The sequence below is a fragment of the Equus caballus genome, unplaced genomic scaffold (genome assembly GCF_041296265.1).
Source record: "Equus caballus isolate H_3958 breed thoroughbred unplaced genomic scaffold, TB-T2T haplotype2-0000440, whole genome shotgun sequence".
In the NCBI taxonomy this organism is placed as follows: domain Eukaryota; kingdom Metazoa; phylum Chordata; class Mammalia; order Perissodactyla; family Equidae; genus Equus; species Equus caballus.
In genome coordinates, this window is record NW_027222395.1 from 3,707,177 (window position 1) to 3,843,471 (window position 136,295).

Here is a 136,295-nt window from a genome sequence, read left to right on the forward strand (position 1 = left end):
GTCCCGGCGTGTCCAGAACATGTTTCTGGCAAGTCGGAGAGGTGGTTCCGTCACGCCCGACAGGTGATTCCGGAGCGTCCGCCAAGTGTTTCTGGCGTACCCGGCAGGTGATTTTGGCATGTCCGACAGGTGTTTCTTGCAAGTCGAGCAGGTGGCCCAGGCATGCTCAGCTGGTGCTTCCGGCGTCTCTGCCACGTGGTTCTGGTGTGTCTGAGAGCTGGTTCTGGCATCTCCGGTAGATGATTCCGGAGTGTCCACCAATTGGTTCAGGTATACCTGGCAGGTGATTTTGGCGTGTCAGGAAGGTGGTTCCGGCTAGTTGAGCAGGTGGATCAGTCGTGCTCGCCAGGTGGTTCAGGAGGGTCTGGCAGGTGGTTTCGGTCTGTTCGTGGTGTGGTTCCGGCATCTCAGGCACATGGTTCTGGCACGTCTGATAGGTGGTTCCGGCCGGCCCGACAGGTGTTTCCATGGTGTCCGCCAAGTGGTTCTGGCATAGCTGGCAGGTGATGTTGGCGTGACCGGCAGGTGGTTCCAGCCAGCCCGGCAGGTGATTCCGAAGTGTTCACCAAATGGTTGTGGCGTAGCCGGAAGTTGATTTTGGCGTGTCCAGCAGGTGGTTTTGGCTAGTTGAGCAGGTGGTTCTGGCGTGCTCGGCATGTGCTTCCGGTGTCATTGGCATGTGGTTCCGGCATGTCTGAGAGGTGTTTCCGCCATGCCCGGCAGGTGATTCCGGAGTGTTCGCCACGTGGTTCTGGCGTAGCCGGCAGGTGATTTTGCATGTCCGGCAATGGTTCCGGCATGTCCGGCAGGTGACTCCGGCATGTCCAGCAGGAGGTTCTGGGGAGTGGATCAGGTGGTTCCGGCATGCCCGGCAGGTGATTCCGGAGTGTCCGGCATGTGGTTCTGGCACCTCTGTGTGGTTGTTCTGGCATGCCAGGCAGATGATACCGGAGTGTCCGGCATTTGGTTCTGGCACCTCTGAGAGGTGGTTCCGGGATGCCTGGCATGTGATTCCGGAGTGTCTGCCAAGTGATTCTGGCGTGTGCAGCAGGTGTTTCCGGTCTGTCCGGCAGGTGCTTCTGGCGTGTCCACCACGAGGTTCTGGCACGTCTGAGAGTTGGTTCCGGCATGCCCGACAGGTGATTCCGGAGTGTCCGCCACGTGGTTCTGGCGTACCCGGCAGGTGATTTTGGCGTGTCTGGCAGGTGTTTCTTGCAAGTCGAGCATGTGGCTCAGGCATGATCAGCAGGTGCTTCCGGCCTGTCCGGCACGTGGTTCTGGTGTGTCTGAGAGCTGGTTCTGGCATGTATGGCAGCTGATTCCGGAGTGTCCACCAAGTGCTTGTGGCATACCCGGCAGGTGATTTTAGCGTGTCAGGTAGGTGGTTCCAACGAGTCGAGTAGGTGGTTCCGGCGTGCTCGGAAGGTGGTTCAGGCGGGTCTGGCAGGTGGTTTCGGTCTGTTCGGGGTGTGGTTCCGGCATCTCAGGCACATGGTTCTGGCACGTCTGATAGGTGGTTCCGGCCGGCCCGACAGGTGTTTCCATGGTGTCCGCCAAGTGGTTCTGTTATAGCAGGCAGGTGATGTTGCCGTGACCGGCAGGTGGTTCCAGCCAGCCCGGCAGGTGATTCCGAAGAGTTCACCAAATGGTTGTGGCCTAGCCGGCAGGTGATTTTGCCGTTTCCAGCAGGTGGTTTTGGCGAGTCGAGCAGGTGGTTCTGACGTGCTCGGCAGGTGCTTCCGGTGTCATTGGAATGTGGTTCCGGCATGTCTGAGAGGTGGCTCCGCCATGCCCGGCAGGTGATTCCGGAGTATTCGCCAAGTGGTTCTGGCGTAGCCGGCAGGTGATTTTTCATGTCCGGCAATGGTTCCGGCGAGTCGAGCCGGTGGTTCCGGCATGTCCGGCAGGTGGTTCCGGCATGCCCGGCAGGTGATTCCGGAGTGTCCGGCATGTGGTTCTGTCACCTCTGAGAGGTGGTTCCGGAATGCCTGGCATGTGATTCCGGAGTGTCTGCCGAGTGGTTCTGGCGTAGCCGGCAGTTGATTTTGGCGTGTCCACTAGGTGGTTCTGGGGAGTGGATCAGCTGGTTCCAGCATACTCGGCAGGTGGTACCGGCGTGTCCAGAACATGGTTCTGGCAAGTCTCAGAGGTGGTTCCGGCACGCCCGACAGGTGATTCCGGAGCGTCCGCCAAGTGTTTCTGGCGTACCCGGCAGGTGATTTTGGCATGTCTGACAGGTGTTTCTTGCGAGTCGAGCAGGTGGCTGAGGCATGCTCAGCTGGTGCTTCCGGCGTCTCTGGCACGTGGTTCTGGTGTGTCTGAGAGCTGGTTCTGGCATGTCCGGCAGATGATTCCGGAGTGTCCACCAAGTGGTTCTGGTATACCTGGCAGGTGATTTTGGCGTGTCAGGAAGTTGGTTCCGGCTAGTTGAGCAGGTGGATCAGGCGTGCTGGCCAGGGGGTTCAGGCGGGTCTGGCAGGTGGTTTCGGTCTTTTCGGGGAGTGGTTCCGGCATCTCAGGCACATGGTTCTGGCACATCTGAGAGGTGGTTCCGGCCGGCCCGACAGGTGTTTCCGGAGTGTCCGCCAAGTGGTTCTGGCATAGCTGGCAGGTGATGTTGGCGTGACCGGCAGGTGTTTCCAGAAAGCCCGGCAGGTGATTCCGAAGAATTCACCAAATGGTTGTGTCCTAGCCGGCAGGTGATTTTGGCATGCCCAGCAGGTGGTTTTGGCTAGTCAAGCAGGTTGTTCTGGAGTGCTCGGCAGGTGCTTCCGGTGTCATTGGCATGTGGTTCCGGCATGTCTGAGACGTGGTTCCGCCATTCCCGGAAGTTGATTCCGGAGTGTTCGCCAAGTGGTTCTGGCGTAGCCGGCAGGTCATTTTGCATGTCCGGCAATGGTTCCGGCGAGTCGAGCCGGTGGTTCCGGCATGTCCAGCAGGTGGTTCTGGCATGCCCGGCAGGTGATTCCGGATTGTCCGGCATGAGTTTCTGGCACCTCTGAGAGGTGGTTCCCGCATGCCCGGCAGTTGGTCACGGAGTGTCTGCAGAGTGGTTCTGGAGTAGCTGGCAGGTGATTCTAGCGTATCCAGCAGGTGGTTCTGGGGAGAGGATCAGGTGGTTCCGGCATACTCGGCAGGTGGTACCGGCGTGTCCGGAACTTGGTTCTGGCAAGTCTGAGAGGTGGTTCCGGCATGCCCGACAGGTGATTCCGGAGTGTTCGCCAAGTGGTTCTGGCGTAGCCGGCAGGTGATATTGCATGTCCGGCAATGGTTCCGGCATGTCCAGCAGGTGGTTCTGGGGAGTGGATCAGGTGGTTCCGGCATGCCCGGCAGGTGATTCCGGAGTGTCCGGCATGTGGTTCTGGCACCTCTGATTGGTTGTTCTGGCATGCCAGGCAGGTGATACCGGAGTGTCCGGCATTTGGTTCTGGCACCTCTGAGAGGTGGTTCCGGGATGCCTGGCATGTGATTCCGGAGTGTCTGCCGAGTGGTTCTGGCGTGTGCAGCAGGTGTTTCCGGTCTGTCCGGCCGGTGCTTCTGGCGTGTCCGGCACGAGGTTCTGGCACGTCTGAGAGTTGGTTCCGGCATGCCCGACAGGTGATTCCGGAGTTTTCGCCAAGTGGTTCTGGCGTAGCCGGCAGGTCATTTAGCATGTCCGGCGGTGGTTCCGGCGAGTCGAGCCGGTGGTTCCGGCGTGTCCAGCAGGTGTTTCCGGTCTGTCCGGCAGGTGGTTCTGGCGTGACCGGCACGAGGTTCTGGCACGTCTGAGAGTTGGTTCCGGCATGCCCGACAGGTGATTCCGGAGTGTCTGCCACGTGGTTCTGGCGGACCCGGCAGGTGATTTTGGCGTGTCCACTAGGTGGTTCTGGGGAGTGGATCAGCTGGTTCCGGCATACTCGGCAGGTGGTACCGGCGTGTCCAGAACATGGTTCTGGCAAGTCTGAGAGGTGGTCGCGGCACGCCCGGCAGGTGATTCCGGAGCGTCCGCCAAGTGTTTCTGGCGTACCCGGCAGGTGATTTTCGCCTGTCCGACAGGTGTTTCTTGCGAGTCGAGCAGGTGGCTGAGGCATGCTCAGCTGGTGCTTCCGGCGTCTCTGGCACGTGGTTCTGGTGTGTCTGAGAGCTGGTTCTGGCATCTCCGGCAGATGATTCCGGAGTGTCCACCAAGTGGTTCAGGTATACCTGGCAGGTGATTTTGGCATGTCAGGAAGTTGGTTCCGGCTAGTTGAGCAGGTGGATCAGGCGTGCTCGCCAGGGGGTTCAGGCGGGTCTGGCCGGTGGTTTCGGTCAGTTCGGGGAGTGGTTCCGGCATCTCAGGCACATGGTTCTGGCATGTCTGAGAGGTGGTTCCGGCATGCCCGACAGGTGATTCCGGAGTGTTCGCCAAGTGGTTCTGGCGTAGCCGGCAGGTCATTTTGCATGTCCGGCGGTGGTTCTGGCGAGTGAAGCTGGTGGTTCCTGCGTGTCCGATAGGTGTTTCCGGTCTGTCCGGCACGTGGTTCTGGCGTGTCCGGCACGAGGTTCTGGCACGTCTGAGAGTTGGTTCCGGCATGCCCGACAGGTGATTCCGGAGAGTCCGCCACGTGGTTCTGGCGTACCCGGCAGGTGATTTTGGCGTGTCTGGCAGGTGTTTCTTGCAAGTCGAGCATGTGGCTCAGGCATGATCACCAGGTGCTTCCGGCGTGTCCGGCACGTGGTTCTGGTGTGTCAGAGGGCTGGTTCTGGCATTTCTGGCAGATGATTCCGGAGTGTCCACCAAGTGGTTCTGGTAGACCTGGCAGGTGATTTTGGCGTGTCTGGAAGGTGGTTCCGGCTAGTTGAGCAGGTGGATCAGGCGTGCTCGCCAGGGGGTTCAGGCGGGTCTGGCAGGTGGTTTCGGTCTGTTCGGGGAGTGGTTCCGGCATCTCAGGCACATGGTTCTGGCACGTCTGAGAGGTGGTTACGGCCGGCCGGAGAGGTGTTTCCGGAGTGTCCGCCAAGTGGTTCTGGCTTAGCTGAAAGGTGATGTTGGCGTGACCGGCAGGTGGTTCCAGCCAGCCCGGCAGGTGATTCCAGAGTGTCTGCCGTGTGGTTCTGGCGTAGCTGTCAGGTGATTTTGGCGTTTCCAGCAGGTGGTTCTGGCCAGCTCGGCAGGTGGTACCAGCGTGTCCGGAACATGGTTCTGGCACGTCTGAGAGATGGTTCCGGCATGCCCGGCAGGTGATTCCGGAGTGTCCGGCATGTTGTTCTGGCACCTCTGAGAGGTGGTTCCGGCATGCCCGGCAGGTGGTTCCGGAGTGTCTGCCGAGTGGTTCTGGCGTAGCCGGCAGGTGATTCTGGCGTGTCCAGCAGGTGGTTCTGGGGAGTGGATCAGGTGGTTCCGGCATACTCGGCAGGTTGTACCGGCGTGTCCGGAACATGGTTCTGGCAAGTATGAGAGGTGGCTCCGGCATGCCCAACGGGTGATTCTGGAGTGTTCGCCAAGTGGTTCTGGCATAGCTGGCAGGTCATTTTGCATGTCCGGCGGTGGTTCCGGCGAGTCGAGCTGGTGGTTCCGGCGTGTCCGGCAGGTGGTTCTGGCGTGACCGGCACGAGGTTCTGGCACGTCTGAGAGTTGGTTCTGGCATGCCCGACAGGTGATTCCGGAGTGTCCGCCACGTGGTTCTGGCGTACCCCCAGGTTATTTTGGCGTGTCTGGCAGGTGTTTCTTGCAAGTCGAGCATTTGGCTCAGGCATGCTCAGCAGGTGCTTCCGGCGTCTCTGGCAGGTGGTTCTGGTGTGTCGGAGAGCTGGTTCTGGCATGTCCGGCAGATGATTCCGGAGTGTCCACCAAGTGGTTCTGGTATACCTGGCAGGTGATTTTGGCGTGTCAGGAAGTTGGTTCCGGCTAGTTGAGCAGGTGGATCAGGCGTGCTGGCCAGGGGGTTCAGGCGGGTCTGGCAGGTGGTTTCGGTCTTTTCGGGGAGTGGTTCCGGCATCTCAGGCACATGGTTCTGGCACATCTGAGAGGTGGTTCCGGCCGGCCCGACAGGTGTTTCCGGAGTGTCCGCCAAGTGGTTCTGGCATAGCTGGCAGGTGATGTTGGCGTGACCGGCAGGTGTTTCCAGAAAGCCCGGCAGGTGATTCCGAAGAATTCACCAAATGGTTGTGTCCTAGCCGGCAGGTGATTTTGGCATGCCTAGCAGGTGGTTTTGGCTAGTCAAGCAGGTTGTTCTGGAGTGCTCGGCAGGTGCTTCCGGTGTCATTGGCATGTGGTTCCGGCATGTCTGAGACGTGGTTCCGCCATTCCCGGAAGTTGATTCCGGAGTGTTCGCCAAGTGGTTCTGGCGTAGCCGGCAGGTCATTTTGCATGTCCGGCAATGGTTCCGGCGAGTCGAGCCGGTGGTTCCGGCATGTCCAGCAGGTGGTTCTGGCATGCCCGGCAGGTGATTCCGGATTGTCCGGCATGAGTTTCTGGCACCTCTGAGAGGTGGTTCCCGCATGCCCGGCAGTTGGTCACGGAGTGTCTGCAGAGTGGTTCTGGAGTAGCTGGCAGGTGATTCTAGCGTATCCAGCAGGTGGTTCTGGGGAGAGGATCAGGTGGTTCCGGCATACTCGGCAGGTGGTACCGGCGTGTCCGGAACTTGGTTCTGGCAAGTCTGAGAGGTGGTTCCGGCATGCCCGACAGGTGATTCCGGAGTGTTCGCCAAGTGGTTCTGGCGTAGCCGGCAGGTGATATTGCATGTCCGGCAATGGTTCCGGCATGTCCAGCAGGTGGTTCTGGGGAGTGGATCAGGTGGTTCCGGCATGCCCGGCAGGTGATTCCGGAGTGTCCGGCATGTGGTTCTGGCACCTCTGATTGGTTGTTCTGGCATGCCAGGCAGGTGATACCGGAGTGTCCGGCATTTGGTTCTGGCACCTCTGAGAGGTGGTTCCGGGATGCCTGGCATGTGATTCCGGAGTGTCTGCCGAGTGGTTCTGGCGTGTGCAGCAGGTGTTTCCGGTCTGTCCGGCCGGTGCTTCTGGCGTGTCCGGCACGAGGTTCTGGCACGTCTGAGAGTTGGTTCCGGCATGCCCGACAGGTGATTCCGGAGTTTTCGCCAAGTGGTTCTGGCGTAGCCGGCAGGTCATTTAGCATGTCCGGCGGTGGTTCCGGCGAGTCGAGCCGGTGGTTCCGGCGTGTCCAGCAGGTGTTTCCGGTCTGTCCGGCAGGTGGTTCTGGCGTGACCGGCACGAGGTTCTGGCACGTCTGAGAGTTGGTTCCGGCATGCCCGACAGGTGATTCCGGAGTGTCTGCCACGTGGTTCTGGCGGACCCGGCAGGTGATTTTGGCGTGTCCACTAGGTGGTTCTGGGGAGTGGATCAGCTGGTTCCGGCATACTCGGCAGGTGGTACCGGCGTGTCCAGAACATGGTTCTGGCAAGTCTGAGAGGTGGTCGCGGCACGCCCGGCAGGTGATTCCGGAGCGTCCGCCAAGTGTTTCTGGCGTACCCGGCAGGTGATTTTCGCCTGTCCGACAGGTGTTTCTTGCGAGTCGAGCAGGTGGCTGAGGCATGCTCAGCTGGTGCTTCCGGCGTCTCTGGCACGTGGTTCTGGTGTGTCTGAGAGCTGGTTCTGGCATCTCCGGCAGATGATTCCGGAGTGTCCACCAAGTGGTTCAGGTATACCTGGCAGGTGATTTTGGCATGTCAGGAAGTTGGTTCCGGCTAGTTGAGCAGGTGGATCAGGCGTGCTCGCCAGGGGGTTCAGGCGGGTCTGGCCGGTGGTTTCGGTCAGTTCGGGGAGTGGTTCCGGCATCTCAGGCACATGGTTCTGGCATGTCTGAGAGGTGGTTCCGGCATGCCCGACAGGTGATTCCGGAGTGTTCGCCAAGTGGTTCTGGCGTAGCCGGCAGGTCATTTTGCATGTCCGGCGGTGGTTCTGGCGAGTGAAGCTGGTGGTTCCTGCGTGTCCGATAGGTGTTTCCGGTCTGTCCGGCACGTGGTTCTGGCGTGTCCGGCACGAGGTTCTGGCACGTCTGAGAGTTGGTTCCGGCATGCCCGACAGGTGATTCCGGAGAGTCCGCCACGTGGTTCTGGCGTACCCGGCAGGTGATTTTGGCGTGTCTGGCAGGTGTTTCTTGCAAGTCGAGCATGTGGCTCAGGCATGATCACCAGGTGCTTCCGGCGTGTCCGGCACGTGGTTCTGGTGTGTCAGAGGGCTGGTTCTGGCATTTCTGGCAGATGATTCCGGAGTGTCCACCAAGTGGTTCTGGTAGACCTGGCAGGTGATTTTGGCGTGTCTGGAAGGTGGTTCCGGCTAGTTGAGCAGGTGGATCAGGCGTGCTCGCCAGGGGGTTCAGGCGGGTCTGGCAGGTGGTTTCGGTCTGTTCGGGGAGTGGTTCCGGCATCTCAGGTACATGGTTCTGGCACGTCTGAGAGGTGTTTCCGGCCGGCCGGAGAGGTGTTTCCGGAGTGTCCGCCAAGTGGTTCTGGCTTAGCTGAAAGGTGATGTTGGCGTGACCGGCAGGTGGTTCCAGCCAGCCCGGCAGGTGATTCCAGAGTGTCTGCCGTGTGGTTCTGGCGTAGCTGTCAGGTGATTTTGGCGTTTCCAGCAGGTGGTTCTGGCCAGCTCGGCAGGTGGTACCAGCGTGTCCGGAACATGGTTCTGGCACGTCTGAGAGATGGTTCCGGCATGCCCGGCAGGTGATTCCGGAGTGTCCGGCATGTTGTTCTGGCACCTCTGAGAGGTGGTTCCGGCATGCCCGGCAGGTGGTTCCGGAGTGTCTGCCGAGTGGTTCTGGCGTAGCCGGCAGGTGATTCTGGCGTGTCCAGCAGGTGGTTCTGGGGAGTGGATCAGGTGGTTCCGGCATACTCGGCAGGTTGTACCGGCGTGTCCGGAACATGGTTCTGGCAAGTATGAGAGGTGGCTCCGGCATGCCCAACGGGTGATTCTGGAGTGTTCGCCAAGTGGTTCTGGCATAGCTGGCAGGTCATTTTGCATGTCCGGCGGTGGTTCCGGCGAGTCGAGCTGGTGGTTCCGGCGTGTCCGGCAGGTGGTTCTGGCGTGACCGGCACGAGGTTCTGGCACGTCTGAGAGTTGGTTCTGGCATGCCCGACAGGTGATTCCGGAGTGTCCGCCACGTGGTTCTGGCGTACCCCCAGGTTATTTTGGCGTGTCTGGCAGGTGTTTCTTGCAAGTCGAGCATTTGGCTCAGGCATGCTCAGCAGGTGCTTCCGGCGTCTCTGGCAGGTGGTTCTGGTGTGTCGGAGAGCTGGTTCTGGCATGTCCGGCAGATGATTCCGGAGTGTCCATCAAGTGGTTGTGGCATACCTGGCAGGTGATTTTAGCGTGTCAGGTAGGTGGTTCCGGCGAGTCGAGTAGGCGGTTCCGGCGTGCTCGGCAGGTGGTTCAGGCGGGTCTGGCAGGAGGTTTCGGTCTGTTCGGGGTGTGGTTCCGGCATCTCAGGCACATGGTTCTGGCACGTCTGATAGGTGGTTCCGGCCGGCCCGACATGTGTTTCCATGGTGTCCGCCAAGTGGTTATGGCATAGCTGGCAGGTGATGTTGGCGTGACCGGCAGGTGGTTCCAGCCAGCCCGGCAGGTGATTCCGAAGTGTTCACCAAATGGTTGTGGCGTAGCCAGAAGGTGATTTTGGCGTGTCCAGCAGGTGGTTTTGGCGAGTCCAGCAGGTGGTTCTGGCGTGCTCGGCAGGTGCTTCCGGTGTCATTGGCATGTGGTTCCGGCATGTCTGAGAGGTGGTTCCGCCATGCCCGGCAGGTGATTCCGGAGTGTCCGGCATGTGGTTCTGGCACCTCTGAGAGGTGGTTCCGGCGTGCCCGGCAGGTGATACTGGAGTGTCCGGCATTTGGTTCTGGCACCTCTGAGAGGTGGCTCCGGAATGCCTGGCCTGTGATTCCGGAGTGTAAGCCGAGTGGTTCTGGCTTAGCCGGCAGTTGATTTTGGCCTGTCCACTAGGTGGTTCTGGGGAGTGGATCAGCTGGTTCCGGCATACTCGGCAGGTGGTACCGACGTGTCCAGAACATGGTTCTGGCAAGTCTGAGAGGTGGTTCCGGCACGCCCGACAGGTGATTCCGGAGCGTCCGCCAAGTGTTTCTGGCGTACCCGGCAGGTGATTTTCGCCTGTCCGACAGGTGTATCTTGCGAGTCGAGCAGGTGGCTGAGGCATGCTCAGCTGGTGCTTCCGGCGTCTCTGGCACGTGGTTCTGGTGTGTCTGAGAGCTGGTTCTGGCATCTCCGGCAGATGATTCCGGAGTGTCCACCAAGTGGTTCTTGTATACCTGGCAGGTGATTTTGGCGTGTCAGGAAGTTGGTTCCGGCTAGTTGAGCAGGTGGATCAGGCGTGCTGGCCAGGGGGTTCAGGCGGGTCTGGCAGGTGGTTTCGGTCTGTTCGGGGAGTGGTTCCGGCATCTCAGGTTCATGGTTCTGGCACGTCTGAGAGGTGGTTCAGGCCGGCCCGACAGGTGTTTCCATGGTGTCCGCCAAGTGGTTCTGGCATAGCTGGCAGGTGATGTTGGCGTGACCGGCAGGTGGTTCCAGCAAGCCCCGCAGGTGATTCCGAAGAGTTCACCAAATGGTGGTGGCATAGCCAGCAGGTGATTTTGGCGTGTCCAGCAGGTCGTTTTGGCGAGTCGAGCAGGTGGTTCTCGAGTGCTTGGCAGGTGCTTCCGGTGTCATTGGCATGTGGTTCCGGCATGTCTGAGAGGTGGTTCCAGCATGCCCGGCAGATGGTTCCGGAGTGTCTGCCGAGTGGTTCTGGAGCCAGCCCGGCAGGTGATTCCGAAGAGTTCACCAAATGGTTGTGACGTAGCCGGCAGGTTATTTTGGCGTGTCAGGAAGGTGGTTCCGGCTAGTTGAGCAGGTGGATTAGGCGTGCTCGCCAGGGGGTTCAGGCGGGTCTGGCAGGTGGTTTCGATCTGTTCGGGGAGTGGTTCCAGCATCTCAGGCACATGGTTCTGGCACGTCTGAGAGGTGGTTACGGCCGGCCGGAGAGGTGTTTCCGGAGTGTCCGCCAAGTGGTTCTGGCGTAGCTGAAAGGTCATGTTGGTGTGACCGGCAGGTGGTTCCAGCCATCCCGGCAGGTGTTTCCGGAGTGTCTGTCGTGTGGTTCTGGCGTAGCTGGCAGGTGATTTTGGCGTGTCCAGCAGGTGGTTCCGGCGAGCTCGGCAGGTGGTAGAAGCGTGTCCGGAACATGGTTCTGGCACGTCTGAGAGATGGTTCCAGCATGCCCGGCAGGTGATTCCGGAGTGTCCGGCATGTGGTTCTGGCACCTCTGAGAGGTGGCTCCGGCAGGCCCGGAAGGTGGTTCCGGAGTGTCTGCCGAGTGGTTCTGGCGTAGTCGGCAGGTGATTCTGGCGTGTCCAGCAGGTGGTTCTGGGGAGTGGATCAGGTGGTTCCGGCATACTCGGAAGGTGGTACCGGTGTGTCCGGAACATGGTTCTGGCATGTCTGAGAGTTGGTTCCGGCATGCCCGACAGGTGATTCCGGAGTGTGTGCCACGTGGTTCTGGTGTACCCGGCAGGTGATTTTGGCGTGTCTGGCAGGTGTTCCTTGCAAGTCGAGCATTGGCTCAGGCATGATCAGCAGGTGCTTCCGGCGTGTCCGGCCCGTGGTTCTGGTGTGTCTGAGAGCTGGTTCTGGCATGTCCGGCAGATGATTCCGGAGTGTCCACCAAGTGGTTGTGGCATACACGGCAGGTGATTTTAGCGTGTCAGGTAGGTGGTTCCGGCGAGTCGAGTAGGTGGTTCCGGCGTGCTCGGCAGGTGGTTTCGGTCTGTTCGGGGTGTGGTTCCGGCATCTCAGGCACATGGTTCTGGCACATCTGATAGGTGGTTCCGGCCGGCCCGACATGTGTTTCCATGGTGTCCGCCAAGAGGTTCTGGCATATCTGGCAGGTGATGTTGGCGTGACCGGCAGGTGGTTCCAGCAAGCCCGGCAGGTGATTCCGAAGAGTTCACCAAATGGTTGTGGCGTAGCTGGCAGGTGATTTTTTTGAGGCCAGCGAGTGGTTTTGGCGAGTCGAGCAGTTGGTTCTGGCGTGCTCGGCAGGTGCTTCCGGTGTCATTGGCATGTGGTTCCGGCATGTCTGAGAGGTGGTTCCGCCATGCCCGGCAGGTGATTCCGGAGTGTTCGCCAAGTGGTTCTGGCGTAGCCAGCAGGTGATTTTGCATGTCCGGCAATGATTCCGGCGAGTCGAGCCGGTGGTTCCGGCATGTCCGGTAGGTGGTTCCGGCATGCCCGGCAGGTGATTCCGGAGTGTTCGCCAAGTGGTTCTGGCGTAGTCGGCAGGTGATTCTGGCGTGTCCAGCAGGTGGTTCTGGCGAGCTCGGCAGGTGGTACCAGTGTGTCCGTAACATGGTTCTGGGACGTCTGAGATATGGTTCCGGCATGCCCGGCAGTTGATTCCGGAGTGTCCGGCATGTGGTTCTGGCAGCTCTGAGAGGTGGTTCCGGCATGCCCGGCAGGTGATTCCGGAGTGTCCGTCATGTGGTTCTGGCACCTCTGAGAGGTGGTTCCTGCATGCCCGGCAGGTGGTTCCGGAGTGTCTGCCGAGTGGTTCTGGCGTAGCCGGCAGGTGATTCTGGCGTGTCCAGCAGGTGGTTCTGGGGTGTGGATCCGGTGGTTCCGGCATACTCTGCAGGTGGTACGGGCGTGTCCGGAACATGGTTCTGGCAAGTCTGAGAGGTGGTTCCGGCACGCGGAACAGGTGATTCCGGAGTGTCCGCCACGTGGTTCTGGCGTACCCGGCAGGTGATTTTGGCGTGTATGGCAGGCGTTTCTTGCAAGTCGAGCATTTGGCTCAGGCATGCTCAGCTGGTGCTTCCGGCGTCTCTGGCACATGGTTCTGGTGTGTCTGACATCTGGTTCTGGCATGTCCGGCAGATGATTCCGGAGTGTCCACCAAGTGGTTCTGGTAGACCTGGCAGGTGATTTTGGCATGTCAGGAAGTTGGTTCCGGCTAGTTGAGCAGGTGGATCAGGCGTGCTCGCCAGGGGGATCAGGCGGGTCTGGCAGGTGGTTTCGGTCTGTTCGGGGAGTGGTTCTGGCATCTCAGGCACATGGTTCTGGCAGGTCTTTGAGGTGGTTCAGGCCGGCCCGACAGGTGTTTCCGGAGTGTCCGCCAAGTGGTTCTGGCGTAGCTGAATGGTGATGTAGGCGTGTCCAGCAGGTGGTTCCAGCGAGCTTGCCAGGTGGTACCGGCGTTTCCGGAAGATGGTTCTGGCACGTCTGAGAGATGATTCCGGAACGCCCGTCAGGTGATTTTGGAGTGTCCGGCATGTGGTTCTGGCACCTCTGAGAGGTGGTTCCGGCATGCCCGGCATGTGGTTCCGGAGTGTCTGCCGAGTAGTTCTGGCGTACCCGACAGGTGATTCTGGGGTGTCCAGCAGGTGGTTCTGGGGAGTGGATCAGGTGGTTCCGGCATACTCGGCAGGTGGTACCGGCGTGTCCGGAACATGGTTCTGGCAAGTCTGAGAGGCGGTTCCGGCATGCACGACAGGTGATTCCGGAGTGTTCGCCCAGTGGTCTGGCGTAGCCGGCAGGTCATTTTGCATGTCAGGCGTTGTTTCCGGCGAGTCGAGCCTGTGGTTCCGGCGCGTCCAGGAGGTGTTTCCGGTCTGTCCGGCAGGTGGTTCCGGCATGTCCGGCAGGTGGTTCCGGCGTGTACAGCAGATGGTTCTGGCATGCCCGGCAGGTGATTCCGGAGTGTCCGGCATGTGGTTCTGGCACCTCTGAGAGGTGGTTCCTGCATGCCCGGCAGTTGGTCACGGAGTGTCTGCCGAGTGGTTCTGGAGTAGCCGGCAGGTGATTTTAGCGTATCCAGCAGGTGGTTCTGGGGAGTGGATCAGGTGGTTCCGGCATACTCGGCAGGTGGTACCAGCGTGTCCGGACTTGGTTCTGGCAAGTCTGAGAGGTGGTTCCGGCATCCTCGACAGGTGATTCCGGAGTGTTCGCCAAGTGGTTCTGGCGTACTCGGCACGTCATTTAGCATGTCCGGCGGTGGTTCCGGCGAGTCGAGCCGGTGGTTCCGGCGTGTCCAGCAGGTGTTTCCGGTCTGTCCGGCAGGTGGTTCTGGCGTGACCGGCACGAGGTTCTGGCACGTCTGAGAGTTGGTTCCGGCATGCCCGACAGGTGATTCCGGAGTGTCCGCCACGTGGTTCTGGCGTACCCGGCAGGTGATTTTGGCGTGTCTGGCAGGTGTTTCTTGCAAGTCGAGCATTTGGCTAAGGCATGCTCAGCAGGTGCTTCCGGCGTGTCTGGCACGTGGTTCTGGTCTGTCTGAGAGCTGGTTCTGGCATGTCCGGCAGATGATTCCGGAGTGTCCACCAAGTGGTTGTGGCATACCCGGCAGGTGATTTTAGCGTGTCAGGTACGTGGTTCCAGCGAGTCGAGTAGGTGGTTCCGGCGTGCTCGGCAGGTGGTTCAGGCGGGTCTGGCAGGTGGTTTCGGTCTGTTCGGGGTGTGGTTCCGGCATCTCAGGCACATGGTTCTGGCACCTCTGATAGGTGGTTCCGGCCGGCCCGACAGGTGTTCCCATGGTTTCCGCCAAGTGGTTCTGGCATAGCTGGCATGTGATGTTGGCGTGACCGGCAGGTGGTTCCAGCCAGCCCGGCAGGTGATTCCAAACAGTTCACCAAATGGTTGTGGCGTAGCCGGCAGGTGATTTTGGCGTGTCCAGCAGGAGGTTTTGGCGAGTCGAGCAGGTGGTTCTGGCGTGCTCGGCAGGTGCTTCGGGTGTCATTGGCATGTGGTTCCGGCATGTCTGAGAGGTGGTTCCGCCATGCCCGGCAGGTGATTCCGGAGTGTTCGCCAAGTGGTTCTGGTGTAGCCACAGTTGATTTTGCATGTCCGGCAATGGTTCCGGCAAGTCGAGCCGGTGGGTCCGGCATGCCCGGCAGGTGGTTCCGGCATGTCCGGCAGGTGGTTCCGCCATGCCCAGCAGGTGATTCCGGAGTGTTCCCCAAGTGGTTCTGGCGTAGCCATCAGGTGATTTTGGCGTGTCCAGCAGGTGGTTCCGGCGAGCTCGGCAGGTGGTACCGGCGTGTCTGGAACATGGTTCTGGCAGGTCTGAGAGATGGTTCCGGCATGCCCGGCAGGTGATTCCGGAGTGTCCGGCATGTGGTTCTGGCACCTCTGAGAGGTGGTTCCGGCATGCCCGGCAGGTGATACCGGAGTGTCCGGCATTTGGTTCTGGCACCTCTGAGAGGTGGTTACGGAATGCCTGGCATGTGATTCCCAAGTGTCTGCCGAGTGGTTCTGGCATAGCCGGCAGGTGATTTTCGCGTGTCCAGCCGGTGGTTCCGGCAAGCTCGGCAGGTGGTTCCGGCTTGTCCGGAACATGGTTCTGGCAAGTCTGAGAGATGGTTCCGGCATGCCCGGCAGGTGATTCCGGAGTGTCCGGCATGTGGTTCTGGCACCTCTGAGAGGTGGTTCCGGCATGCCCGGCAGGTGATACCGGAGTGTCCGGCATTTGGTTCTGGCACCTCTGAGAGGTGGTTACGGAATGCCTGGCATGTGATTCCCAAGTGTCTGCCGAGTGGTTCTGGCATAGCCGGCAGGTGATTTTCGCGTGTCCAGCCGGTGGTTCCGGCAAGCTCGGCAGGTGGTTCCGGCTTGTCCGGAACATGGTTCTGGCAAGTCTGAGAGATGGTTCCGGCATGCCCGGCAGGTGATTCTGGCGTATCCAGCAGGTGGTTCTGGGGACTGGATCAGGTGGTTCCGGCATACTCGGCAGGTGGTACCGGCGTGTCCGGAACATGTTTCTGGCAAGTCTGAGAGGTGGTTCCGGCATGCCCGACAGGTGATTGCGGAGTGTTCGCCAAGTGGTTCTGGCGTAGCCGGCAGTTCATTTTGCATGTCCGGCGGTGGTTCCGGCGAGTCGAGCCGGTGGTTCCGGCGTGTCCGGCAGGTGTTTCCGTTCTGTCCGGCAGGTGGTTCTGGCGTGACCGGCACGAGGTTCTGTCACGTCTGAGAGTTGGTTCCGGCATGCCCGACAGATGATTCCGGACTGTCCGCCACGTGGTTCTGGTGTACCCGGCAGGTGATTTTGGCGTGTCAGGCAGGTCTTTCTTGCAAGTCGAGCATTTGGCTCAGGCATGCTCAGCATGTGCTTAAGGCGTGTCTGGCACGTGGTTCTGGTGTGTCTGAGAGCTGGTTCTGGCATGTCCGGCAGATGATTCCGGAGTGTCCACCAAGTGGTTGTGGCATACCCGGCAGGTGATTTTAGCGTGTCAGGTAGGTGGTTCCGGCGAGTCGAGTAGGTGGTTCCGGTGTGCTCGGCAGGTGGTTCAGGCGGGTCTGGCAGGTGGTTTTGGACTGTTCGGGGTGTGGTTCCGGCATCTCAGGCACATGGTTCTGGCACGTCTGATAGGTGGTTCCGGCCGGTCCGACAGGTGTTTCCATGGTGTCCGTCAAGTGGTTCCGGCATAGCTGGCATGTGATGTTGGCGTGACCGGCAGGTGGTTCCAGCCAGCCCGGCAGGTGATTCCGTAGAGTTCACCAAATGGTTGTGGCGTAGCCAGCAGGTGATTTTTCGTGTGCACCAGGTGTTTCCGGTCTGTCCGGCAAGTGGTTCTGGCGTGACCGTCATGAGGTTCTGGCACGTCTGAGAGTTGGTTCCGGGATGCCCGACAGGTGATTCCGGAGTGTCCGCCGCGTGGTTCTGGCGTACCCGGCAGGTGATTTTGGCGTGTCCGGCAGGTGTTTCTTGCAAGTCGAGCATGTGGCTCAGGCATGCTCAGCAGGTGCTTCCGGCGTGTCTGGCACGTCGTTCTGGTGTGTCTGAGAGCTGGTTCTGGCATGTCTGGCAGATGATTCCGGAGTGTCCACCAAGTGGTTGTGGCATACCCGGCAGGTCATTTTAGCGTGTCAGGTAGGTGCTTCCAGCGCGTCGAGTAGGTGGTTCCGGCGTGCTCGGCAGGTGGTTCAGGTGGGTCTGGCAGGTGGTTTCGGTCTGTTCGGGGAGTGGTTCCGGCATCTCAGGCACATGGTTCTGGCACGTCTGATAGGTGGTTCCGGCCGGCCCGACAGGTGTTTCCATGGTGTCCGCCAAGTGGCTCTGGCATAGCTGGCAGGTGATGTTGGCGTGACCGGCAGGTGGTTCCAGCCAGCCCGGCAGGTGATTCCGAAGACTTCACCAAATGGTTGTGGCGTAGCCAGCAGACGATTTTGGCATGTCCAGCAGGTGGTTTTGGCGAGTCGAGCAGGTGGTTCTGGCGTGCTCGGCAGGTGCTTCCGGTGTCATTGGCATGTGGTTCCGGCATGTCTGAGATGTGGTTCCGCCATGCCCGGCAGGTGATTCCGGAGTGTTCGCCAAGTGGTTCTGGCGTAGCCGGCAGGTGATTTTGCATGTCCGGCAATGGTTCCGGCGAGTCGAGCCGGTGGTTCCGACATGTCCGGCCGGTGGTTCCGGCATGCCAGGCAGGTGATTCCGGAGTGTCCGGCATGTGGTTCTGGCACCTCTGAGAGGTGGTTCCGGCATGCCCGGCAGGTGATACCGGAGTGTCTGGCATTTGGTTCTGGCACCTCTGAGAGGTGGTTCCGGAATGCCAGGCATGTGATTCCGGAGTGTCTGCCGAGTGGTTCTGGCGTAGCCGGCAGTTGATTTTGGCGTGTCCACTAGGTGGTTCTGTGGAGTGGATCAGCTGGTTCCGGCATACTCGGCAGGTGGTACCGGTGTGTCCAGAACATGGTTCTGGCAAGTCTGAGAGGTGGTTCCGGCACGCCCGACAGGTGATTCCGGAGCGTCCGCCAAGTGGTTCTGGCATAGCTGGCAGGTGATGTTGGCGTGACCGGCAGGTGGTTTCAGCCAGTCAGGCAGGTGATTCCGAAGTGTTCACCAAATGGTTGTTGCGTATCCGGAAGGTGATTTTGGCGTGTCCAGCAGGTGGTTTTGTCGAGTCGAGCAGGTGGTTCTGGCATGCTCAGCTGGTGCTTCCGGCGTCTCTGGCACGTGGTTCTGGTGTGTCTGAGAGCTGGTTCTGGCATGTCCGGCAGATGATTCCGGAGTGTCCACCAAGTGGTTCTGGTATACCTGGCAGGTGATTTTGGCGTGTCATGGAGGTGGTTCCGGCTAGTTGAGCAGGTGGATCAGGTGTGCTCGCCAGGGGGTTCAGGCGGGTCTGGCAGGTGGTTTCGGTCTGTTCGGGGAGTGGTTCCGGCATCTCAGGCACATGCTTCTGGTACGTCTGAGAGGTGGTTCTGGCCGGCCCGACAGGTGTTTCCGGAGTGTCCGCCAAGTGGTTCTGGCGTAGCTGAAAGGTGATGTTGGCGTGACCGGCAGGTGGTTCCAGCCAGCCCGGCAGGTGATTCAGGCGTGTCTGCCGAGTGGTTCTGGCGTAGCCGGCAGGTGATTTTGGCGTGTCCAGCAGGTGGTTCCGTCGAGCTCGGCAGGTGGTACCGGCGTGTCCGGAACTTGGTTCTGGCACGTCTGAGAGATGGTTCCGGCATGCCCGGCAGGTGATTCCGGAGTGTCCGGCATGTGGTTCTGGCACCTCTGAGAGGTGGTTCCGGCATGCCCGGCAGGTGGTTCCGGAGTGTCTGCCGAGTGGTTCTGGCGTAGCCGGCAGGTGATTCTGGCGTGTCCAGCAGGTGGTTCTGGGGAGTGGATCAGGTGGTTCCGGCATACTCGGCAGGTGGTACCGGCGAGTCCGGAACATGGCTCTGGCAAGTCTGAGAGGTGGTTCCGGCATGCCCGACAGGTGATTCCGGAGTGTTCGCCAAGTGGTTCTGGCGTAGACGGCAGGTCATTTTGCATGTCCGGCGGTGGTTCCGGCGAGTCAAGCCGGTGGTTCCGGCGTGTCCAGCATTTGTTCCGGTCTGTCTGGCAGGTGGTTCTGGCGTGTCCGAACGAGGTTTTGGCACATCTGAGTGTTATTTCCGGCATGCCCGACAGGTGATTCCGGAGTGTCCGCCAAGTGGTTCTGGCATACCCGGCAGGTGATTTTGGCGTGTCTGGCAGGTGTTACTAGCAAGTCGAGCATGTGGCTCAGGCATGATCAGCAGGTGCTTCCGGCGTGTCCGGCAGGTGATACCGGAGTGTCCGGCATTTGGTTCTGGCACCTCTGAGAGGTGGTTCCGGAATGCCTGGCATGTGATTCCGGAGTGTCTGCCGAGTGGTTCTGGCGTAGCCGGAAGTTGATTTTGGCGTGTCCACTAGGTGGTTCTGGGGAGTGGATCAGCTGGTTCCGGCATACTCGGCAGGGGGTACCGGCGTGTCCAGAACATGGTTCTGGCAAGTCTGAGAGGTGGTTCCGGCACGCCCGACAGGTGATTCCGGAGCGTCCGCCAAGTGGTTCTGGCATAGCTGGCAGGTGATGTTGGCGTGACCGGCAGGTGGTTCCAGCCAGTCAGGCAGGTGATTCCGAAGTGTTCACCAAATGGTTGTTGCGTATCCGGAAGGTGATTTTGGCGTGTCCAGCGGGTGGTTTTGGCGAGTCGAGCAGGTGTTCTGGAGTGCTCGGCAGGTGCTTCCGGTGTCATTGGCATGTGGTTCCGGCATGTCCAGCATGTGGTTCCGGCATGCCCGGAAGGTGATTCCGGAGTGTCCGGCATGTGGTTCTGGCACATCTGAGAGGTGGTTGCGGCATGCCCGGCAGGTGATACCGGAGTGTCCGGCATTTGGTTCTGGCACCTCTGAGAGGTGGTTCCGGAATGCCTGGCATGTGATTCCGGAGTGTCTGCCGAGTGGTTCTGGCGTAGCCGGCAGGAGATTCCATCGTGTCCAGCAGGTGGTTCTGGGGAGTGGATCAGGTGGTTCCGGCATACACTGCAGGTTGTACCGGCGTGTCCGGAACATGGTTCTGGCAAGTCTGAGAGGTGGTTCCGGCATGCCCGAAAGGTGATTCCGGAGTGTTCGCCAAGTGGTTCTGGCGTAGCCAGCAGGTCATTTTGCATGTCCGGCGGTGGTTCCGGCGAGTGGAGCCGGTGGTTCCGGCGTATCCAGCAGGTGTTTCCGGTCTGTCCGGCAGGTGGTTCTGGCGTGACGGGCACGAGGTTCTGGCACTTCTGAGAGTTGGTTCCGGTATTCCCGACAGGTGATTCCGGAGCGTCCGCCAAGTGTTTCTGGCGTACCCGGCAGGTGATTTTGGCATGTCCGACAGGTGTTTCCTGGGAGTCGAGCAGGTGGCTCAGGCATGCCCAGCTGGTGCTTCCGGCGTCTCTGGCACGTGGTTATGGTGTGTCTGAGAGCTGGTTCTGGCATGTCCGGCAGATGATTCCGGAGTGTCCACCAAGTGGTTCTGGTATACCTGGCAGTTGATTTTGGCGTGTCAGAAAGGTGGTTCCGGCTAGTTGATCAGGTGGATCAGGCGTGCTCGCCAGGGGCTTCAGGAGGGTCTGGCAGGTGGTTTCGGTCTGTTCGGGGAGTGGTTCCGGCATCTCAGGCACATGGTTCTGGCAAGTCTGAGAGGTGGTTGCGGCCGGCCCGACAGGTGTTTCCGGAGTGTCCGCCAAGTGGTTCTGGCGTAGATGAAAGGTGATGTTGGCGTGACCGGCAGGTGGATCCAGCCAGCCCCGCAGGTGATTCCGGAGTGTCTGCCGAGTTGTTCTGGCGTACCCGGCAGGTGATTTTGGCATGTCCAGCAGGTGGTTCCGGCGAGCTCCGCAGGTGGTACCGGCGTGTCCAGAACATGGTTCTGGCACGTCTGAGAGATGGTTCCGGCATGCACGGCAGGTGATTCCGGAGTGTCCGGCATGTGGTTCCGGCATGTCTGAGAGATGGTTCCGGCATGCCCGACAGGTGATTCCGGAGTGTCCGACATGTGGTTCTGGCACCTCTGAGTGGTGGTTCCGGCATGCCCGGCAGGTGGTTCCGGAGTGTCTGCCGAGTGGTTCTGGCGTGTCCATCATGTGGTTCTGGGGAGTGGATCAGGTGGTTCCGGCATACTCGGCAGTTGTTACCGGCGTGTCCGGAACATGGTTCTGGCAAGTCTGAGAGGCGGTTCCGGCATGACCGGCAGGTGATTCCGGAGTGTCCGGCATGTGGTTCTGGCACCTCTGAGAGGTCGTTCCGGCATGCCCGGCAGGTGATACCGGAGTGTCCGGCATTTGGTTCTGGCACCTCTGAGAGGTGGTTCCGGAATGCCTGGCATGTGATTCCGGAGTGTCTGCCGAGTGGTTCTGGCGTAGCCGGCAGTTGATTTTGGCGTGTCCACTAGGTGGTTCTGGGGAGTGGATCAGCTGGTTCCGGCATACTCGGCAGGTGGTACCGGCGTGTCCAGAACATGGTTCTGGCAAGTCTGAGAGGTGGTTCCGGCACGCCCGACAGGTGATTCCGGAGCGTCCGCCAAGTGTTTCTGGCGTACCCGGCCGGTGATTTTGGCATGTCCGACAGGTGTTTCTTGCGAGTCGAGCAGGTGGCTCAGGCATGCTCAGCTGGTTCTTCCGGCGTCTCTGGCACGTGGTTCTGGTGTGTCTGAGAGCTGGTTGTGGCATCTCCGGCAGATGATTCCGGAGTGTCCACCAAGTGGTTCTTGTATACCTGGCAGGTGATTTTGGCGTGTCAGGAAGTTGGTTCCGGCTAGTTGAGCAGGTGGATCAGGCGTGCTCGCCAGGGGGTTCAGGCGGGTCTGGAAGGTGGTTTCGGTCTGTTCGGGGAGTGGTTCCGGCATCTCAGGCACATGGTTCTGGCACGTCTGAGAGGTGGTTCCGGCATGCCCGACAGGTGATTCCGGAGTATTCGCCAAGTGGTTGTGGCGTAGCCGGCAGGTCATTTTGCATGTCCGGCGGTGGTTCTGGCGAGTCAAGCCGGTGGTTCCAGCGTGTCCGGCAGGTGTTTCCGGTCTGTCCGGCACGTGGTTCTGGCGTGTCCGGCACGAGGTTCTGGCACGTCTGAGAGTTGGTTCCGGCATGCCCGACAGGTGATTCCGGAGAGTCCGCCACGTGGTTCTGGCGTACCCGGCAGGTGATTTTGGCGTGTCTGGCAGGTGTTTCTTGCAAGTCGAGCATGTGGCTCAGGCATGATCAGCAGGTGCTTCCGGCGTGTCCGGCACGTGGTTCTGGTGTGTCAGAGGGCTGGTTCTGGCATTTCTGGCAGATGATTCCGGAGTGTCCACCAAGTGGTTCTGGTAGACCTGGCAGGTGATTTTGGGGTGTCTGGAAGGTGGTTCCGGCTAGTTGAGCAGGTGGATCAGGCGTGCTCGCCAGGGGGTTCAGGCGGGTCCGGCAGGTGGTTTCGGTCTGTTCGGGGAGTGGTTCTGGCATCTTTGGCACATGGTTCTGGCACATCTGAGAGGTGTTTCCAGCCGGCCGGAGAGGTGTTTCCGTAGTGTCCGCCAAGTGGTTCTGGCTTAGCTGAAAGGTGATGTTGGCGTGACCGGCAGGTGGTTCCATCCAGCCCGGCAGGTGATTCCGGAGTGTCTGCCGTGTGGTTCTGGCGTAGCTGGCAGGTGATTTTGGCGTGTCCAGCAGGTGGTTCTGGCCAGCTCGGCAGGTGGTACCAGCGTGTCTGGAACATGGTTCTGGCACGTCTGAGAGATGGTTCCGGCATGCCCGGCAGGTGATTCCGGAGTGTCCGGCATGTGGTTCCATCACCTATGAGAGGTGTTTCCAGCATGCCCGGCAGGTGGTTCCGGAGTGTCTGCCGAGTGGTTCTGGCGTAGCCGGCAGGTGATTCTGACGTGTCCAGCAGGTGGTTCTGGGGAGTGGATCAGGTGGTTCCGGCATACTGGGGAGGTGGTAGCGGCGTGTCCGGAACATGGTTCTGGCAAGTCTGAGAGGTGGTTCCGGCATGCCCGACAGGTGATTCCAGAGTGTTCGCCAAGTGGTTCTGGCGTAGCCGGCAGGTCATTTAGCATGTCCGGCGGTGGTTCCGGCGAGTCGAGCCGGTGGTTCCGGCGTGTCCGACAGGTGGTTCTGGCGTGACCGGCACAATGTTCTGGCACATCTGAGAGATGTTTCCGGCATGCCCGACAGGTGATTCCGGAGTGTCCGCCACGTGGTTCTGGCGTACCCGGCAGGTGATTTTGCCGTGTCTGGCAGGTGTTTCTTGCAAGTCGAGCATTTGGCTCAGGCATGCTCAGCAGGTGCTTCCGGCGTGTCTGGCACGTGGTTCTGGTGTGTCGGAGATCTGCTTCTGGCATGTCCGGCAGATGATTCCGGAGTGTCCACCAAGTGGTTGCGGCATACCCGGCAGGTGATTTTAGCGTGTCAGGTAGGTGGTTCCGGCGAGTCGAGTAGGTGGTTCCGGCGTGCTCGGCAGGTGCTTCCGGTGTCATTGGCATGTGGTTCCGGCATGTCTGAGAGGTGGTTCCGCCATGCCCGGCAGGTGATTCCGGAGTCTTCCCCAAGTGGTTCAGGCATAGCCGGCAGGTGATTTTGCATGTCCGGCAATGGTTCCGGCGAGTCGAGCCGGTGGTACCGGCATGTCTCGCAGGTGGTTCCGGCATGCCCGGCAAGTGATTCCGGAGTGTCCGGCATGTGGTTCTGGCACCTCTGAGAGGTGGTTCCGGCATGCCCGGCAGGTGATACCGGAGTGTCCGGCATTTGGTTCTGGCACCTCTGATAGGTGGTTCCGGAATGCCTGGCCTGTGATTCCGGAGTGTCTGCCGAGTGGTTCTGGCGTAGCCGGCAGTTGATTTTGGCGTGTCCACTAGGTGGTTCTGGGGAGTGGATCAGCTGGTTCCGGCATACTCGGCAGGTGGTACCGGTGTGTCCAGAACATGGTTCTGGCAAGTCTGAGAGGTGGTTCCGGCACGCCCGACAGGTGATTCCGGAGCGTCCGCCAAGTGGTTCTGGCATAGCTGGCAGGTGATGTTTGCGTGACCGGCAGGTGGTTTCAGCCAGTCAGGCAGGTGATTCTGAAGTGTTCACCAAATGGTTGTTGCATATCCGGAAGGTGATTTTGGCGTGTCCAGCAGGTGGTTTTGTCGAGTCGAGCAGGAGGTTCTGGCGTGCTCGGCAGGTGCTTCCGGTGTCATTGGCATGTGGTTCCGGCATGTCTGAGAGGCGGTTCCGGCACGCCCGACAGGTGATTCCGGAGCATCCGCCAAGTGTTTCTGGCGTACCTGGCAGGTGATTTTGGCATGTCTGACAGGTGTTTCTCGCGAGTCGAGCAGGTGGCTCAGGCATGCTCAGCTGGTGCTTCCGGCGTCTCTGGCACGTGGTTCTGGTGTGTCTGAGAGCTGGTTCTGCCATGTCCGGCAGATGATTCCAGAGTTTCCACCAAGTGGTTCTGGTATACCTGGCAGGTGATTTTGGCGTGTCAGGAAGGTGGTTCCGGCTTGTTGAGCAGGTGGATCAGGCGTGCTCGCCAGGGGGTTCAGGCGGGTCTGGCAGGTCGTCTTGGTCTGTTCGGGGAGTGGTTCCGGCATCTCAGGCACATGGTTCTGGCACGTCTGAGAGGTGGTTCCGGCCGGCCCGACAGGTGTTTCCGGAGTGTCCGCCAAGTGGTTCTGGCGTAGCTGAAAGGTGATGTTGGCGTGACCGGCAGGTGGTTCCAGCCAGCCCGGCAGGTGATTCCGGCGTGTCTGCCGAGTGGTTCTGGCGTAGCCGGCAGGTGATTTTGGCGTGTCCAGCAGGTGGTTCCGTCGAGCTCGGCAGGTGGTACCGGCGTGTCCGGAACTTGGTTCTGGCACGTCTGAGAGATGGTTTCGGCATGCCCGACAGGTGATTCCGGAGTGTCCGGCATGTGGTTCTGCTACCTCTGAGAGGTGGTTCCGGCATGCCCGGCAGGTGGTTCCGGAGTGTCTGCCGAGTGGGTCTGGCGTAGTCGGCAGGTGATTCTGGCGTGTCCAGCAGGTTGTTCTGGGGAGTGGATCAGGTGGTTAAGGCATACTCGGCAGGTGGTACGGGCGTGTCCGGAACATGGTTCTGGCAAGTCTGAGAGGTGGTTCCGGCATGCCCGACAGGTGATTCTGGAGTGTTCGCCAAGTGGTTCTGGCGTAGCCGGCAGGTCATTCTGAGTGTCCGGCCGTGGTTCCGGCGAGTCGAGCCGGTGGTTCCGGCGTTTCCAGAAGGTGTTTCCGGTCTGTCCGGCAGGTGGTTCTGGCGTGTCCGGCACGAGGTTCTGGCACGTCTGAGAGTTGGTTCCGGCATGCCCGACAGGTGATTCCGGAGTGTCAGCCACGTGGTTCTGGCGTACCCGGCAGGTGATTTTGGCGTGTCTGGCAGGTGTCTCTGGCAAGTCGAGCATTTGGCTCAGAAATGATCAGCAGGTGCTTCCAGCGTGTCTGGCACGTGGTTCCGGTGTGTGTGAGAGCTGGTTCTGGCATGTCCGGCAGATGATTCCGGAGTATCCACCAAGTGGTTGTGGCATACCCGGCAGGTGATTTTAGCGTGTCAGGTAGGTGGTTCCAGCGAGTCGAGTAGGTGGTTCCGGCAAGCTCGGCACGTGGTACCGGCGTGTCCGGAACATGGTTCTGGCACGTCTGAGAGATGGTTCCAAAAAGCCCGGCAGGTGATTCCGGAGTGTTCCCCAAGTGGTTCTGGCATAGCCGGCAGGTGATTTTGCATGTCCGGCAATGGTGCACGCGAGTCGAGCCGGTGGTTCCGGCATGTCCGGCAGGTGGTTCCGGCATGCCCGGCAGGTGATTCCGGAGTCTCCGGCATGTGGTTTTGGCACCTTTGAGAGGTGGTTCCGGCATGCCCGGCAGGTGATACCGGAGTGTTCGCCAAGTGGTTCTGGCGTAGCCGGCAGGTGATTTTGCATGTCCAGCATTGGTTCCGGAATGTCCGGCAGGTGGTTCCGGCATGTCCGGCAGGTGGTTCCGGCATGTCCAGCACGTGGTTCCAGCATGCCCGGCAGGTGATTCCGGAGTGTCCGGGATGTGGTTCTGGCACCTCTGAGAGGTGGTTCCGGAATGCCTGGCATGTGATTCCGGAGTGTGTGCCGAGTGGTTCTGCCGTAGCCGGCAGTTGATTTTGGCGTGTCCACTAGGTGGTTCTGGGGAGCGGATCAGCTGGTTCCGGCATACTCGGCAGGTGGTACCGGCGTGTACAGAACATGGTTCTGGCAAGTCTGAGAGGTGGTTCCGGCACGCCCGACAGGTGATTCCGGAGCGTCCGCCAAGTGTTTCTGGCGTACCCGGCAGGTGATTTTCGCCGGTCCGACAGGTGTATCTTGCGGGTCGAGCAGGTGGCTGAGGCATGCTCAGCTGGTGCTTCCGCCGTCTCTGGCACGTGGTTCTCTTGTGTCTGAGAGCTGGTTTGGCATCTCCGGCAGATGATTCCGGAGTGTCCACCAAGTGGTTCTTGTATACATGGCAGGTGATTTTGGCATGTCAGGAAGTTGGTTCCGGCTAGTTGAGCAGGTGGATCAGGCGTGCTCGCCAGGGGGTTCAGGCGGGTCTGGCATGTGGTTTCGGTCTGTTCGGGGAGTGGTTCCGGCATCTCAGGCACATGGTTCTGGCACGTCTGAGAGGTGTTTCCGGCCGGCCGGAGAGGTGTTTCCGGAGTGTCCGCCAAGTGGTTCTGGCGTAGCTGAAAGGTGATGTTGGCGTGACCGGCAGGTGGTTCCAGCCAGCCCGGCAGGTGATTCCGGAGTGTCTGCCGTGTGGTTCTGGCGTAGCTGGCAGGTGATTTTGGCGTGTCCAGCAGGTGATTCCGGCGAGCTCGGCAGGTGGTACCGGCGTGTCCGGAACATGATTCTGGCACGTCTGAGAGATGGTTCCGGCATGCCCGGCAGGTGATTCCGGAGTGTCCGGCATGTGGTTCTGGCACCTCTGAGAGGTGTTTCCGGCATGCCCGGCAGGTGGTTCCGGAGTGTCTGCCGAGTGGTTCAGGCGTAGTCGGCAGGTGATTTTGGCGTCTCTGGCAGGTGTTTCTTGCAAGTCGAGCATGTGGATCAGGCATGATAAGCAGGTGCTTCCGGCGTATCCGGCACGTGGTTCTGGTGTGTCAGAGGGCTGGATCTGGCATATCCGGCAGATGATTCCGGAGTGTCCACCAAGTGGTTCTGGTAGACCAGGCAGGTGATTTTGGCGTGTCAGGAAGGTGGTTCCGGCTAGTTGAGCAGGTGGATCAGGCGTGCTCGCCAGGGTGTTCAGGCGGGTCTGGCAGGTGCTTTCGGTCTGTTCGGGGAGTGGTTCCGGCATCTTAGGCACATGGTTCTGGCACGTCTGAGAGGTGTTTCCGGCCGGCCGGAGGGGTGTTTCCGGAGTGTCCGCCAAGTGGTTCTGGCTTAGCTGAAAGGTGATGTTGGCGTGACCGGCAGGTGGTTCCAGCCAGCCCGGCACGTGATTCCGGAGTGTCTGCCGTGTGGTTCTGGCGTAACTGGCAGGTGATTTTGGCGTGTCCAGCAGGTGGTTCTGGCCAGCTCGGCAGGTGGTACCAGCGTGTCCGGAACATGGTTCTGGCACGTCTTAGAGATGGTTCCGGCATGCCCGGCAGGTGATTCCGGAGTGTCCGGCATGTGGTTCTGGCACCTCTGAGAGGTGGTTCCGGCATGCCCGGCAGGTGGTTCCGGAGTGTCTGCCGAGTGATTCTGGCGTAGTCGGCAGGTGATTCTGGCGTGTCCAGTAGGTGGTTCTGGGGAGTGGATCAGGTGGTTCCGGCATACTCGGCAGGTGGTACCGGCGTGTCCGGAAGATGGTTCTGGCAAGTCTGAGAGGCGGTTCCGGCATGCCCGACAGGTGATTCCGGAGTGTTCGCCAAGTGGTTCTGGCGTGACCGGCACGAGGTTCTGGCACGTCTGAGAGTTGGTTCTGGCATGCCCGACAGGTGATTCCGGAGTGTCCGCCACGTGGTTCTGGCGTACCCGGCAGGTGATTTTGGCGTGTCTGGCAGGAGTTTCTTGCAAGTCGAGCATGTGGCTCAGGCATGCTCAGCAGGTGATTCCGGCGTGTCTGGCACGTGGTTCTGGTGTGTCTGAGAGCTGGTTCTGGCATGTCCGGCAGATGATTCCGGAGTGTCCACCAAGTGGTTGTGGCATACCCGGCAGGTGATTTTAGCGTGTCAGGTAGGTGGTTCCAGCGAGTCGAGTAGGTGGTTCCGGCGTGCTCGACAGGAGGTTCAGGCGGGTCTGGCAGGTGGTTTCGGACTGTTAGGGGAGTGGTTCCGGCATCTCAGGCACATGGTTCTGGCACGTCTGATAGGTGGTTCCGGCCGGCCCGACAGGTGTTTCCATGGTGTCCGCCAAGTGGTTCTGGCATAGCTGGCAGGTGATGTTGGCGTGACCGGCAGGTGGTTCCAGCAAGCCCGGCAGGTGATTCCAAAGTGTTCACCAAATGGTTGTGGGGTAGCCGGCAGGTGATTTTGGCGTGTCCAGCAGATGGTTCTGGCGAGTCGAGCAGGTGGTTCTGGCGTGCTGGGCAGGTGCTTCCGGTGTCATTGGCATGTGGTTCCGGCATGTCTGAGAGGTGGTTCCGCCATGCCCGGCAGGTGATTCCGGAGGGTTCGTCAAGTGGTTCTGGCATAGCCAGCAGGTGATTTTGCATGTCCGGCAATGGTTCCGGCGAGTCGAGCCGGTGGTTCCGGCATGTCCGGCAGGTGGTTCCGGCATGCCCGGCAGGTGATTCCGGAGTGTCCGGCATGTGGTTCTGGCACCTCTGAGAGGTGGTTCCGGCATTCCCGGCAGGTGATACCGGAGTGTCCGGCATGTGGTTCTGGCACCTCTGAGAGGTGGTTCCGGCATGCCCGGCAGGTGATTCCGGAGTGTCTGCCATGTGGTTCTGGCGTAGCTGGCAGGTGATTTTGGCGTGTCCAGCAGGTGGTTCCGGCGAGCTCGGCAGGAGGTACCAGCGTGTCCGGAACATGGTTCTGGCACGTCTTAGAGATGGTTCCGGAATTCCAGGCAGGTGATTCCAGAGTCTCCGACATGTGGTTCTGGCACCTCTGAGAGGTGGTTCCGGCATGCCCGGCAGGTGATTCCGGAGTGTCCGGCATGTGGTTCTGGCACCTCTGAGAGGTGGGTCCGGCATGCCCGGCAGGTGGTTCCAGAGGTTCTGCCGAGTGGTTCTGGCGTAGTCGGCAGGTGATTCTGGTGTGTCCAGCAGGTGGTTCTGGGGAGTCGATCAGGTGGTTCCGGCATACTCGGCAGGTGGTACCGGCGTGTCCGGAACATGGTTCTGGCAAGTCTGAGAGGCGGTTCCGGCATGCCCGGCAGGTGATTCCGGAGTGTCCGGCATGTGGTTCTGGCACCTCTGAGAGGTGGTTCCGGCATGCCCGGCAGGTGATACCGGAGTGTTCGCCAAGTGGTTCTGGCGTAGCCGGCAGGGGATTTTGCATGTCCAGCAATGGTTCCGGCGAGTCGAGCCGTGGTTCCGGAATGTCCGGCAGTTGGTTCCGGCATGTCCGGCAGGTGGTTCCGGCATGTCCAGCACGTGGTTCCAGCATGTCCCGCAGGTGATTCCGGAGTGTCTGGCATGTGGTTCTGGCACCTCTGAGAGGTGGTTCCGGCATGCCCGGCAGGTGATACCGGAGTCTCCGGCATTTGGTTCTGGCACCTCTGAGAGGTGGTTCCGAAATGCCTGGCCTGTGATTCCGGAGTGTCTGCCGAGTGGTTCTGGCGTAGCCGGCAGTTGATTTTGGCGTGTCCACTAGGTGGTTCTGGGGAGTGGATCAGCTGGTTCCGGCATACTCGGCAGGTGGTACCGGCGTGTCCAGAACATGGTTCTGGCAAGTCTGAGAGGTGGTTCCGGCACGCCCGACAGATGATTCCGGAGCGTCCGCCAAGTGTTTCTGGCGTACCCGGCAGGTGATTTTCGCCTGTCCGACAGGTGTATCTTGCGAGTCGAGCAGGTGGCTGAGGCATGCTCAGCTGCGGCTTCCGGCGTCTCTGGCACGTGGTTCTGGTGTGTCTGAGAGCTGGTTCTGGCATCTCCGGCAGATGATTCCGGAGTGTCCACCAAGTGGTTCTTGTATACCTGGCAGGTGATTTTGGCGTGTCAGGAAGTTGGTTCCGGCTAGTTGAGCAGATGGATCAGGCGTGCTCGCCAGGGGGTTAAGGCGGGTCTGGCAGGTGGTTTCGGTCTGTTCGGGGAGTGGTTCCGGCATCTCAGGCTCATGGTGCTGGCACGTCTGAGAGCTGGTTCCGGCCGGCCCGACAGGTGTTTCCATGGTGTCCGCCAAGTGGTTCTGGCATAGCTGGCAGGTGATGTTGGCGTGACCGGCAGGTGGTTCCAGCAAGCCCGGCAGGTGATTCCGAAGAGTTCACCAAATGGTTGTGGCGTAGCCAGCAGGTGATTTTGGCGTGTCCAGCAGGTGGTTTTGGCGAGTCGAGCAGGTGGTTCTCGAGTGCTCGGCAGGTGTTTCCGGTGTCATTGGCATGTGGTTCCGGCATGTCTGAGAGGTGGTTCCGGCATGCCCGGCAGATGGTTCCGGAGTGTCTGCCGTTTGGTTCTGGAGCCAGCCCGGCAGGTGATTCCGAAGAGTTCACCAAATGGTTGTGACGTAGCCGGCAGGTTATTTTGGCGTGTCAGAAAGGTGGTTCCGGCTAGTTGAGCAGGTGGATCAGGCGTGCTCGCCAGGGGGTTCAGGCGGCTCTGGCAGGTGGTTTCGTTCTGTTCGGGAAGTGGTTCCGGCATCTCAGGCACATGGTTCTGGCACGTCTGAGAGGTGGTTCTGGCCGGCCGGAGAGGTGTTTCCGGAGTGTCCGCCAAGTGGTTCTGGCGTAGCTGAAAGGTGATCTTGGCGTGACCGGCAGGTGGTTCCAGCCAGCCCGGCAGGTGATTCCGGAGTGTCTGCCGTGTGGTTCTGGCGTAGCTGGCAGGTGATTTTGGCGTGTGCAGCAGGTGGTTCCGGCGAGCTCGGCAGGTGGTACCAGCGTGTCCGGAACATGGTTCTGGCACGTCTGAGAGATGGCTCCGGCATGCCCGGCAGGTGATTCCGGAGTGTCCGGCATGTGGTTCTGGCACCTCTGAGAGGTGGTTCCGGCATGCCCGGCAGGTGGTTCCGGAGTGTCTGCCGAGTGGTTCTGGCGTAGTCGGCAGGTGATTCTGGCGTGTCCAGCGTGTGGTTCTGGGGAGTCGATCAGGTGTTTCCGGCATACTCGGCAGGTGGTACGTGCGTGTCCGGAACATGGTTCTGGCAAGTCTGAGCGGCGGTTCCGGCATGCCCGACAGGTGATTCCGGAGTGTTCGCCAAGTGGTTCTGGCGTAGCCGGCAGGTCATTTTGCATGTCCGGCGGTGGTTCTGGCGAGTCAAGCCGGTGGTTCCGGCGTGTCCGGCAGGTGTTTCCGGTCTGTCCGGCAGGTGGTTCTGGCATGTCCGGCACGAGGTTTTGGCACGTCTGAGAGTTGGTTCCGGCATGCCCGACAGGTGATTCCGGAGAGTCCGCCACGTGGTTCTGGCGTACCCGGCAGGTGATTTTGGCGTGTCTGGCAGGTGTTTCTTGCAAGTCGAGCATGTGGCTCAGGCATGATCAGCAGGTGCTTCCGGCTTGTCTGGCACGTGGTTCTGGTGTGTCTGAGAGCTGGTTATGGGATGTCCGGCAGATGATTCCGGAGTGTCCACCAAGTGGTTGTGGCATACCCGGCAGGTGATTTTAGCGTGTCAGGTAGTTGGTTCCAGCGAGTCGAGTAGGTGGTTCCGGCGTGCTCGGCAGGTGGTTCAGGCGGGTCTGGCAGGTGGTTTCGGTCTGTTCGGGGTGTGGTTCCGGCATCTCAGGCACATGGTTCTGGCACGCCTGATAGGTGGTTCCGGCCGGCCCGACAGGTGTTTCCATGGTGTCCGCCAAGTGGTTCTGGCATAGCTGGCAGGTGATGTTGGCGTGACCGGCAGGTGGTTCCAGCAAGCCCGGCAGGTGATTCCGAAGAGTTCACCAAATGTCTGTGGCGTAGCCGGCAGGTGATTTTTTTGAGGCCAGCGAGTGGTTTTGGAGAGTCGAGCAGTTGGTTCTGGCGTGCTCGGCAGGTGCTTCCGGTGTCATTGGCATGTGGTTCCGGCATGTCTGAGAGGTGGTTCCGCAATGCCCGGCAGGTGATTCCGGAGTGTTCCCCAAGTGGTTCTGGCGTAGCCGGCAGGTGATTTTGCATGTCCGGCAATGATTCCGGCGAGTCGAGCCGGTGGTTCCGGCCTGTCCGGTAGGTGGTCCCGGCATGCCAGGCAGGTGGTTCCGGAGTGTCTGCCGACTGGTTCTGGCGTAGTCGGCTGGTGATTCTGGCGTGTCCAGCAGGTTGTTCTGGGGAGTGGATCAGGTGGTTAAGGCATACTCGGCATGTGGTACCGGCGTGTCTGGAACATGGTTCTGGCAAGTCTGAGACGTGGTTCCGGCATGCCCGACAGGTGATTCTGGAGTGTTCGCCAAGTGGTTCTGGCGTAGCCGGCAGGTCATTCTGCATGTCCGGCCGTGGTTCCGGCGAGTCGAGCCGGTGGTTCCGGCGTGTCCAGAAGGTGTTTCCGGTCTGTCCGGCAGGTGGTTCTGGCGTGTCCGGCACGAGGTTCTGGCACGTCTGAGAGTTGGTTCCGGCATGCCCGACAGGTGATTCCGGAGTGTCAGCCACGTGGTTCTGGCGTACCGGGCAGGTGATTTTGGCGTGTCTGGCAGGTGTCTCTGGCAAGTCGAGCATTCGGCTCAGAAATGATCAGCAGGTGCTTCCAGCGTGTCTGGCACGTGGTTCCGGTGTGTGTGAGAGCTGGTTCTGGCATGTCCGGCAGATGATTCCGGAGTATCCACCAAGTGGTTGTGGCATACCCGGCAGGTGATTTTAGCGTGTCAGGTAGGTGGTTCCAGCGAGTCGAGTAGGTGGTTCCGGCGTGCCCGGCAGGTGGTTCAGGCGGGTCTGGCAGGTGGTTTCGGTCTGTTCGGGGTGTGGTTCCGGCATCTCAGGCACATGGTTCTGGCACGTCTGAGAGGTGGTTCCGGCCGGCCCGACAGGTGTTTCCGGAGTGTCCGGCAAGTGGTTCCGGAGTAGCTGAAAGGTGATGTTCGCGTGACGGGGAGGTGGTTCCAGCCAGCCCGGCAGGTGATTCCGGAGTGTCTGCCGCGTGGATCTGGCGTAGCCGACAGGTGATTTTGGCGTGTCCAGCAGGTGGTTCCGGCGAGCTCGGCAGGTGGTACCGGCGTGTCCGGAACATGGTTCTGGCACGTCTGAGAGATGGTTCCAGCAAGCCCGGCAGGTGATTCCGGAGTGTTCCCCAAGTGGTTCTGGCATAGCCGGCAGGTGATTTTGCATGTCCGGCAATGGTGCACGCGAGTCGAGCCGGTGGTTCCGGCATGTCCGGCAGGTGGTTCCGGCATGCCCGGCAGGTGATTCCGGAGTGTCCGGCATGTGGTTTTGGCACCTTTGAGAGGGGGGTTCCGGCATGCCCGGCAGGTGATACCGGAGTGTTCGCCAAGTGGTTCTGGCGTAGCCGGCAGGTGATTTTGCATGTCCGGCAATGGTTCCGGCGTGTTGAGCCGTGGTTCCGGAATGTCGGGCAGGTCCAGCAGGTGGTTCCGGCGAGCTTGGCAGGTGGTACCGGCGTGTCCGGAAGATGGTTCTGGCACGTCTGAGAGATGATTCCGGAATGCCCGGCAGGTGATTCCGGAGTGTCCGGCATGTGGTTCTGGCACCTCTGAGAGGTGGTTCCGGCATGCCCGGCAGTTGGTCACGGAGTGTCTGCCGAGTGGTTCTGGAGTAGCCGGCAGGTGATTCTAGCGTATCCAGCAGGTGGTTCTGGGGAGTGGATCAGGTGGTTCCGGCATACTTGGCAGGTGGTACCAGCGTGTCCGGAACTTGGTTCTGGCAAGTCTGAGAGGTGGTTCCGGCATGCTCGACAGGTGATTCCGGAGTGTTCGCCAAGTGGTTCTGGCATAGTCGGCACGTCATTTAGCATGTCCGGCGGTGGTTCCGGCGAGTCGAGCCAGTGGTTCCGGCGTGTCCAGCAGGTGTTTCCGGTCTGTCCGGCAGGTGGTTCTGGCGTGACCGGCACGAGGTTCTGGCACGTCTGAGAGTTGGTTCCGGCATGCCCGACAGGTGATTCCGGAGTGTCCGCCATGTGGTTCTGGCGTACCCGGCAGGTGATTTTGGCGTGTCTGGTAGGTGTTTCTTGCAAGTCGAGCATTTGGCTCAGGCATGCTCAGCAGGTGCTTCCGGCGTCTCTGGAACGTGGTTCTGGTGTGTCTGAGAGCTGGTTCTGGCATGTCCGGCAGATGATTTCGGAGTGTCCACCAAGTGGTTCTGGTATACCTGGCAGGGGATTTTGGCGTGTCAGGAAGGTGGTTCCGGCTAGTTGAGCAGGTGGATCAGGTGTGCTCGCCAGGGGGTTCAGGCGGGTCTGGCAGGTGGTTTCGGTCTGTTCGGGGAGTGGTCCCGGCATCTCAGGCACATGCTTCTGGCACGTCTGAGAGGTGGTTCTGGCCGGCCCGACAGGTGTTTCCGGAGTGTCCGCCAAGTGGTTCTGGCGTAGCTAAAAGGTGATGTTGGCGTGACCGGCAGGTGGTTCCAGCCAGCCCGGCAGGTGATTCCGGCGTGTCTGCCGAGTGGTTCTGGCGTAGCCGGCAGGTGATTTTGGCGTGTCCAGCAGGTGGTTCCGTCGAGCTCGGCAGTGGTACCGGCGTGTCTGGAACTTGGTTCTGGCACGTCTGAGAGATGGTTCCGGCATGCCGGGCAGGTGATTCCGGAGTGTCCGGCATGTGGTTCTGGCACCTCTGAGAGGTGTTTCCGGGATGCCGGGCAGTTGGTTCCGGAGTGTCTGCCGAGTGGTTCTGGCGTAGCCGGCAGGTGATTCTGGCGTGTCCAGGAGGTGGTTCTGGGGAGTGGATCAGGTGGTTCCGGCATACTCGGCAGGTGGTACCGGCGTGTCTGGAACATGTTTCTGGCAAGTCTGAGAGGTGGTTCCGGCCGGCCCGACAGGTGTTTCCATCGTGTCCGCCAAGTGGTTCTGGCATAGATGGCAGGTGATGTTGGCGTGACCAGCAGGTGGTTCCAGCAAGCCAGGCTGGTGATTCCGAAGAGTTCACCAAATGGTTGTGGCGTAGCCGGCAGGTGATTTTGGTGTGTCCAACAGGTGGTTTTGGCGAGTCGATCAGGTGGTTCTGGCGTGCTCGGCAGTTGCTTCCGGTGTCATTGGCATGTGGTTCTGGCATGTCTGAGAGGTGGTTCCGCCATGCCCGGCAGGTGATTCCGGAGTGTTTGACAAGTGGTTCTGGCGTAGCCGGCAGGTGATTTTGCATGTCCGGCAATGGTTCCGGCGAGTCGAGCCGGTGGTTCCGGCATGTCCGGCAGGTGGTTCCGGCATGTCCGGCAGGTGGTTCCGGCATGTCCAGCACGTGGTTCCAGCATGCCCGGCAGGTGATTCCGGAGGTCCGGCATGTGGTTCTGGCGTACCCGGCAGGTTATTATGGCATGTCCGACAGGTGTTTCTTGCGAGTCGAGCAGGTGGCTCAGGCATGCTCAGCTGGTGCTTCCGGCGTCTCTGGCACGTGGTTCTGGTGTGTCTGAGAGCTGGTTCTGGCATCTCCGGCAGATGATTCCAGAGTGTCCAGAAAGTGGTTCTGGTATACCTGGCAGGTGATTTTGGCATGTCAGGAATTTGGTTCCGGCTAGTTGAGCAGGTGGATCAGGCGTGCTCTCCAGGGGGTTCAGTCGGGTCTGGCAGGTGGTTTCGGTGTGTTCGGGGTGTGGTTCCGGCATCTCAGGCTCATGGTTCTGGCACGTCTGAGAGGTGGTTCCGGCCAACCCGACAGGTGTTTCCATGGTGTCCGCCAAGTGGTTCTGGCATAGCTGGCAGGTGATGTTGGCGTGACCGGCAGGTGGTTCCAGGAAGCCCGGCAGGTGATTCCGAAGAGTTCACCAAATCGTTGTGGCGGAGCCGGCAGGTGATTTTGGCGTGTCCAGCAGGTGGTTTTGGCGAGTCGAGCAGGTGGTTCTGGCGTGCTCGGCAGGTGCTTCCGGTGTCATTGGCATGTGGTTCCGGCATGTCTGCGAGGTGGTTCCGGCATTTCGGCAGGTGGTTGCGGAGTGTCTGCCGAGTGGTTCTGGAGCCAGCCCGGCAGGTGATTCCGAAGAGTTCTCCAAATGGTTATGGCGTAGCCGGCAGGTGATTTTGGCGTGTCAGGAAGTTGGTTCCGGCTAGTTGAGCAGGTGGATCAGGCGTGCTCGCCAGGGGGTTCAGGCTGGTCTGGCAGGTGGTTTCGGTCTGTTCGGGGAGTGGTTCCGGCATCTCAGGCACATGGTTCTGGCACGTCTGAGAGGTGGTTCCGGCCGGCCGGAGAGGTGTTTCCGGAGTGTCCGCCAAGTGGTTCTGGCATAGCTGAAAGGTGATGTTGGCGTGACCGGCAGGTGGTTCCAGCCAGCCCAGCAGGTGATTCCGGAGTGTCTGCCGTGTGGTTCTGGCGTTGCTGGCAGGTGATTTTGGCGTGTTCAGCAGGTGGTTCCGGCGAGCTCGGAAGGTGGTACTAGCGTGTCCGGAACATGGTTCTGGCACGTCTGAGAGATGGTTCCGGCATGCCCGGCAGGTGATTCCGGAGTGTCCGGCATGTGGTTCTGGCACCTCTGAGAGGTGGTTCTGGCACGCCCGACAGGTGATTCCGGAGCGTCCGCCAAGTGTATCTGGCGTACCCGGCAGGTGATTTTCGCCTGTCCGAAAGGTGTATCTTGCGAGTCGAGCAGGTGGCTGAGGCATGCTCAGCTGGTGCTTCCGGCGTCTCTGGCACGTGGTTCTGGTGTGTCTGAGAGCTGGTTCTGGCATGTCCGGCAGATGATTCCGGAGTGTCCACCAAGTGGTTCTTGTATACCTGGCAGTTGATTTTGGCGTGTCAGGAAGTTGGTTGGGCCTAGTTGAGCAGATGGATCAGGCGTGCTCGCCAGGGGGTTCAGGCAGGTCTGGCAGGTGGTTTCGGTCTGTTCGGGGAGTGGTTCCGGCATCTCAGGCTCATGGTTCTGGCACGTCTGAGAGGTGGTTCCGGCATGCCCGGCAGGTGATACCGGAGTATTCGCCAAGTGGTTCTGGCGTAGCCGGCAGGTGATTTTGCATGTCCGGCAATGGTTCCGGCGAGTCTAGCCGGTGGTTCCGGAATGTCCGGCAGGTGGTTCCGGCATGTCCGGGAGGTGGTTCCGGCATGTCCAGCACGTGGTTCCAGCATGCCCGGCAGGTGATTCCGGAGTGTCCGGCATGTGGTTCTGGCACCTCTGAGAGGTGGTTCCGGAATGCCTGGCATGTGATTCCGGAGTGTCTGCCGAGTGGTTCTGGCGTAGCCGGCAGTAGATTTTGACGTGTCCACTAGGTGGTTCTGGGGAGTGGATCAGCTGGTTCCGGCATACTCGGCAGGTGGTACCGGCGTGTCCAGAACATGGTTCTGGCAAGTCTGAGAGGTGGTTCCGGCACGCCCGACAGGTGATTCCGGAGCATCAGCCAAGTGTTTCTGGCGTACCTGGCAGGTGATTTTCGCCTGTCCGACAGGTGAATCTTGCGAGTCGAGCAGGTGGCTGAGGCATGCTCAGCTGGTGCTTCCGGCGTCTCGGGCACGTGGTTCTGGTGTGTCTGAGAGCTGGTTTGGCATCTCCGGCAGATGATTCCGGAGTGTCCACCAAGTGGTTCTTGTATACCTGGCAGCTGATTTTGGCATGTCAGGAAGTTGGTTCCGGCTAGTTGAGCAGGTGGATCAGGCGTGCTCGCCAGGGGGTTCAGGCGGGTCTGGCAGGTGGTTTCGGTCTGTTCGGGGAGTGGTTCCGGCATCTCAGGCTCATGGTTCTGGCACGTCTGAGAGGTGGTTCCGGCCGGCCCGACAGGTGTTTCCATGGTGTCCGCCAAGTGGTTCTGGCATAGCTGGCAGGTAATGTTTGCGTGAGCAGAAGGTGGTTCCAGCCAGCCCGGCAGGTGATTCCGAAGAGTTCACCAAATGGTTGTGGCGTAGCCGGCAGGTGATTTTGGCGTGTCCAGCAGGTGGTTTTGGCGAGTCGAGCAGGTGGTTCTGGCGTGGCGGCAGGTGCTTCCGGTGTCATTGGCATGTGGTTCCGGCATGTCTGAGAGGTGGTTCTGGCATGCCCGGCAGGTGGTTCCGGAGTGTCTGCCGTGTGGTTCTGGCGTAGCTGGCAGGTGATTTTGGCGTGTCCAGCAGGTGGTTCCGGCGAGCTCGGCAGGTGGTACCGGCGTGTCCGGAACATGGTTCTGGCACGTCTGAGAGATGGTTCCGGCATGCCCGGCAGGTGATTCCGGAGTGTCCGGCATGTGGTTCTGGCACCTCTGAGAGGGGTTTCCGGCACGCCCGGCAGGTGGTTCCGGAGTTTCTGCCGAGTCGTTCAGGCGTAGTCGGCAGGTGATTTTGGCGTGTCAGGATGTTGGTTCCGGCTAGTTGAGCAGGTGGATCAGGCGTGCTCGCCAGGTGGTTCAGGAGGGTCTGGCAGGTGTTTTCGGTCTGTTCGGGGAGTGGTTCCGGCATCTCAGGCACATGGTTCTGGCACGTCTGAGAGGTGGTTCCGGCATGCCCGACAGGTGATTCCGGAGTGTTCGCCAAGTGGTTCTGGCGTAGCCGGCAGGTCATTTTGCATGTCCGGCGGTGGTTCTGGCGAGTCAAGCCGGTGGTTCCGGCGTGTCCGACAGGTGTTTCCGGTCTGTCCGGCACGTGGTTCTTGCGTGTCCGGCACGAGGTTCTGGCACGTCTGAGAGTTGGTTCCGGCATGCCCGACAGGTGATTCCGGAGAGTCCGCCACGTGGTTCTGGCATACCCGGCAGGTGATTTTGGCGTGTCTGGCAGGTGTTTCTTGCAAGTCGAGCATGTGGCTCAGGCATGATCAGCAGGTGCTTCCGGCGTGTCCGGCACGTGGTTCTGGTGTGTCAGAGGGCTGGCTCTGGCATGTCTGGCAGATGATTCCGGAGTGTTCACCAAGTGGTTCTGGTAGACCTGGCAGGTGATTTTGGCGTGTCTGGAAGGTGGTTCCGGCTAGTTGAGCAGGTGGATAAGGCGTGCTCACCAGGGGGTTCAGGCGGGTCTGTCAGGTGGTTTCGGTCTGTTCGGGGAGTGGTTCCGGCATCTTATGCACATGGTTCTGGCACGTCTGAGAGGTGTTTCCGGCCGGCCGGAGAGGTGTTTCCGGAGCGTCCGCCAAGTGGTTCTGGCTTAGCAGAAAGGTGATGTTGGCGTGACCAGCAGGTGGTTCCAGCCAGCCCGGCAGGTGATTCCGGAGTGTCTGCCGTGTGGTTCTGGCGTAGCTGGCAGGTGATTTTGGCGTTTCCAGCAGGTGGTTCTGGCCAGCTCGGCAGGTGGTACCAGCGTGTCCGGAACATGGTTCTGTCACGTCTGAGAGATGGTTCCGGCATGCCCGGGAGGTGATTCCGGAGTTTCCGGCATGTGGTTCTGGCACCTCTGAGAGGTGGTTCCGGCATGCCCGGCAGGTGGTTCCGGAGTGTCTGCCGAGTGGTTCTGGCCTAGTCGGCAGGTGATTCTGGCGTGTCCAGCAGGTGGTTCTGGGGAGTGGATCCGGTGGTTCCGGCATACTCGGCAGGTGGTACCGGCGTGTCCGGAACATGGTTCTGGCAAGTCTGAGAGGCGGTTCCGGCATGCCCGACAGGTGATTCCGGAGTGTTCGCAAAGTGGTTCTGGCGTAGCCGGCTGGTCATTTTGCATGTCCGGCGGTGGTTCCGGCGAGTCGAGCCGGTGGTTCCGGCGTGTCCGGCAGGTGGCTCTGGCGTGACCGGCACGAGGTTCTGGCACGTCTGAGAGTTGGTTCCGGCATGCCCGACAGGTGATTCCGGATTGTCCGCCACGTGGTTCTGGCGTACCCGGCAGGTGATTTTGGCGTTTCTGGCAGGTGTTTCTTGCAAGTCGAGCATTTGGCTCAGGCATGCTCAGCAGGTGCTTCCGGCGTGTCTGGCACGTGGTTCTGGTGTGTCTGAGAGCTGCTTCTGGCATGTCCGGCAGATGATTCCGGAGTGTCCACCAAGTGGTTGTGGCATACCCGGCAGGTGATTTTAGCGTGTCATGTAGGTGGTTCCAGCGAGTCGAGTAGGTGGTTCCGGCGTGCTCGGCAGGAGGTTCAGGCGGGTCTGGCAGTTGGTTTCGGTCTGTTCGGGGTGTGGTTCCGGCATCTCAGGCACATGGTTTTGGCACGTCTGATAGGTGGTTCCGGCCGGCCCGACAGGTGTTTCCATGGTGTCCGCCAAGTGGTTCTCGCATAGCTGTCAGGTGATGTTGGCGTGACCGGCAGGTGGTTCCAGCCAGCCCGGCAGGTGATTCCGAAGTGTTCACCAAACGGTTGTGGCGTAGCCGGAAGGTGATTTTGGCGTGTCCAGGAGGTGGTTTTGGCGAGTCGAGCAGGTGGTTCTGGCGTGCTCGGCAGGTGCTTCCGGTGTCATTGCCATGTGGTTCCGGCATGTCTGAGAGGTGGTTCCGGCATGCCCGGCAGGTGGTTCCGGAGTGTCTGCCGAGTGGTTCTGGAGCCAGCCCCGCAGGTGATTCCGAAGAGTTCACCAAATGGTTGTGACGTAGCCGGCAGGTGATTTTGGCGTGTCAGGAAGTTGGTTCCGGCTAGTTGAGCAGGTGGATCAGGCGTGCTCGCCAGGGGGTTCAGGCGGGTCTGGCAGGTGGTTTCGGTCTGTTCGGGGAGTGGTTCCGGCATCTCAGGCACATGGTTCTGGCACGTCTGAGAGGTGGTTCCGGCAGGCCGGAGAGTTGTTTCCGGAGTGTCCGCCAAGTGGTTCTGGCGTAGCTGAAAGGGGATGTTGGCGTGACCAGCAGGTGGTTCCACCCAGCCCGGCAGGTGATTCCGGAGTTTCTGCCGTGTGGTTCTGGCGTAGCTGGCAGGTGATTTTGGCGTGTCCAGCAGGTGGTTCCGGCGAGCGCGGCAAGTGGTACCAGCGTGTCCGGAACATGGTTCTGGCACGTCTGAGAGATGGTTCCGTCATGCCAGGCATGTGATTCCGGAGTGTCCGCCACGTGGTTCTGGCGTACCCGGCAGGTGATTTTGGCGTGTCTGGCAGGTGCTTCTTGCAAGTCGAGCATTTGGCTCAGGCATGCTCAGCAGGTGCTTCCGGCGTGTCTGGCACGTGGTTCTGGTGTGTCTGAGAGCTGGTTCTGGCATGTCCGGCAGATGATTCCGGAGTGTCCAACAAGTGGTTGTGGCATACCCGGCAGGTGATTTTAGCGTGTCAGGTAGGTGGTTCCAGCGAGTCGAGTAGGTGGTTCCGGCGTGCTCGGCAGGTGGTTCAGGCGGGTCTGGCAGGTGGTTTCGTCTGTTCGGGGTGTGGTTCCGGCATCTCAGGCACATGGTTCTGGCACGTCTGATAGGTGGTTCCGGCCGGGCCGACAGGTGTTTCCATGGTGTCCGCCAAGTGGTTCTGGCATAGCTGGCAGGTGATGTTGGCGTGACCGGCAGGTGGTTCCAGCCAGCCCGGCAGGTGATTCCGAAGTGTTCACCAAATGGTTGTGGCGTATCCGGCAGGTGATTTTTTTCGTGTCCAGCTGTGGTTTTGGCGAGTCGAGCAGGTGGTTCTGGCGTGCTCAGCAGGTGCTTCCGGTGTCATTGGCATGTGGTTCCGGCATGTCTGAGAGGTGGTTCCTCCATGCCTGGCAGGTGATTCCGGAGTGTTCCCCAAGTGGTTCTGGCATAGCCGGCAGGTGATTTGCATGTCCGGAAATGGTTGCGGCGAGTCGAGCCTGTGGTTCCGGCGTGTCCGGCAGGTGGTTCCGGTCTGTCCAGCTGGTCGTTCTGGTGTCTCCGGCACGAGGTTCTGGCACGTCTGAGATGTTGTGTCGCCATGCACTTCACGTGATTCCGGCTTGTCCGCCAAGTGGTTCTGGTGTAGCGGGCAGGTGATTTTGGCGTGTCTGGCAGGTGGGACCGGTGAGTCAAGCAGGTGGTTCCAGCGAGTGTTTCCTGTGTTTCCGGTCTGTCCGGGAGATGGTTCCGGCCTGTCAGGCACGTGCTTCTGGCACTTCTGAGAGGTTGTGCTGGCATGCCCGGCAGGTGATTCTGGAGAGTCCGCCAAGTGGTTTTGGCGTATCCAGCATATGATTTTGGCCTGTGAGGCAGGTGGTTCCGGCATGTCCAGCAGGTGGTTCCGGCGAGCTCGTCAGGTGCTTCCGGTCTCTCCGGTACGTGGTTGTGGCACGTCTGAGAGATGGTTCCAGCATACCCGGCAGGTGATTCCGGAGTGTCCGACAAGTGGTTTTAGCGTAGCCGGGTGGTGATTCTGGCGTGTCCGGCAGGTGGTTCTGGCGAGTCAAGCAGGTGGTTCCGGCATGTCCGGCAGGTGGTTCCGGTCTGTCCTGGAGGTGGATCCTGAGTGTCTGCCGAGCGGTTCTGGCGTAGCCGGAAGGTGATTTTGGCGTGTCCAGCGGGTGGTTCCGGCGAGCTCGGCAGGTGGTACCGGCGTGTCCCGAACATGGTTCTGGCACGTCTGAGAGATGGTTCCGGCATGCCCGGCAGGTGGTTCCGGAGTGTCTGCCGAGTGGTTCTGGCGTAGTCGGCAGGTGATTCTGGCGTGTCCAGCTGGTGGTTCTGGGGAGTGGATCAGGTGGTTCCAGCATACTCGGCAGGTGGTACCGGCGTGTCCGCAACATGGTTCTGGCAAGTCTGAGAGGTGGTTCCGGCTTGCCCGACACGTGATTCCGGAGTGTTCGCCAAGTGGTTCTGGCGTAGCCGGCAGGACATTTTGCATGTCCGGCGGTGGTTCCGGCGAGTCGAGCCGGTGGTTCCGGCGTAGCCGGCAGTTGATTTTGGCGTGTCCACTTGATGGTTCTGGGAGTGCATCAGCTGGTTCCGGCATACTCGGCAGGTGGTACCGGCGTGTCCAGACCATGGTTCTGGCAAGTCTGTGAGGTGGTTCCGGCACACCCGACAGGTGATTCAGGAGCGTCCGCCCAGTGTTTCTGGCGAACCCGGAAGGTGATTTTGGCATGTCCGACAGGTGTTTCTTGCGAGTCGAGCAGGTGGCTCACGCATGCTCAGCTGGTGCTTCCGGCGTCTCTGGCACGTGGTTCTGGTGTGTCTGAGAGCTGGTTCTGGCATGTCCGGCAGATGATTCCAGAGTGTCCACCAAGTGGTTCTGGTATTCCTGGCAGGTGATTTTGGCGTGTCAGGAAGGTGGTTCCGGCTAGTTGAGCAGGTGGATCAGGTGTGCTCGCCAGGGGGTTCAGGCGGGTCTGGCAGGTGGTTTCGGTCTGTTCGGGGAGTGGTTCCGGCATCTCAGGCACATGGTTCTGGCACATCTGAGAGGTGGTTCCGGCTGGCCCGACAGGTGTTTCCGGAGCGTCCGCCAAGTGGTTCTGGCGTAGCTGAAAGGTGATGTTGGCGTGACCGGCAGGTGGTTCCAACCAGCCCGGCAGGTGATTCCGGAGTGTCTGCCGTGTGGTTCTGGCGTAGCCGGCAGGTGATTTTGGCGTGTCCAGCGGGTGGTTTTGGCGAGTCGAGCAGGTGGTTCTGGCGTGCTCGGCATGTGCTTCCGGGGTCATTGACATGTGGTTCCGGCATGTCTGAGAGGTGGTTCCGCCATGCCCGGCAGGTGATTCCGGAGTGTTCGCCAAGTGGTTCTGGCGTAGCCGGCAGGTGATTTTGCATGTTCGGCAATGGTTCCGGCGAGTCGAGCCGGTGGTTCCAGCATGTCCAGCAGGTGGTTCCGGCATGCCCGGCAGGTGATTCCGGAGTGTCCGGCATGTGGTTCTGGCACCTCTGAGAGGTGGTTCCGGCATGCCCGGCAGGTGATACCGGAGTGTCCAGCATTTGGTTCTGGCACCTCTGAGAGGTGGTTCCGGAATGCCTGGCATGTGATACCGGAGTGTCTGCCGAGTGGTTCTGGCGTAGCCAGCAGGTGATTTTGGCGTGTCCAGCAGGTGGTTCCGGCGAGCTCGGCAGGTGGTTCCGGCATGTCCGGAACATGATTCTGGCACGTCTGAGAGATGGTTCCGGCATTCCCGGCAGGTGATTTTGGCATGTCCGACAGCTGTTTCTGCGAGTCGAGCAGGTGGCTCAGGCATGCTCAGCTGGTGCTTCCGGCGTCTCTGGCACGTGTTTCTGGTGTGTCTGAGAGCTGGTTCTGGCATGTCCGGCAGATGATTCCGGAGTCTCCACCAAGTGGTTGTGGCATACCCAGCAGGTGATTTTAGCGTGTCAGATAGGTGGTTCCAGCGAGTCGAGTAGTTGGTTCCGGCGTGCTCGGCAGGTGGTTCAGGCGGGTCTGGCAGGTGGTTTCGGTCTGTTCGGGGTGTGGTTCCGGCATCTCAGGCACATGGTTCTGGCACGTCTGATAGGTGGTTCCGGCCGGCCCGACAGGTGTTTCCATGGTGTCTGCCAAGTGGTTCTGGCATAGCTGGCAGGTGATGTTGGCGTGAGCGGCAGGTGGTTCCAGAAAGCCCGGCATGTGATTCCGAACAGTTCACTAAATGGTTGTGGACTAGCCAGCAGGTGATTTCGGCGTGTCCAGCAGGTGGTTTTGGCGAGTCAAGCAGGTTGTTCTGGCGTGCTCGGCAGGTGCTTCCGGTGTCATTGGCATGTGGTTCCGGCATGTCTGAGAGGTGGTTCCGCCATGCCCGGCAGGTGATTCCGGAGTGTTCGCCAAGTGGTTCTGGCGTAGCCGGCAGGTGATTTTGCATGTCCGGCAATGGTTCCGGCGAGTCGAGCCGGTGGTTCCGGCATGTCCGGCAGGTGATTCCGGCATTTCCAGCAGGTGGTTCAGGGGAGTGGATCAGGTGGTTCCGGCATGCCCGGCAGGTGATTCCGGAGTGTCCGGCATGTGGTTCTGGCACCTCTGAGAGGTTGTTCTGGCATGCCTGGCAGGTGATACCGGAGTGTCCGGCATTTGGTTCTGGCACCTCTGAGAGATGGTTCCGTGATGCCTGGCATGTGATTCCGGAGGGTCTGCCGAGTGGTTCTGGCGTGTGCAGAAGGTGTTTCCGCTCTGTCCGGCAGGTGGTTCTGGCGTGTCCGGCACGAGGTTCTGGCACGTCTGAGAGTTGGTTCCGGCATGCCCGACAGGTGATTCCGGAGTGTTCCCCAAGTGGTTCTGGCGTAGCCGGCAGGTGATTTTGCATGTACGGCAATGGTTCCGGCGAGTCGAGCCGGTGGTTCGGGAGTGTCCGGCAGGGGATTCCGGCATGTCCAGCAGGTGGTTCCGGCATGCCCGACAGGTGATTCCGTAGTGTTCGCCAAGTGGTTCTGGCGTAGCCAGCAGGTCATTTTGCATGTCTGGCGGTGGTTCCGGCGAGTCGAGCCGGTGGTTCCGGCGTGTCCGGCAGGTGTTTCCGGTCTGTCCGGCAGGTGGTTCTGGCGTGTCCGGCACGAGGTTCTGGCAAGTCTGAGAGTTGGTTCCGGCATGCCCGACAGGTGATTCCGGAGTGTCCGCCACGTGGTTCTGGTGTACCCGGCAGGTGATTTTGGCATGTCTGGCAGGTGTTTCTTGCAAGTCTATCATGTGGCTCAGGCATGATCAGCAGGTGATTCCGGCATGTCCGGCACCTGGTTCTGGTGTGTCAGAGGGCTGGTTCTGGCCTTTCTGGCAGATGATTCCCGAGTGTCCACCAAGTGGTTCTGGTACACCTGGCAGGTGATTTTGGCATGTCTGGAAGGTGGTTCCGGCTAGTTGAGCAGGTGGATCAGACATGATCGCCACGGGGTTCAGGCGGGTCTGGCAGGTGGTTTCGGTCTTTTCGGTGTGTGGTTCCGGCATCTTAGGCACATGGTTCTGGCACGTCTGAGATGTGGTTCCGGCCGGCCCTACAGGTGTTTCCGTAGTGTCCGCCAAGTGGTTCCGGCGTAGCTGAAAGGTGATGTTGGCGTGACCGGCAGGTGGTTCCAGCCAGCCCGGCAGGTGATTCCGGAGTGTCTGCTGAGTGGTTCTGGCGTAGCCGGCAGGTGATTTTGGCGTGTCCAGCAGGTGGTTCCGGCGAGCTTGGCAGGTGGTACCGGCGTGTCCGGAAGATGGTTCTGGCACGTCAGAGAGATGATTCCGGAATGCCCGGCAGGTGATTCCGGAGTGTCCGGCATGTGGTTCTGGCACCTCTGAGAGGTGGTTCCGGCATGCCCGGCATGTGGTTCCGGAGTGTCTGCCGAGTAGTTCTGGCGTACCCGACAGGTGATTCTGGGGTGTCCAGCAGGTGGTTCTGGGGAGTGGATCAGGTGGTTCCGGCATACTGGGCAGGTGGTACCGGCGTGTCCGGAACATGGTTCTGGCAAGTCTGTGAGGTGGTTCCGGAATGCACGACAGGTGATTCCGGAGTGTTCGCCCAGTGGTCTGGCGTAGCCGGCATGTCATTTTGCATGTCAAGCGTTGTTTCCGGCGAGTCGAGCCGGTGGTTCCGGCGCGTCCAGGAGGTGTTTCCGGTCTGTCCGGCAGGTGGTTCCGGCATGTCCGGCAGGTGGTTCCGGCATGTACAGCAGATGGTTCTGGCATGCCCGGCAGGTGATTCCGGAGTGTCCGGCATGTGGTTCTGGCACCTCTGAGAGGTGGTTCCGGCATGCCCGGCAGTTGGTCACGGAGTGTCTGCCGAGTGGTTCTGGAGTAGCCGGCAGGTGATTCTAGCGTATCCAGCAGGTGGTTCTGGGGAGTGGATCAGGTGGTTCCGGCATACTTGGCAGGTGGTACCAGCGTGTCCGGAACTTGGTTCTGGCAAGTCTGAGAGGTGGTTCCGGCATGCTTGACAGGTGATTCCGGAGTGTTCGCCAAGTGGTTCTGGCGTAGTCGGCACGTCATTTAGCATGTCCGGCGGTGGTTCCGGCGAGTCGAGCCGGTGGTTCCGGCATGTCCAGCAGTGTTTCCGGTCTGTCCGGCAGGTGCTTCTGGCGTCACCGGCACGAGGTTCTGGCACGTCTGAGAGTTGGTTCCGGCATGCCCAACAGGTGATTCCGGAGCGTCCGACAAGTGTTTCTGGCGTACCCGGCAGGTGATTTTGGCATGTCCGACAGCTGTTTCTGCGAGTCGAGCAGGTGGCTCAGGCATGCTCAGCTGGTGCTTCCGGCGTCTCTGGCACGTGTTTCTGGTGTGTCTGAGAGCTGGTTCTGGCATGTCCGGCAGATGATTCCGGAGTCTCCACCAAGTGGTTGTGGCATACCCAGCAGGTGATTTTAGCGTGTCAGATAGGTGGTTCCAGCGAGTCGAGTAGTTGGTTCCGGCGTGCTCGGCAGGTGGTTCAGGCGGGTCTGGCAGGTGGTTTCGGTCTGTTCGGGGTGTGGTTCCGGCATCTCAGGCACATGGTTCTGGCACGTCTGATAGGTGGTTCCGGCCGGCCCGACAGGTGTTTCCATGGTGTCTGCCAAGTGGTTCTGGCATAGCTGGCAGGTGATGTTGGCGTGAGCGGCAGGTGGTTCCAGAAAGCCCGGCATGTGATTCCGAACAGTTCACTAAATGGTTGTGGACTAGCCAGCAGGTGATTTCGGCGTGTCCAGCAGGTGGTTTTGGCGAGTCAAGCAGGTTGTTCTGGCGTGCTCGGCAGGTGCTTCCGGTGTCATTGGCATGTGGTTCCGGCATGTCTGAGAGGTGGTTCCGCCATGCCCGGCAGGTGATTCCGGAGTGTTCGCCAAGTGGTTCTGGCGTAGCCGGCAGGTGATTTTGCATGTCCGGCAATGGTTCCGGCGAGTCGAGCCGGTGGTTCCGGCATGTCCGGCAGGTGATTCCGGCATTTCCAGCAGGTGGTTCAGGGGAGTGGATCAGGTGGTTCCGGCATGCCCGGCACGTGATTCCGGAGTGTCCGGCATGTGGTTCTGGCACCTCTGAGAGGTTGTTCTGGCATGCCCGGCAGGTGATACCGGAGTGTCCGGCATTTGGTTCTGGCACCTCTGAGAGATGGTTCCGTGATGCCTGGCATGTGATTCCGGAGTGTCTGCCGAGTGGTTCTGGCGTGTGCAGAAGGTGTTTCCGCTCTGTCCGGCAGGTGGTTCTGGCGTGTCCGGCACGAGGTTCTGGCACGTCTGAGAGTTGGTTCCGGCATGCCCGACAGGTGATTCCGGAGTGTTCACCAAGTGGTTCTGGCGTAGCCGGCAGGTGCTTTTGCATGTACGGCAATGGTTCCGGCGAGTCGAGCCGGTGGTTCCGGAGTGTCCGGCAGGTGATTCCGGCATGTCCAGCAGGTGGTTCCGGCATGCCCGGCAGGTGATTCCGGAGTGTTTGCCAAGTGGTTCTGGCGTAGCCGGCAGGTGATTTTGCATGTCCGGCAATGGTTCCGGCGAGTCGAGCCGGTGGTTCCGGCGTGTCCAGCAGGTGTTTCCGGTCTGTCCGGCAGGTGGTTCTGGCGTGACCGGCACGAGGTTCTGGCACGTCTGAGAGTTGGTTCCGGCATGCCCGACAGGTGATTCCGGAGTGTCCGCCATGTGGTTCTGGCGTACCCGGCAGGTGATTTTGGCGTGTCTGGTAGGTGTTTCTTGCAAGTCGAGCATTTGGCTCAGGCATGCTCAGCAGGTGCTTCCGGCGTGTCTGGCACGTGGTTCTGGTGTGTCTGAGAGCTGGTTCTGGCATGTCCGGCAGATGATTCCGGAGTGTCCACCAAGTGGTTCTGGTATACCTGGCAGGTGATTTTGGCGTGTCAGGAAGGTGGTTCCGGCTAGTTGAGCAGGTGGATCAGGTGTGCTCCCCAGGGGGTTCAGGCGGGTCTGGCAGGTGGTTTCGGTCTGTTCGGGGAGTGGTCCCGGCATCTCAGGCACATGCTTCTGGCACGTCTGAGAGGTGGTTCCGGCCGGCCCGACAGGTGTTTCCGGAGTGTCCGTCAAGTGGTTCTGGCGTAGCTGAAAGGTGATGTTGGCGTGACCGGCAGGTGGTTCCAGCCAGCCCGGCAGGTGATTCCGGCGTGTCTGCCGAGTGGTTCTGGCGTAGCCGGCAGGTGATTTTGGCGTGTCCAGCAGGTGGTTCCGTCGAGCTCGGCAGGTGGTACCGGCGTGTCCGGAACTTGGTTCTGGCACGTCTGAGAGATGGTTCCGGCATGCCCGGCAGGTGATTCCGGAGTGTCCGGCATGTGGTTCTGGCACCTCTGAGAGGTGTTTCCGGGATGCCCGGCAGTTGGTTCCGGAGTGTCTGCCGAGTGGTTCTGGCGTAGCCGGCAGGTGATTCTGGCGTGTCCAGGAGGTGGTTCTGGGCAGTGGATCAGGTGGTTCCGGCATACTCGGCAGGTGGTACCAGCGTGTCTGGAACATGTTTCTGGCAAGTCTGAGAGGTGGTTCCGGCCGGCCCGACAGGTGTTTCCATCGTGTCCGCCAAGTGGTTCTGGCATAGATGGCAGGTGATGTTGGCATGACCGGCAGGTGGTTCCAGCAAGCCAGGCTGGTGATTCCGAAGAGTTCACCAAATGGTTGTGGCGTAGCCGGCAGGTGATTTTGGTGTGTCCAACAGGTGGTTTTGGCTAGTCGAGCAGGTGGTTCTGGCGTGCTCGGCAGTTGCTTCCGGTGTCATTGGCATGTGGTTCTGGCATGTCTGAGAGGTGGTTCCGCCATGCCCGGCAGGTGATTCCGGAGTGTTTGACAAGTGGTTCTGGCGTAGCCGGCAGGTGATTTTGCATGTCCGGCAATGGTTCCGGCGAGTCGAGCCGGTGGTTCCGGCATGTCCTGCAGGTGGTTCCGGCATGCCCGGCAGGTGATTCCGGAGTGTCCGGCAAGTGGTTTTGGCACCTCTGAGAGGTGGTTCCGGCATGCCCGGCAGGTGATACCGGAGTCTCCGGCATTTGGTTCTGGCAAGTCTGAGAGGTGGTTCCGGCATGCCCGACAGGTGATTCCGGAGTGTTCGCCAAGTGGTTCTGGCGTAGCCAGCAGGTCATTTTGCATGTCCGGCGGTGGTTCCGGCGAGTCGAGCCGGTGGTTCCGGCGTGTCCGGCAGGTGTTTCCGGTCTGTCCGGCAGGTGGTTCTGGCGTGTCCGGCACGAGGTTCTGGCAAGTCTGAGAGTTGGTTCCGGCATGCCCGACAGGTGATTCCGGAGTGTCCGCCACGTGGTTCTGGTGTACCCGGCAGGTGATTTTGGCGTGTCTGGCAGGTGTTTCTTGCAAGTCTATCATGTGGCTCAGGCATGATCAGCAGGTGATTCCGGCGTGTCCGGCACCTGGTTCTGGTGTGTCAGAGGGCTGGTTCTGGCCTTTCCGGCAGATGATTCCGGAGTGTCCACCAAGTGGTTCTTGTACACCTGGCAGGTGATTTTGGCATGTCTGGAAGGTGGTTCCGGCTAGTTGAGCAGGTGGATCAGACATGATCGCCACGGGGTTCAGGCGGGTCTGGCAGGTGGTTTCGGTCTTTTCGGGGTGTGGTTCCGGCATCTCAGGCACATGGTTCTGGCACGTCTGAGATGTGGTTCCGGCCGGCCCTAGAGGTGTTTCCGTAGTGTCCGCCAAGTGGTTCCAGCGTAGCTGAAAGGTGATGTTGGCGTGACCGGCAGGTGGTTCCAACCAGCCCGGCAGGTGATTCCGGAGTGTCTGCTGAGTGGTTCTGGCGTAGCCGGCAGGTGATTTTGGCGTCTCCATCAGGTGGTTCCGGCGAGCTCGGCAGGTGGTACCGGCGTGTCTGGAACATGGTTCTGGCACGTTTGAGAGATGGTTCCGGCATGCCCGGCAGGTGATTCCGGAGTGTCCGGCATGTGGTTCTGGCACCTCTGAGACTTGGTTCCGACATGCCCGGAAGGTGGTTCCGGAGTGTCTGCCGAGTGGTTCTGGCGTAGCCGGCAGGTGCTTCTGGCGTGTCCAGCAGGTGGTTCTGGGGAGTGGATGAGGTGGTTCCTGCATACTCGGCAGGTGGTACCGGCGAGTCCGGAACATGGCTCTGGCAAGTCTGAGAGGTGGTTCCGGCATGCCCGACAGGTGATTCCGGAGTGTTCGCCAAGTGGTTCTGGCGTAGACGGCAGGTCATTTTGCATGTCCTGCGGTGGTTCCGGCGAGTCAAGCCGGTGGTTCCGGCGTGTCCAGCATTTGTTTCCGGTCTGTCCGGCAGGTGGTTCTGGTGTGTCCGAACGAGGTTTTGGCACATCTGAGAGTTATTTCCGGCATGCCCGACAGGTGATTCCGGAGTGTCCGCCAAGTGGTTCTGGCATACCCGGCAGGTGATTTTGGCGTGTCTGGCAGGTGTTACTTGCAAGTCGAGCATGTGGCTCAGGCATGATCAGCAGGTGCTTCCGGCATGTCCGGCAGGTGATACCGGAGTGTCCGGCATTTGGTTCTGGCACCTCTGAGAGGTGGTTCCGGAATGCCTGGCATGTGATTCCGGAGTGTCTGCCGAGTGGTTCTGGCGTAGCCGGCAGTTGATTTTGGCGTGTCCACTAGGTGGTTCTGGGGAGTGGATCAGCTGGTTCCGGCATACTCGGCAGGGGGTACCGGCGTGTCCAGAACATGGTTCTGGCAAGTCTGAGAGGTGGTTCTGGCACGCCCGACAGGTGATTCCGGAGCGTTCACCACGTGGTTCTGGCATAGCTGGCAGCTGATGTTGGCGTGACCGGCAGGTGGTTTCAGCCAGTCAGGCAGGTGATTCCGAAGTGTTCACCAAATGGTTGTTGCGTATCCGGAAGGTGATTTTGGCGTGTCCAGCAGGTGGTTTTGGCGAGTCGAGCAGGTGGTTCTGGCGTGCTCGGCAGGTGCTTCCAGTGTCATTGGCATGTGTTTCCAGCATGTCTGAGAGGCGGTTCTGGCACGCCCGACAGGTGATTCCGGAGCGTCCGCCAAGTGTTTCTGGCGTACCCGACAGGTGATTTTGGCATGTCCGACAGGTGTTTCTTGCGAGTCGAGCAGGTGGCTCAGGAATGCTCAGCTGGTGCTTCCGGCGTCTCTGGCACGTGGTTCTGGTGTGTCAGAGGGCTGGTTCTGTCATGTCCGGCAGATGATTCCGGAGTGTCCACCAAGTGGTTCTGGTAGACCTGGCAGGTGATTTTCGCGTGTCTGGAAGGTGGTTCCGGCTAGTTGAGCAGGTGGATCAGGCGTGCTCGCCAGGGGGTTCAGGCGGGTATGGCAGGTGGTTTCGGTCTGTTCGGGGAGTGGTTCCGACATCTCAGGCACATGGTTCTGGCACGTCTGAGAGGTGGTTCCGGCCAGCCGGAGAGGTGTTTCCGGAGTGTCCGCCAAGTGGTTCTGGCGTAGCTGAGAGGTGATGTTGGCGTGACCGGCAGGTGGTTCCAGCCAGCCCGGCAGGTGATTCCGGAGTGTCTGCCATGTGGTTCTGGCGTAGCTGGCAGGTGATTTTGGCGTGTCCAGCAGGTGGTTCCGGCGAGCTCGGCAGGAGGTACCAGCGTGTCCGGAACATGGTTCTGGCACGTCTTAGAGATGGTTCCGGAATGCCAGGCAGGTGATTCCGGAGTGTCCGGCATGTGGTTCTGGCACCTCTGAGAGGTGGTTCCGGCATGCCCGGCAGGTGATTCCGGAGTGTCCGGCATGTGGTTCTGGCACCTCTGAGAGGTGGGTCCGGCATGCCCGGCAGGTGGTTCCGGAGGTTCTGCCGAGTGGTTCTGGCGTAGTCGGCAGGTGATTCTAGCGTGTCCAGCAGGTGGTTCTGGGGAGTGGATCAGGTGGTTCCGGCATACTCGGCAGGTGGTACCGGCGTGTCCAGAACATGGTTCTGGCAAGTCTGAGAGGTGGTTCCGGCACGCCCGACAGGTGATTCCGGAGCGTCCGCCAAGTGTTTCTGGCGTACCCGGCAGGTGATTTTCGCCTGTCCGACAGGTGTATCTTGCGAGTCGAGCAGGTGGCTGAGGCATGCTCAGCTGGTGCTTCCGGCGTCTCTGGCACGTGGTTCTGGTGTGTCTGAGAGCTGGTTCTGGCATCTCCGGCAGATGATTCCGGAGTGTCCACCAAGTGGTTCTTGTATACCTGGCATGTCAGGAAGTTGGTTCCGGCTAGTTCAGCAGGTGGATCAGGCGTGCTCACCAGGGGGTTCAGGCGGGTCTGGAAGGTGGTTTCGGTCTGTTCGGGGAGTGGTTCCGGCGTCTCAGGCACATGGTTCTGGCACGTCTGAGAGGTGGTTCCGGCATGCCCGTCAGGTGATTCCGGAGTGTTCGCCAAGTGGTTCTGGCGTAGCCGGCAGTTCATTTTGCATGTCCGGCGGTGGTTCTGGCGAGTCAAGCCGGTGGTTCCGGAGTGTCCGGCAGGTGTTTCCTGTCTGTCCGGCACGTGGTTCTGTCGTGTCCGGCACGAGGTTCTGGCACGTCTGAGAGTTGGTTCCGGCATGCCCGACAGGTGATTCCGGAGAGTCCGCCACGTGGTTCTGGCGTAACCGGCAGGTGATTTTGGCGTGTCTGGCAGGTGTTTCTTGCAAGTCGAGCATGTGGCTCAGGCATGATCAGCAGGTGCTTCCGGCGTGTCCGGCACGTGGTTCTGGTGTGTCAGAGGGCTGGTTCTGGCATTTCTGGCAGATGATTCCGGAGTGTCCACCAAGTGGTTCTGGTAGACCTGGCAGGTGATTTTGGCGTGTCTGGAAGGTGGTTCCGGCTAGTTGAGCAGGTGGATCAGGCGTGCTCGCCAGGGGGTTCAGGCGGGTCTGACAGGTGGTTTCGGTCTGTTCGGGGAGTGGTTCTGGCATCTCAGGCACATGGTTCTGGCACGTCTGAGAGGTGTTTCCGGCCGGCCGGAGAGGTGTTTCCGGAGTGTCCTCCAAGTGGTTCTGGCTTAGCTGAAAGGTGATGTTGGCGTGACCGGCAGGTGGTTCCAGCCAGCCCGGCAGGTGATTCCGGAGTGTGTGCCGTGTGGTTCTGGCGTAGCTGGCAGGTGATTTTGGCGTGTGCAGCAGGTGGTTCTGGCCAGCTCGGCAGGTGGTACCAGCGTGTCTGTAACATGGTTCTGGCACGTCTTAGAGATGGTTCAGGCATGCCCGGCAGGTGATTCCGGAGTGTCCGGCATGTAGTTCTGGCACCTCTGAGAGGTGGTTCCGGCATGCCCGGCAGGTGGTTCCGGAGTGTCTGCCGAGTGGTTCTGGCGTAGCTGACAGGTGATTCTGGCGTGTCCAGCAGGTGGTTCTGGGGAGTGGATCAGGTGGTTCCGGCATACTCGGCAGGTGGTACCGGCGTGTCCGGAACATGGTTCTGGCAAGTCTGAGAGGTGGTTCCGGCATGCACGACAGGGGATTCCGGAGTGTCCGCCACGTGGTTCTGGTGTACCCGGCAGGTGATTTTGGCGTGTCTGGCAGGTGTTTCTTGCAAGTCGAGCATTTGGCTCAGGCATGCTCAGCAGGTGCTTCCGGCGTGTCTGGCACGTGGTTCTGGTGTGTCTGAGAGCTGGTTCTTGCATGTCCGGCAGATGACTCCGGAGTGTCCACCAAGTGGTTGTGGCATACCCAGCAGGTGATTTTAGCGTGTCAGGTAGGTGGTTCCGGCGAGTCAAGTAGGTGGTTCCGGTGTGCTCGGCAGGTGGTTCAGGCGGGTCTGGCAGGTGGTTTTGGACTGTTCGGGGTGTGGTTCCGGGATCTCAGGCACATGGTTCTGGCACGTCTGATAGGTGGTTCCGGCCGGTCCGACAGGTGTTTCCATGGTGTCCGTCAAGTGGTTCCGGCATAGCTGGCATATGATGTTGGCGTGACCGGCAGCTGGTTCCAGCAAGCCCGGCAGGTGATTCCGTAGAGTTCACCAAATGGTTGTGGCGTAGCCGGCAGGTGATTTTTCGTGTGCACCAGGTGTTTCCGGTCTGTCCGGCAAGTGGTTCTGGCGTGACCGGCATGAGGTTCTGGCACCTCTGAGAGTTGGTTCCGGCATGCCCGACAGGTGATTCCGGAGCGTCCGCCGCGTGGTTCTGGCGTACCCGGCAGGTGATTTTGGCGTGTCCAGCAGGTGGTTCTGTCGAGTCGAGCAGGTGGTTCTGGCGTGCTCGGCAGGTGCTTCCGGTGTCATTGGCATGTGGTTCCGGCATGTCTGAGAGGCGGTTCCGGCACGCCCGACAGGTGATTCCGGAGCATCCGCCAAGTGTTTCTGGCGTACCTGGCAGGTGATTTTGGCATGTCCGACAGGTGTTTCTCGCGAGTCGAGCAGGTGGCCTCAGGCATGCTCAGCTGGTGCTTCCGGCGTCTCTGGCACGTGGTTCTGGTGTGTCTGAGAGCTGGTTCTGGCATGTCCGGCAGGTGATTCCGGAGTGTCCACCAAGTGGTTCTGGTATACCTGACAGGTGATTTTGGCGTGTCAGGAAGGTGGTTCCGGCTAGTTGAGCAGGTGGATCAGGCGTGCTCGCCAGGGTGTTCAGGCAGGTCTGGCAGGTGGTCTCGGTCTGTTCGGGGAGTGGTTCCGGCATCTCAGGCACATGGTTCTGGCACGTCTGAGAGGTGGTTCCGGCCGGCCCGACAGGTGTTTCCAGAGTGTCCGCCAAGTGGTTCTGGCGTAGCTGAAAGGTGATGTTGGCGTGACCGGCAGGTGGTTCCAGCCAGCCCGGCAGGTGATTCCGGCGTGTCTGCCGAGTGGTTCTGGCGTAGCCGGCAGGTGATTTTGGCGTGTCCAGCAGGTGGTTCCGTCGAGCTCGGCAGGTGGTACCGGCGTGTCCGGAACTTGGTTCTGGCACGTCTGAGAGATGGTTCCGGCATGCCCGGCAGGTGATTCCGGAGTGTCCGGCATCTGGTTCTGGCACCTCTGAGAGGTGGTTCCGGCATGCCCGGCAGGTGGTTCCGGAGTGTCTGCCGAGTGGTTCTGGCATAGCCGGCAGGTGATTCTGGCGTGTCCAGCAGGTGGTTATGGGGAGTGGATCACGTGGTTCCGGCATACTCGGCAGGTGGTACCGGCGATTCCGGAACATTGCTCTGGCAAGTCTGAGAGGTGGTTCCGGCATGCCCGACAGGTGATTCCGGAGTGTTCGCCAAGTGGTTCTGGCGTAGCCGGCAGGTCATTTTGCATGTCCGGCGGTGGTTCCGGCGAGTCAAGCCGGTGGTTCCTGCGTGTCCAGCATGTGTTTCCGGTCTGTCCGGCAGGTGGTTCTGGCGTGTCCGAACGAGGTTTTGGCACATCTGAGAGTTATTTCCGGCATGCCCGACAGGTGATTCCGGAGTGTCCGCCAAGTGGTTCTGGCGTACCAGGCAGGTGATTTTGGCGTGTCTGTCAGGTGTTACTTGCAAGTCGAGCATGTGGCTCAGGCATGATCAGCAGGTGCTTCCGGCGTGTCCGGCAGGTGATACCGGAGTGTCCGGCATTTGGTTCTGGCACCTCTGAGAGGTGGTTCCGGAATGCCTGGCATGTGATTTTGGAGTGTCTGCCGAGTGGTTCTGGCGTAGCCGGCAGTTGATTTTTCGTGTCCACTATGTGGTTCTGGGGAGTGGATCAGCTGGTTCCGGCATACTCGGCAGGTGGTACCGGCGTGTCCAGAACATGGTTCTGGCAAGTCTGAGAGGTGGTTCTGGCACGCCCGACAGGTGATTCCGGAGCGTCCGCCAAGTGGTTCTGGCATAGCTGGCAGGTGATGTTTGCGTGACCGGCAGGTGGTTTCAGCCAGTCATGCAGGTGATTCCGAAGTGTTCACCAAATGGTTGTTGCGTATCCGGAAGGTGATTTTGGCGTGTCCAGCAGGTGGTTTTGGCAAGTCAAGCAGGTGGTTCTGGCGTGCTCGGAAGGTGCTTCCGGTGTCATTGGCATGTGGTTCCGGCATGTCTGAGAGGCGGTTCCGGAACGCCCGACAGGTGATTCCGGAGCGTCCGCCAAGTGTTTCTGGCGTACCCGGCAGGTGATTTTGGCATGTCCGACAGGTGTTTCTCGCGAGTCGAGCAGGTGGCTCAGGCATGCTCAGCTGGTGTTTCCGGCGTCTCTGGCACATGTTTCTGGTGTGTCTGAGAGCTGGTTCTGGCATCTCCGGCAGATGATTCCAGAGTGTCCACCAAGTGGTTCTGGTATACCTGGCAGGTGATTTTGGCGTGTCAGGAAGGTGGTTCCGGCTAGTTGAGCAGGTGGATCAGGCGTGCTCGCCAGGGGGTTCAGGCGGGTCTGGCAGGTGGTCTCGGTCTGTTCGGGGAGTGGTTCCGGCATCTCAGGCACATGGTTCTGGAACGTCTGAGAGGTGTTTCCATCCGGCCCGACAGGTGTTTCCGGAGTGTCCGCCAAGTGGTTCTGGCGTAGCTGAAAGGTGATGTTGGCGTGACCGGCAGGTGGTTCCAGCCAGCCCGGCAGGTGATTCCGGAGTGTCTGCCGTGTGGTTCTGGCGTACCCGGCAGGTGATTTTGGCGTGTCCAGCAGGTGGTTCCGGCGAGCTCGGCAGGTGGTACCGGCGTGTCCGGAACATGCTTCTGGCACGTCTGAGAGTTGGTTCCGGCATGCCCGACAGGTGATTCCGGAGTGTCCGCCACGTGGTTCTGGCGTACCCGGCAGGTGATTTTGGCGTGTCTGGCAGGTGTTTCTTGCAAGTCGAGCATTTGGCTCAGGCATGCTCAGCAGGTGTTTCCGGCATGTCTATCACGTCGTTCTGGTGTGTCTGAGAGCTGGTTCTGGCATGTCCGGCAGATGATTCCGGAGTGTCCACCAAGTGGTTCTTGTATAACTGGCAGGTGATTTTGGCGTGTCAGGAAGTTGGTTCCGGCTAGTTGAGCAGGTGGATCAGGCGTGCTCGCCAGGGGGTTCAGGCGGGTCTGGCAGGTGGTTTCGGTCTGTTCAGGGACTGGTTCCGGCATCTCAGGCACATGGTTCTGGCACGTCTGAGAGGTGGTTCCGGCATGCCCGACAGGTGATTCCGGAGTGTTCGCCAAGTGGTTCTGGCGTAGCCGGCTGTTCATTTTGCATGTCCGGCGGTGGTTCTGGCGAGTCAAGCCGGTGGTTCCGGCGTGTCCGGCAGGTGATTCCTGTCTGTCCGGCCCGTCGTTCTGGCGTGTCCATCACGACGTTCTGGCACGTCTGAGAGTTGGTTCCGGCATGCCCGTCAGGTGATTCCGGATAGTCCGCCACATGGTTCTGGCGTACCCGGGAGGTGATTTTGGCGTGTCTGGCAGGTGTTTCTTGCAAGTCGAGCATGTGGCTCAGGCATGATCAGCAGGTGCTTCCGGCGTGTCCGGCACGTGGTTCTGGTGTGTCAGAGGGCGGGTTCTGGCATTTCTGGCAGATGATTCCGGAGTGTCCACCAAGTGGTTCTGCTAGAACTGGCAGGTGATTTTGAAGTGTCCAGCAGGTGGTTTTGGCGAGTCGAGCAGGTGGTTCTGGCGTGGCGGCAGGTGCTTCCGGTGTCATTGGCATGTGGTTCCGTCATGTCTGAGACGTGGTTCCGGCATGCCCCGCAGGTGGTTCCGGAGTGTCTGCCGAGTGGTTCTGGAGCCAGCCCGGCAGGTGATTCTGAAGAGTTCACCAAATGGTTGTGGCGTAGCCGGCGGGTGATTTTGGCGTGTCAGGAAGGTGGTTCCGGCTAGTTGAGAAGGTGGATCAGGCGTGCTCGGCAGGTGGTTCAGGCGGCTCTGGCAGGCGGTTTCGTTCTGTTTGGGGAGTGGTTCCGGCATCTCAGGCACATGGTTCTGGCACGTCTGATAGGTGGTTCCGGCCGGCCCGACAGGTGTTTCCATGGTGTCCGCCAAGTGGTTCTGGCATAGCTGGCAGGTGATGTTGGCGTGACCGGCAGCTGGTTCCAGACAGCCCAGCAGGTGATTCCGGAGTGTCTGCCGTGTGGTTCTGGCGTAGCTGGCAGGTGATTTTGGCGTGTCCAGCAGGTGGTTCCGGGGAGCTCGGCAGGTGGTACCAGCGTGTCCGGAACATGGTTCTGGCACGTCTGAGAGATGGTTCCGTCATGCCCGGCAGCTGATTCGGGAGTGTCCGGCATGTGGTTCTGGCACCTCTGAGAGGTGGTTGCGACATGCCCGGCAGGTGGTTCCGGAGTGTCTGCCGTGTGGTTCTGGCGTAGCTGGCAGGTGATTTTGGTGTGTTCAGCAGGTGGTTCTGGCGAGCTCAGCAGGTCGTACCAGCGTGTCCGGAACATGGTTCTGGCACGTCTGAGACATGGTTCCGGCATGCCAGGCAGGTGATTCCGGAGTGTCCGACATGTGGTTTTGGCACCTTTGAGAGGTGGTTCCGGCATGCCCGGCAGGTGATACTGGAGTGTTCGCCAAGTGGTCCTGGCGTAGCCGGCAGGTGATTTTGTATGTCCGGCATTGGTTCCTGAATATCCGGCAGGTGGTTCCAGCATGTCCGGCAGGTGGTTCCGGCATGTCCAGCACGTGGTTCCAGCATGCCCGGCAGGTGATTCCGGAGTGTCCGGCATGTGGTTCTGGCACCTCTGAGAGGTGGTTCCGGCATGCCTGGCAGGTGATACCGGAGTGTCCGGCATTTGGTTCTGGCACCTCTGAGAGGTGGTTCCGGAATGCCTGGCATGTGATTCCGGAGTGTCTGCCGAGTGGTTCTGGCGTAGCCGGCAGGTGATTCTGGCGTGTCCAGCTGGTGGTTCTGGGGAGTGGATCAGGTGGTTCCGGCATACTCGGCAGGTGGTACCGGCGTGTCCGGAACATGGTTCTGGCAAGTATGAGAGGTGGTTCCGGCATGCCCAACAGGTGATTCCGGAGTGTTCGCCAAGTGGTTCTGGCATAGCCGGCAGGTCATTTTGCATGTCCGGCGGTGGTTCTGGCGAGTCAAGCCGGTGGTTCCGGCGTGTCCGGCAGGTGTTTCCGGTCTGTCCGGCAGGTGGTTCTGGCATGTCCGGCACGAGGTTCTGGCACGTCTGAGAGTTGGTTCCGGCATGCCCGACAGGTGATTCCGGAGACTCCGCCACGTGGTTCTGGCGTACCCGGCAGGTGATTTTGGCCTGTCTGGCAGGTGTTTCTTGCAAGTCGAGCATGTGGCTCAGGCATGATCAGCAGGTGCTTCCGGCTTGTGTGGCACGTGGTTCTGGTGTGTCTGAGAGCTGGTTATGGGATGTCCGGCAGATGATTCCGGAGTGTCCACCAAGTGGTTGTGGCATACCCGGCAGGTGACTTTAGCGTGTCAGGTAGTTGGTTCCAGCGAGTCGAGTAGGTGGTTCCGGCGTGCTCGGCAGGTGGTTCAGGCGGGTCTGGCAGGTGGTTTCGGTCTGTTCGGGGAGTGGTTCCGGCATCTCAGGCACATGGTTCTGGCACGTCTGATAGGTGGTTCCGGCCGGCCCGACAGGTGTTTCCATGGTGTCCGCCAAGTGGTTATGGCATAGCTGGCAGGTGATGTTGGCGTGACCAGCAGATGGTTCCAGCCAGCCCGGCAGGTGATTCCGAAGTGTTCACCAAATGGTTGTGGCGTAGCCGGAAGGTGATTTTGGCGTGTCCAGCAGGTGGTTTTGGCGAGTCGAGCAGGTGGTTCTGGCGCGCTAGGCAGGTGCTTCCGGTGTCATTGGCATGTGGTTCCGGCATGTCTGAGAGGTGGTTCCGCCATGCCCGGCAGGTGATTCCGGAGTGTTCCCCAAGTGGTTCTGGCATAGCCGGCAGGTGATTTTGCATGTCCGGCAATGGTTCCGGCGAGTCGAGCCGGTGGTTCCGGCATGTCCAGCAGGTGGTTCCGGCATGCCCGGCAGGTGATTCCGGAGTGTCCGGCATGTGGTTCTGGCACCTCTGAGAGGTGGTTCCGGCATGCCCGGCAGGTGATACCGGAGTGTTCGCCAAGTGGTTCTGGCGTAGTCGTCAGGTGATTCTGGCGTGTCCAGCAGGTGGTTCTGGGGAGTTGATCAGGTGGTTCCGGCATACTCGGCAGGTGGTACCGGCGTGTCCGGAACATGGTTCTGGCAAGTCTGAGAGGTGGTTCCGGCATGCCCAACAAGTGATTCCGGAGTGTTCGCCAAGTGGTTCTGGCGTAGCCGGCAGTTCATTTTGCATGTCCGGCGGTGGTTCTGGCGAGTCAAGCCGGTGGTTCCGGCGTGTCCGGCAGGTGTTTCCGGTCTGTCCTGCACGTGGTTCTGGCGTGTCCGGCACGAGGTTCTGGCATGTCTGAGAGTTGGTTCCGGCATGCCCGACAGGTGATTCCGGAGTGTCCGCCACGTGGTTCTGGCGTACCCGGCAGGTGATTTTGGCGTGTCTGGCAGGTGTTCCTTGCAAGTCGAGCATTGGCTCAGGCATGATCAGCAGGTGCTTCCGGCGTGTCCGGCCCGTGGTTCTGGTGTGTCTGAGAGCTGGTTCTGGCATGTCCGGCAGATGATTCCGGAGTGTCCACCAAGTGGTTGTGGCATACACGGCAGGTGATTTTAGTGTGTCAGGTAGGTGGTTCCAGCGAGTCGAGTAGGTGGTTCCGGCGTGCCCGGCAGGTGGTTCAGGCGGGTCTGGCAGGTGGTCTCGGTCTGTTCGGGGTGTGGTTCCGGCATCTCAGGCACATGGTTCTGGCACGTCTGAGAGGTGGTTCCGGCCGGCCCGACAGGTGTTTCCGGAGTGTCCGGCAAGTGGTTCCGGAGTAGCTGAAAGGTGATGTTCGCGTGACGGGGAGGTGGTTCCAGGCAGCCCGGCAGGTGATTCCGGAGTGTCTGCCGCGTGGATCTGGCGTAGCCGACAGGTGATTTTGGCGTGTCCAGCAGGTGGTTCCGGCGAGCTCGGCTGGTGGTACCGGCGTGTCCGGAACATGGTTCTGGCACGTCTGAGAGATGGTTCCAGCAAGCCCGGCAGGTGATTCCGGAGTGTTCGCCAAGTGGTTCTGGCATAGACGGCAGGTGATTTTGCATGTCCGGCATTGGTTCCGGAATGTCCGGCAGGTGGTTCCGGCATGTCCGGCAGGTGGTTCCGGCATGTCCAGCACGTGGTTCCAGCATGCCCGGCAGGTGATTCCGGAGTGTCCGGCATGTGGTTCTGGCACCTCTGAGAGGTGGTTCCGGCATGCCTGGCAGGTGATACCGGAGTGTCCGGCATTTGGTTCTGGCACCTCTGAGAGGTGGTTCCGGAATGCCTGGCCTGTGATTCCGGAGTGTCTGCCGAGTGGTTCTGGCATAGCCGGCAGTTGATTTTGGCGTGTCCACTTGGTGGTTCTGGGGAGTGGATCAGCTGGTTCCGGCATACTCGGCAGGTGGTACCGGCGTGTCCAGAACATGGTTCTGGCAAGTCTGAGAGGTGGTTCCGGCACGCCCGAAAGGTGATTCCGGAGCGTCCGCCAAGTGTTTCTGGCGTACCCGGCAGGTGATTTTCGCCTGTCTGACAGGTGTATCTTGCGAGTCGAGCAGGTGGCTGAGGCATGCTCAGCTGGTGCTTCCGGCGTCTCTGGCACGTGGTTCTCTTGTGTCTGAGAGCTGGTTTGGCATCTCCGGCAGATGATTCCGGAGTGTCCACCAAGTGGTTCTTGTATACCTGGCAGGTGATTTTGGCATGTCAGGAACTTGGTTCCGGCTAGTTGAGCAGGTGGATCAGGCGTGCTCGCCAGGGGGTTCAGGCGGGTCTGGCAGGTGGTTTCGGTCTGTTCGGGGAGTGGTTCCGGCATCTCAGGCTCATGGTTCTGGCACGTCTGAGAGGTGGTTCCGCCCGGCCCGACAGGTGTTTCCATGGTGTCCGCCAAGTGGTTCTGGCATAGCTGGCAGGTGATGTTGGCGTGACCAGAAGGTGGTTCCAGCCAGCCCGGCAGGTGATTCCGAATAGTTCACCAAATGGTTGTGGCGTAGCCGGCAGGTGATTTTGGCGTGTCCAGCATGTGGTTTTGGCGAGTCGAGCAGGTGGTTCTGGCATGGCGGCAGGTGCTTCCGGTGTCATTGGCATGTGGTTCCGGCATGTCTGAGAGGTGGTTCCGGCATGCCCGGCTGGTGGTTCCGGAGAGTCTGCCGAGTGGTTCTGGAGCCTGCCCGGCAGGTGATTCCGAAGAGTTCACCAAATGGTTGTGCCGTAGCCGGCAGGTTATTTTGGCGTGTCAGGAAGGTGGTTCCAGCTAGTTGAGCAGGTGGATCAGGCGTGCTCGCCAGGGGGTTCAGGCGGGTCTGGCAGGTGGTTTCGGTCTGTTCGGGGAGTGGTTCCTGCATCTCAGGCACATGGTTCTGGCACGTCTGAGAGGTGGTTCCGGCCGGCCGGAGAGGTGTTTCCGGAGTGTCCACCAAGTGGTTCTGGCGTAGCTGAAAGGTGATGTTGGCGTGACCGGCAGGTGGTTCCAGCCAGCCCGGCAGGTGATTCCGGAGTGTCTGCCGTGTGGTTCTGGCGTAGCCAGCAGGTGATTTTGGCGTGTCCAGCAGGTGGGTCCGGCGAGCTCGGCAGGTGGTACCAGCGTGTCCGGAACATGGTTCTGGCACGTCTGAGACATGGTTCCAGCATGCCCGGCAGGTGATTCCGGAGTGTCCGGCATGTGGTTCTGGCACCTTTGAGAGGTGGTTCCGGCAGGCCCGGCAAGTGGTTCTGGAGTGTCTGCCGAGTGGTTCTGGCGTAGTCGGAAGGTGATTCTGGCGTGTCCAGCAGGTGGTTCTGGGGAGTGGATCAGGTGGTTCCGGCATACTCGGCAGGTGGTACCGGCGTGTCCGGAACATGGTTCTGGCAATTCTGAGAGGTGGTTCCGGCATGCCCGACAGGTGATTCCGGAGTGTTCGCCAAGTGGTTCTGGCGTAGCCGGCAGGTCATTTTGCATGTCCGGCGGTGGTTCTGGCGAGTCAAGCCGGTGGTTCCGGCGTGTCCGGCAGGTGTTTCCGGTCTGTCCGGCACGTGGTTCTGGCGTGTCCGGCACGAGGTTCTGGTATGTCTGAGAGCTGGTTCTGGCATGTCCGGCAGATGATTCCGGAGTGTCCACCAAGTGGTTCTGGTCTAACTGGCAGGTGATTTTGGCTTGTCAGGAAGGTGGTTCTGGCTAGTTGAGCAGGTGGATCAGGCGTTCTCGCCAGGGGGTTCAGGTGGGTCTGGCAGGTGGTTTCGGTCTGTTCGGGGGGTGGTTCCGGCATCTCAGGCTCATGGTTCTGGCACATCTGAGAGGTGGTTCCGGCCGGCCCGACAGGTGTTTCCATGGTGTCCGCCAAGTGGTTCTGGCATAGCTGGCAGGTGATGTTGGCGTGACCAGCAGCTGGTTCCAGCCAGCCCGGCAGGTGATTCCGGAGTGTCTGCCGTGTGGTTCTGGCGTAGCTGGCAGGTGATTTTGGCGTGTCCAGCAGGTGGTTCCGGGGAGCTCGGCAGGTGGTACCAGCGTGTCCGGAACATGGTTCTGGCACGTCTGAGAGATGGTTCCGTCATGCCCGGCAGTTGATTCGGGAGTGTCCGGCATGTGGTTCTGGCACCTCTGAGAGGTGGTTGCGACATGCCCGGCAGGTGGTTCCGGAGTGTCTGCCGTGTGGTTCTGGCGTAGCTGGCAGGTGATTTTGGTGTGTTCAGCAGGTGGTTCTGGCGAGCTCAGCAGGTCGTACCAGCGTGTCCGGAACATGCTTCTGGCACGTCTGAGACATGGTTCCGGCATGCCAGGCAGGTGATTCCGGAGTGTCCGGCATGTGGTTCTTGCACCTCTGAGAGGTGGTTCCGGCATGCCCGGCAGGTGGTTACGGAGTGTCTGCCGAGTGGTTCTGGCGTAGTCGGCAGGTGATTCTGGCGTGTCCAGCAGGTGGTTCAGGGGAGTGGATCAGGTGGTTCCGGCATACTCGGCAGGTGGTACCGGCGTGTCCGGAACATGGTTCTGGCAAGTCTGAGAGGTGTTTCCGGCATGCCCGACAGGTGACTCCGGAGTGTTCGCCAACTGGTTCTGGCGTAGCCGGCAGCTCATTTTGTTTGTCCGGCGGTGGTTCCGGCGAGTCAAGCCGTTGGTTCCGGCATGTCAGGCAGGTGATTCCGGCATGTCCTGCAGGTGTTCCGGCATGCCCGGCAGGTGATTCCGGAGTGTCCGGCATGTGGTTCTGGCACCTCTGAGAGGTGGTTCCGGCATGCCCGGAAGGTGATGCCGGACTCTCTGGCATTTGGTTCTGGCACCTCTGAGAGGAGGTTCCGGAATGCCTGGCATGTGATTCCGGAGTGTCTGCCGAGTGGTTCTGGCGTAGCCGGCAGTTGATTTTGGCGTGTCCACTAGGTGGTTCTGGGGAGTGGATCAGCCGGTTCTGGCATACTCGGCAGGTGGTACCGGCGTGTCCGGAACATGGTTCTGGCACGTCTGAGAGATGGTTCCGGCATGCCAGGCAGGTGATTCCGGAGTGTCCGGCATGTGGTTCTGTCACCTCTGAGATGTGGGTCCGCGATGCCCGGCAGGTGGTTCCGGAGTGTCTGCCGAATGGTTCTGGCGTAGTCGGCAGGTGATTCTGGCGTGTCCAGCAGGTGGTTCTGGGGAGTGGATCAGGTGGTTCCAGCATACTCGGCAGGTGGTTCTGGCGTGACCGGCACGAGGTTCCGGAATGTCTGAGAGGTGGCTCCGCCATGCCCGGCAGGTGTTTCCGGAGTGTTCCCCAAGTGGTTCTGGCATAGCCGGCAGGTGATTTTGCATATCCGGCAATGGTTCCGGCGAGTCGAGCCACTGGTTCCGGCATGACCGGCAGGTGGTTCCGGCATGCCTGGCATGTGATTCCGGAGTGTCCGGCATGTGGTTCTGGCACCTCTGAGAGGTGGTTCAGGCATGACCGTCAGGTGATACCGGAGTGTTCGCCAAGTGGTTCTGGCGTAGCCGGCTGGTGATTTTGCATGTCCAGCAATGGTTCCGGCGAGTCGAGCCGGTGGCTCCGGAATGTCCGGCAGGTGGTTCCGGCATGTCCGGCAGGTGGTTCCGGCATGTCCAGCACGTGGTTCCAGCATGCCCGGCAGGTGATTCCGTAGTGTCTGGCATGTGGTTCTTGCACCTCTGAAAGTGGTTCCGGCATGCCCGGCAGGTGATACCGGAGTGTTCGCCAAGTGGTTCCGGCGTAGCCGGCAGGTCATTTTGCATGTCCGGCGGTGGTTCCGGCGAGTCAAGCCGGTGGTTCCGGCGTGTCAGGCAGGTGTTTCCGGTCTGTCCGGCAGGTGGTTCTGGCGTGTCCGGCACGAGGTTCTGGCACATCTGAGAGTTGGTTCCGGCATGCCCGATAGGTGATTCCGGAGTGTCCGCCACGTGGTTCTGGCGTACCCGGCAGGTGATTTTGGTGTGTCTTGCATGTGTTTCTTGCAAGTCGAGCATGTGCGTCAGGCATTATCAGCAGGTGCTTCCGGCGTGTCCGGCACGTGGTTCTGCTGTGTCCGAGGGCTGGTTCTGGCATTTCTGGCAGATGATTCCGGAGTGTCCACCAAGTGGTTCTGGTAGACCTGGCAGGTGATTTTGGCGTGTCTGGAAGGTGGTTCCGGCTAGTTGAGCAGGTGGATCAGGCGTGCTCGCCAGGGGGTTCAGGCGGGTCTGGCAGGTTGTTTCGGTCTGTTTGGTGTGTGGTTCCGGCATCTCAGGCACATGGTTCTGGCACGTCTGACAGGTGGTTCCGGCCGGCCCGACAGGTGTTTCCGGAGTGTCCGCCTAGTGGTTCCGGCGTAGCTGAAATATGATGTTGGCGTGACCGGCAGGTGGTTTCAGCCAGCCCGGCAGGTGATTCCGGAGTGTCTGCCGTGTGGTCCAGGTGTAGCCGGCAGCTGATTTTGGCGTGTCCAGCAGGTGGTTCCGGCGAGCTCGGCAGGTGGTACCGGCGTGTCCAGAACATGGTTCTGGCACGTCTGAGAGATGGTTCCGGCATGCCCGGAAGGTGATTCCGATGTGTCCGGCATGTGGTTCTGGCACCTCTGTGAGCTGGTTCCGGCATGCCAGGCAGGTGGTTTCGGAGTGTCTGCCGAGTGGTTCTGGCGTAGCCGGCAGGTGATTCTGGGGTGTCCAGCAGGTGGTTCTGAGGAGTGGATCAGGTGGTTCCGGCATACTCGGCAGGTGTTACCGGCGTGTCCGAAACATGGTTCTGTCAAGTCTGAGAGGCGGTTCCGGCATGCCCAACAGGTGATTCCGGAGTGTTCGCCAAGTGGTTCTGGCATAGCCGGCAGGTCATTTTGCATGTCCGGCGGTGGTTCCGGCGAGTCGAGCCTGTGGTTCCGGCGTGTCCGGCAGGTGGTTCTGGCGTGACCGGCACGAGGTTCTGGCACGTCTGAGAGTTGCTTCCGGCATGCCCGACAGGTGATTCCGGAGTGTCCGCCACGTGGTTCCGGCGTACCCGGCAGGTGATTTTGGCGTGTCTGGCAGGTGTTTCTTGCAAGTCGAGCATTTGGCTCATGCATGCTCAGCAGGTGATTCCGGCGTGTCTGGCACGTGGTTCTGGTGTGTCTGAGAGCTGGTTCTGGCATGTCCGGCAGATGATGCCGGAGTGTCCACCAAGTGGTTGTGGCATACCCGGCAGGTGATTTTAGCATGTCAGGTACGTGGTTCCAGCGAGTCGAGTAGGTGGTTCCGGCGTGCTCGGCAGGTGGTTCAGGCGGGTCTGGCAGGTGGTTTCGGTCTGTTCAGGGTGTGGTTCCGGCATCTCAGGCACATGGTTCTGGCACGTCTGATAGGTGGTTCCGGCCGGCCCGACAGGTGTTTCCATGGTGTCCGCCAAGTGGTTCTGGCATAGCTGGCAGGTGATGTTGGCGTGACCGGCAGGTGGTTCCAGCCAGCACGGCAGGTGATTCCAAAATGTTCACCAAATGGTTGTGGCGTAGCCAGAAGGTGATTTTGGCGTGTCCAGCAGGTGGTTTTGGCGAGTCGAGCAGGTGGTTGTAGCGTGCTCGGCAGGTGCTTCCGGTGTCATTGGCATGTGGTTCAGGCATGTCTGAGAGGTGGTTCCGCCATGCCCGGCAGGTGATTCCGGAGTGTTCCCCAAGTGGTTCTGGCATAGCCGGCAGGTGATTTTGCATGTCCGGCAATGGTTCCGGCGAGTGGAGCCGGTGGCTCCGGCATGTCCAGCAGGTGGTTCCGGCATGCCAGGCAGGTGATTCCGGAGTGTCCGGCATGTGGTTCTGGCACGTCTGAGAGGTGGTTCCGGCATGCCCGGCAGGTGATATCGGAGTGTTCGCCAAGTGATTCTGTCGTAGCCGGCAGGTTATTTTGCATGTCCGGCAATGGTTCCGGCGAGTCGAGTCGTGGTTCCGGAATGTCCGGCAGGTGGTTCCGGCATGTCCGGCAGGTGGTTCCGGCATGTCCAGCACGTGGTTCCAGCATGCCCGGCAGGTGATTCCGGAGGTCCGGCATGTGGTTCTGGCGTACCCGGCAGGTGATTATGGCATGTCCGACAGGTGTTTCTTGCGAGTCGAGCAGGTGGCTCAGGCATGCTCAGCTGGTGCTTCCGGCGTCTCTGGCACGTGGTTCTGGTGTGTCTGAGAGCTGGTTCTGGCATCTCCGGCAGGTGATTCCGGAGTGTTCCCCAAGTGGTTCTGGCGTAGCCGGCAGGTGATTTGCATGTCCGGAAATGGTTGCGGCGAGTCGAGCCTGTGGTTCCGGCGTGTCCGGCAGGTGGTTCCGGTCTGTCCAGCTGGTCGTTCTGGTGTCTCCGGCACGAGGTTCTGGCACGTCTGAGAGGTTGTGTCGCCATGCACTTCACGTGATTCCGGCTTGTCCGCCAAGTGGTTCTGGTGTAGCGGGCAGGTGATTTTGGCGTGTCTGGCAGGTGGGACCGGTGAGTCAAGCAGGTGGTTCCAGCGAGTGTTTCCTGTGTTTCCGGTCTGTCCGGGAGATGGTTCCGGCCTGTCAGGCACGTGCTTCTGGCACTTCTGAGAGGTTGTGCTGGCATGCCCGGCAGGTGATTCTGGAGAGTCCGCCAAGTGGTTTTGGCGTATCCAGCATATGATTTTGGCCTGTGAGGCAGGTGGTTCCGGCATGTCCAGCAGGTGGTTCCGGCGAGCTCGTCAGGTGCTTCCGGTCTCTCCGGTACGTGGTTGTGGCACGTCTGAGAGATGGTTCCAGCATACCCGGCAGGTGATTCCGGAGTGTCCGACAAGTGGTTTTAGCGTAGCCGGGTGGTGATTCTGGCGTGTCCGGCAGGTGGTTCTGGCGAGTCAAGCAGGTGGTTCCGGCATGTCCGGCAGGTGGTTCCGGTCTGTCCTGGAGGTGGTTGCTGAGTGTCTGCCGAGCGGGTCTGGCGTAGCCGGAAGGTGATTTTGGCGTGTCCAGCGGGTGGTTCCGGCGAGCTCGGCAGGTGGTACCGGCGTGTCCCGAACATGGTTCTGGCACGTCTGAGAGATGGTTCCGGCATGCCTGGCAGGTGGTTCCGGAGTGTCTGCCGAGTGGTTCTGGCGTAGTCGGCAGGTGATTCTGGCATGTCCAGCTGGTGGTTCTGGGGAGTGGATCAGGTGGTTCCAGCATACTCGGCAGGTGGTACCGGCGTGTCCGCAACATGGTTCTGGCAAGTCTGAGAGGAGGTTCCGGCTTGCCCGACACGTGATTCCGGAGTGTTCGCCAAGTGGTTCTGGCGTAGCCGGCAGGACATTTTGCATGTCCGGCGGTGGTTCCGGCGAGTCGAGCCGGTGGTTCCGGCGTAGCCGGCAGTTGATTTTGGCGTGTCCACTAGATGGTTCTGGGGAGTGGATCAGCTGGTTCCGGCATACTCGGCAGGTGGTACCGGCGTGTCCAGACCATGGTTCTGGCAAGTCTGTGAGGTGGTTCCGGCACACCCGACAGGTGATTCCGGAGCGTCCGCCCAGTGTTTCTGGCGTACCCGGAAGGTGATTTTTGCATGTCCGACAGGTGTATCTTGCGAGTCGAGCAGGTGGCTCAGGCATGCTCAGCTGGTGCTTCCGGCGTCTCGGGCACGTGGTTCTGGTGTGTCTGAGAGCTGGTTCTGGCATGTCCGGCAGATGATTCCAGAGTGTCCACCAAGTGGTTCTGGTATTCCTGGCAGGTGATTTTGGCGTGTCAGGAAGGTGGTTCCGGCTAGTTGAGCAGGTGGATCAGGCGTGCTCGCCAGGGGGTTCAGGCGGGTCTGGCAGGTGGTTTCGGTCTGTTCGGGGAGTGGTTCCGGCATCTCAGGCACATGGTTCTGGCACGTCTGAGAGGTGGTTCCGGCTGGCCCGACAGGTGTTTCCGGAGCGTCCGCCAAGTGGTTCTGGCGTAGCTGAAAGGTGATGTTGGCGTGACCGGCAGGTGGTTCCAACCAGCCCGGCAGGTGATTCCGGAGTGTCTGCCGTGTGGTTCTGGCGTAGCCGGCAGGTGATTTTGGCGTGTCCAGCGGGTGGTTTTGGCGAGTCGAGCAGGTGGTTCTGGCGTGCTCGGCATGTGCTTCCGGGGTCATTGACATGTGGTTCCGGCATGTCTGAGAGGTGGTTCCGCCATGCCCGGCAGGTGATTCCGGAGTGTTCGCCAAGTGGTTCTGGTGTAGCCGGCAGGTGATTTTGCATGTTCGGCAATGGTTCCGGCGAGTCGAGCCGGTGGTTCCGGCATGTCCAGCAGGTGGTTCCGGCATGCCCGGCAGGTGATTCCGGAGTGTCCGGCATGTGGTTCTGGCACCTCTGAGAGGTGGTTCCGGCATGCCCGGCAGGTGATACCGGAGTGTCCGGCATTTGGTTCTGGCACCTCTGAGAGGTGGTTCCGGAATGCCTGGCATGTGATTCCGAAGTGTTCACCAAATGGTTGTTGCGTATCCGAAAGGTGATTTTGGCGTGTCCAGCAGGTGGTTCTGTCGAGTCGAGCAGGTGGTTCTGGCGTGCTCGGCAGGTGCTTCCGGTGTCATTGGCATGTGGTTCCGGCATGTCTGAGAGGCGGTTCCGGCACGCCCGACAGGTGATTCCGGAGCATCCGCCAAGTGTTTCTGGCGTACCTGGCAGGTGATTTTGGCATGTCCGACAGGTGTTTCTCGCGAGTCGAGCAGGTGGCCTCAGGCATGCTCAGCTGGTGCTTCCGGCGTCTCTGGCACGTGGTTCTGGTGTGTCTGAGAGCTGGTTCTGGCATGTCCGGCAGGTGATTCCGGAGTGTTCGCCAAGTGGTTCTGGCGTAGTCGGCACGTCATTTAGCATGTCCGGCGGTGGTTCCGGCGAGTCGAGCCGGTGGTTCCGGCGTGTCCAGCAGGTGTTTCCAGTCTGTCCGGCAGGTGGTTCTGGCGTGACCGGCACGAGGTTCTGGCACGTCTGAGAGTTGGTTCCGGCATGCCCGACAGGTGATTCCGGAGTGTCTGCCACGTGGTTCTGGCGTACCCGGCAGGTGATTTTGGCGTGTCTGGCAGGTGTTTCTTGCAAGTCGAGCATTTGGCTCAGGCATGCTCAGCAGGTGCTTCCGGCGTGTCTGGCACGTGGTTCTGGTGTGTCTGAGAGCTGGTTCTGGCATGTCCGGCAGATGATTCCGGAGTGTCCACCAAGTGGTTGTGGCATACCCGGCAGGTGATTTTAGCGTGTCAGGTAGGTGGTTCCAGCGAGTCGAGTAGGTGGTTCCGGCATGCCCGCAGGTGATACCGGAGTGTCCAGCATTTGGTTCTGGCACCTCTGAGAGGTGGTTCCGGAATGCCTGGCATGTGATTCCGGAGTGTCTGCCAAGTGGTTCTGGCATAGCCGGCAGGTGATTTTGGCGTGTCCAGCAGGTGGTTTTGGCGAGTCGAGCAGGTGGTCCTGGCGTGCTCGGCAGGTGCTTCCGGTGTCATTGGCATGTGGTTCTGGCATGTCTGAGAGGTGTTTCCGGCATGCCCGGCAGGTGGTTCCTGAGAGTCTGCCGAGTGGTTCTGGAGCCAGCCCGGCAGGTGATTCCGAAGAGTTCACCAAATGGTTGTGGCGTAGCCGGCAGGTTATTTTGGCGTGTCAGGAAGGTGATTCCGGCTAGTTGAGCAGGTGGATCAGGCGTGCTCGCCAGTGGGTTCAGGCGGGTCTGGCAGGTGGTTTCGGTCTGTTCGGGGAGTGGTTCCTGCATCTCAGGTACTAGGTTCTGGCACGTCTGAGAGGTGGTTCCGGCCGGCCGGAGAGGTGTTTCCGGGGTGTCCGCCAAGTGGTTCTGGCGTAGCTGAAAGGTGATGTTGTCGTGACCGGCAGGTGGTTCCAGCCAGCCCGGCAGGTAATTCCGGAGTGTCTGCCGTGTGGTTCTGGCGTAGCTGGCAGGTGATTTTGAATGTCCGGCACTCGTTCCGGCGATTCGAGCCGGTGGTTCCGGCATGTCCGGCAGGTGATTCCGGCATGTCCAGCAGGTGGTTTCTGCATGCCCGGCAGGTGATTCCGGAGTGTCCGGCATGTGGTTCTGGCACCTCTGAGAGGTGGTTCCGGCATGTTCGGCAGGTGGTTCCTGAGTGTCTGCCGAGTGGTTCTGGCGTAGCCGGCAGGTGATTCTGGCGTGTCCAGCAGGTGGTTCTGGGGAATGGATCAGGTGGTTCCGGCATACTCGACAGGTGGTACCGGCGTGTCCGGAACATGGTTCTGGCAAGTCTGAGAGGTGGTTCCGGCATGCCCGACAGGTGATTCCCGAGTGTTCGCCAAGTGGTTCTGGCGTAGCCGGCAGGTCATTTTGCATGTCCAGCGGTGGTTCCGGCGAGTCGAGCCGATGGTTCCGGCGTAGCCTGCAGTTGATTTTGGCGTGTCCACTAGGTGGTTCTGGGGAGTGGATCAGCTGGTTCCGGCATACTCGACAGGTGGTACCGGCGTGTCCGGAACATGGTTCTGGCAAGTCTGAGAGGCGGTTCCGGCATGCCCAGCAGGTGATTCCGGAGTGTCCGGCATGTGGTTCTGGCACCTCTGAGAGGTGGTTCCGGCATGCCCGGCATGTGATACCGGAGTGTTCGCCAAGTGGTTCTGGCGTAGCCGGCAGGTGATTTTGCATGTCCGGCAATGTTTCCGGCGAGTCGAGCCGTGGTTCCGGAATGTCCGGCAGTTGGTTCCGGCATGTCCGGCAGGTGGTTCCGGCATGTCCAGCACGTGGTTCCAGCATGTCCCGCAGGTGATTCCGGAGTGTCCGGCATGTGGTTCTGGCACCTCTGAGAGGTGGTTCCGGCACGCCCGACAGGTGATTCCGGAGTGTCCGCCAAGTGTTTCTGGCGTACCCGGCAGGTGATTTTCGCCTGTCCGACAGGTGTATCTTGCGAGTGGAGCAGGTGGCTGAGGCATGCTCAGCTGGTGCTTCCGGCGTCTCTGGCACGTGGTTCTGGTGTGTCTGAGAGCTGGTTCTGGCATGTCCGGCAGATGATTCCGGAGTGTCCACCAAGTGGTTCTTGTATACCTGGCAGGTGATTTTGGCGTGTCAGGAAGTTGGTTCCGGCTAGTTGAGCAGGTGGATCAGGCGTGCTCGCCAGGGGGTTCAGGCGGGTCTGGCAGGTGGTTTCGGTCTGTTCGGGGAGTGGTTCCGGCATCTCAAGCACATGGTTCTGGCACGTCTGATAGGTGGTTCTGGCCGGCCCGACAGGTGTTTCCATGGTGTCCGCCAAGTGGTTCTGGCATAGCTGGCAGGTGATGTTGGCGTGACCGGCAGGTGGTTCCAGCAAGCCCGGAAGGTGATTCCGAAGAGTTCACCAAATGGTTGTGGCGTAGCCAGCAGGTGATTTTGGCGTGTCCAGCAGGTGGTTTTGGCGAGTGGAGCAGGTGGTTCTCGAGTGCTCGGCAGGTGCTTCCGGTGTCATTGGCATGTGGTTCCGGCATGTCTGAGAGGTGGTTCCGGCATGCCCGACAGGTGATTCCGGAGAGTTCGCCAAGTGGTTCTGGTGTAGCCGGCAGGTCATTTTGCATGTCCGGCCGTGGTTCTGGCGAGTCAAGCCGGTGGTTCCGGAGTGTCCGGCAGGTGTTTCCGGGCTTTCCGGCACGTGGTTCTGGCGTGTCCGGCACGAGGTTCTGGCACGTCTGAGAGTTGGTTCCGGCATGCCCGACAGGTGATTCCGGAGAGTCCGCCACGTGGTTCTGGCGTACCCGGCAGGTGATTTTGGCGTGTCTGGCAGGTGTTTCTTGCTAGTCGAGCATGTGGCTCAGGCATGATCAGCAGGTGCTTCCGGTGTGTCCGGCACGTGGTTCTGGTGTGTCAGAGGGCTGGTTCTGGCATTTCTGGCAGATGATTCCGGAGTGTCCACCAAGTGGTTCTGGTGGACCTGGCAGGTGATTTTGGCGTGTCTGGAAGGTGGTTCCGGCTAGTTGAGCAGGTGGATCAGACGTGCTCGCCAGGGGTTTCAGGCGGGTCTGGCAGGTGGTTTCGGTCTGTTCGGGGAGTGGTTCCGGCATCTCAGGCACATGGTTCTGGCACGTCTGAGAGGTGGTTCCGGCCGGCCAGAGAGGTGTTTCCGGAGTGTCCGTCAAGTGGTTCTGGCGTAGGTGAAAGGTGATGTTGGCGTGACCGGCAGGTGGTTCCAGCCAGCCCGGCAGGTGATTCTGGAGTGTCTGCCGTGTGGTTCTGGCGTAGCTGGCAGGTGATTTTGGCGTGTCCAGCAGGTGGTTCCGGCGAGCTCGGCAGGTGGTACCAGCGTGTCCGGAACATGGTTCTGGCACGTCTGAGAGATGGTTCCAGCATGCCCGGCAGGTGATTCCGGAGTGTCCGGCATGTGGTTCTGGCACCTCTGAGACGTGGTTCCGGCAGGCCCGGCAGGTGGTTCTGGAGTGTCTGCCGAGTGGTTCTGGCGTAGTCGGCAGGTGATTCTGGCGTGTCCAGCAGGTGGTTCTGGGCAGTGGATCAGGTGTTTCCGGCATACTTGGCAGGTGGTACCGGCGTGTCCGGAACATGGTTCTGGCAAGTCTGAGAGGCGGTTCCGGCATGCCCGACAGGTGATTCCGGAGTGTTCGCCAAGTGGTTCTGGCGTAGCCGGCAGGTCATTTTGCATGTCCGGCGGTGGTTCTGGCGAGTCAAGCCGGTGGTTCCGGCGTGTCCGGCAGGTGTTTCCGGTCTGTCCGGCACGTGGTTCTGGGGTGTCCGGCACGAGGTTCTGGCATGTCTGAGAGTTGGTTCCGGCATGCCCGACAGCTGATTCCGGAGTGTGCGCCACGTGGTTCTGGCGTACCCGGCAGGTGATTTTGGCGTGTCTGGCAGGTGTTCCTTGCAAGTCGAGCATTGGCTCAGGCATGATCAGCAGGTGCTTCCGGCCTGTCCGGCCAGTGGTTCTGGTGTGTCTGAGAGCTGGTTCTGGCATGTCCGGCAGATGATTCCGGAGTGTCCACCAAGTGGTTGTGGCATACCCGGCAGGTGATTTTAGCGTGTGAGGTAGGTGGTTCCGGCGAGTCGAGTAGGTGGTTCCAGCGTGCTCGGCAGGTGGTTCAGGCGGGTCTGGCAGGTGGTTTCGGTCTGTTCGGGGTGTGGTTCCGGCATCTCAGGCACATGGTTCTGGCACATCTGATAGGTGGTTCCGGCCGGCCCAACATGTGTTTCCATAGGTGTCCGCCAAGTGGTTCTGGCATAGCTGGCGGGTGACGTTGGCATGACCGGCAGGTGGTTCCAGCCAGCCCGGCAGGTGATTCCGGAGTGTCTGCCGAGTGGTTGTGGAGCCAGCCCGGCAGGTGATTCCGAAGAGTTCACCAAATGGTTGTGGCGTAGCCGGCAGGTTATTTTGGCGTGTCAGGAATTTGGTTCCGGCAAGTTGAGCAGGTGGATCAGGTGTGCTCGCCAGGGGGTTCAGGCGGGTCTGGCAGGTGGTTTTGGTCTGTTCGGGGAGTGGTTCCGGCATCTCAGGCACATGGTTCTGGCACGTCTGAGAGGTGGTTCCGGCCGGCCGGAGAGGTGTTTCCGGAGTGTCCGCCAAGTGGTTCTGGCGTAGCTGAAAGGTGATGTTGGCGTGACCGGCAGGTGGTTCCAGCCAGCCCGGCAGGTGATTCCGGAGTGTCTGCCGTGAGGTTCTGGCGTAGCTGAAAGGTGATGTTGGCGTGACCGGCAGGTGGTTCCAGCAAGCCCGGCAGGTGATTCCGAAGAGTTCACCAAATGGTTGTGGCGTAGCCGGCAGGTGATTCTTTTGAGGCCAGCGAGTGGTTTTGGCGAGTCGAGCAGTTGGTTCTGGCGTGCTCGGCAGGTGCTTCCGGTGTCATTGGCATGTGGTTCCGGCATGTCTGAGAGGTGGTTCCGCCATGCCCGGCAGGTGATTCCGGAGTGTTCGCCAAGTGGTTCTGGCGTAGCCGGCAGGTGATTTTGCATGTCCGGCAATGGTTCCGGCGAGTCGAGCCGGTGGTTCCGGCATGTCCGGCAGGTGGTTCCGGCATGCCCGGCAGGTGATTCCGGAGTGTCCGGAATGTGGTTCTGGCACCTCTGAGAGTTGGTTCCGGCATGCCCGGCAGGTGATACCGGAGTGTCCGGCATTTCGTTCTGGCACCTCTGAGAGGTGGTCCCGGAATGCCTGGCATGTGATTCCGGAGTGTCTGCCGAGTGGTTCTGGCGCAGCCGGCAGTTGATTTTGGCGTGTCCACTAGGTGGTTCTGGGGAGTGGATCAGCTGGTTCCGGCATACTCGGCAGGTGGTACCGGCGTGTCCGGAACATGGTTCTGGCAAGTCTGAGAGGTGGTTCCGGCACGCCCGACAGGTGATTCCGGAGCGTCCGCCAAGTGTTTCTGGCGTACCCGGCAGGTGATTTTGGCATGTCCTACAGGTGTTTCTTGCGAGTCGAGCAGGTGGCTCAGGCATGCTCAGCTGGTGCTTCCGGCGTCTCTGTCACGTGGTTCTGGTGTGTCTGAGAGCTGGTTCTGGCATGTCCGGCAGATGATTCCAGAGTGTCCACCAAGTGGTTCTGGTATAACTGGCAGGTGATTTTGGCTTGTCAGGAAGGTGGTTCTGGCTAGTTGAGCAGGTGGATCAGGCGTGCTCGCCAGGGGGTTCAGGTGGGTCTGGCAGGTGGTTTCGGTCGGTTCAGGGGGTTGTTCCATCATCTCAGGCTCATGGTTCTGGCACATCTGAGAGGTGGTTCCGGCCGGCCCGACAGGTGTTACCATGGTGTCCGCCAAGTGGTTCTGGCATAGCTGGCAGGTGATGTTGGCGTAACCAGCAGGTGGTTCCAGCAAGCCCGGCAGGTGATTGCGAAGAGTTCACCAAATGGTTGTGGCGTAGCCGGCAGGTGATTTTGGCGTGTCCAGCACGTGGTTTTGGCAAGTCGAGCAGGTGGTTCTGGCGTGCTCGGCAGGTGCTTCCGGTGTCATTGGCATGTGGTTCCGGCATGTCTGAGAGGTTGTTCCTGCATGCCCGGCAGGTGGTTCCGGAGTGTCTGCCGAGTGGTTCTGGAGCCAGCCCGGCAGGTGATTCCGAAGAGTTCACCAAATGGTTGTGGCGTAGCCGGCGGGTGATTTTGGCGTGTCAGGAAGGTGGTTCCGGCTAGTTGAGCAGGTGGATCAGGCGTGCTCGCCAGGGCGTTCAGGCGGGTCTGGCAGGTGGTTTCGGTCTGTCGGGGAGTGGTTCCGGCATCTCAGGCACATGGTTTTGGCACGTCTGAGAGGTGGTTCCGGCAGGCCGGAGAGGTGTTTCCGGAGTTTCCGGGAAGTGGTTCTGGCGTAGCTGAAATGTGATGTTGGCGTGACCGGCCGGTGGTTCCAGCCAGCCCGGCAGGTGATTCCAAAGTGTTCACCAAATGGTTGTGGCGTAGCTGGAAGGTGATTTTGGCGTGTCCAGCAGGTGGTTTTGGCGAGTCGAGCAGGTAGTTCTGGCGTGCTCGGCAGGTGCTTCCTGTGTCATTGGCATTCGGTTCCGGCATGTCTGAGAGGTGGTTCCGGCATGCCCGACAGGTGATTCCGGAGTGTCCGCCACGTGGCTCTGGCGTACCCGGCAGGTGATTTTGGCGTGTCTGGCAGGTGTTTCTTGCAAGTCGAGCATTTGGCTCAGGCATGCCCAGCAGGTGCTTCCAGCGTGTCTGGCATGTGGTTCTGGTGTGTCTGATAGCTGCTTCTGGCATGTCCGGCAGATGATTCCGGAGTGTCCACCAAGTGGTTATGGCATACCCGGCAGGTGATTTTAGCGTGTCAGGTTGGTGGTGCCGGCGAGTCGAGTATGTGGTTCTGGCGTGCTCGGCAGGTGGTTCAGGCGGGTCTGGCAGGTGCTTTCGGTCTGTTTGTGGAGTGGTTCCGGCATCTCAGGCACATGGTTCTGGCACGTCTGATAGGTGGTTCCAGCCGGCCCGACAGGTGTTTCCATGGTGTCCGCCAAGTGGTTCTGTCATAGCTGGCAGGTGATGTTGGCGTGACCGGCAGGTGGTTCCAGCCAGCCCGGCAGGTGATTCCGGAGTGTCTGCCGTGTGGTTCTGGCGTAGCTGGCAGGTGATTTTGGCGTGTCCAGCAGGTGGTTCCGGGGAGCTCGGCAGGTGGTACCAGCGTGTCCGGATCATGGTTCTGGCACGTCTGAGAGATGGTTCCGTCATGCCCGGCAGGTGATTCGGGAGTGTCCGGCATGTGGTTCTGGCACCTCTGAGAGGTGGTTCCGGCATGCCCGGCAGGTGGTTCCGGAGTGTCTGCCGTGTGGTTCTGGCGTAGCTGGCAGGTGATTTTGGTGTGTTCAGCAGGTGGTTCTGGCAAGCTCAGGAGGTGGTACCAGCGTGTCCGGAACATGGTTCTGGCACGTCTGAGACATGGTTCCGGCATGCCAGGCAGGTGATTCCGGAGTGTCCGGCATGTGGTTCTGGCACCTCTGAGACGAGGTTCCGGCATGCCCGGCAGGTGGTTACGGAGTGTCTGCCGAGTGGTTCTGGCGTAGTCGGCAGGTGATTCTGGCGTGTCCAGCAGGTGGTTCAGGGGAGTGGATCAGGTGGTTCCGGCATACTCGGCAGGTGGTACCGGCGTGTCCGGAACATGGTTCTGGCAAGTCTGAGAGGTGTTTCCGGCATGCCCGACAGGTGATTCCGGAGTGTTCGCCAACTGGTTCTTGCGTAGCCGGCAGGTCATTTTGTTTGTCCGGCGGTGGTTCCGGCGAGTCAAGCCGGTGGTTCCGGCATGTCAGGCAGGTGATTCCGGCATGTCCTGCAGGTGTTCCGGCATGCCCGGCAGGTCATTCCGGAGTGTCCGGCATGTGGTTCTGGCACCTCTGAGAGGTGGTTCCGGCATGCCCGGAAGGTGATGCCAGACTCTCCGGCATTTGGTTCTGGCACCTCTGAGAGGTGGTTCCGGAATGCTTGGCATGTGATTCTGGAGTGTCTGCTAAGTGGTTCTGGCGTAGCCGGCAGGTGATTTTGCATGCCCGGCAATGGTTCCGGCGAGTCGAGCCGGTGGTTCCGGCATGTCCGGCAGGTGGTTCCGGCATGGCCGGCAGGTGATTCCAGAGTTTCCGGCATGTGGTTCTCGCACCTCTGAGAGGTGGTTCCGGCATGCCCGGCAGGTGGTTCCGGAGTGCCTGCCGAGTGGTTCTGGCGTAGTCGGCAAGTGATTCTGGCGTGTCCAGCTGGTGGTTGTGGGGAGTGGATCAGGTGGTTCCGGCATACTCGGCAGGTGGTACCAGCGTGTCCGGAACATGGTTCTGGCAAGTCTGAGAGGTGGTTCCGGCATGCCCGACAGGTGATTCCTGAGCGTCCGCCAAGTCTTTCTGGTGTACCCGGCAGGTGATTTTGGCGTGTCTGGCAGGTGTTTCTTGCAAGTCGAGCATTTGGCTCAGGCATGCTCAGCAGGTGATTCCGGCGTGTCTGGCACGTGGTTCTGGTGTGTCTGAGAGCTGGTTCTGGCATGTCCGGCAGATGATTCCGGAGTGTCCACCAAGTGGTTGTGGCATACCCGGCAGGTGATTTTAGCGTGTCAGGTAGGTGGTTCCGGCGAGTCAAGTAGGTGGTTCCGGTGTGCTCGGCAGGTGGTTCAGGCGGGTCTGGCAGGTGGTTTCGGACTGTTCGGGGTGTGGTTCCGGCATCTCAGGCACATGGTTCTGGCACGTCTGATAGGTGGTTCCGGCCGGTCCGACAGGTGTTTCCATGGTGTCCGTCAAGTGGTTCCGGCATAGCTGGCATGTGATGTTGGCGTGACCGGCAGGTGGTTCCAGCCAGCCAGGCAGGTGATTCCGTAGAGTACACCAAATGGTTGTGGCGTAGCCGGCAGGTGATTTTTCGTGTGCACCAGGTGTTTCCGGTCTGTACGGCAAGTGGTTCTGGCGTGACCGGCATGAGGTTCTGGCAGGTCTGAGAGTTGGTTCCGGGATGTCCGACAGGTGATTCCGGAGTGTCCGCCGCGTGGTTCTGGCGTACCCAGCAGGTGATTTTGGCGTGTCCGGCAGGTGTTTCTTGCAAGTCGAGCATGTGGCTCAGGCATTCTCAGCAGGTGCTTCCGGCGTGTCTGGCACGTCGTTCTGGTGTGTCTGAGAGCTGGTTCTGGCATGCCCGGCAGATGATTCCGGAGTGTCCACCAAGTGGCTGTGGCATACCCGGCAGGTCATTTTAGCGTGTCAGGTAGGTGCTTCCAGCGCGTCGAGTAGGGGGTTCCGGCGTGCTGGGCAGGTGGTTCAGGTGGGTCTGGCAAGTGGTTTCGGTCTGTTCGGGGAGTGGTTCCGGCATCTCAGGCACATGGTTCTGGCACGTCTGATAGGTGTTTCCGGCCGGCCCGACAGGTGTTTCCATGGTGTCCGCCAAGTGGTTCTGGCATAGCTGGCAGGTGATGTTGGCGTGACCGGCAGGTGGTTCCAGGCAGCCCGGCAGGTGATTCCGAAGAGTTCACCAAATGGTTGTGGCGTAGCCAGCAGACGATTTTGGCATGTCCAGCACGTGGTTTTGGCGAGTCGAGCAGGTGGTTCTGGCGTGCTCGGCAGGTGCTTCCGGTGTCATTGGCATGTGGTTCCGGCATGTCTGAGAGGTGGTTCCACAATGCCCGGCAGCTGATTCCGGAGTGTTCGCCAAGTGGTTCTGGCGTAGCCGCCAGGTGATTTTGCATGTCCGGCAATGGTTCCGGCGAGTCGAGCCGGTGGTTACGACATGTCCGGCCGGTGGTTCCGGCATGCCCGGCAGGTGATTCCCGAGTGTCCGGCATATGGTTCTGGCACCTCTGAGAGGTGGTTCCGGCATGCCCGGCAGGTGATACTGGAGTGTCCGGCATTTGGTTCTGGCACCTCTGAGAGGTGGTTCCAGAATGCCTGGCAGGTGATTCCGGAGTGTCTGCCGAGTGGTTCTGGCGTAGCCGGCAGTTGATTTTGGCGTGTCCACTAGGTGGTTCTGGGGAGTGGATCAGCTGGTTCCGGCATACTCGACAGGTGGTACCGGCATGTCCAGAACATGGTTTTGGCAAGTCTGAGAGGAGGTTCCGGCACGCCGGACAGGTGATTCCGGAGCATCCGCCAAGTGTTTCTGGCGTACCCGGCAGGTGATTTTGGCATGTCCGACAGGTGTATCTTGCGAGTCGAGCAGGTGGCTCAGGCATGCTCAGCTGGTGCTTCCGGCGTCTCTGGCACGTGGTTCTGGTGTGTCTGAGAGCTGGTTCTGGCATGTCCGGCAGATGATTCCGGAGTGCCCACCAAGTGGTTCTGGTATACCGGGCAGGTGATTTTGGCGTGTCAGGAAGTTGGTTCTGGCTAGTTGAGCAGGTGGATCAGGCGTGCTCGCCAGGGGGTTCAGGCGGGTCTGCCAGGTGGTTTCGGTCTGTTCGGGGAGTGGTTCCGGCATCTCAGGCACATGGTTCTGGCACGTCTGAGACGTGGTTCGGGCCGGCCCGACAGGTGTTTCCATGGTGTCCGCCAAGTGGTTCTGGCATAGCTGGCAGGTGATGTTGGCGTGACCGGCAGGTGGTTCCAGCAAGCCTGGCAGCTGATACCGAAGAGTTCACCAAATGGCTGTGGCGTAGCCGGCAGGTGATTTTGGCGTGTCCAGCATGTGGTTCTGGCACCTTTGAGAGGTGGTTCCGGCATGCCCGGCAGGTGATTCCGGAGTGTCCGGCATGTGGTTCTGGCACCTCTGAGAGGTGGTTCCGGCATGCCCGGCAGGTGGTTCCAGAGTGTCTGCCGAGTGGTTCCGGCCTAGTCGGCAGGTGATTCTGGCATGTCCAGCAGGTGGTTCTGGGGAGTGGATCAGGTGGTTCCGGCATACTCGGCAGTTGGTAGCGGCGTGTCCGGAACATGGTTCTGGCAAGTCTGAGAGGCGGTTCCGGCATGCCCGACAGGTGATTCCGGAGTGTTCGCCAAGTGGTTCTGGCGTAGCCGGCAGGTCATTTTGCATGTCCGGCGGTGGTTCCGGCGAGTCGAGCCGGTGGTTCCGGCGTGTCCGGCAGGTGGTTCTGGCGTGTCCGGAACGAGGTTCTGGCACGTCTGAGAGTTGGTTCCGGCATGCCCGACAGGTGATTCCGGAGTTTCCGCCACGTGGTTCTGGCATACCCGGCAGGTGATTTTGGCGTGTCTGGCAGGTGTTTCTTGCAAGTCGAGCATTTGGCTCAGGCATGCTCAGCAGGTGCTTCCGGTGTGTCTGGCACGTGGTTCTGGTCTGTCGGAGAGTTGGTTCTGGCATGTCCGGTAGATGATTCCGGAGTGCCCACCAAGTGGTTCTGGTATACCGGGCAGGTGATTTTGGCGTGTCAGGAGGTTGGTTCTGGCTAGTTGAGCAGGTGGATCAGGCGTGCTCGCCAGGGGGTTCAGGCGGGTCTGGCAGGTGGTTTCGGTCTGTTCGGGGAGTGGTTCCGGCATCTCAGGCACATGGTTCTGGCACGTCTGAGAGTTGGTTCCGGCTGGCCCGACAGGTGTTTCCATGGTGTCCGCCAAGTGGTTCTGGCATAGCTGGCAGGTGATGTTGGCGTGACCGGCAGGTGGTTCCAGCAAGACTGGCAGGTGATACCGAAGAGTTCACCAAATGGATGTGGCGTAGCCGGCAGATGATTTTGGCGTGTCCAGCGGGTGGCTTTGGCTAGTCGAGCATGTGGTTCTGGCGTGCTCGGCAGGTGCTTCCGGTGTCATTGGCATGTGGTTCCGGCATGTCTGAGAGGTGGTTCCGGCATGCCCGGCAGGTGGTTCCGGAGAGTCTGCCGAGTGGTTCTGGAGCCAGCCCGGCAGGTGATTCCGAAGAGTTCACCAAATGGTTGTGGCGTAGCCGGCAGGTGATTTTGGCGTGTCAGGAAGGTGGTTCCGGCTAGTTGAGCAGGTGGATCAGGCGTGCTCGCCAGGGGGTTCAGGCGGGTCTGGCAGGTGGTTTCGGTCTGTTCGGGGAGTGATTCCGGCATCTCAGGCACATGGTTCTGGCACGTCTGAGAGGTGGTTCCGGCCGGCCGGAGAGGTGTTTCCGGAGTGTCCGCCAAGTGGTTCTGGCGTAGCTGGCAGGTGATGTTGGCGTGACTGGCAGGTGGTTCCAGCCAGCCCGGCAGGTGATTCCGGAGTGTCTGCCGTGTGGTTCTGGCGTAGCTGGCGGGTGACTTTGGCGTGTCCTGCAGGTGGTTCCGGCGAGCTCGGCAGGTGGTACCAGCGTGTCCGGAACATGGTTCTGGCACGTCTGAGAGATGGTTCCGGCATGCCCGGCAGGTGATTCCGGAGTGTCCGGCATGTGGTTCTGGCACCTCTGAGAGGTGGTTCCGGCACGCCCGACAGGTGATTCCGGAGCGTCCGCCAAGTGTTTCTGGCGTACCCGGCAGGTGATTTTCGCCTGTACGTCAGGTGTATCTTGCGAGTCGAGCAGGTGGCTGAGGCATGCTCAGCTGGTGCTTCCAGCGTCTCTGGCACGTGGTTCTGGTGTGTCTGAGAGCTGGTTCTGGCATCTCCGGCAGATGATTCCGGAGTGTCCACCAAGTGGTTCTTGTCTACCTGGCAGGTGATTTTGGCGTGTCAGGAAGGTGGTTCCGGCTAGTTGAGCAGGTGGATCAGGCGTGCTCGCCAGGGGGTTCAGGCGGGTCTGGCAGGTGGTTTCGGTCTGTTCGGGGAGTGGTTCCGGCATCTCAGGCACATGGTTCTCGCACGTCTGAGAGGTGGTTCTGGCCGTCCGACAGAGGTCTCCGGAGTGTCCGCCAAGTGGTTCTGGCATAGGTGAAAGGTGAGTTGGCGTGACCGGCAGGTGGTTCCAGCCAGCCCAGCAGGTGATTCCGGAGTGTCTGCCGAGTGGTTCTGGCGTAACCGGCAGCTGATTTTGGCGTGTCCAGCGGGTGGTTTTGGCGAGTCGAGCAGGTGGTTCTGGCGTGCTCGGCAGGTGCTTCCGGTGTCATTGGCATGTGGTTCCGGCATGTCTGAGAGGTGGTTCCGCCCCGCCCGGCAGGTGATTCCGGAGTGTTCGCCAAGTGGTTCTGGTGTAGCCGGCAGGTGATTTTGCATGTCCGGCAATGGTTCCGGCAAGTCGAGCCGGTGGTTCCGGGATGTCCAGCAGGTGGTTCCGGCATGCCCGGCAGGTGATTCCGGAGTGTCCGGCATGTGGTTCTGGCACCTCTGAGAGGTGGTTCCGGCATGCCCGGCAGGTGATACCGGAGTGTCCGGCATTTGGTTCTGGCACCTCTGAGAGGTGGTTCCGGAATGCCTGGCATGTGATTACGGAGTGTCTGCCGAGTGCTTCTGGCGTAGCCGGCAGTTGATTTGGGCGTGTCCACTAGGTGGTTCTGGGGAGTGGATCAGCTGGTTCCGGCATACTCGGCAGGTGGTACCGGCGTGTCCAGAACATGGTTCTGGCAAGTCTGAGAGGTGGTTCCGCCATGACTGGCAGGTGATTCCGGAGTGTTCGCCAAGTGGTTCTGGCATAGCCGGCAGGTGATTTTGCATGTCCGGCGATGGTTCCGGCGAGTCGAGCCGGTGGTTCCGGCACGTCCGGCAGGTGGTTCCGGCATGCCCGGCAGGTGATTCCGGAGTGGCCGGCATGTGGTTCTGGCACCTCTGAGAGGTGGTTCCGGCATGCCCGGCAGGTGATACCGGAGTGTTCGCCAAGTGGTTCTGGCGTAGCCGGCAGGTGATTTTGCATGTCCGGCAATGGTTCCGGCGAGTCAAGCCGGTGGTTCCGGAATGTCCGGCAGGTGGTTCCGGCATGTCCGGCAGGTGGTTCCGGCATGTCCAGCACGTGGTTCAAGCATGCCCGGCAGGTGATTCCGGAGTGTCCGGCATGTGGTTCTGGCACCTCTGAGAGGTGGTTCCGGCATGCCCGGCAGTTGGTTACGGAGTGTCTGCCGAGTGCTTCTGGAGTAGCCGGCAGGTGATTCTGACGTATCCAGCTGGTGGTTCTGGGGAGTGGATCAGGTGGTTCCGGCATACTCGGCAGGTGGTACCGGCGTGTCCGGAACTTGGTTCTGGCAAGTCTGAGAGGTGGTTCCGGCATGCCGGAAAGGTGATTCCGGAGTGTTCGCCAAGTGGTTCTGGCGTAGCCGGCAGGTCATTTTGCATGTCCGGCGGTGGTTCCGGCGAGTCGAGCCGGTGGTTCCGGCGTGTCCGGCAGGTGTTTCCGTTCTGTCCGGCAGGTGGTTCTGGCGTGACCGGCACGAGGTTCTGTCACGTCTGAGAGTTGGTTCCGGCATGCCCGACAGGTGATTCCGGAGTGTCCGCCACGTGGTTCTGGTGTGTCTGAGAGCTGGTTCGGGCATGTCCGGCAGATGATTCCGGAGTGTCCACCAAGTGGTTGTGGCCTACCCGGCAGGTGATTTTAGCGTGTCAGGTAGGTGGTTCCAGCGCGTCGAGTAGGTGGTTCCGGCGTGCTCGGCAGGTGGTTCAGGCGGGTCTGGCAGGTGGTTTCGCTTTGTTCGGGGAGTGGTTCCGGCATCTCAGGCACATGGTTCTGGCACGTCTGATAGGTGGTTCCGGCCGGCCCGACAGGTGTTTCCATGGTGTCCGCCAAGTGGTTCTGGCATAGCTGGCAGGTGATGTTGGCGTGACCGGCAGGTGGTTCCAGCCAGCCCGGCAGGTGATTCCGAAGAGTTCACCAAATGGTTGTGGCGTAGCCAGCAGACGATTTTGGCATATCCAGCAGGTGGTTCTGGCATGCCCGGCAGGTGATTCTGGAGTGTCCGGCATGTGTTTCTGGCACCTCTGAGAGGTGGTTCCCGCATGCCCGGCAGTTGGTCACGGAGTGTCTGCCGAGTCGTTCTGGGGTAGCCGGCAGGTGATTCTAGCGTATCCAGCCGGTGGTTCCGGGGAGTGGATCAGGTGGTTCCGGCATACTCGGCAGGTGGTACCGGCGTGTCCGGAACTTGGTTCTGGCAAGTCTGAGAGGTGGTTCCGGCATGCCCGACAGGTGATTCCGGAGTGTTCGCCAAGTGGTTCTGGCGTAACCGGCAGGTCATTTAGCATGTCCGGCGGTGGTTCCGGCGAGTCGAGCCCGTGGTTCCGGCGTGTCCAGCAGGTGGTTCTGGGGAGTGGATCAGGTGGTTCCGGCATGCCCGGCAGGTGATTCCGGAGTGTCCGGCATGTGGTTCTGGCACCTCTGAGTGTTTGTTCTGGCATGCCAGGCAGGTGATACCGGAGTGCCCGGCATTTGGTTCTGGCACCTCTGAGAGGTGGTTCCGGGATGCGTGGCATGTGATTCCGGAGTGTCTGCTGAGTGGTTCTGGCGTGTGCAGCAGGTGTTTCCGGTCTGTCCGGCAGGTGCTTCTGGCGTGTCCGGCACGAGGTTCTGGCACGTCTGAGAGTTGGTTCCGGCATGCCCGACAGGTGATTCCGGAGTGTCCGCCACGTGGTTCTGGCGTACCCGGCAGGTGATTTTGGCGTGTCCGGCAGGGGTTTCTTGCAAGTCGAGCATATGGCTCAGGCATGATCAGCAGGTGCTTCCGGCCTGTCCGGCACGTGGTTCTGGTGTGTCTGAGAGCTGGTTCTGGCATGTATGGCAGCTGATTCCGGAGTGTCCACCAAGTGGTTGTGGCACACCCGGCAGGTGATTTTAGCGTGTCAGGTAGGTGGTTCCAGCGAGTCGAGTAGGTGGTTCCGGCATGCCCGGCAGGTGATACCGGAGTGTCCGGCATTTGGTTCTGGCACCTCTGAGAGGTGGTTCCGGAATGCCTGGCATGTGATTCCGGAGTGTCTGCCGAGTGGTTCTGGCGTAGCCGGCAGTTGATTTTGGCGTGTCCACTTGGTGGTTCTGGGGAGTGGATCAGCTGGTTCCGGCATACTCGGCAGGGGGTACCGGCGTGTCCAGAACATGGTTCTGGCAAGTCTGAGAGGTGGTTCCGGCACGCCCGACAGGTGATTCCGGAGCGTACGCCAAGTGGTTCTGGCATAGCTGGCAGGTGATGTTGGCGTGATCGGCAGGTGGTTTCAGCCAGTCAGGCAGGTGATTCCGAAGTGTTCACCAAATGGTTGTTGCGTATCCGGAAGGTGATTTTGGCGTGTCCAGCAGGTGGTTTTGGCGAGTCGAGCAGGTGGTTCTGGCGTGCTCGGCAGGTGCTTCCGGTGTCATTGGCATGTGGTTCCGGCATGTCTGAGAGGCAGTTCCGGCACGCCGGACAGGTGATTCCGGAGCGTCCGCCAAGTGTTTCTGGCGTACCCGGCAGGTGATTTTGGCATGTCCGACAGGTGATTCTCGCGAGTCGAGCAGGTGGCTCAGGCATGCTCAGCTGGTGCTTCCGGCGTCTCTGGCACGTGGTTCTGGTGTGTCTGAGAGCTGGTTCTGGCATCTCTGGCAGATGATTCCGGAGTGTCCACCAAGTGGTTCTTGTATACCTGGCAGGTGATTTTGGCGTGTCAGGAAGTTGGTTCCGGCTAGTTGAGCAGATGGATCAGGCGTGCTCGCCAGGGGGTTCAGGCGGGTCTGGCAGGTGGTTTCGGTCTGTTCGGGGAGTGGTTCCGGCATCTCAGGCTCATGGTGCGGGCACGTCTGAGAGCTGTTTCCGGCCGGCCCGACAGGTGTTTCCATGGTGTCCGCCAAGTGGTTCTGGCATAGCTGGCAGGTGATGTTGGCGTGACCGGCAGGTGGTTCCAGCAAGCCCGGCAGGTGATTCCGAAGAGTTCACCAAATGGTTGTGGCGTAGCCAGCAGGTGATTTTGGCGTGTCCAGCAGGTGGTTTTGGCGAGTGGTGCAGGTGGTTCTCGAGTGCTCGGCAGGTGCTTCTGGTGTCATTGGCATGTGGTTCCGGCATGTCAGAGAGGTGGTTTCGGCATGCCCGGCAGATGGTTCCGGAGTGTCTGCCGAGTGGTTCTGGAGCCAGCCCGGCAGGTGATTCCGAAGAGTTCACCAAATGGTTGTGGCGTAGCCGGCAGGTTATTTTGGCGTGTCAGGAAGGTGGTTCCGGCTAGTTGAGCAGGTGGATCAGGCGTGCTCGCCAGGGGGTTCAGGCGGGTCTGGCAGGTGGTTTCGGTCTGTTCGGGAAGTGGTTCCGGCATCTCAGGCACATGGTTCTGGCACGTCTGAGAGGTGGTTCTGGCCGGCCGGAGAGGTGTTTCCGGAGTGTCCGCCAAGTGGTTCTGGCGTAGCTGAAAGGTGATCTTGGCGTGATCGGCAGGTGGTTCCAGCCAGCCCGGCAGGTGATTCCGGAGTGTCTGCCGTGTGGTTCTGGCGTAGCTGGCAGGTGATTTTGGCGTGTTCAGCAGGTGGTTCCGGCGAGCTCGGCAGGTGGTACCAGCGTGTCCGGAACATGGTTCTGGCACGTCTGAGAGATGGCTCCGGCATGCCCGGCAGGTGATTCCGGAGTGTCCGGCATGTGGTTCTGGCACCTCTGAGAGGTGGTTCCGTCATGCCCGGCAGGTGGTTCCGGAGTGTCTGCCGAGTGGTTCTGGCGTACTCGGCAGGTGATTCTGGCGTGTCCAGCGTGTGGTTCTGGGGAGTCGATCAGGTGGTTCCGGCATACTCGGCAGGTGGTACCGGCGTGTCCGGAACATGGTTCCGGCAAGTCTGAGAGGCGGTTCCGGCATGCCCGACAGGTGATTCCGGAGTGTTCGCCAAGTGGTTCTGGCGTAGCTGGCAGATCATTTTGCATGTCCGGCGGTGGTTCTGGCGAGTCAAGCCGATGGTTCCGGCGTGTCCGGCAGGTGTTTCCGGTCTGTCCGGCACGTGGTTCTGGCACGTCTGAGATTTGGTTCCGGCATGCCCGACAGGTGATTCCGGAGAGTCCGCCACGTGGTTCTGGCGTACCCGGCAGGTGATTTTGGCGTGTCTGGCAGCTGTTTCTTGCTAGTCGAGCATGTGGCTCAGGCATGATCAGCAGGTGCTTCCGGCGTGTCCGGCACGTGGTTCTGGTTTGTCAGAGGGCTGGTTCTGGCGTTTCTGGCAGATGATTCCGGAGTGTCCACCAAGTGGTTCTGGTAGACCTGGCAGGTGATTTTGGCGTGTCTGGAAGGTGGTTCCGGCTAGTTGAGCAAGTGGATCAGGCGTGCTCGCCAGGGGGTTCAGGCGGGTCTGGCAGGTGGTTTCTGTCTGTTCGGGTAGTGGTTCCGGCATCTCAGGCACATGGTTCTGGCACGTCTGAGAGGTGGTTCTGGTCGGCCGGAGAGGTGTTTCCGGAGTGTCCGCCAAGTGGTTCTGGCTTAGCTGAAAGGTGATGTTGGCGTGACCGGCAGGTGGTTCCAGCCAGCCCAGCAGGTGATTCCGAAGTGTCTGCCGTGTGGTTCTGGCGTAGCTGTCAGGTGATTTTGGCGTGTCCAGCAGGTGGTTCTGGCCAGCTCGACAGGTGGTACCAGCGTGTCCGGAACATGGTTCTGGCACGTCTGAGAGATGGTTCCGGCATGCCCGGCAGGTGATTCCGGAGTGGCCTGCATGTGGTTCTGGCACCTCTGAGAGGTGGTTCCGGCATGCCCGGCAGGTGATTCCGGAGTGTCCGGCATGTGGTTCTGGCGTAGCTGAAATGTGATGTTGGCGTGACCGGCAGGTGGTTCCAGCCAGCCCGGCAGGTGATTCCGGAGTGTCTGCCGTGTGGTTCTGGCGTAGCTGGCAGGTGATTTTGGCGTGTTCAGCAGGTGGTTCCGGCGAGCTCGGCAGGTGGTACCAGCGTGTCCGGAACATGGTTCTGGCACGTCTGAGAGATGGCTCCGGCATGCCCGGCAGGTGATTCCGGAGTGTCCGGCATGTGGTTCTGGCACCTCTGAGAGGTGGTTCCGTCATGCCCGGCAGGTGGTTCCGGAGTGTCTGCCGAGTGGTTCTGGCGTACTCGGCAGGTGATTCTGGCGTGTCCAGCGTGTGGTTCTGGGGAGTCGATCAGGTGGTTCCGGCATACTCGGCAGGTGGTACCGGCGTGTCCGGAACATGGTTCCGGCAAGTCTGAGAGGCGGTTCCGGCATGCCCGACAGGTGATTCCGGAGTGTTCGCCAAGTGGTTCTGGCGTAGCTGGCAGATCATTTTGCATGTCCGGCGGTGGTTCTGGCGAGTCAAGCCGATGGTTCCGGCGTGTCCGGCACGTGGTTCTGGTTTGTCAGAGGGCTGGTTCTGGCGTTTCTGGCAGATGATTCCGGAGTGTCCACCAAGTGGTTCTGGTAGACCTGGCAGGTGATTTTGGCGTGTCTGGAAGGTGGTTCCGGCTAGTTGAGCAGGTGGATCAGGCGTGCTCGCCAGGGGGTTCAGGCAGGTCTGGCAGGTGGTTTCTGTCTGTTCGGGTAGTGGTTCCGGCATCTCAGGCACATGGTTCTGGCACGTCTGAGAGGTGGTTCTGGTCGGCCGGAGAGGTGTTTCCGGAGTGTCCGCCAAGTGGTTCTGGCTTAGCTGAAAGGTGATGTTGGCGTGACCGGCAGGTGGTTCCAGCCAGCCCAGCAGGTGATTCCGAAGTGTCTGCCGTGTGGTTCTGGCGTAGCTGTCAGGTGATTTTGGCGTGTCCAGCAGGTGGTTCTGGCCAGCTCGACAGGTGGTACCAGCGTGTCCGGAACATGGTTCTGGCACGTCTGAGAGATGGTTCCGGCATGCCCGGCAGGTGATTCCGGAGTGGCCTGCATGTGGTTCTGGCACCTCTGAGAGGTGGTTCCGGCATGCCCGGCAGGTGATTCCGGAGTGTCCGGCATGTGGTTCTGGCGTAGCTGAAATGTGATGTTGGCGTGACCGGCAGGTGGTTCCAGCCAGCCCGGCAGGTGATTCCGGAGTGTCTGCCGTGTGGTTCTGGCGTAGCTGGCAGGTGATTTTGGCGTGTTCAGCAGGTGGTTCCGGCGAGCTCGGCAGGTGGTACCAGCGTGTCCGGAACATGGTTCTGGCACGTCTGAGAGATGGCTCCGGCATGCCCGGCAGGTGATTCCGGAGTGTCCGGCATGTGGTTCTGGCACCTCTGAGAGGTGGTTCCGGCATGCCCGGCAGGTGATACCGGAGTTTCCGGCATTTGGTTCTGGCACCTCTGAGAGGTGGTTCCGGAATGCCTGGCTTGATTCTGGAGTGTCTACCGAGTGGTTGTGGCGTAGCCGGCAGTTGATTTTGGCGTGTCCACTAGGTGGTTCTGGGGAGTGGATCAGCTGGTTCTGGCATACTCGGCAGGTGGTACTGGCGTGTCCGGAACATGGTTCTGGCAAGTCTGAGAGGTGGTTCCGGCACGCCCGACAGGTGATTCCGGAGTGTCCGCCAAGTGCTTCTGGCGTACCCGGCAGGTGATTTTCGCCTGTCCGACAGGTGTATCTTGCGAGTGGAGCAGGTGGCTGAGGCATGCTCAGCTGGTGCTTCCGGCGTCTCTGGCACGTGGTTCTGGTGTGTCTGAGAGCTGGTTCTGGCATTTCTGGCAGATGATTCCGGAGTGTCCACCAAGTGGTTCTTGTATACCTGGCAGGTGATTTTGGCGTGTCAGGAAGTTGGTTCCGGCTAGTTGAGCAGGTGGATCAGGCGTGCTCGCCAGGGGGTTCAGGCGGGTCTGGCAGGTGGTTTCGGTCTGTTCGGGGAGTGGTTCCGGCATCTCAAGCACATGGTTCTGGCACGTCTGATAGGTGGTTCTGGCCGGCCCGACAGGTGTTTCCATGGTGTCCGCCAAGTGGTTCTGGCATAGCTGGCAGGTGATGTTGGCGTGACCGGCAGGTGGTTCCAGCAAGCCCGGCAGGTGATTCCGAAGAGTTCACCAAATGGTTGTGGCGTAGCCAGCAGGTGATTTTGGCGTGTCCAGCAGGTGGTTTTGGCGAGTGGAGCAGGTGGTTCTCGAGTGCTCGGCAGGTGCTTCCGGTGTCATTGGCATGTGGTTCCGGCATGTCTGAGAGGTGGTTCCGGCATGCCCGACAGGTGATTCCGGAGAGTTCGCCAAGTGGTTCTGGTGTAGCCGGCAGGTCATTTTGCATGTCCGGCCGTGGTTCTGGCGAGTCAAGCCGGTGGTTCCGGAGTGTCCGGCAGGTGTTTCCGGGCTTTCCGGCACGTGGTTCTGGCGTGTCCGGCACGAGGTTCTGGCACGTCTGAGAGTTGGTTCCGGCATGCCCGACAGGTGATTCCGGAGAGTCCGCCACGTGGTTCTGGCGTACCCGGCAGGTGATTTTGGCGTGTCTGGCAGGTGTTTCTTGCTAGTCGAGCATGTGGCTCAGGCATGATCAGCAGGTGCTTCCGGTGTGTCCGGCACGTGGTTCTGGTGTGTCAGAGGGCTGGTTCTGGCATTTCTGGCAGATGATTCCGGAGTGTCCACCAAGTGGTTCTGGTAGACCTGGCAGGTGATTTTGGCGTGTCTGGAAGGTGGTTCCGGCTAGTTGAGCAGGTGGATCAGGCGTGCTCGCCAGGGGGTTCAGGCGGGTCTGGCAGGTGGTTTCGGTCTGTTCGGGGAGTGGTTCCGGCATCTCAGGCACATGGTTCTGGCACATCTGAGAGGTGGTTACGGCCGGCCGGAGAGGTGTTTCCGGAGTGTCCGCCAAGTGGTTCTGGCGTAGCTGAAAGGTGATGTTGGCGTGACCGGCAGGTGGTTCCAGCCAGCCCGGCAGGTGATTCCATAGTGTCTGCCGTGTGGTTCTGGCGTAGCTGGCAGGTGATTTTGGCGTGTTCAGCAGGTGGTTCCGGCGAGCTCGGCAGGTGGTACCAGCGTGTCCAGAACATGGTTCTGGCACGTCTGAGAGATGGCTCCGGCATGCCCGGCAGGTGATTCCGGAGTGTCCGGCATGTGGTTCTGGCACCTCTGAGAGGTGGTTCCGGCATGCCCGGCAGGTGGTTCCGGAGTGTCTGCTGAGTGGTTCAGGCGTAGTCGGCAGGTGATTCTGGCATGTCCAGCGTGTGGTTCTGGGGAGTCGATCAGGTGGTTCTGGCATACTCGGCAGGTGGTACCGGCGTGTCCGGAACATGGTTCTGCCAAGTCTGAGAGGCGGTTCCGGCATGCCCGACAGGTGATTCCGGAGTGTTCGCCAAGTGGTTCCGGCGTAGCCGGCAGGTCATTTTGCATGTCCGGCGGTGGTTCTGGCGAGTCAAGCCGGTGGTTCCGGCGTGTCCGGCAGGTGTTTCCGGTCTGTCCGGCAGGTGGTTCTGGCGTGTCCGGCACGAGGTTCTGGCACGTCTGAGAGTTGGTTCCGGCATGCCCGACAGGTGATTCCGGAGAGTCCGCCACGTGGTTCTGGCGTACCCGGCAGGTGATTTTGGCGTGTCTGGCAGGTGTTTCTTGCAAGTCGAGCATGTGGCTCAGGCATGATCAGCAGGTGCTTGCGGCTTGTCTGGCACGTGGTTCTGGTGTGTCTGAGAGTTGGTTCCGGCATGTCCGGCAGGTGGTTCCGGCATGCCCGGCAGGTGATTCCGGAGTGTCCGGCATGTGGTTCTGGCAGCTCTGAGAGGTGGTTCCGGCATGCCCGGCAGGTGATTCCGGAGAGTTCGCCAAGTGGTTCTGGTGTAGCCGGCAGGTCATTTTGCATGTCCAGCCGTGGTTCTGGCGAGTCAAGCCGGTGGTTCCGGAGTGTCCGGCAGGTGTTTCCGGTCTTTCCGGCACGTGGTTCTGGCGTGTCCGGCACGAGGTTCTGGCACGTCTGAGAGTTGGTTCCGGCATGCCCGACAGGTGATTCTGGAGAGTCCGCCACGTGGTTCTGGCGTACCCGGCAGGTGATTTTGGCGTGTCTGGCAGGTGTTTCTTGCTAGTCGAGCATGTGGCTCAGGCATGATCAGCAGGTGCTTCCGGCGTGTCCGGGACGTGGTTCTGGTGTGTCAGAGGGCTGGTTCTGGCATTTCTGGCAGATGATTCCGGAGTGTCCACCAGGTGGTTCTGGCATAGCTGGCAGGTGATGTTGGCGTGACCGGCAGGTGGTTCCAGCAAGCCCGGCAGGTGATTCCGAAGAGTTCACCAAATGGTTGTGGCGTAGCCAGCAGGTGATTTTGGCGTGTCCAGCAGGTGGTTTTGGCGAGTGGACCAGGTGGTTCTTGAGTGCTCGGCAGGTGCTTCTATGTCATTGGCATGTGGTTCCGGCATGTCTGAGAGGTGGTGCCAGCATGCCCGGCAGATGGTTCCGGAGTGTCTGCCGAGTGGTTCTGGAGCCAGCCCGGCAGGTGATTCCGAAGAGTTCATCAAATGGTTGTGACGTAGCCGGCAGGTTATTTTGGCGTGTCAGGAAGGTGGTTCCGGCTAGTTGAGCAGGTGGATCAGGCGTGCTCGCCAGGGGGTTCAGGCGGGTCTGGCAGGTGGTTTCTGTCTGTTCGGGGAGTGGTTCCGGCATCTCAGGCACATGGTTCTGGCACGTCTGAGAGGTGGTTCCGGCCGGCCGGAGAGGTGTTTCCGGAGTGTCCGTCAAGTGGTTCTGGCGTAGCTGAAAGGTGATGTTGGCGTGACCGGCAGGTGGTTCCAGCCAGCCCGGCAGGTGATTCTGGAGTGTCTGCCGTGTGGTTCTGGCGTAGCTGGCAGGTGATTTTGGCGTGTCCAGCAGGTGGTTCCGGCGAGCTCGTAAGGTGGTACCAGCGTGTCCGGAACATGGTTCTGGCACGTCTGAGAGATTGTTCCAGCATGCCCGGCAGGTGATTCCGGAGTGTCCGGCATGTGGTTCTGGCACCTCTGAGACGTGGTTCCGGCAGGCCCGGCAGGTGGTTCTGGAGTGTCTGCCGAGTGGTTCTGGCGTAGTCGGCAGGTGATTCTGGCGTGTCCAGCAGGTGGTTCTGGGGAGTGGATCAGGTGTTTCCGGCATACTTGGCAGGTGGTACCGGCGTGTCCGGAACATGGTTCTGGCAAGTCTGAGAGGTGGTTCCGGCATGCCCGACAGGTGATTCCGGAGTGTTCGCCAAGTGGTTCTGGCGTAGCCGGCAGGTCATTTTGCATGTCCGGCGGTGGTTCTGGCGAGTCAAGCCGGTGGTTCCGGCGTGTCCGGCAGGTGTTTCCGGTCTGTCCGGCACGTGGTTCTGGGGTGTCCGGCACGAGGTTCTGGCATGTCTGAGAGTTGGTTCCGGCATGCCCGACAGGTGATTCCGGAGTGTGCGCCACGTGGTTCTGGCGTACCCGGCAGGTGATTTTGGCGTGTCTGGCAGGTGTTCCTTGCAAGTCGAGCATTGGCTCAGGCATGATCAGCAGGTGCTTCCGGCCTGTCCGGCCCGTGGTTCTGGTGTGTCTGAGAGCTGGTTCTGGCATGTCCGGCAGATGATTCCGGAGTGTCCACCAAGTGGTTGTGGCATACCCGGCAGGTGATTTTAGCGTGTCAGGTAGGTGGTTCCGGCGAGTCGAGTAGGTGGTTCCAGCGTGCTCGGCAGGTGGTTCAGGCGGGTCTGGCAGGTGGTTTCGGTCTGTTCGGGGTGTGGTTCCGGCATCTCAGGCACATGGTTCTGGCACATCTGATAGGTGGTTCCGGCCGGCCCGACATGTGTTTCCATAGGTGTCCGCCAAGTGGTTCTGGCATAGCTGGCAGGTGATGTTGGCATGACCGGCAGGTGGTTCCAGCCAGCCCGGCAGGTGATTCCGGAGTGTCTGCCGAGTGGTTGTGGAGCCAGCCCGGCAGGTGATTCCGAAGAGTTCACCAAATGGTTGTGGCGTAGCCGGCAGGTTATTTTGGCGTGTCAGGAATTTGGTTCCGGCAAGTTGAGCAGGTGGATCAGGCGTGCTCGCCAGGGGGTTCAGGCGGGTCTGGCAGGTGGTTTCGGTCTGTTCGGGGAGTGGTTCCGGCATCTCAGGCACATGGTTCTGGCACGTCTGAGAGGTGGTTCCGGCCGGCCGGAGAGGTGTTTCCGGAGTGTCCGCCAAGTGGTTCTGGCGTAGCTGAAAGGTGATCTTGGCGTGACCGGCAGGTGGTTCCAGCCAGCCCGGCAGGTGATTCCGGAGTGTCCGGCACGTGGTTCTGGCACCTCTGAGAGGTGGTTCCGGAATGCCCGGCAGGTGGTTCCGGAGTGTCTGCCGAGTGGTTCTGGCGTAGCCGGCAGGTGATTCTGGCGTGTCCAGCAGGTGGTTGTGGGGAGTGGATCAGATGGTTCCGGCATACTCGGCAGGTGGTACCGGCGTGTCCGGAACATGGTTCTGGCAAGTCTGAGAGGCGGTTCCGGCATGCCCGACAGGTGAATCCGGAGTGTTCGCCAAGTGGTTCTGGCGTAGCCGGCAGGTCATTTTGCATGTCCGGCGGTGGTTCCGGCGAGTCGAGCCGGTTGTTCCGGCGTGTCCAGCAGGTGGTTCCGGTCTGTCCGGCAGGTGGTTCTGGCGTGTCCGGCACGAGGTTCTGGCACGTCTGAGAGTTGGTTCCGGCATGCCCGACAGGTGATTCCGGAGTGTCCGCCACGTGGTTCTGGCGTCCCCGGCAGGTGATTTTGGCGTGTCTGGCAGGTGTTTCTTGCAAGTCGAGCATTTGGCTCAGGCATGCTCAGCAGGTGCTTCCGGCGTGTCTGGCACGTGGTTCTGGTGTGTCTGAGAGCTGGTTCTGGCATGTCCGGCAGATGATTCCGGAGTGTCCACCAAGTGGTTGTGGCATACCCGGCAGGTGATTTTAGCGTGTCAGGTAGGTGGTTCCAGCGAGTCGTGTAGGTGGTTCCGGCGTGCTCGGCAGGTGGTTCAGGCGGGTCTGGCAGGTGGTTTCGGTCTGTTCGGGGTGTGGTTCCGGCATCTCAGGCACATGGTTCTGGTACGTCTGATAGGTGGTTCCGGCCGGCCCGACAGGTGTTTCCTTGGGGTCCGCCAAGTGGTTCTGGCATAGCTGGCAGGTGATGTTGGCGTGACCGGCAGTTGATTCCGGTGTGTCCGGCATGTGGTTCTGGCACCTCTGAGAGGTGGTTCTGGCATGCCCGGCAGGTGGTTCCGGAGTGTCTGCCGAGTGGTTCTGGCGTAGCCGGCAGGTGTTTCTGGCGTGTCCAGCAGGTGGTTGTGGGGAGTGGATCAGGTGATTCCGGCATACTCGGCAGGTGGTACCGGCGTGTCCGGAACATGGTTCTGGCAAGTCTGAGAGGTGGTTCCGGCATGCCCGACAGGTGATTCCGGAGTGTTCGCCAAGTGGTTCTGGCGTAGCCGGCAGGTCATTTTGCATGTCCGGCGGTGGTTCCGGCGAGTCGAGCCGGTGGTTCCGGCGTGTCCAGCAGGTGGTTCCGGTCTGTCCGGCAGGTGGTTCTGGCGTGTCCGGCACGAGGTTCTGGCATGTCTGAGAGTTGGTTCTGGCATGCCCGACATGTGATTCAGGAGTGTCCGCCACGAGGTTCTGGCGTACCCGGCAGGTGATTTTGGCGTGTCTGGCAGGTGTTTCTTGCAAGTCGAGCTTTTGGCTCAGGCATGATCAGCAGGTGCTTCCTGCGTGTCCGGCACGTGGTTCCGGTGTGTCTGAGAGCTGGTTCTGGCATGTCCGGCAGATGATTCTGGAGTGTCCACCAATTGGTTGTGGCATACCCGGCAGGTGATTTTAGCGTGTCAGGTAGGAGGTTCCGGCGAGTCGAGTATGTGGTTCCGGCGTGCTCGGCATGTGGTTCAGGCAGGTCTGGCAGGTGGTTTCGGTCTGTTCGGGGAGTGGTTCCGGCATCTCAGGCACATGGTTCTGGCACGTCTGATAGGTGGTTCTGGCCGGCCCGACAGGTGTTTCCATGGTGTCCACCAAGTGGTTCTGGCGTAGCCGGCAGGTGATTTTGCATGTCCGGCAATGGTTCCGGCGAGTCGAGCCGGTGGTTCCGGAATGTCCGGCAGGTGGTTCCGGCATGTCCGGCAGGTGGTTCCGGTATGTCCAGCACGTGGTTCCAGCATGCCCTGCAGGTGATTCCGGAGTGTCCAGCATGTGGTTCTGGCACCTCTGAGAGGTGGTTCCGGCATGACCGACAGGGGATTCCGGAGTGTTCGCCAACTGGTTTTGGCGTAGCCGGCAGGTCATTTTGCATGTCCGGCGGTGGTTCCGGCGAGTCGAGCTGGTGGTTCCTGCGTAGCCTGCAGTTGATTTTGGCGTGTCCACTAGGTGGTTCTGGGGAGTGGATCAGCTGGTTCCGGCATACTCGGCAGGTGGTACCGGCGTGTCCAGAACATGTTTCTGGCAATTCTGAGAGGTGGTTCCGGCACGCCTGACAGTTGATTCCGGAGCGGCCGCCAAGTGTTTCTGGCGTACCCAGCAGGTGATTTTGGCATGTCGGACAGGTGTTTCTTGCGAGTCGAGCACGTGGCTGCGGCATGCTCAGCTGGTGCTTCCAGCGTCTCTGGCACGTGGTTCTGGTGTGTCTGAGAGCTGGTTCTGGCATGTCCGGCAGATGATTCCGGAGTGTCCACCAAGTGGTTCTGGTATACCTGGCAGGTGATTTTGGCGTGTCAGGAAGGTGGTTCCGGCTAGTTGAGCAGGTGGATCAGGTGTGCTCGCCGTGGGGTTCAGGAGGGTTTTGCAGGTGGTTTCGATCTGTTCGGCGAGTGGTTCCGGCATCTCAGGCACATGGTTCTGGCACGTCTGAGAGGTGGTTCCGGTCTGCCCGACAGGTGTTTCCGGAGTGTCCGCCAAGGTGTTCTGGCGTAGCTGAAAGGTGATGTTGGTGTGACCGGCACGTGGTTCCAGCCAGCCCGGCAGGTGATTCCGGAGTGTCTGCCGAGTGGTTGTGGCGTAGCCGTCCGGTGATTTTGGCGTGTGCAGCAGGTGGTTTTGGCGAGTCGAGCAGGTGGTTCTGGCGTGCTCGGCAGGTGCTTCCGGTGTCATTGGCATGTGGTTCCGGCATGTCTGAGAGGTGGTTCCGGCATGCCCGGCAGGTGGTTCCGGAGTGTCTGCCGAGTGGTTCTGGAGCCAGCCCGGCAGGTGATTCCGAAGAGTTCAACAAATGGTTGTGGCGTAGCCGGAAGGTCATTTTGGCGTGTCAGGAATGTGGTTCCGGCTAGTTGAGCAGGTGGATCATGCGTGCTCGCCAGGGGGTTCAGTCGGGTCTGGCAGTTGGTTTCGGTCTGTTGGGGAGTGGTTCCGGCATCTCAGGCACATGGTTCTGGCACGTCTGAGAGGTGGTTCCGGCCGGCCGGAGAGGTGTTTCCGGAGTGTCCGCCAAGTGGCTCTGGCGTAGCTGAAAGGTGATGTTGGCGTGTCCAGCAGGTGGTTCCGGGGAGCTCGGCAGGTGGTACCAGCGTGTCCGGAACATGGTTCTGGCGCGTCTGAGAGATGGTTCCGGCATGCCCGTCAGGTGATTCCGGAGTGTCCGGCATGTGGTTCTGGCACCTCTGAGAGGTGGGTCCGTCATGCCCGGCAGGTGGTTCCGGAGTGTCTGCCGAGTGGTTCTGGCGTAGTCGGCAGGAGATTCTGGCGTGTCCAGCAGGTGGTTCTGGGGAGTGGATCAGGTGGTTCCAGCATACTCGGCAGGTGGTACCGTCGTGTCCAGAACATGGTTCCGGCAAGTCTGAGAGGCGGTTCCGGCATGCCCGACAGGTAATTCCGGAGTGTTCGCCAAGTGGTTCTGGCGTAGCCGGCAGGTCATTTTGCATGTCCGGCGGTGGTTCCGGCGAGTCGAGCCGGTGGTTCCGGCGTGTCCGGCAGGTGGTTCTGGCGTGACCGGCACGAGGTTCTGGCACGTCTGAGAGCTGGTTCTTGCATCTCCGGCAGATGATTCCGGAGTGTCCACCAAGTGGTTCTGGCATACCTGTCAGGTGATTTTGGCGTGTCAGAAAGGTGTTTCCGGCTAGTTGTGCAGGTGGATCAGGCGTGCTCGCCGTGGGGTTCAGGCGGGTCTGGCAGGTGGTTTCGTTCTGTTCGGGGTGTGGTTCCGGCATCTCAGGCACATGGTTCTGGCACGTCTGAGAGGTGGTTCCGGCCGGCCCGACAGGTGTTTCCGGAGTTTCTGCCAAGTGGTTCAGGCGTAGCTGAATGGTGATGTTGGCGTGACCGGCAGGTGGTTCCAGCCAGCGCGGCAGGTGATTCCGGAGTGTCTGCCAAGTGGTTCTGGCGTAGCTGAAATGTGATGTTGGCGTGACCGGCAGGTGGTTCCAGCCAGCCCGCAGGTGATCCCGAAGTGTTCACCAAATGGTTGTGGCGTAGCCTGAAGGTGATTTTGGCCTGTCCAGCAGGTGGTTTTGGCGAGTCGAGCAGGTGGTTCTGGCGTGCTCGGCAGGTGCTCCGGTGTCATTGGCATGTGGTCCCAGCATGTCTGAGAGGTGGTTCCACCATGCCCGGCAGGTGATTCCGGATTGTTCGCCAAGTGGTTCTGGCGTAGCCGGCAGGTGATTTTGCATGTCCGGCAATGGTTCCTGCGAGTCGAGCCGGTGGTTCCGTAATGTCCGGCAGGTGGTTCCGGCATGTCCGGCAGGTGCTTCCGGCATGTCCAGCACGTGGTTCCAGCATGCCCGGCAGGTGATTCCAGAGTGTCCAGCATGTGGTTCTGGCACCTCTGAGAGGTGGTTCCGGCATGCCCGGCAGGGGATACCGGAGTGTCCGGCATTTGGTTCTGGCACCTCTGAGAGGTGGTTCCGGAATGCCTGGCCTGTGATTCCGGAGTGTCTGCCGAGTGGTTCTGGAGTAGCCGTCATTTGATTTTGGCGTGTCCACTAGGTGGTTCTGGGGAGTGGATCAGCTGGTTCCGGCATACTCGGCAGGTGGTACCGGCGTGTCCAGAACATGGTTCTGGCAAGTCTGAGAGGTGGTTCCGGCACGCCCGACAGGTGATTCCGGAGCGTCCGCCAAGTGTTTCTGGCGTACCCGGCAGGTGATTTTCGCCTGTCCGACAGGTGTATCTTGCGAGTCGAGCAGGTGGCTGAGGCATGCTCAGCTGGTGCTTCCGGCGTCTCTGGCACGAGGTTCTGGTGTGTCTGAGAGCTGGTTCTGGCATCTCCGGCAGATGATTCCGGAGTGTCCACCAAGTGGTTCTTGTATACCTGGCAGGTGATTTTGGCGTGTCAGGAAGTTGGTTCCGGCTAGTTGAGCAGGTGGGTCAGGCGTGCTCGCCGTGGGGTTCAGGCGGGTCTGTCAGGTGGTTTCGGTCTGTTCGGGCCTTGGTTCCGGCATCTCAGGCACATGGTTCTGGCACGTCTGAGAGGTGGTTCCGGCCGGCCCGACAGGTGTTTCTATGGTGTCCGCCAAGTGGTTCTGGCATAGCTGGCAGGTGATGTTGGCGTGACCGGCAGGTGGTTCCAGCAAGACGGGCAGGTGATTTCGAAGAGTTCACCAAATGGTTGTGGTGTAGCCGGCAGGTGATTTTGGCGTGTCCAGCAGGTGGTTTTGGCGAGTCGAGCAGGTGGTTCTGGCGTGCTCGGCAGGTGCTTCCGGTGTCATTGGCGTGTGGTTCCGGCATGGGTGAGAGGTGGTTCCGGCATGCCCGGCAGGTGGCTCCGGAGAGTCTGCCGAGTGGTTCTGGAGCCAGCCCGGCAGGTGATTCCGAAGAGTTCACCAAATGGTTGTGGCGTAGAAGCCAGGTTATTTTGGCGTGTCAGGAAGGTGGTTCCGGCTAGTTGAGCAGGTGGATCAGCCGTGCTCGCCAGTGGGTTCAGGCGGGTCTGGCAGGTGGTTTCGGTCTGTTCGGGGAGTGGTTCCGGCATCTCAGGCACATGGTTCTGGCACGTCTGAGAGGTGGTTCCGGCTGGCCCGACAGGTGTTTCCGGAGCATCCGCCAAGTGGTTCAGGCGTAGCTGAAATGTGATGTTGGCGTGACCGGCAGTTGGGTCCAACCAGCCTGGCAGGTGATTCCGGAGTGTCTGCCGAGTGGTTCTGGCGTAGCCGGCAGGTGATTTTGGCGTCTCCAGCGGGTGGTTTTGGCGAGTCGATCTTGTGGTTCTGGCGTGCTCGGCAGTTGCTTCCGGTGTCATTGGCATGTGGTTCCGGCATGTCTTAGAGGTGTTTCCGGCATGCCCGGCAGGTGATTCCGGAATGTCCTTCATGTGGTTCTGGCACCTCTGAGAGTTGGTTCCGGCATGCCCGGCAGGTGGTTCCGGAGTGTCTGCCGAGTCGTTCTGGCGTAGCCAGCAGGTGATTCTGGCATGTCCAGCAGGTGGTTCTGGGGTGTGGATCAGGTGGTTCCGGCATACTCGGCAGGTGGTACCGGCGTGTCCGGAACATGGTTCTGGCAAGTCTGAGAGGTGGTTCTGGCATGCCCGACAGATGATTTCAGAGTGTTCGCCAAGTGGTTCTGGCGAGGCCGGCAGGTGATTTGCATGTCCGGAAATCGTTCCGGCGAGTCGAGCCTGTGGTTCCGGCGTGTCCGGCATGTGGTTCCGGTCTGTCCAGCAGGTGGTTCTGGTGTCTCCGGCACGAGGTTCTGGCACGTCTGAGAGGTTGTGTCGCCATGCACTTCATGTGATTCCGGCTTGTCCGCCAAGTGGTTCTGGTGTAGCGGGCAGGTGATTTTGGCGTGTCCGGCAGGTGGGACCGGTGAGTCAAGCAGGTGGTTCCAGCGAGTGTTTCCTGTGTTTCCGGTTTGTCCGGGAGATGGTTCCGGCCTGTCCGGCACGTGCTTCTGGAACTTCTGAGAGGTTGTGCTGGCATGCCCGGCAGGTGATTCTGGAGAGTCCGCCAAGTGGTTTTGGCGTATCCAGCATATGATTTTGGCCTGTGAGGCAGGTGGTTCCGGCATGTCCAGCAGGTGGTTCCGGCGAGCTCGTCAGGTGCTTCCGGTCTCTCCGGTACGTGGTTGTGGCACGTCTGAGAGATGGTTCCAGCATGCCCGGCAGGTGATTCCGGAGTGTCCGACAAGTGGTTTTAGCGCAGCCGGGTGGTGATTCTGGCGTGTCCGGCAGGTGGTTCTGGCGAGTCAAGCAGGTGGTTCCGGCATGTCCGGCAGGTGGTTCCGGGCTGTCCTGGAGGTGGTTCCTGAGTGTCTGCCGAGCGGTTCTGGCGTAGCCGGCAGGTGATTTTGGCGTGTCCAGCAGGTGGTTTTGGCGAGTCGAGCAGGTGGTTCTGGCGTGCTCGGCAGGTGCTTCCGGGGTCATTGACATGTGGTTCCGGCATGTCTGAGAGGTGGTTCCGCCATGCCCGACAGGTGATTCGGGAGTGTTCGCCAAGTGGTTCTGGCGTAGCCGGCAGGTGATTTTGCATGTCCGGCAATGGTTCCGGCGAGTCGAGCCGGTTGTTCCGGCATGTCCAGCAGGTGGTTCCGTCATGCCCGGCAGGTGATTCCGGAGTGTCCGGCATTTGGTTCTGGCACCTCTGAGAGGTGGTTCCGGCATGCCCGGCAGGTGATTCCGGAGTGTCCGGCATGTGGTTCTGGCACCTCTGAGAGGTGGTTCCGGCATGCCCGGCAGGTGATACCGGAGTATCCAGCATTTGGTTCTGGCACCTCTGAGAGGTGGTTCCGGAATGCCTGGCATGTGATACCGGAGTGTCTGCTGAGTGGTTCTGGCGTAGCCAGCAGGTGATTTTTGCGTGTCCAGCAGGTGGTTCCGGCGAGCTCGGCAGGTGGTTCCGGCATGTCCGAAACATTATTCTGGCACGTCTGAGAGATGGTTCCGGCATGCCCGGCAGGTGATTCCGGAGTGTCCGGCATGTGGTTCTGGCACCTCTGAGAGGTGGTTCCGGCATGCCCGGCAGTTGGTTACGGAGTGTCTGCCGAGTGGTTCTGGAGTAGCCGGCAGGTGATTCTGGCGTATCCAGCTGGTGGTTCTGGGGAGTGGATCAGGTGGTTCCGGCATACTCGGCAGGTGGTACCGGCGTGTCCGGAACTTGGTTCTGGCAAGTCTGAGAGGTGGTTCCGGCATGCCCGAAAGGTGATTCCGGAGTGTTCGCCAAGTGGTTCTGGCGTAGCCGGCAGGTCATTTTGCATGTCCGGCAGTGGTTCCGGCGAGTCGAGCCGGTGGTTCCGGCGTGTCCGGCAGGTGTTTCCGTTCTGTCCGGCAGGTGGTTCTGGCGTGACCGGCACGAGGTTCTGTCACGTCTGAGAGTTGGTTCCGGCATGCCCGACAGGTGGTTCCGGAGTGTCCGCCACGTGGTTCTGGTGTGTCTGAGAGCTGGTTCGGGCATGTCCGGCAGATGATTCCGGAGTGTCCACCAAGTGGTTGTGGCCTACCCGGCAGGTGATTTTAGCGTGTCAGGTAGGTGGTTCCAGCGCGTCGAGTAGGTGGTTCCGGCGTGCTCGGCAGGTGGTTCAGGCGGGTCTGGCAGGTGGTTTCGCTTTGTTCGGGGAGTGGTTCCGGCATCTCAGGCACATGGTTCTGGCACGTCTGATAGGTGGTTCCGGCCGGCCCGACAGGTGTTTCCATGGTGTCCGCCAAGTGGTTCTGGCATAGCTGGCAGGTGATGTTGGCGTGACCGGCAGGTGGTTCCAGCCAGCCCGGCAGGTGATTCCGAAGAGTTCACCAAATGGTTGTGGCGTAGCCAGCAGACGATTTTGGCATATCCAGCAGGTGGTTCTGGCATGCCCGGCAGGTGATTCTGGAGTGTCCGGCATGTGTTTCTGGCACCTCTGAGAGGTGGTTCCCGCATGCCCGGCAGTTGGTCACGGAGTGTCTGCCGAGTCGTTCTGGCGTAGCCGGCAGGTGATTCTAGCGTATCCAGCAGGTGGTTCCGGGGAGTGGATCAGGTGGTTCCGGCATACTCGGCAGGTGGTACCGGCGTGTCCGGAACTTGGTTCTGGCAAGTCTGAGAGGTGGTTCCGGCATGCCCGACAGGTGATTCCGGAGTGTTCGCCAAGTGGTTCTGGCGTAACCGGCAGGTCATTTAGCATGTCCGGCGGTGGTTCCGGCGAGTCGAGCCGGTGGTTCCGGCGTGTCCAGCAGGTGGTTCTGGGGAGTGGATCAGGTGGTTCCGGCAGGCACGGCAGGTGATTCCGGAGTGTCCGGCATGTGGTTCTGGCACCTCTGAGTGTTTGTTCTGGCATGCCAGGCAGGTGATACCGGAGTGCCCGGCATTTGGTTCTGGCACCTCTGAGAGGTGGTTCCGGGATGCGTGGCATGTGATTCCGGAGTGTCTGCTGAGTGGTTCTGGCGTGTGCAGCAGGTGTTTCCGGTCTGTCCGGCAGGTGCTTCTGGCGTGTCCGGCACGAGGTTCTGGCACGTCTGAGAGTTGGTTCCGGCATGCCCGACAGGTGATTCCGGAGTGTCCGCCACGTGGTTCTGGCGTACCCGGCAGGTGATTTTGGCGTGTCCGGCAGGGGTTTCTTGCAAGTCGAGCATGTGGCTCAGGCATGATCAGCAGCTGCTTCCGGCGTGTCCGGCAGGTGATACCGGAGTGTCCGGCATTTGGTTCTGGCACCTCTGAGAGGTGGTTCCGGAATGCCTGGCATGTGATTCCGGAGTGTCTGCCGAGTGGTTCTGGCCTAGCCGGCAGTTCATTTTGGCGTGTCCACTAGGTGGTTCTGGGGAGTGGATCAGCTGGTTCCGGCATACTCGGCAGGGGTTACCGGCGTGTCCAGAACATGGTTCTGGCAAGTCTGAGAGGTGGTTCCGGCACGCCCGACAGGTGATTCCGGAGCGTCCGCCAAGTGGTTCTGGCATAGCTGGCAGGTGATGTTGGCGTGACCGGCAGGTGGTTTCAGCCAGTCAGGCAGGTGATTCCGAAGTGTTCACCAAATGGTTGTTGCGTATCCGGAAGGTGATTTTGGCGTGTCCAGCAGGTGGTTTTGGCGAGTCGAGCAGGTGGTTCTGGCGTGCTCGGCAGGTGCTTCCGGTGTCATTGGCATGTGGTTCCGGCATGTCTGAGAGGCGGTTCCGGCACGCCCGACAGGTGATTCTGTAGCGTCCGCCAAGTGTTTCTGGCGTACCCGGCAGGTGATTTTGGCATGTCCGACAGGTGATTCTCGCGAGTCGAGCAGGTGGCTCAGGCATGCTCAGCTGGTGCTTCCGGCGTCTCTGGCACGTGGTTCTGGTGTGTCTGAGAGCTGGTTCTGGCATGTCCGGCAGATTATTCCGGAGTGTCCACCAAGTGGTTCTGGTATACCTGGCAGGTGATTTTGGCGTGTCAGGAAGGTGGTTCCGGCTAGTTGAGCAGGTGGATCAGGCGTGCTCGCCAGGGTGTTCAGGCGGGTCTGGCAGGTGGTTTCGGTCTGTTCGGGGAGTGGTTCCGGCATCTCAGGCACATGGTTCTGGCACGTCTGAGAGGTGGTTCCGGCCGGCCCGACAGGTGTTTCCGGAGTGTCCGCCAAGTGGTTCTGGCGTAGCTGAAAGGTGATGTTGGCGTGACCGGCAGGTGGTTCCAGCCAGTCCGGCAGGTGATTCCGGAGTGTCTGCCGAGTGGTTCTGTTGTAGCCGGCAGGTGATTTTGGCGTGTCCAGCAGCTGGTTCTGGCGCGCTCGGCAGGTGGTACCGGCGTGTCCGGAACTTGGTTCTGGCACGTCTGAGAGATGGTTCCGTCATGCCCGGCAGGTGATACCGGAGTGTCCGGCATTTGGTTCTGGCAAGTCTGAGAGGTGGTTCCGGCATGCCCGACAGGTTTCTCCGGAGTGTTCGCCAAGTGGTTCTGGCGTAGCCAGCAGGTCATTTTGCATGTCCGGCGGTGGTTCCGGGGAGTCGAGCCGGTGGTTCTGGCGTGTCCGGCAGGTGTTTCCTGTCTGTCCGGCAGGTGGTTCTGGCGTGTCCGGCACGAGGTTCTGGCAAGTCTGAGATTTGGTTCCGGCATGCCCGACAGGTGATTCCGGAGTGTCCGCCACGTGGTTCTGGTGTACCCGGCAGGTGATTTTGGCGTGTCTGGCAGGTGTTTCTTGCAAGTCTATCATGTGGCTCAGGCATGATCAGCAGGTGATTCCGGCGTGTCCGGCACCTGGTTCTGGTGTGTCAGAGGGCTGGTTCTGGCATTTCCGGCAGATGATTCCGGAGTGTCCACCAAGTGGTTCTGGTACACCTGGCAGGTGATTTTGGCGTGTCTGGAAGGTGGTTCCGGCTAGTTGAGCAGGTGGATCTGACGTGATCGCCACGGGGTTCAGGCGGGTCTGGCAGGTGGTTTCGGTCTTTTCGGGGTGTGGTTCCGGCATCTCAGGCACATGGTTCTGGCACGTCTGAGATGTGGTTCCGGCCGGCCCTACAGGTGTTTCCGGAGTGTCCGCCAAGTGGTTCCGGCGTAGCTGAAAGGTGATGTTGGCGTGACCGGCAGGTGGTTCCAGCCAGCCCGGCAGGTGATTCCGGAGTGTCTGCTGAGTGGTTCTGGCGTAGCCGGCAGGTGATTTTGCAGTGTCCAGCAGGTGGTTCCGGCGAGCTCGGCAGGTGGTACCGGCGTGTCTGGAACATGGTTCTGGCACGTCTGAGAGATGGTTCCGGCATGCCCGGCAGGTGATTCCGGAGTGTCCGGCATGTGGTTCTGGCACCTCTGAAGGTGGTTCCGACATGCCTGGCAGGTGGTTCCGGAGTGTCCGCCGAGTGGTTCTGGCGTAGCCGGCAGGTGATTCTGGCGTGTCCAGCAGGTGGTTCTGGGGAGTGGATCAGGTGGTTCCGGCATACTCGGCAGGTGGTACCGGCGAGTCCGGAACATTGCTCTGGCAAGTCTGAGAGGTGGTTCCGGCATGCCCGACAGGTGATTCCGGAGTGTTCGCCAAGTGGTTCTGGCGTAGCCGGCAGGTCATTTTGCATGTCCGGCGGTGGTTCCGGCGAGTCCAGCCGGTGGTTCCGGCGTGTCCAGCATGTGTTTCCCTTCTGTCTGGCAGGTGGTTCTGGCGTGTCCGAACGAGGTTTTGGCACATCTGAGAGTTATTTCCGGCATGCCCGACAGGTGATTCCGGAGTGTCCGCCAAGTGGTTCTGGCATACCCGGCAGGTGATTTTGGCGTGTCTGGCAGGTGTTACTTGCAAGTCGAGCATGTGGCTCAGGCATGATCAGCAGGTGCTTCCGGCGTGTCCGGCAGGTGATACCGGAGTGTCCGGCATTTGGTTCTGGCACCTCTGAGAGGTGGTTCCGGAATGCCTGGCATGTGATTCCGGAGTGTCTGCCGAGTGGTTCTGGCCTAGCCGGCAGTTGATTTTGGCGTGTCCACTAGGTGGTTCTGGGGAGTGGATCAGCTGGTTCCGGCATACTCGGCAGGTGGTACCGGCGTGTCCAGAACATGGTTCTGGCAAGTCTCAGAGGTGGTTCCGGCACGCCCGACAGGTGATTCCGGAGCGTCCGCCAAGTGTTTCTGGCGTACCCGGCAGGTGATTTTGGCATGTCCGACAGGTGTTTCTCGCGAGTCGAGCAGGTGGCTCAGGCATGCTCAGCTGGTGCTTCCGGCGTCTCTGGCACGTGGTTCTGGTGTGTCTGAGAGCAGGTTCTGGCATGTCCGGCAGATGATTCCGGAGTGTCCACCAAGTGGTTCTGGTATACCTGGCAGGTGATTTTGGCGTGTCAGTAAGTTGGTTCCGGCTTGTTGAGCAGGTGGATCAGGCGTGCTCGCCAGGGGGTTCAGGCGGGTCTGGCAGGTGGTTTCGGTCTGTTCGGGGAGTGGTTCCGGCATCTCAGGCACATGGTTCTGGCACGTCTGAGAGGTGGTTCCGGCCGGCCCGACAGGTGTTTCCGGAGTGTCCGCCAAGTGGTTCTGGCATAGCTGGCAGGTGATGTTGGCGTGACCGGCAGGTGGTTCCAGAAAGCCCGGCAGGTGATTCCGAAGAGTTCACCAAATGGTTGTGTCCTAGCCGGCAGGTGATTTTGGCATGCCCAGCAGGTGGTTTTGGCTAGTCAAGCAGGTTGTTCTGGAGTGCTCGGCAGGTGCTTCCGGTGTCATTGGCATGTGGTTCCGGCATGTCAGAGAGGTGGTTCCGCCATTCCCGGGAGTTGATTCCGGAGTGTTCGCCAAGTGGTTCTGGCATAGCCGGCAGGTCATTTTGCATGTCCGGCAATGGTTCCGGCGAGTCGAACCGGTGGTTCCGGCATGTCCAGCAGGTGGTTCTGGCATGCCCGGCAGGTGATTCTGGAGTGTCCGGCATGTGTTTCTGGCACCTCTGAGAGGTGGTTCCCGCATGCCCGGCAGTTGGTCACGGAGTGTCTGCCGAGTGGTTCTGGAGTAGCCGGCAGGTGATTCTAGCGTATCCAGCAGGTGGTTCCGGGGAGTGGATCAGGTGGTTCCGGCATACTCGGCAGGTGGTACCGGCGTGTCCGGAACTTGGTTCTGGCAAGTCTGAGAGGTGGTTCCGGCATGCCCGACAGGTGATTCCGGAGTGTTCGCCAAGTGGTTCTGGCGTAACCGGCAGGTCATTTAGCATGTCCGGCGGTGGTTCCGGCGAGTCGAGCCCGTGGTTCCGGCGTGTCCAGCAGGTGGTTCTGGGGAGTGGATCAGGTGGTTCCGGCATGCCCGGCAGGTGATTCCGGAGTGTCCGGCATGTGGTTCTGGCACCTCTGAGTGTTTGTTCTGGCATGCCAGGCAGGTGATACCGGAGTGCCCGGCATTTGGTTCTGGCACCTCTGAGAGGTGGTTCCGGGATGCGTGGCATGTGATTCCGGAGTGTCTACTGAGTGGTTCTGGCGTGTGCAGCAGGTGTTTCCGGTCTGTCCGGCAGGTGCTTCTGGCGTGTCCGGCACGAGGTTCTGGCACGTCTGAGAGTTGGTTCCGGCATGCCCGGCAGGTGATTCCGGAGTGTCTGCCGAGTGGTTCTGGCGTAGCCGGCAGGTGATTCTGGCGTGTCCAGCAGGTGGTTCTGGGGAGTGGATCAGGTGGTTCCGGCATACTCGGCAGGTGGTACCGGCGAGTCCGGAACATTGCTCTGGCAAGTCTGAGAGGTGGTTCCGGCATGCCCGACAGGTGATTCCGGAGTGTTCGCCAAGTGGTTCTGGCGTAGCCGGCAGGTCATTTTGCATGTCCGGCGGTGGTTCCGGCGAGTCGAGCCGGTGGTTCCTGCGTGTCCAGCATGTGTTTCCGGTCTGTCCGGCAGGTGGTTCTGGCGTGTCCGAACGAGGTTTTGGCACATCTGAGAGTTATTTCCGGCATGCCCGACAGGTGATTTCGGGGTGTCCGCCAAGTGGTTCTGGCGTACCCGGCAGGTGATTTTGGCGTGTCTGGCAGGTGTTACTTGCAAGTCGAGCATGTGGCTCAGGCATGATCAGCAGGTGCTTCCGGCGTGTCCGGCAGGTGATACCGGAGTGTCCGGCATTTGGTTCTGGCACCTCTGAGAGGTGGTTCCGGAATGCCTGGCATGTGATTCCGGAGTGTCTGCCGAGTGGTTCTGGCCTAGCCGGCAGTTGATTTTGGCGTGTCCACTAGGTGGTTCTGGGGAGTGGATCAGCTGGTTCCGGCATACTCGGCAGGGGGTACCGGCGTGTCCAGAACATGGTTCTGGCAATTCTGAGAGGTGGTTCCGGCACGCCCGACAGGTGATTCCGGAGCGTCCGCCAAGTGGTTCTGGCATAGCTGGCAGGTGATGTTGGCGTGACCGGCAGGTGGTTTCAGCCAGTCAGGCAGGTGATTCCGAAGTGTTCACCAAATGGTTGTTGCGTTTCCAGAAGGTGATTTTGGCGTGTCCAGCAGGTGGTTTTGGCGAGTCGAGCAGGTGGTTCTGGCGTGCTCGGCAGGTGCTTCCGGTGTCATTGGCATGTGGTTCCGGCATGTCTGAGAGGCGGTTCTGGCACGCCCGACAGGTGATTCCGGAGCGTCCGCCAAGTGTTTCTGGCGTACCCGGCAGGTGATTTTGGCATGTCCGACAGGTGTTTCTCGCGAGTCGAGCAGGTGGCTCAGGCATGCTCAGCTGGTGCTTCCGGCGTCTCTGGCACGTGGTTCTGGTGTGTCTGAGAGCTGGTTCTGGCATGTCCGGCAGATGATTCCGGAGTGTCCACCAAGTGGTTCTGGTATACCTGGCAGGTGATTTTGGCGTGTCAGGAAGGTGGTTCCGGCTAGTTGAGCAGGTGGATCAGGCGTGCTCGCCAGGGGGTTCAGGCGGGTCTGGCAGGTGGTTTTGGTCTGTTAGGGGAGTGGTTCCGGCATCTCAGGCACATGGTTCTGGCACGTCTGAGAGCTGGTTCCGGCCGGCCCGACAGGTGTTTCCGGAGTGTCCGCCAAGTGGTTCTGGCGTAGCTGAAAGGTGATGTTGGCGTGACCGGCAGGTGGTTCCAGCCAGTCCGGCAGGTGATTCCGGAGTTTCTGCCGAGTGGTTCTGTCGTAGCCGGCAGGTGATTTTGGCGTGTCCAGCAGGTGGTTCTGGCGAGCTCGGCATGTGGTACCGGCGTGTCCGGAACTTGGTTCTGGCACGTCTGAGAGATGGTTCCGGCATGCCCGGCAGGTGATTCCGGAGTGTCCGGCATGTGGTTCTGGCACCTATGAGAGGTGGTTCCGCCATGCCCGGCAGGTGATACCGGAGTGTCCGGCATTTGGTTCTGGCAAGCCTGAGAGGTGGTTACGGCATGCCCGACAGGTGATTCCGGACTGTTCACAAAGTGGTTCTGGCGTAGCCGGCAGGTGATTTTGCATGTCCGGCAATGGTTCCGGCGAGTCGAGCCGGTGGTTCCGGCATGTCCGGCAGGTGGTTCCGGCATGCCCGGCAGGTGATTCCGGAGTGTCCGGCCTGTGGTTCTGGCACCTCTGAGAGGTGGTTCCGGCATGCCCGGCAGGTGATACCGGAGTGTCCGGCATTTGGTTCTGGCAAGTCTGAGAGGTGGTTCCGGCATGCCCGACAGGTGATTCCGGAGTGTTCGCCAAGTGGTTCTGGCGTAGCCGGCAGGTCATTTTGCGTGTCCGGCAGTGGTTCCGGCGAGTCGAGCCGGTGGTTCCGGCGTGTCCGGCAGGTGTTTCCGGTCTGTCCGGCAGGTGGTTCTGGCGTGTCCGGCACGAGGTTCTGGCAAGTCTGAGAGTTGGTTCCGGCATGCCCGACAGGTGATTCCGGAGTGTCTGCCACGTGGTTCTGGTGTACCCGGCAGCTGATTTTGGTGTGTCTGGCAGGTGTTTCTTGCAAGTCTATCATGTGGCTCAGGCATGATCAGCAGGTGATTCCGGCGTGTCCGGCACCTGGTTCTGGTGTGTCAGAGGGCTGGTTATGGCATTTCCGGCAGATGATTCCGGAGTGTCCACCAAGTGGTTCTGGTACACCTGGCAGGTGATTTTGGCGTGTCTGGAATGTGGTTCCGGCTAGTTGAGCAGGTGGATGAGACGTGATCGCCACGGGGTTCAGGCGGGTCTGGCAGGTGGTTTCGCTCTTTTTGGGGTGTGGTTCCTGCATCTCAGGCACATGGTTCTGGCACGTCTGAGATGTGGTTCCGGCCGGCCCTACAGGTGTTTCCGGAGTGTCCGCCAAGTGGTTCCGGCGTAGCTGAAAGGTGATGTTGGCGTGACCGGCAGGTGGTTCCAGCCAGCCCGGCAGGTGATTCCGGAGTGTCTGCTGAGTGGTTCTGGCGTAGCCGGCAGGTGATTTTGGAGTGTCCAGCAGGTGGTTCCTGCGAGCTCGGCAGGTGGTACCGGCGTGTCTGGAACATGGTTCTGGCACGTCTGAGAGATGGTTCCGGCATGCCCGGCAGGTGATTCCGGAGTGTCTGCCGAGTGGTTCTGGCGTAGCCGGCAGGTGATTCTGGCGTGTCCAGCAGGTGGTTCTGGGGTGTGGATCAGGTGGTTCCGGCATACTCGGCTGGTGGTACTGGCGAGTCCGGAACATTGCTCTGGCAAGTCTGAGAGGTGGTTCCGGCATGCCCGACAGGTGATTACGGAGTGTTCGCCAAGTGGTTCTGGCGTAGCTGGCAGGTCATTTTGCATGTCCGGCGGTGGTTCCGGCGAGTCGAGCCGGTGGTCCCGGCGTGTCCAGCATGTGTTTCCGGTCTGTCCGGCAGGTGGTTCTGGCGTGTCCGAACGAGGTTTTGGCACATATGAGAGTTATTTCTGGCATGCCCGACAGGTGATTTCGGAGTGTCCGCCAAGTGGTTCTGGCATAGCCAGCAGGTCATTTTGCATGTCCGGCGGTGGTTCCGGGGAGTCGAGCCGGTGGTTCTGGCGTGTCCGGCAGGTGTTTCCTGTCTGTCCGGCAGGTGGTTCTGGCGTGTCCGGCACGAGGTTCTGGCAAGTCTGAGATTTGGTTCCGGCATGCCCGACAGGTGATTCCGGAGTGTCCGCCACGTGGTTCTGGTGTACCCGGCAGGTGATTTTGGCGTGTCTGGCAGGTGTTTCTTGCAAGTCTATCATGTGGCTCAGGCATGATCAGCAGGTGATTCCGGCGTGTCCGGCACCTGGTTCTGGTGTGTCAGAGGGCTGGTTCTGGCATTTCCGGCAGATGATTCCGGAGTGTCCACCAAGTGGTTCTGGTACACCTGGCAGGTGATTTTGGCGTGTCTGGAAGGTGGTTCCGGCTAGTTGAGCAGGTGGATCTGACGTGATCGCCACGGGGTTCAGGCGGGTCTGGCAGGTGGTTTCGGTCTTTTCGGGGTGTGGTTCCGGCATCTCAGGCACATGGTTCTGGCACGTCTGAGATGTGGTTCCGGCCGGCCCTACAGGTGTTTCCGGAGTGTCCGCCAAGTGGTTCCGGCGTAGCTGAAAGGTGATGTTGGCGTGACCGGCAGGTGGTTCCAGCCAGCCCGGCAGGTGATTCCGGAGTGTCTGCTGAGTGGTTCTGGCGTAGCCGGCAGGTGATTTTGCAGTGTCCAGCAGGTGGTTCCGGCGAGCTCGGCAGGTGGTACCGGCGTGTCTGGAACATGGTTCTGGCACGTCTGAGAGATGGTTCCGGCATGCCCGGCAGGTGATTCCGGAGTGTCCGGCATGTGGTTCTGGCACCTCTGAAGGTGGTTCCGACATGCCTGGCAGGTGGTTCCGGAGTGTCCGCCGAGTGGTTCTGGCGTAGCCGGCAGGTGATTCTGGCGTGTCCAGCAGGTGGTTCTGGGGAGTGGATCAGGTGGTTCCGGCATACTCGGCAGGTGGTACCGGCGAGTCCGGAACATTGCTCTGGCAAGTCTGAGAGGTGGTTCCGGCATGCCCGACAGGTGATTCCGGAGTGTTCGCCAAGTGGTTCTGGCGTAGCCGGCAGGTCATTTTGCATGTCCGGCGGTGGTTCCGGCGAGTCCAGCCGGTGGTTCCGGCGTGTCCAGCATGTGTTTCCCTTCTGTCTGGCAGGTGGTTCTGGCGTGTCCGAACGAGGTTTTGGCACATCTGAGAGTTATTTCCGGCATGCCCGACAGGTGATTCCGGAGTGTCCGCCAAGTGGTTCTGGCATACCCGGCAGGTGATTTTGGCGTGTCTGGCAGGTGTTACTTGCAAGTCGAGCATGTGGCTCAGGCATGATCAGCAGGTGCTTCCGGCGTGTCCGGCAGGTGATACCGGAGTGTCCGGCATTTGGTTCTGGCACCTCTGAGAGGTGGTTCCGGAATGCCTGGCATGTGATTCCGGAGTGTCTGCCGAGTGGTTCTGGCCTAGCCGGCAGTTGATTTTGGCGTGTCCACTAGGTGGTTCTGGGGAGTGGATCAGCTGGTTCCGGCATACTCGGCAGGTGGTACCGGCGTGTCCAGAACATGGTTCTGGCAAGTCTCAGAGGTGGTTCCGGCACGCCCGACAGGTGATTCCGGAGCGTCCGCCAAGTGTTTCTGGCGTACCCGGCAGGTGATTTTGGCATGTCCGACAGGTGTTTCTCGCGAGTCGAGCAGGTGGCTCAGGCATGCTCAGCTGGTGCTTCCGGCGTCTCTGGCACGTGGTTCTGGTGTGTCTGAGAGCAGGTTCTGGCATGTCCGGCAGATGATTCCGGAGTGTCCACCAAGTGGTTCTGGTATACCTGGCAGGTGATTTTGGCGTGTCAGTAAGTTGGTTCCGGCTTGTTGAGCAGGTGGATCAGGCGTGCTCGCCAGGGGGTTCAGGCGGGTCTGGCAGGTGGTTTCGGTCTGTTCGGGGAGTGGTTCCGGCATCTCAGGCACATGGTTCTGGCACGTCTGAGAGGTGGTTCCGGCCGGCCCGACAGGTGTTTCCGGAGTGTCCGCCAAGTGGTTCTGGCATAGCTGGCAGGTGATGTTGGCGTGACCGGCAGGTGGTTCCAGAAAGCCCGGCAGGTGATTCCGAAGAGTTCACCAAATGGTTGTGTCCTAGCCGGCAGGTGATTTTGGCATGCCCAGCAGGTGGTTTTGGCTAGTCAAGCAGGTTGTTCTGGAGTGCTCGGCAGGTGCTTCCGGTGTCATTGGCATGTGGTTCCGGCATGTCAGAGAGGTGGTTCCGCCATTCCCGGGAGTTGATTCCGGAGTGTTCGCCAAGTGGTTCTGGCATAGCCGGCAGGTCATTTTGCATGTCCGGCAATGGTTCCGGCGAGTCGAACCGGTGGTTCCGGCATGTCCAGCAGGTGGTTCTGGCATGCCCGGCAGGTGATTCTGGAGTGTCCGGCATGTGTTTCTGGCACCTCTGAGAGGTGGTTCCCGCATGCCCGGCAGTTGGTCACGGAGTGTCTGCCGAGTGGTTCTGGAGTAGCCGGCAGGTGATTCTAGCGTATCCAGCAGGTGGTTCCGGGGAGTGGATCAGGTGGTTCCGGCATACTCGGCAGGTGGTACCGGCGTGTCCGGAACTTGGTTCTGGCAAGTCTGAGAGGTGGTTCCGGCATGCCCGACAGGTGATTCCGGAGTGTTCGCCAAGTGGTTCTGGCGTAACCGGCAGGTCATTTAGCATGTCCGGCGGTGGTTCCGGCGAGTCGAGCCCGTGGTTCCGGCGTGTCCAGCAGGTGGTTCTGGGGAGTGGATCAGGTGGTTCCGGCATGCCCGGCAGGTGATTCCGGAGTGTCCGGCATGTGGTTCTGGCACCTCTGAGTGTTTGTTCTGGCATGCCAGGCAGGTGATACCGGAGTGCCCGGCATTTGGTTCTGGCACCTCTGAGAGGTGGTTCCGGGATGCGTGGCATGTGATTCCGGAGTGTCTACTGAGTGGTTCTGGCGTGTGCAGCAGGTGTTTCCGGTCTGTCCGGCAGGTGCTTCTGGCGTGTCCGGCACGAGGTTCTGGCACGTCTGAGAGTTGGTTCCGGCATGCCCGGCAGGTGATTCCGGAGTGTCTGCCGAGTGGTTCTGGCGTAGCCGGCAGGTGATTCTGGCGTGTCCAGCAGGTGGTTCTGGGGAGTGGATCAGGTGGTTCCGGCATACTCGGCAGGTGGTACCGGCGAGTCCGGAACATTGCTCTGGCAAGTCTGAGAGGTGGTTCCGGCATGCCCGACAGGTGATTCCGGAGTGTTCGCCAAGTGGTTCTGGCGTAGCCGGCAGGTCATTTTGCATGTCCGGCGGTGGTTCCGGCGAGTCGAGCCGGTGGTTCCTGCGTGTCCAGCATGTGTTTCCGGTCTGTCCGGCAGGTGGTTCTGGCGTGTCCGAACGAGGTTTTGGCACATCTGAGAGTTATTTCCGGCATGCCCGACAGGTGATTTCGGAGTGTCCGCCAAGTGGTTCTGGCGTACCCGGCAGGTGATTTTGGCGTGTCTGGCAGGTGTTACTTGCAAGTCGAGCATGTGGCTCAGGCATGATCAGCAGGTGCTTCCGGCGTGTCCGGCAGGTGATACCGGAGTGTCCGGCATTTGGTTCTGGCACCTCTGAGAGGTGGTTCCGGAATGCCTGGCATGTGATTCCGGAGTGTCTGCCGAGTGGTTCTGGCCTAGCCGGCAGTTGATTTTGGCGTGTCCACTAGGTGGTTCTGGGGAGTGGATCAGCTGGTTCCGGCATACTCGGCAGGGGGTACCGGCGTGTCCAGAACATGGTTCTGGCAATTCTGAGAGGTGGTTCCGGCACGCCCGACAGGTGATTCCGGAGCGTCCGCCAAGTGGTTCTGGCATAGCTGGCAGGTGATGTTGGCGTGACCGGCAGGTGGTTTCAGCCAGTCAGGCAGGTGATTCCGAAGTGTTCACCAAATGGTTGTTGAGTTTCCAGAAGGTGATTTTGGCGTGTCCAGCAGGTGGTTTTGGCGAGTCGAGCAGGTGGTTCTGGCGTGCTCGGCAGGTGCTTCCGGTGTCATTGGCATGTGGTTCCGGCATGTCTGAGAGGCGGTTCCGGCACGCCCGACAGGTGATTCCGGAGCGTCCGCCAAGTGTTTCTGGCGTACCCGGCAGGTGATTTTGGCATGTCCGACAGGTGTTTCTCGCGAGTCGAGCAGGTGGCTCAGGCATGCTCAGCTGGTGCTTCCGGCGTCTCTGGCACGTGGTTCTGGTGTGTCTGAGAGCTGGTTCTGGCATGTCCGGCAGATGATTCCGGAGTGTCCACCAAGTGGTTCTGGTATACCTGGCAGGTGATTTTGGCGTGTCAGGAAGGTGGTTCCGGCTAGTTGAGCAGGTGGATCAGGCGTGCTCGCCAGGGGGTTCAGGCGGGTCTGGCAGGTGGTTTTGGTCTGTTAGGGGAGTGGTTCCGGCATCTCAGGCACATGGTTCTGGCACGTCTGAGAGCTGGTTCCGGCCGGCCCGACAGGTGTTTCCGGAGTGTCCGCCAAGTGGTTCTGGCGTAGCTGAAAGGTGATGTTGGCGTGACCGGCAGGTGGTTCCAGCCAGTCCGGCAGGTGATTCCGGAGTTTCTGCCGAGTGGTTCTGTCGTAGCCGGCAGGTGATTTTGGCGTGTCCAGCAGGTGGTTCTGGCGAGCTCGGCATGTGGTACCGGCGTGTCCGGAACTTGGTTCTGGCACGTCTGAGAGATGGTTCCGGCATGCCCGGCAGGTGATTCCGGAGTGTCCGGCATGTGGTTCTGGCACCTATGAGAGGTGGTTCCGCCATGCCCGGCAGGTGATACCGGAGTGTCCGGCATTTGGTTCTGGCAAGCCTGAGAGGTGGTTACGGCATGCCCGACAGGTGATTCCGGACTGTTCACAAAGTGGTTCTGGCGTAGCCGGCAGGTGATTTTGCATGTCCGGCAATGGTTCCGGCGAGTCGAGCCGGTGGTTCCGGCATGTCCGGCAGGTGGTTCCGGCATGCCCGGCAGGTGATTCCGGAGTGTCCGGCCTGTGGTTCTGGCACCTCTGAGAGGTGGTTCCGGCATGCCCGGCAGGTGATACCGGAGTGTCCGGCATTTGGTTCTGGCAAGTCTGAGAGGTGGTTCCGGCATGCCCGACAGGTGATTCCGGAGTGTTCGCCAAGTGGTTCTGGCGTAGCCGGCAGGTCATTTTGCGTGTCCGGCAGTGGTTCCGGCGAGTCGAGCCGGTGGTTCCGGCGTGTCCGGCAGGTGTTTCCGGTCTGTCCGGCAGGTGGTTCTGGCGTGTCCGGCACGAGGTTCTGGCAAGTCTGAGAGTTGGTTCCGGCATGCCCGACAGGTGATTCCGGAGTGTCCGCCACGTGGTTCTGGTGTACCCGGCAGCTGATTTTGGTGTGTCTGGCAGGTGTTTCTTGCAAGTCTATCATGTGGCTCAGGCATGATCAGCAGGTGATTCCGGCGTGTCCGGCACCTGGTTCTGGTGTGTCAGAGGGCTGGTTATGGCATTTCCGGCAGATGATTCCGGAGTGTCCACCAAGTGGTTCTGGTACACCTGGCAGGTGATTTTGGCGTGTCTGGAATGTGGTTCCGGCTAGTTGAGCAGGTGGATGAGACGTGATCGCCACGGGGTTCAGGCGGGTCTGGCAGGTGGTTTCGGTCTGTTCGGTGTGTGGTTCCTGCATCTCAGGCACATGGTTCTGGCACGTCTGAGATGTGGTTCCGGCCGGCCCTACAGGTGTTTCCGGAGTGTCCGCCAAGTGGTTCCGGCGTAGCTGAAAGGTGATGTTGGCGTGACCGGCAGGTGGTTCCAGCCAGCCCGGCAGGTGATTCCGGAGTGTCTGCTGAGTGGTTCTGGCGTAGCCGGCAGGTGATTTTGGAGTGTCCAGCAGGTGGTTCCTGCGAGCTCGGCAGGTGGTACCGGCGTGTCTGGAACATGGTTCTGGCACGTCTGAGAGATGGTTCCGGCATGCCCGGCAGGTGATTCCGGAGTGTCTGCCGAGTGGTTCTGGCGTAGCCGGCAGGTGATTCTGGCGTGTCCAGCAGGTGGTTCTGGGGTGTGGATCAGGTGGTTCCGGCATACTCGGCTGGTGGTACTGGCGAGTCCGGAACATTGCTCTGGCAAGTCTGAGAGGTGGTTCCGGCATGCCCGACAGGTGATTACGGAGTGTTCGCCAAGTGGTTCTGGCGTAGCTGGCAGGTCATTTTGCATGTCCGGCGGTGGTTCCGGCGAGTCGAGCCGGTGGTCCCGGCGTGTCCAGCATGTGTTTCCGGTCTGTCCGGCAGGTGGTTCTGGCGTGTCCGAACGAGGTTTTGGCACATATGAGAGTTATTTCTGGCATGCCCGACAGGTGATTTCGGAGTGTCCGCCAAGTGGTTCTGGCATAGCCAGCAGGTCATTTTGCATGTCCGGCGGTGGTTCCGGGGAGTCGAGCCGGTGGTTCTGGCGTGTCCGGCAGGTGTTTCCTGTCTGTCCGGCAGGTGGTTCTGGCGTGTCCGGCACGAGGTTCTGGCAAGTCTGAGATTTGGTTCAGGCATGCCCGACAGGTGATTCCGGAGTGTCCGCCACGTGGTTCTGGTGTACCCGGCAGGTGATTTTGGCGTGTCTGGCAGGTGTTTCTTGCAAGTCTATCATGTGGCTCAGGCATGATCAGCAGGTGATTCCGGCGTGTCCGGCACCTGGTTCTGGTGTGTCAGAGGGCTGGTTCTGGCATTTCCGGCAGATGATTCCGGAGTGTCCACCAAGTGGTTCTGGTACACCTGGCAGGTGATTTTGGCGTGTCTGGAAGGTGGTTCCGGCTAGTTGAGCAGGTGGATCTGACGTGATCGCCACGGGGTTCAGGCGGGTCTGGCAGGTGGTTTCGGTCTTTTCGGGGTGTGGTTCCGGCATCTCAGGCACATGGTTCTGGCACGTCTGAGATGTGGTTCCGGCCGGCCCTACAGGTGTTTCCGGAGTGTCCGCCAAGTGGTTCCGGCGTAGCTGAAAGGTGATGTTGGCGTGACCGGCAGGTGGTTCCAGCCAGCCCGGCAGGTGATTCCGGAGTGTCTGCTGAGTGGTTCTGGCGTAGCCGGCAGTGGATTTTGCAGTGTCCAGCAGGTGGTTCCGGCGAGCTCGGCAGGTGGTACCGGCGTGTCTGGAACATGGTTCTGGCACGTCTGAGAGATGGTTCCGGCATGCCCGGCAGGTGATTCCGGAGTGTCCGGCATGTGGTTCTGGCACCTCTGAAGGTGGTTCCGACATGCCTGGCAGGTGGTTCCGGAGTGTCCGCCGAGTGGTTCTGGCGTAGCCGGCAGGTGATTCTGGCGTGTCCAGCAGGTGGTTCTGGGGAGTGGATCAGGTGGTTCCGGCATACTCGGCAGGTGGTACCGGCGAGTCCGGAACATTGCTCTGGCAAGTCTGAGAGGTGGTTCCGGCATGCCCGACAGGTGATTCCGGAGTGTTCGCCAAGTGGTTCTGGCGTAGCCGGCAGGTCATTTTGCATGTCCGGCGGTGGTTCCGGCGAGTCCAGCCGGTGGTTCCGGCGTGTCCAGCATGTGTTTCCCTTCTGTCTGGCAGGTGGTTCTGGCGTGTCCGAACGAGGTTTTGGCACATCTGAGAGTTATTTCCGGCATGCCCGACAGGTGATTCCGGAGTGTCCGCCAAGTGGTTCTGGCATACCCGGCAGGTGATTTTGGCGTGTCTGGCAGGTGTTACTTGCAAGTCGAGCATGTGGCTCAGGCATGATCAGCAGGTGCTTCCGGCGTGTCCGGCAGGTGATACCGGAGTGTCCGGCATTTGGTTCTGGCACCTCTGAGAGGTGGTTCCGGAATGCCTGGCATGTGATTCCGGAGTGTCTGCCGAGTGGTTCTGGCCTAGCCGGCAGTTGATTTTGGCGTGTCCACTAGGTGGTTCTGGGGAGTGGATCAGCTGGTTCCGGCATACTCGGCAGGTGGTACCGGCGTGTCCAGAACATGGTTCTGGCAAGTCTCAGAGGTGGTTCCAGCACGCCCGACAGGTGATTCCGGAGCGTCCGCCAAGTGTTTCTGGCGTACCCGGCAGGTGATTTTGGCATGTCCGACAGGTGTTTCTCGCGAGTCGAGCAGGTGGCTCAGGCATGCTCAGCTGGTGCTTCCGGCGTCTCTGGCACGTGGTTCTGGTGTGTCTGAGAGCAGGTTCTGGCATGTCCGGCAGATGATTCCGGAGTGTCCACCAAGTGGTTCTGGTATACCTGGCAGGTGATTTTGGCGTGTCAGTAAGTTGGTTCCGGCTTGTTGAGCAGGTGGATCAGGCGTGCTCGCCAGGGGGTTCAGGCGGGTCTGGCAGGTGGTTTCGGTCTGTTCGGGGAGTGGTTCCGGCATCTCAGGCACATGGTTCTGGCACGTCTGAGAGGTGGTTCCGGCCGGCCCGACAGGTGTTTCCGGAGTGTCCGCCAAGTGGTTCTGGCATAGCTGGCAGGTGATGTTGGCGTGACCGGCAGGTGGTTCCAGAAAGCCCGGCAGGTGATTCCGAAGAGTTCACCAAATGGTTGTGTCCTAGCCGGCAGGTGATTTTGGCATGCCCAGCAGGTGGTTTTGGCTAGTCAAGCAGGTTGTTCTGGAGTGCTCGGCAGGTGCTTCCGGTGTCATTGGCATGTGGTTCCGGCATGTCAGAGAGGTGGTTCCGCCATTCCCGGGAGTTGATTCCGGAGTGTTCGCCAAGTGGTTCTGGCATAGCCGGCAGGTCATTTTGCATGTCCGGCAATGGTTCCGGCGAGTCGAACCGGTGGTTCCGGCATGTCCAGCAGGTGGTTCTGGCATGCCCGGCAGGTGATTCTGGAGTGTCCGGCATGTGTTTCTGGCACCTCTGAGAGGTGGTTCCCGCATGCCCGGCAGTTGGTCACGGAGTGTCTGCCGAGTGGTTCTGGAGTAGCCGGCAGGTGATTCTAGCGTATCCAGCAGGTGGTTCCGGGGAGTGGATCAGGTGGTTCCGGCATACTCGGCAGGTGGTACCGGCGTGTCCGGAACTTGGTTCTGGCAAGTCTGAGAGGTGGTTCCGGCATGCCCGACAGGTGATTCCGGAGTGTTCGCCAAGTGGTTCTGGCGTAACCGGCAGGTCATTTAGCATGTCCGGCGGTGGTTCCGGCGAGTCGAGCCCGTGGTTCCGGCGTGTCCAGCAGGTGGTTCTGGGGAGTGGATCAGGTGGTTCCGGCATGCCCGGCAGGTGATTCCGGAGTGTCCGGCATGTGGTTCTGGCACCTCTGAGTGTTTGTTCTGGCATGCCAGGCAGGTGATACCGGAGTGCCCGGCATTTGGTTCTGGCACCTCTGAGAGGTGGTTCCGGGATGCGTGGCATGTGATTCCGGAGTGTCTACTGAGTGGTTCTGGCGTGTGCAGCAGGTGTTTCCGGTCTGTCCGGCAGGTGCTTCTGGCGTGTCCGGCACGAGGTTCTGGCACGTCTGAGAGTTGGTTCCGGCATGCCCGGCAGGTGATTCCGGAGTGTCTGCCGAGTGGTTCTGGCGTAGCCGGCAGGTGATTCTGGCGTGTCCAGCAGGTGGTTCTGGGGAGTGGATCAGGTGGTTCCGGCATACTCGGCAGGTGGTACCGGCGAGTCCGGAACATTGCTCTGGCAAGTCTGAGAGGTGGTTCCGGCATGCCCGACAGGTGATTCCGGAGTGTTCGCCAAGTGGTTCTGGCGTAGCCGGCAGGTCATTTTGCATGTCCGGCGGTGGTTCCGGCGAGTCGAGCCGGTGGTTCCTGCGTGTCCAGCATGTGTTTCCGGTCTGTCCGGCAGGTGGTTCTGGCGTGTCCGAACGAGGTTTTGGCACATCTGAGAGTTATTTCCGGCATGCCCGACAGGTGATTTCGGAGTGTCCGCCAAGTGGTTCTGGCGTACCCGGCAGGTGATTTTGGCGTGTCTGGCAGGTGTTACTTGCAAGTCGAGCATGTGGCTCAGGCATGATCAGCAGGTGCTTCCGGCGTGTCCGGCAGGTGATACCGGAGTGTCCGGCATTTGGTTCTGGCACCTCTGAGAGGTGGTTCCGGAATGCCTGGCATGTGATTCCGGAGTGTCTGCCGAGTGGTTCTGGCCTAGCCGGCAGTTGATTTTGGCGTGTCCACTAGGTGGTTCTGGGGAGTGGATCAGCTGGTTCCGGCATACTCGGCAGGGGGTACCGGCGTGTCCAGAACATGGTTCTGGCAATTCTGAGAGGTGGTTCCGGCACGCCCGACAGGTGATTCCGGAGCGTCCGCCAAGTGGTTCTGGCATAGCTGGCAGGTGATGTTGGCGTGACCGGCAGGTGGTTTCAGCCAGTCAGGCAGGTGATTCCGAAGTGTTCACCAAATGGTTGTTGCGTTTCCAGAAGGTGATTTTGGCGTGTCCAGCAGGTGGTTTTGGCGAGTCGAGCAGGTGGTTCTGGCGTGCTCGGCAGGTGCTTCCGGTGTCATTGGCATGTGGTTCCGGCATGTCTGAGAGGCGGTTCTGGCACGCCCGACAGGTGATTCCGGAGCGTCCGCCAAGTGTTTCTGGCGTACCCGGCAGGTGATTTTGGCATGTCCGACAGGTGTTTCTCGCGAGTCGAGCAGGTGGCTCAGGCATGCTCAGCTGGTGCTTCCGGCGTCTCTGGCACGTGGTTCTGGTGTGTCTGAGAGCTGGTTCTGGCATGTCCGGCAGATGATTCCGGAGTGTCCACCAAGTGGTTCTGGTATACCTGGCAGGTGATTTTGGCGTGTCAGGAAGGTGGTTCCGGCTAGTTGAGCAGGTGGATCAGGCGTGCTCGCCAGGGGGTTCAGGCGGGTCTGGCAGGTGGTTTTGGTCTGTTAGGGGAGTGGTTCCGGCATCTCAGGCACATGGTTCTGGCACGTCTGAGAGCTGGTTCCGGCCGGCCCGACAGGTGTTTCCGGAGTGTCCGCCAAGTGGTTCTGGCGTAGCTGAAAGGTGATGTTGGCGTGACCGGCAGGTGGTTCCAGCCAGTCCGGCAGGTGATTCCGGAGTTTCTGCCGAGTGGTTCTGTCGTAGCCGGCAGGTGATTTTGGCGTGTCCAGCAGGTGGTTCTGGCGAGCTCGGCATGTGGTACCGGCGTGTCCGGAACTTGGTTCTGGCACGTCTGAGAGATGGTTCCGGCATGCCCGGCAGGTGATTCCGGAGTGTCCGGCATGTGGTTCTGGCACCTATGAGAGGTGGTTCCGCCATGCCCGGCAGGTGATACCGGAGTGTCCGGCATTTGGTTCTGGCAAGCCTGAGAGGTGGTTACGGCATGCCCGACAGGTGATTCCGGACTGTTCACAAAGTGGTTCTGGCGTAGCCGGCAGGTGATTTTGCATGTCCGGCAATGGTTCCGGCGAGTCGAGCCGGTGGTTCCGGCATGTCCGGCAGGTGGTTCCGGCATGCCCGGCAGGTGATTCCGGAGTGTCCGGCCTGTGGTTCTGGCACCTCTGAGAGGTGGTTCCGGCATGCCCGGCAGGTGATACCGGAGTGTCCGGCATTTGGTTCTGGCAAGTCTGAGAGGTGGTTCCGGCATGCCCGACAGGTGATTCCGGAGTGTTCGCCAAGTGGTTCTGGCGTAGCCGGCAGGTCATTTTGCGTGTCCGGCAGTGGTTCCGGCGAGTCGAGCCGGTGGTTCCGGCGTGTCCGGCAGGTGTTTCCGGTCTGTCCGGCAGGTGGTTCTGGCGTGTCCGGCACGAGGTTCTGGCAAGTCTGAGAGTTGGTTCCGGCATGCCCGACAGGTGATTCCGGAGTGTCCGCCACGTGGTTCTGGTGTACCCGGCAGCTGATTTTGGTGTGTCTGGCAGGTGTTTCTTGCAAGTCTATCATGTGGCTCAGGCATGATCAGCAGGTGATTCCGGCGTGTCCGGCACCTGGTTCTGGTGTGTCAGAGGGCTGGTTATGGCATTTCCGGCAGATGATTCCGGAGTGTCCACCAAGTGGTTCTGGTACACCTGGCAGGTGATTTTGGCGTGTCTGGAATGTGGTTCCGGCTAGTTGAGCAGGTGGATGAGACGTGATCGCCACGGGGTTCAGGCGGGTCTGGCAGGTGGTTTCGCTCTTTTTGGGGTGTGGTTCCTGCATCTCAGGCACATGGTTCTGGCACGTCTGAGATGTGGTTCCGGCCGGCCCTACAGGTGTTTCCGGAGTGTCCGCCAAGTGGTTCCGGCGTAGCTGAAAGGTGATGTTGGCGTGACCGGCAGGTGGTTCCAGCCAGCCCGGCAGGTGATTCCGGAGTGTCTGCTGAGTGGTTCTGGCGTAGCCGGCAGGTGATTTTGGAGTGTCCAGCAGGTGGTTCCTGCGAGCTCGGCAGGTGGTACCGGCGTGTCTGGAACATGGTTCTGGCACGTCTGAGAGATGGTTCCGGCATGCCCGGCAGGTGATTCCGGAGTGTCTGCCGAGTGGTTCTGGCGTAGCCGGCAGGTGATTCTGGCGTGTCCAGCAGGTGGTTCTGGGGTGTGGATCAGGTGGTTCCGGCATACTCGGCTGGTGGTACTGGCGAGTCCGGAACATTGCTCTGGCAAGTCTGAGAGGTGGTTCCGGCATGCCCGACAGGTGATTACGGAGTGTTCGCCAAGTGGTTCTGGCGTAGCTGGCAGGTCATTTTGCATGTCCGGCGGTGGTTCCGGCGAGTCGAGCCGGTGGTCCCGGCGTGTCCAGCATGTGTTTCCGGTCTGTCCGGCAGGTGGTTCTGGCGTGTCCGAACGAGGTTTTGGCACATATGAGAGTTATTTCTGGCATGCCCGACAGGTGATTTCGGAGTGTCCGCCAAGTGGTTCTGGCATAGCCAGCAGGTCATTTTGCATGTCCGGCGGTGGTTCCGGGGAGTCGAGCCGGTGGTTCTGGCGTGTCCGGCAGGTGTTTCCTGTCTGTCCGGCAGGTGGTTCTGGCGTGTCCGGCACGAGGTTCTGGCAAGTCTGAGATTTGGTTCAGGCATGCCCGACAGGTGATTCCGGAGTGTCCGCCACGTGGTTCTGGTGTACCCGGCAGGTGATTTTGGCGTGTCTGGCAGGTGTTTCTTGCAAGTCTATCATGTGGCTCAGGCATGATCAGCAGGTGATTCCGGCGTGTCCGGCACCTGGTTCTGGTGTGTCAGAGGGCTGGTTCTGGCATTTCCGGCAGATGATTCCGGAGTGTCCACCAAGTGGTTCTGGTACACCTGGCAGGTGATTTTGGCGTGTCTGGAAGGTGGTTCCGGCTAGTTGAGCAGGTGGATCTGACGTGATCGCCACGGGGTTCAGGCGGGTCTGGCAGGTGGTTTCGGTCTTTTCGGGGTGTGGTTCCGGCATCTCAGGCACATGGTTCTGGCACGTCTGAGATGTGGTTCCGGCCGGCCCTACAGGTGTTTCCGGAGTGTCCGCCAAGTGGTTCCGGCGTAGCTGAAAGGTGATGTTGGCGTGACCAGCAGGTGGTTCCAGCCAGCCCGGCAGGTGATTCCGGAGTGTCTGCTGAGTGGTTCTGGCGTAGCCGGCAGGTGATTTTGCAGTGTCCAGCAGGTGGTTCCGGCGAGCTCGGCAGGTGGTACCGGCGTGTCTGGAACATGGTTCTGGCACGTCTGAGAGATGGTTCCGGCATGCCCGGCAGGTGATTCCGGAGTGTCCGGCATGTGGTTCTGGCACCTCTGAAGGTGGTTCCGACATGCCTGGCAGGTGGTTCCGGAGTGTCCGCCGAGTGGTTCTGGCGTAGCCGGCAGGTGATTCTGGCGTGTCCAGCAGGTGGTTCTGGGGAGTGGATCAGGTGGTTCCGGCATACTCGGCAGGTGGTACCGGCGAGTCCGGAACATTGCTCTGGCAAGTCTGAGAGGTGGTTCCGGCATGCCCGACAGGTGATTCCGGAGTGTTCGCCAAGTGGTTCTGGCGTAGCCGGCAGGTCATTTTGCATGTCCGGCGGTGGTTCCGGCGAGTCCAGCCGGTGGTTCCGGCGTGTCCAGCATGTGTTTCCCTTCTGTCTGGCAGGTGGTTCTGGCGTGTCCGAACGAGGTTTTGGCACATCTGAGAGTTATTTCCGGCATGCCCGACAGGTGATTCCGGAGTGTCCGCCAAGTGGTTCTGGCATACCCGGCAGGTGATTTTGGCGTGTCTGGCAGGTGTTACTTGCAAGTCGAGCATGTGGCTCAGGCATGATCAGCAGGTGCTTCCGGCGTGTCCGGCAGGTGATACCGGAGTGTCCGGCATTTGGTTCTGGCACCTCTGAGAGGTGGTTCCGGAATGCCTGGCATGTGATTCCGGAGTGTCTGCCGAGTGGTTCTGGCCTAGCCGGCAGTTGATTTTGGCGTGTCCACTAGGTGGTTCTGGGGAGTGGATCAGCTGGTTCCGGCATACTCGGCAGGTGGTACCGGCGTGTCCAGAACATGGTTCTGGCAAGTCTCAGAGGTGGTTCCGGCACGCCCGACAGGTGATTCCGGAGCGTCCGCCAAGTGTTTCTGGCGTACCCGGCAGGTGATTTTGGCATGTCCGACAGGTGTTTCTCGCGAGTCGAGCAGGTGGCTCAGGCATGCTCAGCTGGTGCTTCCGGCGTCTCTGGCACGTGGTTCTGGTGTGTCTGAGAGCAGGTTCTGGCATGTCCGGCAGATGATTCCGGAGTGTCCACCAAGTGGTTCTGGTATACCTGGCAGGTGATTTTGGCGTGTCAGTAAGTTGGTTCCGGCTTGTTGAGCAGGTGGATCAGGCGTGCTCGCCAGGGGGTTCAGGCGGGTCTGGCAGGTGGTTTCGGTCTGTTCGGGGAGTGGTTCCGGCATCTCAGGCACATGGTTCTGGCACGTCTGAGAGGTGGTTCCGGCCGGCCCGACAGGTGTTTCCGGAGTGTCCGCCAAGTGGTTCTGGCATAGCTGGCAGGTGATGTTGGCGTGACCGGCAGGTGGTTCCAGAAAGCCCGGCAGGTGATTCCGAAGAGTTCACCAAATGGTTGTGTCCTAGCCGGCAGGTGATTTTGGCATGCCCAGCAGGTGGTTTTGGCTAGTCAAGCAGGTTGTTCTGGAGTGCTCGGCAGGTGCTTCCGGTGTCATTGGCATGTGGTTCCGGCATGTCAGAGAGGTGGTTCCGCCATTCCCGGGAGTTGATTCCGGAGTGTTCGCCAAGTGGTTCTGGCATAGCCGGCAGGTCATTTTGCATGTCCGGCAATGGTTCCGGCGAGTCGAACCGGTGGTTCCGGCATGTCCAGCAGGTGGTTCTGGCATGCCCGGCAGGTGATTCTGGAGTGTCCGGCATGTGTTTCTGGCACCTCTGAGAGGTGGTTCCCGCATGCCCGGCAGTTGGTCACGGAGTGTCTGCCGAGTGGTTCTGGAGTAGCCGGCAGGTGATTCTAGCGTATCCAGCAGGTGGTTCCAGGGAGTGGATCAGGTGGTTCCGGCATACTCGGCAGGTGGTACCGGCGTGTCCGGAACTTGGTTCTGGCAAGTCTGAGAGGTGGTTCCGGCATGCCCGACAGGTGATTCCGGAGTGTTCGCCAAGTGGTTCTGGCGTAACCGGCAGGTCATTTAGCATGTCCGGCGGTGGTTCCGGCGAGTCGAGCCCGTGGTTCCGGCGTGTCCAGCAGGTGGTTCTGGGGAGTGGATCAGGTGGTTCCGGCATGCCCGGCAGGTGATTCCGGAGTGTCCGGCATGTGGTTCTGGCACCTCTGAGTGTTTGTTCTGGCATGCCAGGCAGGTGATACCGGAGTGCCCGGCATTTGGTTCTGGCACCTCTGAGAGGTGGTTCCGGGATGCGTGGCATGTGATTCCGGAGTGTCTACTGAGTGGTTCTGGCGTGTGCAGCAGGTGTTTCCGGTCTGTCCGGCAGGTGCTTCTGGCGTGTCCGGCACGAGGTTCTGGCACGTCTGAGAGTTGGTTCCGGCATGCCCGGCAGGTGATTCCGGAGTGTCTGCCGAGTGGTTCTGGCGTAGCCGGCAGGTGATTCTGGCGTGTCCAGCAGGTGGTTCTGGGGAGTGGATCAGGTGGTTCCGGCATACTCGGCAGGTGGTACCGGCGAGTCCGGAACATTGCTCTGGCAAGTCTGAGAGGTGGTTCCGGCATGCCCGACAGGTGATTCCGGAGTGTTCGCCAAGTGGTTCTGGCGTAGCCGGCAGGTCATTTTGCATGTCCGGCGGTGGTTCCGGCGAGTCGAGCCGGTGGTTCCTGCGTGTCCAGCATGTGTTTCCGGTCTGTCCGGCAGGTGGTTCTGGCGTGTCCGAACGAGGTTTTGGCACATCTGAGAGTTATTTCCGGCATGCCCGACAGGTGATTTCGGAGTGTCCGCCAAGTGGTTCTGGCGTACCCGGCAGGTGATTTTGGCGTGTCTGGCAGGTGTTACTTGCAAGTCGAGCATGTGGCTCAGGCATGATCAGCAGGTGCTTCCGGCGTGTCCGGCAGGTGATACCGGAGTGTCCGGCATTTGGTTCTGGCACCTCTGAGAGGTGGTTCCGGAATGCCTGGCATGTGATTCCGGAGTGTCTGCCGAGTGGTTCTGGCCTAGCCGGCAGTTGATTTTGGCGTGTCCACTAGGTGGTTCTGGGGAGTGGATCAGCTGGTTCCGGCATACTCGGCAGGGGGTACCGGCGTGTCCAGAACATGGTTCTGGCAATTCTGAGAGGTGGTTCCGGCACGCCCGACAGGTGATTCCGGAGCGTCCGCCAAGTGGTTCTGGCATAGCTGGCAGGTGATGTTGGCGTGACCGGCAGGTGGTTTCAGCCAGTCAGGCAGGTGATTCCGAAGTGTTCACCAAATGGTTGTTGCGTTTCCAGAAGGTGATTTTGGCGTGTCCAGCAGGTGGTTTTGGCGAGTCGAGCAGGTGGTTCTGGCGTGCTCGGCAGGTGCTTCCGGTGTCATTGGCATGTGGTTCCGGCATGTCTGAGAGGCGGTTCCGGCACGCCCGACAGGTGATTCCGGAGCGTCCGCCAAGTGTTTCTGGCGTACCCGGCAGGTGATTTTGGCATGTCCGACAGGTGTTTCTCGCGAGTCGAGCAGGTGGCTCAGGCATGCTCAGCTGGTGCTTCCGGCGTCTCTGGCACGTGGTTCTGGTGTGTCTGAGAGCTGGTTCTGGCATGTCCGGCAGATGATTCCGGAGTGTCCACCAAGTGGTTCTGGTATACCTGGCAGGTGATTTTGGCGTGTCAGGAAGGTGGTTCCGGCTAGTTGAGCAGGTGGATCAGGCGTGCTCGCCAGGGGGTTCAGGCGGGTCTGGCAGGTGGTTTTGGTCTGTTAGGGGAGTGGTTCCGGCATCTCAGGCACATGGTTCTGGCACGTCTGAGAGCTGGTTCCGGCCGGCCCGACAGGTGTTTCCGGAGTGTCCGCCAAGTGGTTCTGGCGTAGCTGAAAGGTGATGTTGGCGTGACCGGCAGGTGGTTCCAGCCAGTCCGGCAGGTGATTCCGGAGTTTCTGCCGAGTGGTTCTGTCGTAGCCGGCAGGTGATTTTGGCGTGTCCAGCAGGTGGTTCTGGCGAGCTCGGCATGTGGTACCGGCGTGTCCGGAACTTGGTTCTGGCACGTCTGAGAGATGGTTCCGGCATGCCCGGCAGGTGATTCCGGAGTGTCCGGCATGTGGTTCTGGCACCTATGAGAGGTGGTTCCGCCATGCCCGGCAGGTGATACCGGAGTGTCCGGCATTTGGTTCTGGCAAGCCTGAGAGGTGGTTACGGCATGCCCGACAGGTGATTCCGGACTGTTCACAAAGTGGTTCTGGCGTAGCCGGCAGGTGATTTTGCATGTCCGGCAATGGTTCCGGCGAGTCGAGCCGGTGGTTCCGGCATGTCCGGCAGGTGGTTCCGGCATGCCCGGCAGGTGATTCCGGAGTGTCCGGCCTGTGGTTCTGGCACCTCTGAGAGGTGGTTCCGGCATGCCCGGCAGGTGATACCGGAGTGTCCGGCATTTGGTTCTGGCAAGTCTGAGAGGTGGTTCCGGCATGCCCGACAGGTGATTCCGGAGTGTTCGCCAAGTGGTTCTGGCGTAGCCGGCAGGTCATTTTGCGTGTCCGGCAGTGGTTCCGGCGAGTCGAGCCGGTGGTTCCGGCGTGTCCGGCAGGTGTTTCCGGTCTGTCCGGCAGGTGGTTCTGGCGTGTCCGGCACGAGGTTCTGGCAAGTCTGAGAGTTGGTTCCGGCATGCCCGACAGGTGATTCCGGAGTGTCCGCCACGTGGTTCTGGTGTACCCGGCAGCTGATTTTGGTGTGTCTGGCAGGTGTTTCTTGCAAGTCTATCATGTGGCTCAGGCATGATCAGCAGGTGATTCCGGCGTGTCCGGCACCTGGTTCTGGTGTGTCAGAGGGCTGGTTATGGCATTTCCGGCAGATGATTCCGGAGTGTCCACCAAGTGGTTCTGGTACACCTGGCAGGTGATTTTGGCGTGTCTGGAATGTGGTTCCGGCTAGTTGAGCAGGTGGATGAGACGTGATCGCCACGGGGTTCAGGCGGGTCTGGCAGGTGGTTTCGGTCTGTTCGGTGTGTGGTTCCTGCATCTCAGGCACATGGTTCTGGCACGTCTGAGATGTGGTTCCGGCCGGCCCTACAGGTGTTTCCGGAGTGTCCGCCAAGTGGTTCCGGCGTAGCTGAAAGGTGATGTTGGCGTGACCGGCAGGTGGTTCCAGCCAGCCCGGCAGGTGATTCCGGAGTGTCTGCTGAGTGGTTCTGGCGTAGCCGGCAGGTGATTTTGGAGTGTCCAGCAGGTGGTTCCTGCGAGCTCGGCAGGTGGTACCGGCGTGTCTGGAACATGGTTCTGGCACGTCTGAGAGATGGTTCCGGCATGCCCGGCAGGTGATTCCGGAGTGTCTGCCGAGTGGTTCTGGCGTAGCCGGCAGGTGATTCTGGCGTGTCCAGCAGGTGGTTCTGGGGTGTGGATCAGGTGGTTCCGGCATACTCGGCTGGTGGTACTGGCGAGTCCGGAACATTGCTCTGGCAAGTCTGAGAGGTGGTTCCGGCATGCCCGACAGGTGATTACGGAGTGTTCGCCAAGTGGTTCTGGCGTAGCTGGCAGGTCATTTTGCATGTCCGGCGGTGGTTCCGGCGAGTCGAGCCGGTGGTCCCGGCGTGTCCAGCATGTGTTTCCGGTCTGTCCGGCAGGTGGTTCTGGCGTGTCCGAACGAGGTTTTGGCACATATGAGAGTTATTTCTGGCATGCCCGACAGGTGATTTCGGAGTGTCCGCCAAGTGGTTCTGGCATAGCCAGCAGGTCATTTTGCATGTCCGGCGGTGGTTCCGGGGAGTCGAGCCGGTGGTTCTGGCGTGTCCGGCAGGTGTTTCCTGTCTGTCCGGCAGGTGGTTCTGGCGTGTCCGGCACGAGGTTCTGGCAAGTCTGAGATTTGGTTCAGGCATGCCCGACAGGTGATTCCGGAGTGTCCGCCACGTGGTTCTGGTGTACCCGGCAGGTGATTTTGGCGTGTCTGGCAGGTGTTTCTTGCAAGTCTATCATGTGGCTCAGGCATGATCAGCAGGTGATTCCGGCGTGTCCGGCACCTGGTTCTGGTGTGTCAGAGGGCTGGTTCTGGCATTTCCGGCAGATGATTCCGGAGTGTCCACCAAGTGGTTCTGGTACACCTGGCAGGTGATTTTGGCGTGTCTGGAAGGTGGTTCCGGCTAGTTGAGCAGGTGGATCTGACGTGATCGCCACGGGGTTCAGGCGGGTCTGGCAGGTGGTTTCGGTCTTTTCGGGGTGTGGTTCCGGCATCTCAGGCACATGGTTCTGGCACGTCTGAGATGTGGTTCCGGCCGGCCCTACAGGTGTTTCCGGAGTGTCCGCCAAGTGGTTCCGGCGTAGCTGAAAGGTGATGTTGGCGTGACCGGCAGGTGGTTCCAGCCAGCCCGGCAGGTGATTCCGGAGTGTCTGCTGAGTGGTTCTGGCGTAGCCGGCAGTGGATTTTGCAGTGTCCAGCAGGTGGTTCCGGCGAGCTCGGCAGGTGGTACCGGCGTGTCTGGAACATGGTTCTGGCACGTCTGAGAGATGGTTCCGGCATGCCCGGCAGGTGATTCCGGAGTGTCCGGCATGTGGTTCTGGCACCTCTGAAGGTGGTTCCGACATGCCTGGCAGGTGGTTCCGGAGTGTCCGCCGAGTGGTTCTGGCGTAGCCGGCAGGTGATTCTGGCGTGTCCAGCAGGTGGTTCTGGGGAGTGGATCAGGTGGTTCCGGCATACTCGGCAGGTGGTACCGGCGAGTCCGGAACATTGCTCTGGCAAGTCTGAGAGGTGGTTCCGGCATGCCCGACAGGTGATTCCGGAGTGTTCGCCAAGTGGTTCTGGCGTAGCCGGCAGGTCATTTTGCATGTCCGGCGGTGGTTCCGGCGAGTCCAGCCGGTGGTTCCGGCGTGTCCAGCATGTGTTTCCCTTCTGTCTGGCAGGTGGTTCTGGCGTGTCCGAACGAGGTTTTGGCACATCTGAGAGTTATTTCCGGCATGCCCGACAGGTGATTCCGGAGTGTCCGCCAAGTGGTTCTGGCATACCCGGCAGGTGATTTTGGCGTGTCTGGCAGGTGTTACTTGCAAGTCGAGCATGTGGCTCAGGCATGATCAGCAGGTGCTTCCGGCGTGTCCGGCAGGTGATACCGGAGTGTCCGGCATTTGGTTCTGGCACCTCTGAGAGGTGGTTCCGGAATGCCTGGCATGTGATTCCGGAGTGTCTGCCGAGTGGTTCTGGCCTAGCCGGCAGTTGATTTTGGCGTGTCCACTAGGTGGTTCTGGGGAGTGGATCAGCTGGTTCCGGCATACTCGGCAGGTGGTACCGGCGTGTCCAGAACATGGTTCTGGCAAGTCTCAGAGGTGGTTCCAGCACGCCCGACAGGTGATTCCGGAGCGTCCGCCAAGTGTTTCTGGCGTACCCGGCAGGTGATTTTGGCATGTCCGACAGGTGTTTCTCGCGAGTCGAGCAGGTGGCTCAGGCATGCTCAGCTGGTGCTTCCGGCGTCTCTGGCACGTGGTTCTGGTGTGTCTGAGAGCAGGTTCTGGCATGTCCGGCAGATGATTCCGGAGTGTCCACCAAGTGGTTCTGGTATACCTGGCAGGTGATTTTGGCGTGTCAGTAAGTTGGTTCCGGCTTGTTGAGCAGGTGGATCAGGCGTGCTCGCCAGGGGGTTCAGGCGGGTCTGGCAGGTGGTTTCGGTCTGTTCGGGGAGTGGTTCCGGCATCTCAGGCACATGGTTCTGGCACGTCTGAGAGGTGGTTCCGGCCGGCCCGACAGGTGTTTCCGGAGTGTCCGCCAAGTGGTTCTGGCATAGCTGGCAGGTGATGTTGGCGTGACCGGCAGGTGGTTCCAGAAAGCCCGGCAGGTGATTCCGAAGAGTTCACCAAATGGTTGTGTCCTAGCCGGCAGGTGATTTTGGCATGCCCAGCAGGTGGTTTTGGCTAGTCAAGCAGGTTGTTCTGGAGTGCTCGGCAGGTGCTTCCGGTGTCATTGGCATGTGGTTCCGGCATGTCAGAGAGGTGGTTCCGCCATTCCCGGGAGTTGATTCCGGAGTGTTCGCCAAGTGGTTCTGGCATAGCCGGCAGGTCATTTTGCATGTCCGGCAATGGTTCCGGCGAGTCGAACCGGTGGTTCCGGCATGTCCAGCAGGTGGTTCTGGCATGCCCGGCAGGTGATTCTGGAGTGTCCGGCATGTGTTTCTGGCACCTCTGAGAGGTGGTTCCCTCATGCCCGGCAGTTGGTCACGGAGTGTCTGCCGAGTGGTTCTGGAGTAGCCGGCAGGTGATTCTAGCGTATCCAGCAGGTGGTTCCGGGGAGTGGATCAGGTGGTTCCGGCATACTCGGCAGGTGGTACCGGCGTGTCCGGAACTTGGTTCTGGCAAGTCTGAGAGGTGGTTCCGGCATGCCCGACAGGTGATTCCGGAGTGTTCGCCAAGTGGTTCTGGCGTAACCGGCAGGTCATTTAGCATGTCCGGCGGTGGTTCCGGCGAGTCGAGCCCGTGGTTCCGGCGTGTCCAGCAGGTGGTTCTGGGGAGTGGATCAGGTGGTTCCGGCATGCCCGGCAGGTGATTCCGGAGTGTCCGGCATGTGGTTCTGGCACCTCTGAGTGTTTGTTCTGGCATGCCAGGCAGGTGATACCGGAGTGCCCGGCATTTGGTTCTGGCACCTCTGAGAGGTGGTTCCGGGATGCGTGGCATGTGATTCCGGAGTGTCTACTGAGTGGTTCTGGCGTGTGCAGCAGGTGTTTCCGGTCTGTCCGGCAGGTGCTTCTGGCGTGTCCGGCACGAGGTTCTGGCACGTCTGAGAGTTGGTTCCGGCATGCCCGGCAGGTGATTCCGGAGTGTCTGCCGAGTGGTTCTGGCGTAGCCGGCAGGTGATTCTGGCGTGTCCAGCAGGTGGTTCTGGGGAGTGGATCAGGTGGTTCCGGCATACTCGGCAGGTGGTACCGGCGAGTCCGGAACATTGCTCTGGCAAGTCTGAGAGGTGGTTCCGGCATGCCCGACAGGTGATTCCGGAGTGTTCGCCAAGTGGTTCTGGCGTAGACGGCAGGTCATTTTGCATGTCCGGCGGTGGTTCCGGCGAGTCGAGCCGGTGGTTCCTGCGTGTCCAGCATGTGTTTCCGGTCTGTCCGGCAGGTGGTTCTGGCGTGTCCGAACGAGGTTTTGGCACATCTGAGAGTTATTTCCGGCATGCCCGACAGGTGATTTCGGAGTGTCCGCCAAGTGGTTCTGGCGTACCCGGCAGGTGATTTTGGCGTGTCTGGCAGGTGTTACTTGCAAGTCGAGCATGTGGCTCAGGCATGATCAGCAGGTGCTTCCGGCGTGTCCGGCAGGTGATACCGGAGTGTCCGGCATTTGGTTCTGGCACCTCTGAGAGGTGGTTCCGGAATGCCTGGCATGTGATTCCGGAGTGTCTGCCGAGTGGTTCTGGCCTAGCCGGCAGTTGATTTTGGCGTGTCCACTAGGTGGTTCTGGGGAGTGGATCAGCTGGTTCCGGCATACTCGGCAGGGGGTACCGGCGTGTCCAGAACATGGTTCTGGCAAGTCTGAGAGGTGGTTCCGGCACGCCCGACAGGTGATTCCGGAGCGTCCGCCAAGTGGTTCTGGCATAGCTGGCAGGTGATGTTGGCGTGACCGGCAGGTGGTTTCAGCCAGTCAGGCAGGTGATTCCGAAGTGTTCACCAAATGGTTGTTGCGTTTCCAGAAGGTGATTTTGGCGTGTCCAGCAGGTGGTTTTGGCGAGTCGAGCAGGTGGTTCTGGCGTGCTCGGCAGGTGCTTCCGGTGTCATTGGCATGTGGTTCCGGCATGTCTGAGAGGCGGTTCCGGCACGCCCGACAGGTGATTCCGGAGCGTCCGCCAAGTGTTTCTGGCGTACCCGGCAGGTGATTTTGGCATGTCCGACAGGTGTTTCTCGCGAGTCGAGCAGGTGGCTCAGGCATGCTCAGCTGGTGCTTCCGGCGTCTCTGGAACGTGGTTCTGGTGTGTCTGAGAGCTGGTTCTGGCATGTCCGGCAGATGATTCCGGAGTGTCCACCAAGTGGTTCTGGTATACCTGGCAGGTGATTTTGGCGTGTCAGGAAGGTGGTTCCGGCTAGTTGAGCAGGTGGATCAGGCGTGCTCGCCAGGGGGTTCAGGCGGGTCTGGCAGGTGGTTTTGATCTGTTAGGGGAGTGGTTCCGGCATCTCAGGCACATGGTTCTGGCACGTCTGAGAGCTGGTTCCGGCCGGCCCGACAGGTGTTTCCGGAGTGTCCGCCAAGTGGTTCTGGCATAGCTGAAAGGTGATGTTGGCGTGACCGGCAGGTGGTTCCAGCCAGTCCGGCAGGTGATTCCGGAGTTTCTGCCGAGTGGTTCTGTCGTAGCCGGCAGGTGATTTTGGCGTGTCCAGCAGGTGGTTCTGGCGAGCTCGGCATGTGGTACCGGCGTGTCCGGAACTTGGTTCTGGCACGTCTGAGAGATGGTTCCGGCATGCCCGGCAGGTGATTCCGGAGTGTCCGGCATGTGGTTCTGGCACCTATGAGAGGTGGTTCCGCCATGCCCGGCAGGTGATACCGGAGTGTCCGGCATTTGGTTCTGGCAAGCCTGAGAGGTGGTTACGGCATGCCCGACAGGTGATTCCGGAGTGTTCACAAAGTGGTTCTGGCGTAGCCGGCAGGTGATTTTGCATGTCCGGCAATGGTTCCGGCGAGTCGAGCCGGTGGTTCCGGAATGTCCGGCAGGTGGTTCCGGCATGCCCGGCAGGTGATTCCGGAGTGTCCGGCCTGTGGTTCTGGCACCTCTGAGAGGTGGTTCCGGCATGCCCGGCAGGTGATACCGGAGTGTCCGGCATTTGGTTCTGGCAAGTCTGAGAGGTGGTTCCGGCATGCCCGACAGGTGATTCCGGAGTGTTCGCCAAGTGGTTCTGGCGTAGCCGGCAGGTCATTTTGCGTGTCCGGCGGTGGTTCCGGCGAGTCGAGCCGGTGGTTCCGGCGTGTCCGGCAGGTGTTTCCGGTCTGTCCGGCAGGTGGTTCTGGCGTGTCCGGCACGAGGTTCTGGCAAGTCTGAGAGTTGGTTCCGGCATGCCCGACAGGTGATTCCGGAGTGTCCGCCACGTGG